Source organism: Strigops habroptila, chromosome 4 (assembly GCF_004027225.2).
Source record: "Strigops habroptila isolate Jane chromosome 4, bStrHab1.2.pri, whole genome shotgun sequence".
Lineage (NCBI taxonomy): Eukaryota > Metazoa > Chordata > Aves > Psittaciformes > Psittacidae > Strigops > Strigops habroptila.
This window is the reverse complement of record NC_046358.1, coordinates 86,096,161-86,218,056: the sequence shown is the minus strand read 5'-3', so window position 1 is coordinate 86,218,056 and position 121,896 is coordinate 86,096,161. Positions and strand designations below refer to the sequence as shown.

Sequence of the window (121,896 nt, the reverse complement as noted above, 5' to 3'; positions counted from 1 at the left end):
ATATTTTCGGTAAAAACAAATAAATAACATGTTCACCAGCACCTTAGCTACAAGCAGCGAGATCTTTCACCAGTCACCACCTTAGTGAAAGTGAGCTACAAACCAGTGCCTATTATTAACTGTATTAACTAAATATTAACTATCACATCTAAATGCAGACATTTCATTGTGCGCCTCCTCCCAGGGCTTACAAACTTTTTTTTACTGCTGCAAAACTGATGTGGAGCTACCTCTCCTGCTTGGCCAAACTGAACTTTGAAGCGAGATTTGCAGTACAAAAAACTTACAAACCATGTTAAACCAGTTTCTGTGCTCAGCATTACAGCTTCCTCATGAATGGCAATGCAAATAGGGGTTTCTACCCTAATAAGAACACACATATGTATTTTAGTACACATAAAGTGACTTAATGGTTCTTAACTATTCTGTGCCACTGCCAGCAGACTGGGGTGGAATGTACCACACCAAAATATATAATGCCCTAGAAATGTGCAGTTATGAGTAAAACTTTTGGAATAATTAACCAACAACAAGTATATGCTGCCTTAAAGAACCCCAAAGAAGCTCTGTCAGTTTAGGGGGTCTGACCATAAACTGATAAACTTCCTGGGAAAACACTGCTTAAAAGTATCTGATTCCATTTACAGCTGCAGAAGTATGAAATAATTGCTTGCTTCTACAAAATAAGAAACTAATCATCAATAACAGCATTGTGTAAGCTCAAATGACAGGAATCTTTATTTTGGGTCTGGATTGAGCAAGTATAGAAACAATACCCCGCGCTGGGGCTAGGCACACAGGACCTCCCTCCTCCCTTCACCCCAATAAATAAGTTATGGAAGCTCCTCTTTGATGTGCACCTACGTCCTACTTGCAGGAGTGTCAGCACCTTCTGCATCACCTCTGTGTGCTTCCCAAGCAACACAGAGCTGCGCCATAACCATGGGAGCTGAACCAAGAACTCCTACATTATGCAGCTGCTGCTGACTTTTAGAGAACAATCAAGGCCAGAGAAGCTTTAGCTCTGGCTTTGCACCCCTGACAGACCTGTAGCTGCAATTGTTAGGTACTAACCCCTACTGTCCCCAGGGGCCTGCACCACATACCGGTTGCCAGCCCTGCAGCAGGCATGAGTATCACATCCCACTGAATCCATGTCTGAGCTGCAGCAGCCCTCACTTCGGTCAAGATTGGAAGAACAAGCAACATTTCAATCTGCCATAAAGTTTATTTCCAAGGACTGGTTTGGTGCAGCCCTGGCAAGCGTGGCTAGGCGACCTTCATGTAGCAGTTGTCCTCCTGGACAAGGCCTCGTACACAACTCATTTTTCTCTCATTCTTCCTGTTTTCCCTCAATAGTTCTACTGGTCTTTTTTTAACTGCAGGTGCCAGCCTGGAACCCTCACTGTGAATGGTGTGAGAATCAGCAGGACAGGAGTTATCCACAGAAAGAGGAGGTAACAACTTGTCTGAGACCAGGAGCTCTGGGGGCTCTGCAGTTTTTCTTTCTAAGCTTAGCCTAGTGCTGGCCAGTGACTGTTCTGGTAAAGCAGCTGCAGAGCCGCACCTCCTGCCTACTGCGGGCTCCATCACCTCCTGATTTTCCCCTGCATTGCCATGTTTCCTCAAGTGGTTGTGCATGTGGCAGTGGAAGTCAGTATTCAGTCTGTTACTGCTGCTCTCCTGCATTCCTTTACCAGTACAGTTAAAGCTGTTAGGCTTTGTCCCCTTTGTAGTTCTTTCTCTGCTGTTAAAATCTTGACAGTTTGGCTCTAACACATGCAACAGCAGTTCCTCTCTGCTGGTATTTTCATCTTTGCTATCACTAGACAGCTCATTAGAGTTCATGATCCAAAGGCTGCCACCACTGGTCTGTGTGACATCCTCACTAAAGACTAAATCTGGGACAATTCTGCCATCAAAACTCTGGGCAATCAAACATACATGGTCATCTGTCTTCAGATCAGGTTCACAGATCATAGTTTCTGGAGGTGTTTCTCTCAGGCTGTTGTACAAAAGATGAATTAAGGGTCCACACTGTGACCTAGAGATAACCTCACTGTCATTGTCATGGTATGTACCATTATATTTAACTGCATTATGAAAAGGTTGATAACCAGATGGTTGAGGTCCAGTGGGGCAAGAAACTATATTGGCTTTCTTTTGAACATTTTGATACGTTACATGCCTATGTATTTCTTCTTCTGGCAGGAAAGCTGAAGCACTGTCACTTGCATGTGTGGGGAAAGACAGAAAATCACTATGTTCTGAAGAGGTGTTGTGAACATCAAGCTCAGTGCAGGGAGATCTGTAGCTGGTGTAACATGTCTGATTGCGAGAGGGTTGATACATTTGATTTCTGCAGCTCAGTTCTGGTGTGTCTGAAAACTGCGTCGAAGGTGGTGAGGAGCACACATTTTCGAAGTACCGACTCAGGCTACTGTCAGCCATAGACTGAGACATCAGGGTGTCAAAGCTCTTGTAGGCAGAACCACAGGGCTCCATGGATGGAGACATCAGGGTGTCAAAGCTCTTGTAGGCAGAACCACAGGGCTCCACGGATGGAGACATCAGGGTGTCAAAGCTCTTGTAGGCAGAGCCACAGGGCTCCACGGATGGAGACATCAGGGTGTCAAAGCTCTTGTAGGCAGAAACACAGGGCTCCACAGATGGAGACATCAGGGTGTCAAAGCTCTTGCAGGCAGAGCCACAGGGCTCCATGGATGGAGACGTAAGTGTGTCAAAGCTCTTGTAGGCAGAGCTACACAGCCCCATGGATGGAGACAGAAGGGTATCAAAACTCTTGTGTGCAGGGCTGCTTACTCTGTCTTTTTTGGTCCCGAAGGATGGTTTATTTGGAGATTCCTGGATAAGGACACAGGAGTCATGCTGACTTTCAGAACTGCATGGAAAAAGGCTTTGATGAACCATATGTTGAAGTTCTCTTGCATCCAGAGAAGCAGAATTTATGCTGGAGCTGCGATAGCCAGATTCAAAGGATTCTTCTGATTGTTGAGAGTTCTTGCTGGCTGTACTACAATTGTAGTCATCCTGAGAGGCTTTGGTGAAAAGGGAGGCTGTATGAGAAACATCACACAGCTGCTGACTCTGGGCTGCGCTTTCATTTGTATTTTGCTGTGATGGATTTTCTGACTCAAGTTTCTCAAAGGTTTTATTCTCACCCGTGATGATGTCTAGGTCTTTATGGTCTTGCATGTCTTCATCTGCCAGGAGCTTAATAAACATGCTAGCTAGTGCATCATTGTGTTCAGTGTGCTCTCTGAAAGCACTGACGCTGCTCTCAGAAGGCTCGAACTCAGCGATGTGGTCACTAGTCTCTTCCTGGTGCTCAGCCTCAATGTCTGTTAAACATTCACAGATTTCTACAGACTCTTCAACCAGAATTGTCTCAGGGGTTAAAACTGCACTGCTGCCTTTTGGAAACCACTCTCCAGACTTGTTGTGGCAATTACAAGATTTCTCAACATTTCTTATGTTATCTTTTCCCTTGAAGTTTTGGCTTGACAAAATCTGAGCCAGACAGTTCTTGCAACTTCTGTTTTTGGAAATCAAAAGGAAAGGACAGTTAATGTTTATATAACAGGGAACTATTTTATGCTGTAAAACAGTTTGGTTTTTTTTCCTCCTTTGTTTTACTTACATTTGCTTTTCCATATGGTTCTGCTTTAAGTCATGGAAGGGGAACTTAATTTCATCAATGTAGCACAAAACTGAAAACTAATAAAGATACAAATGAGATTTAGGACACATGTGAATTGTATTTCATAATCCCTGCACTAGCCAGACAATAGCAGTTATTACATATTCTACTTCTGGTGATCAGAAAAAGGTATTTTTTGCAAAGCTGTCGTGGTTTGAGCCCAGCCGGTAACTCAGAACCACGCAGCCGCTCGCTCACTCCCCCCCTTCTTCCTCCCCCCGCTCCCGGAGGGATGGGGAGGAGAATCGGAAGAATGTAACTCCCACGGGTTGAGATAAGAGCAGTCCCGCAACTAAGGTACAATACAAAACCACTACTGCTACCACCAATGATAATAACGATAAGGGAAATAACAAGGGGAGAGGATACAATTGCTCACCACCTGCTGACTGATACCCAGCCCGACCCGAGCAGTGATCTGGGCCCTCCGCCGGGTGCCTCCCCCCAGTTTCTATACTGGGCATGACGTGCCATGGTATGGAATACCCCTTTGGCCAGTTTGGGTCAGGTGCCCTGTCTTTGCTTCCTCCCGGCTTCCCCTCCTCCCTGGCAAAGCATGAGACTGAGAAAGTCCTTGGTCGGAGTAAACATTACTGAGCAACAACTGAAACCATCAGCGTTGTTCCCAGGCTGAAAGTTAAAAGACACAGCACTGCACCAGCTACTAAGAAGGAGAAAAATGACTGCTATAGCTGAACCCGGGACAAAAGCCTTTAAATTACCTTGACATTTTTTACGACCAAATGGCTCTTTGCTGGATTTGGGATTTGATCCCACCATTCTTTCTTCACTCTGCAAGGGAAGAATTAAAATTGTTTGCTTTGACTGCATTTTGGCTTGATCAGTGTGTGCTTCCCTCTTCTGTTCTTCTCTCCCTCTTAGATATCTGCACTGCAGCAACAGGAAGTGCTTGTTCTGTGCATCTCCAAGTGCTGCTTTTCATTAAGCTAGTGCAGAGATATTTGTATGTTTGGTGCATGACTGCTCTGCAAAACCAGTGTCACATGTTCTTCTAATCATGTTTGAACTGATGTATAAAACAGATGGGATCCCACTGTCACATTAACACTAAGAAATTTAAAAGTAAATACAGATATTTGACCATCATTACTGGAACTCCAACAAAGAGGGATCAAAACCTGACAAACCCCGAAGTGCAGCCTGTTTGGATGCTCTAACAAGCCCATTCTGGTAAGATTTAGTAGAGAACATTCAGTTATCGATTCAGAAAATGAGAGTGCCACTGCTTCATGTTTATAAAACGTTTGCTTGTAGAGAGCCAGATACAGGTGCTGAGGAAAAGCAAACCCTTAGATTCCTGACCTATGCACCCAGCTAACTGGCCACAACACTGCTACCTGTGCAAAGTGCTGCTCTGGGAAACCCGTGGGCAGCATGCTACATACCTGGCAAAACAGAAGTAACAAATGACAGACACTGCCATGATCAGTATGCAGGACACAGGAACAGCCATCTGCAGAATGTCTTCAGCTGTCACTCGGTATTCTGTTAAACACACACGTACATTTACATGTGTATGTGCATCTAAATACAAGTACTGGCAATATGAAATTCATTACTGCTCTTTTGCGCCTTAAAAAATGCTCCTTCAGAGGATTTAAAATCAAGTCTCCAGCAGTTAAACAACAGAACATAGACAGCTACCCGTGGTGATGGTGTGTGGCATGCCTGACACATCAGTGCAGATACTGCAGCCAGTTATGGTGTCAGAAGCCAACACTCTCTGTACTGTGAGGCCATTTGCCAGCTCTCAGGGACAACCTCTCACACAGTCCCTGACAATATCACCCCCCCTGTAGTGCACCTATGCTTCTTGTCCTCTCTGTTGCTCTTCAGAGGTTTCCGAAACGCTCAGCTCTCTGATGGTTAAAGTATTGCTTAATTTGCAGCCTAAATATGTCTTGTTCATTCACACCCACTTGCTCTTATGTCAATGGTGTTTTTTAGTTTAAATCTCTCTTCTTCCCTGGTGTCTACTCCATGAAATATTTATAGAGAATAAACACATTCCCTTTCAGCCTTTTTCTCACAAGGCTAAGCAATCCAGCTTCCCTTAGTCTTCTCTTCCTTAGTTTCCCTTTTTATGTTTAGTCTATTTGGAAGTCTTTACAGGTGTATCCAAAATACCTTCAAAAGGATGGAGATGTTGATTCCATAACTCTTCTCTGAGAGGAGAGCTGAGGGCTTGTTTGTAAAACTGCACTATCCCTTTATCCAGCTGGTATTTGTTACAATACTCACCGTAGTAAAATTCAACTTCTTCACTCCATTCACTCCAGTAGGCTGGGTAGTCTGTATAGTTACACCTCACACTTGCAACGTAATCATAGCCTCTCCTCAAGGAGCTTGCAGTGATTTCAAAGCTTTTTGCCTGGTAGTTAATTGCTTTTACAAAAACCTGAAAAAGAAGGGAGAAACTTCCCTTTGGTTTCTTTCTGAGGTGAAGGGTCAGTGACAGCAATTAAATAACAACAGTGTTACATGTTTCAGCAGCCCTTCACAAGTGAGCAAATGAATGACCGTGTACCTAATCTGGAGATACTGCATTTTGTTGTCATGGGTGGGTGGCATTTGTGACATGCCACCGAGCATGTTCTCCCCCTACCAGAAGAAGCCTTGTCCTAAAGTGCTGGGTTGTTCAGGAAGGTGGCTGAAATGCCTCAACGGGACCAAGGAGTCATGAGCAGCTTCCAGCCTCCTGATGTCTAAGGAGCAAGTTAAGTTCAGGGAACAGAAGTGTTGTATTTTCAATCTCTGCTCTGACTACTGTGAGCAGCAGACAATTTTGGGGTGGCAGTCAGAAGAGTTTCAGTCCTTTGAAGCCCTGCTGAACCACTCTGGGGCAACCTGACCTGTGGCAATACCATTATTCATTAAAAGGTTTCAAGACTTTTCAGAGGACTTTTTAGACCTGAGAACTCCAGAAAGACAGAAAATGAAGAGACTGGCTGTCTCTTACCTCTGTCGGGTGCTTCTTCCTCCAGTATTTCACTTCATGGATGACTGGCTGTCCAGAGAGCATGGATGGAGGAGAGTAGCTCTCCTCCCAGCTCAGATTGAAATTACCATTTTCAACTTTCTCAACGGCAAGATTTTTGGGGGCCCTTGGCTTCACTGTACGTTAAAAAAATACGATTAAGGAGAACGGCAATAGCAAAGCACTGATGGAGAGAAGCAGAGACAAACATTCACTAGACACCAGAATCTCATCACAGTCAATGCATTTAGCTCTTTCACTATATAGCACAAGGATATAGAGGCCAAAAAACAGCAACTGCAAGGTATTCATTAATGAGCACTAATTCTTCAAGCTGGCTGAACAAACTGCAGGTTCAACCTTTTAGTGCACTGGATGCAGCTTTCAGCCTGGAAAAATGCATCAGTGCAGATGAATGCCTGTCTGAGGTGTGTGACTGATTCTCTGAGTGTTTGAGGTGACAAGTGTTATGAACAAGCACGCTGTTACAAACAAACAAGGTGACTGTAGAGAGACATAAACTGTATCTATGCTCTGTCTTGTGAAGAGTGGAGTCATTACCTTCTTTTCACTGGCTGTTATAATCCAACAGCAATTACTGTAAAAATCTCTGTTTGTGGGGGATGATTCAATTTGCATTAAAAAATCAGTGTGGCAGAGGCAGGAATGGAAGAAATTTCAGCAGAGATAACTCGGTGTCTTTCTAGAAACTGGAAGCAGCACATTCCTCTTAATCCTTGAATTCCACAGCCACAAGGGAGAACGCATTAAAGACATGTCTAAGCCCCAAAACTGCTGCTTCCTGGCAGCTGAGAGGGTACTGCTAGAGGAAGAATCACTCCCTGCTTGCTTCATTGCTTAGACCCTTTCCTTAAGAACCTACTCCAGAATCAGGCTTCTAAGCCAAATGGAGTTTGCATTTAAGCCAGTATGACACTTTTCACCTCCGATAAGGGAAAACCGTTCCAGTGATATAGATGAGGAGTTAGCTAGGATCACAAAGCCTGCAGCCAGATGTCCTGGTGACAAAGTAAACAGTTTCTTACCAACCAGGGCTGGTGTAACACTGTAATTCCACATATCAGTCCCATTGTACTGTAGAGCTAGAACATATGTGAGGCCTGATACAAAATAATCCGGACATATTGTGCAAGTGCACCTTAAACTGTCTTTTCCATTCTTGGGGACACACACACTGTTTCTGGAAAACAGGCAGAAAATGACGTGATGTTTAGAGACTGTGAACACTATTTCTTGAAAGGGTGAAATCAAGCTTCCCAATGTGTAGAGCTAATCAAACCCGAGACACCACAAGCTCAGTTCCTGGAAATGTTTAGCCCAAATAAATCCAAACCAAAACTGAGCTCCCCCAAGCAACCTGTCCTCCCCAGATGCCCCTTGAGTATCTGTATTGCACAAATAAAACCTGACAGAAAGGCTGAGGACTGATCCCAAGAGGGAAAATTAACACCGTTCATCACGCTCCAGCCTCTGAAGGAGCAGACTGATAGCTTGCTAGCATAGGGACTGGTTTACTATGGTGTACAGGAACAGGAGAGCACAAACGCATTTTCCTTTGTAGGAGATGACAACTGGCCCTGCTGCAGAACAGGGACAACAGCCTGTGTTTGAACACGGAGTTAGGCTGTGAGCAGAGATAATCACCTGGCCTGCAGGGGAGAGTACCCTTCACACAGGCTACGGATGGGGAATCACGTCAGATTTCTCCTGAAGGAGGTAACGTTTTGCATGAAATGAAGGTTGGGTGGCTCCTAAGGTGGCTTAGGAGAGCCCCACCACTGCTCCAAGTGGGACTTGATCACTTCTCTATTCTAAGCGTGCAGAGGTCTGCAGAAGAATAGACCACTGAACAGAGCGCTGCAACCCCTCTTCCTCCTGGCACGAATAATTATCTGGATTACATTTTGTCTCAGGCACTCAGGGTAAAGAGAGGGGATCAAAGCTGGTACCGGCTACAGGATAGATGAACACTGGTAACATCTCATTAAATACTTACGGCAGAGAAAAAAATTCTTTCCTGTAGTAGAGGAGGAATTCTTTGGAGCAATTCATGTGTGCAGGCACCTTCCAGTGACAAACCAGCTCTTTGTCGTAGTCTGTGAAGCAGGCGAATTCCTGCACGTGTCCTGCAGCCATGACTAGGTAGAAGCAGCACACAAGGAGAAGAATTAAAAAAAAAAAAGAAAAATAGGACTAAGCAGAAACATTCACTTTTCCATCTAAAGGGAGCCACCAACTCCTGTGAATTCAGTGCAAGCATTGTTATTTTTCATGTTCTGGGAAAATGGAAAGAGATGCATGTCACCAAATGTCTCCACCTTTCTGGAGACATTTATTGTCTATGGTCTGAGAGGATAAAGGTCTGCAGTAGTAATACTGAAATAGAAAGGCGCAACTCATCCAACAGTCTTCTAAGCATAGAAAATCTGATTCTGATAGCTTTTAACTTAATTACAATACAGCATCATCCTATGTGTTAAATACAAAAGGTTCAAAAGCCAAAATGTGGATAATTAACAGTCAGACCAAAATCACTGCCTACAGGCACGCACTCCTGCTTTATCTACAATGGTTCTAAGCTTCCCAGTGCATGCCCTCTGCCTCCCCAGAGCAGTTCCTCCATTGCCTAGAAGAAATTCCTGTCACAGGCTTTCTTCTAGTATACACCTTTTCTTAAATTTCACTCAGTATTTCCTGTTCTGTCTTCTACTTTTCATTGTTATGATAGTGTTGAGAGACCTGGAGAGATTGAGTCACATTGTTCCAGGCACTGAGAGGGTTCAGCAAAGCCCAAAGTCTCCAAAACCTCCAATGTTCACAATTACAATCTTCCACTAGCAGCATTTAAGGAAAAAACAAACCAAACCAAACCAAACCAGAAAACATTGGTTAAAATCTCTTTGCTAGAACTGGGAAGGGAAATGGAATACGCAATCCTCAGCACCCCTCCCAGCCTCGTTTTACACTCTTCCGAAGCACTTGACATGAGTGAAACAAGGCACAGAAGAGGAGCAGCTGTGCGACAGTAAGGTCGTGCTGTTATCAGGACTAACAGCGAGCCAGATGTGGTACCAGAATACAGTCATTCCTAAATGAAGCAGGCAGAAATAGCTAATACTTTCATCATCCCAGACAATTATTTGCCTGCTCTGTTTGACTTCTCTGTTATTGGTAAATATTAACAACATCTCCCTTTTCTTGCACAAGTTGTACAGATCTAAATCCTCCTCTCCTGCTCAACAGCCAATAGAATTTAGAATAGCTTTTGCTGGGGCTTAGAATCCCATTAATTGATATTTTCCTGATAGCTTCCTAAGGGGCTCTGCAAGAAGGATTCCTAAAGCAATTATACAAGGGCCAGTTCTGTTCACATGGCCCAGCACATTACTAACTCTCCATTCTTGTCATTTGCATTGCAAATTCAGGATTAAGTTGTGAACGATTCACATCCTGTAAGGTCCTTGTCCTTCAGCCACTGCTGCTTCACAGGCTTATTCTTTCCAATGGGTATTTAAGTTTCAGATTATTCCTTCTAAGCAAAACCTTTTGTTGTCAAAAAAACCTAATTTCATTTTATCCTCCCTACATTTCTACTTTTCTGCAGTCCACTCATTTTACTTATTCTGATATAACTTTTGCATACTCTGATACAGTACAGTATCTGCAAGTATAATAAACACAATGGTCAGGTGCCTTTTAGTGGACATGATACATAACATACAACAGGATTTGCCACGAGACCCTCTGGCACTTCAATAAAAACCTGACTCAAACGAACACTTCACTGTTTAGAACTCTCAGTGTATAGTCTTTCTCCCGCATTAAAATGCACACACCACTTGCACTTGCCTTTCTAAAAGGCCTCCCACAAAACTTGACCACCAAGCAGGCCTGGGTCACGTAAGTAAGCTCAGTCACCTCAGTGAGGCTCACTCATGGCAATGAGGAGGTCTGGCAATGTCAGAGAGCCATTTAAAACTTCTGTACAAATAATAGTCTGAATTCTCTGGTATATCCCCTGGTTATAAACCTGGGACTGATGCAGCTCATGGCTTCATTAGTGTTCAGATACTTAGAAAATGTTTTCAGTTATTAGATTCTTATTTAGTTATTAGATTCTTATCTTGTAGATAAGAACTATCACTGTTGTATCCTTTCTGGATGGCGGCACCACATTTAGTTCCCTTTTGTTCTGCATGGTCCCCAATTCTTCAAAACACCCCAGGAATCATCAAAACAAAGTAGTGGTGCCATTTGCAGCCTTTGAAAGATCAACGTCATTATTTTTCAATGTGTTAGTGATCTTACACTTGCAAGAATACTTGAACTAACCGAAGCTCTTCCTGCTACATTAAGCTATGATGATTTGCAGCTTTACCTTTCAGTGTCCCCATGTCTCTCCAGAATTCTGCATTATTTTCTCTATTCTTTTCCTGTGACCTTCTCCCTTTCCATCTGTGGTACACCCTACTTTGTTTAAACCTCAGATATAGGAGAATTTCCTTTTGAAACCACATAGAGCACAGAGGTTGATTTCAGTTCACGTAGTTAAAAAAGGGAACTGAAACACTGGATTTACTTTTTAATCTTCAACTAGAACATCATGTTGAAGAAACCTTAAACACATAGTTAATCGGGGGAAAAATGTGTAAAATTAAACCTTGATAATTTACAGAAAACGGGGGATGCTTTCTACTTTCATGGGGTTTCTACAGAGATGTCCCTGGGTTGCTGCTGAGCACCTTGTTTGGAGCAAAGTGTCCAACAGAGGTTAGATAATGGGAAGCAGGGAGATGACATTCCAAACTTCACTTTCTCCTTCCTGCAAATTCCTATTTTTTCTTGCCTATATGGAAAAGGTCAATAAAAAGAAATAAAAAAAAATATCTAAGAACTTGCTCTAGCGGACAGACACTTCTGACACATTTTGTAGTAGTTAATGAATGGTAACAGTGTTGCCTACTAGCCAGGGGAAATGCTGCTGATAAAAACCTCAGAATAATCATTGAAAACATTGACAAATGTACCTTCATTTGTTGTATATAAAAAGAAAACGATCCACAGGGTATGCGGTGCAGCACTTCGAAGCCTTGCCATCGCTGACACCGGCCAGGCTCAGCAGGACAAGCTGTGCTGAAATCCTGCCAACAGAAAACATTATTACAAGCTTACATCAGTGCCTCAGTGAAGGTAAAGGTGCAGCTCCTCCTACCACTTCTGCTAGATGGTAGGATTCAGATCCCCTGCAGCGCCTCATCCCCCTAAAGTTAGCTCATGGAACAACAACAAGTGTAGAAGAATAAGGATAATACGAATGAGCTCGAAGACTCTTTGCAAAGTTTGAATTGCAGAGGATCCTGGGCTGGCACCGGCAGTGGAGCTACCTGTTACAGCTACTAGAAAAACAAAGCTGCCAGTGAGGTATTGAAAGGGTAAAGACTAGACCAAAATCACTGACAAGCAACACATCACCAAAGCCCTATGATTCCACTCAGATAACTGAAAGAATCTAAGGAGGAAGTGTCTGATCTATTTACTAAAGCGTTTTCCCCAAGTCTTATCACAGTAACCCGGTAATATCATCCTCTTGAAATAGACTTTAGCAAAGACCTCTGAGCCTTGCTTCAGCAGAATGCAGGTTCATTAAACCAGTAAATAATTAGCAGCTGTGAAACACTGATTGACTAGTCATGATATAACCAGCACAACTTCAGAGAGGAAGATTATGCAGCTTTCACATATTAGAATTCATTTAAGACTTTAAAAAAACTTGATTCTCTAAGATTCGTTTGCTGGTGCAACACAGCCATGGAGTGGAATACCACATTTTGGATTAGCTATGGCTACCAGTATTCATGTTATTAGCAATGTACACAATGCAGTTAAGATTTTGAGCTTTTCACCTTTTGGGGACAAAACATGACTGAGCATAGTACTAATTATTTGAAAAGAACACAAGTGCCTTTGCTGCTGCTCAGGAAAAAAAAGAGCAAACTGCTCCAGCATACAAAAACCCTTCAGCTTTTCCCAATTTTTCTTGGAATTCCAAGGAGAGGAAGTGTTTGCTTTCCAGTCTATTGTTAAGCAATACTGTTGCATGACTGAAGTTCCAAGAAACTCTTCAAAGTTTGGCAGGGAATCTTGCATCACACAAGCATGTGTGAATCAGAGATGGCAGAGCAAAACCGTCTCGCCCAGAGGAGGAAAGCTCTGCGCATGCAGTCAGCAGTGTTACCCCACGGCTCTAACTGCAAACCCTGGGAAACGCTGCTGATAAAAATGGAAAGCGTTTTTTTTTTTTTTTTTTTTTTTTTAATAATAGTAGTGGACGATGAACCCAGTGCAAAGGGAGAAGATGTTAACATGGAACAGCTTTCCTGTCTGCTAGCTCTTATGTTTGTAGCACACAGGATTTCCTCTGCCTTGCATGGTCACTAAAGAAGGAACTGAGCTTCAGACTGGTGGATTTTAAAGGAGCAGGACATTTTTTATTCTTTTTAAATTACTAATTTTACCAATATTTTACTGTCCTTTTACTATTTTTAATGCCCTTTTAATCCTCATTCCACAAATTCCTTCATGAAACTTGGGATACTTCCCGCTAATGTTGCGTTACACAACAACACACAAACGGTATCTGCATTTCTGGAGCTGGACGGGGCACATCTGGATAAACCCCTACTGACAGACACGGGGAGAGCCTCTCAAAACGAGCACATGGGTTCTCTTGGAAAAACGTGGATCGCGTCAGATTTGACTGATGACTTAAGCTGAAGTTCCTGGTCTTCAGCATGTTCCCATATTAAGATGGCAGAAGTCAGCAGAGGGAATAAGGACACGGCACTCCCGTAACCGGACAAACCGCAGGTCGAGCCCTGCGGGTCTTCCGTCACTGCAGAGGCCGAAGCGGGACACGATGGAAATAAAACCCGCCCGAAGCGCAAACCATGGGCACCACAGTGCCGGGGCAGGAGCCCGTGCTCCGCCGCCGCGGCCCGCACCCGCCGGGCGGCATTCCAGCAGAAATGACATCTCTGGGAATTCCACCCGTTTTGTCGGGATTCACTTCAGCCGCAGCGTCCGAGTCCAGCGGCCTCGGCGAGGGAAAACGGAAAACTGCGGCGGCGCTTCCCCGGCCCCGCCGCCCCCGGGACATTCCGCGCAGCAGCCGGAGCTCCGCCCGTGCCACCGCCCGCACCGCGCACAACGGCCGCCCATTCGGCCCCGGCGGAGGCGGCGGCGGCACCGGCCGCAATACGCGCGAACCCGGCTCCGCCACAGCTCGCAACAGGGAGAAGCCCGCGCGGCCACCGAGCCGGGAGGGGCGGAGGAGCCGCCGGAGGTACCTGGCCTGATCCGCGTCCGGATCCTGCTCGGCGCGCCGGGCTCCCGCGCCCGGGCTTCGGTCTGGACCGGCGCGGTACCGACCCCGCAGCCCGGGTCCGCCGGACACAGATGCCGCGCTCCCTAGGCCGCGTCCTCCGCCCCGAGCGGAGGGGAGCGGAGCGGGGCGGGGCACAGCGCCGCCCCGGCCCGAGCGGCGAAAACGTCCGTCACAGCCCGGACGCTGCTGAGCGCACGACGCGGCGGGGCCACCCCCGCAGCAGCGTCACGGGGCGGGCCCCGCCGCCGAGCCGATTGATCGCAGGCGGCGGCAGCGATCGCCGAGCGCTCGAGCGCGGCGGGCGGCGGCCCGAGGTCTCGCTCTCGGTCGGTTGCCCGTGGCTTCACTAGCGGGTTGGGCGAGCGCCCGAGGCCGAGCGGGCGGCGAAGCGGCGGTGCCGGGAGGCCGGGCTCGGCCGGAGGCTGTCGGTCGCTCTTCTGGAGGAGGAGGAGCTGTGCCGGGAGCCGAGGAGGCTTTGTCACGTTGCCCGAGCAGCTCCCGCGCCCGGAGGCGGCCCCGCGCCCAGTTCCGCTCCCCGCGCTCGGCCTGCGCTACCGAGCGCCGGGGCGGGAGCTCGGCCTGGGCCTCGCAGGGGCCCGGGAGCTTTGTCGTTCTGGTAAGCTCTTAACGGTGATTTGGCTGCAGCGATCAAGGATGTTCTGGAGATGCTTTTAGTTAGTTCTCATGTTCAGAACGTTTAGAGGAGGGTTTCTGTCCGGAGCAGGCTGTGCTCTACACAAGTCATTGGGGTATGTGGTGAGCAGAAGCATCAACACAAACCGTGCAAAGGGCTGGTGGTTACAGATACAGCACTGCCGTGTCCAGTGTGGGTATGAGAGCACAGTGCCTATGCTCTTCTCTTCTGTAGCTAAAATTAGTTGGACTTTATCTTTTCCATCCTTCTAAAACCTTGGCGTTAGTCACTGTCTGGATTCTGAGAACAACCTGGGGACCTTCTTTTTGCCCTGAGCCAGTGTCAGTTTAATTGAATTCCTGTGTCTGCTTGCAGCGTGTATTCTTCATCTGCATGAACATGTGCACTAATTCCAGTGTATGCCTCTAGCAGCATTCGGAGCCTGGTGGAGTGTCGTGATGGCAGCTCAGATGACTGATGCTCATCGACGGTTCCTGCAGGTCTTGATGTCTCACGGGATAATGGAAGGATCTGAGGCAAGGAAATTACACAGGCACTGCTGTGAAGTCCATAAAGGTGTGTCTGTCTTTTGGAGAAAAAGTGGGGAGATGGAAGAACTGGTTTTTTTCCTGGTTACAAGTAATTATATTTCTGAAAAGCATGTGCCATCTAAAAAAAATTTCAAAACTTTAATGATGGGAGTGTTCTCACAAGGAATGTTCAAGAATAAAAAATGCCATTTAAAAGGAAACACCCAAATACTGTTCAAATTACTGATTTTAAACCATTACTATTGAAAGGCAGGTAACTCCAGCAAGCATTGTTTTAAATTACACATCCTGAGATCCAGTATGCACTGAGTGCAGCACGGCCCACTGACCTGCATGCTGAGAACATGTTGGGCACCTGATTACAGCATTAGTTGAGTTGCATTTTATGCCCTACAGAAGGAAGTAATTTATTTCTGTTACAAAAATAATCTGCAGCAATTGTAGCTCTTACTTTTTATTTTTTTAAGGTACTACATTTTACAGGGGAAGTTATTAGAAATTCAGGCTTTTCAAACAGTTTAATCCAGCTTTGGAAGCAGGGTAGTCCTGGCAGAACGTCTGGGAGCTGAGCTTCTCTGAAGGCAGTCGTCAGCAGCAGCAGAAAATGATCTATCTGCTGAACACGACAGACCTGTTTGAATACTGCTTTACTAAGTGCACTTCCTTACTGAGTTAAAATAAAGTTTCAGCAGATAAATCATACAAAGATCTGTCTGATGTGGAGCTGTTGGGGTTGTTTGTGCATGTGCTTTTTCTTCTTTATTTTCAGTCTACTACGCACATGATAAACTGGCTGATTTCATCAGTACCATCAACAGGCATCTACAGCCTTTGTTTATGCAGATCCGGAAGGGAATGTCAGAAGATGATGGGAGAGCGCATTATGCTTTAGTAAGTACATATATGATGCTGCCATTGCCTGGTTTAAGTGGGGCTGTTCCTCTGTTATGCTGGCAGCTGCTGTAGAAGCTACTTGCAGAAGAGGGAAGTGGGAGGATAAATTGTCAACAACCAAGGTGTGTGGAAATGGAACACGGCAGCAGCAGGACTGCAGCAGTGTTCATTTATTTAGCATTAACACTGCTGAAGTGCTGAAGTGAGATTTCTTTTTCACAGGGGCTTTCTTTCACAAGATGAATTTTTAAACTAGAAAACACAGAGAACCTCCTAACATTAGTTTTGTCTCTTAGTCAAAAATCAACCTAACATAAAAGGGTTGCTAAGGAATGGCCTATAAAAGTTTCCCGAGATGCTGTGCATTGTGCATGTCAGAGAGGGAAGGTTATATAGGAATTCTAACATTAGCTGCTGCTTTTAACCTTTCTGGGTCATTAGTTGAGCTAATAATCAATAGTAGTAGCAAATGCAGTAAGAGTATGAAATAACAGTAACTGTTCTTCACAGCGAAACAAAAATGTGTTTTATAACATAGTTACTGCTACTGTCCAGCACAGTATCCTGGTGTTCTACTACATGGAACTAATATCCCATATTAGACCTATAGGGGGGAGGTTGGGCTGTTTGAGAGTGTGGACTGGGCAGAGGCAGCTGTGGAGAACATGTGGCTGGAAGGTCAGTCTTGAAGAAAGGACTCAAGTACCATTGAGTGCCATCTTTAAGGAACAGCCTCTTTCATGCCACTTAAAGAAACAACATTTCTGTGAATTGATGTATTCTTTACCCCAAAGGATCTTTTACAATTTATGGTGCAGAAACACAAAGGCAACTTTGATGGCAGTTTAAGTATTATTATTTTCTTTTTTGTAGGTGAATTTGGCGGAAACTGAAATAACTAAAATGGCATCTGACTATACTGAAAATGAATTAGAATTGTTCAGAAAAACAGTAAGTATGTTAGTTATTAGGTAGCAAATCACATTATTTGTGAAGGTACCATCATAAAATGCGTGAAAACAGAAGTGATTTTTTCCCCACTCATGAAGTTTTCTGTACAAACTGGCAAGAGGTGCATTGCCTGTGCTGTGCCATCTGCAAAGCCTAGTCTGCATGATAGTACCCAGAGATTTCCCTGCTCTCCCCCATAACTGGTGAAGCACCTCTGCAGCCCTGTCAGCGCTGCACCGATGGCATTGTCATGGCACACAATCCTACTGGCATAAAAGCTCTATATGCTGCTCTGTGATAATGAGCAGCAAATGTTTCCAGTGAGAGACTCTGCAGATTGATAATACTGCTACAGCCTTCAAATGCCAGGTAAGTTCAGCAGTGCTACAGACTCCAGAGTGGGCAAACTTACACTTACTTGAGTAGTGAGAGGGTTTTCCTCAAAAGAACCTTGACAAAGACCAAGTAAAAAGAAATGGATCTCTCGCCCCTGAGTATGCTCTAGGTCCCTGAATGCAGCTTCATTTAGGCAGCACTGTACAGTTGTGGAAATGTTTTCTTGGCAAAGATTAAAGCTGTCCAGGTAACAACAGCTGTTTCAGCTTTTGGCCTTTGTGTTACAGTCTGGGTCAAGCCATATACTGTAATATATCTCCTATGTATGGAAGCTAAAAAAGCTGCACATTATTATAAGGTGTGCCTATCTAATTGCATGGGTGTTTTTAATAGTTGAACATGTTTCTTTCTGTAGATGGACCTAATCATTTTATCAGAAAATGGCTTTGCCTCTTCTACAGATATTTTAAACTTGGCTGACCAACTTAAGACAAAGAAAATGAAGAAAAAGGAAGCAGAACAAGTGCTGAAAGTTTTTGTGGAGGATAAGTGGCTCTCTGAGGTAACTGCTGTATCTTCAAGTGTCTCTATTTTAATAGGTCCAGCTATTATTTTCTTGTGGCTGAAACTGGAGCTGTTCTTTTAACGATGGCAAAAATGGTTTTGTGGGGCATGTGCTTATTGCTGCTTCAGTGTTTTTTGCAGAAAAGGTAGTACATTGACAAGGAAGAAATACTTGGGTAGGTCTATACACGACATGATTCCAGTTCCTTGCCCCTGAGCTAGGTGGGTGTGTCTAGCCCTGCACTGTGGCATACAGACCTCCCTGGTTCACAACAGCATGGCTTACTTAAACTTAGAACAAGACCTGGGGAAAGCTCTTCAGGGTGATCAGTGCCATTATGGTTAATGTAAATGTTAATTGTAACTGTTAGTTAAATTTAGAATATCCTGAAAAGCTGTAAGGCCAAACATGTTGAAAACTCCTGTACCGAAAATGCATGGGCATAAAAATGTCCATTTTATGCCCATAAATGTTCATTTTTAAATCTCCTTTAGTTTTCATGAGGGAGAAACTGAGATGAGATGAACTGAGATGTTGAAAACTCCTGTCCATTTTATGCCCATAAAAATGCCCATTTTTAAATCTCCTTTGGTTTTCACGAGGGAGAAACTGAGATGAGCTTACCATGTGGACACTGCAGTTGCTTGCCAGGACAAGTGAGACCTCAATTCTTTTTCTTCTGGATTCTTTGCATTGTAGTCTCCAGTCTACTGCCACACATTTACTTATGTTAGTGATTTAGCAGAGATTTTCAAAGATACCTCAAGCAGTAAATGCAAAGATTTTGCTGAAAGCCAGCAGAATTTCCGCTAATGTGCAAATGGAAGGCCCAAAAACTGCATGTCTTTAAGGAGAGCATGCCTGCTAATCTATACCTTCTAAGGACTAGATAAATCTCTGTTAAAGGTGTGAGATCTTTATTCTGATCCTCATTCATTCTGCTACCTCAAAAGTATTTTCACTTTGCATTGCATCAGTGTCAGCATGTTAGTTTTATGATGGCAGAAGAAAGAAGAAATCAGATGCTAGCGAGCAGGTGACCAGAAAAGTCAAGAAGGTAAAAGAAATTAAAAGAAATTCCTCATCTTGCCACTTATTCCCTTAGAGAAATGGAGAATTTACTCTGCATACTCGTTGCATAATCGAGATGGAACAATTCATTCTCAGCAACTACCAAGATGCGGCAAGGAAGTGTAACATCTGTCGCAGCCTTGCCATTCAGGTAACATTTGTTTTATTACCTCAGAGGGCATCTGCCGACATACCTATGTGGTCATAGCTAAAGTTTATTATACTTTCCTTTGAGTATTAGGCAGGCACTGAACAATTCTGGCCTTGTAACCTGATAATGGTGCCATGTATGTGAAGAACCCCCCCCACCCCTCTTCTTATTTTTTTCACATTTTTATCTTCTGTCTTAGGAGGAAAACTTGTTTTGGAGCTGCATCTCCAAGTATAAACTCAGCAAAAGCCCGAGCGAGGAATGTTGTTGTGCTGTCCTGCTTTCCAAAGCCAGCTAGAGATGAGCCCCTTATCCTTAAATAGGCAGAACAGTCAAGTGTTAGCTGTCTTATCTCTGGACCTTACAAATAGCAGTCTTCATGTGACACATGTTCACCTTTGGTCCTGGGATTTTGGTTAGGAATTGCTTGTGCCTTGGACTTCAGAATGAACATGTATGCTTGTATATAGCATGCTAAAGCACTGTATTCTGGTAGCTGGTAAGTTACCAGTTTAATCTTGCATAAGTGGTTACAGCCTGGTTACTACTGCCTTCTCTTGCTCCTTGACCCTGCATCTTCTCATTTTCCCAACTAATATACTTCCATGTTAGTTTTTCCATCCCAGTTTTCTCCTTTATTGCATCCAAATAGCTCAGTATAGTTTGTCGTTCAAGCTAGATTTTGTCCATATAGGGAAATAGTATTTCCTAGTTTCCAGGAAAATACCTTCTTTATCATTTAGCAGCTTTGACTTGAGTTATCCACCAACTCTACTCTGGAATGCCCCGGTGCGTGTCTGCCGCCCTTTTAACAACTTCACATTAAACTGAAGCACAGATTAGAAAGATTTTCTTTTTCAATGCTTTTGATTTCAGAGCCAAGTATGTGAATCCTGTGGAACTGGAATGCATTTACCTTGCATCAGAAAGTACTTCAGAGCTCAGACTGAACCTCGCTGTCCACAGTGTAACGATTTCTGGACTTGTGACATCCCAGGTACCAAGAACCTATTTAAAACAAAAAAACAGGAGTATGGTAATACTCGAGAAGGGGCTGATACCCAGGGCACTGCCTGTGTTAGTGACAACTCTAGCAGGGTTCATGGTTATTTCTCACTTCAGTTGTATGTTTCATACAGAAAACCATACACAGGCAACAGCGAGCCCTGAAAGCACAAGGGTTATGTCTTGTGGTCATGAGCAGGTAATGTGCATATTGTTTGTAACAGGAGAGTGGGGGACACAGCACATCACACCTTTGGAAATACTGAGCTTCCAAGAAGACCACAATCTCTTTGGAATTCCTTTATTTAGCCAAGGAAATTGGACACTGAGCAGGAACACAGGAGTGTATAAAGCATTTTAGAAATCTGGAGGCTATACAGTATCATATATCCTTTTGTATGCGTCCGTCATTGACCTTCCTTTTGTTTTCTTCACAGGTGTGAGTCGCACAGACTCTCAGTCACCACCAAAAACAGGGAGAACAGAGAAGAGCTTCATGGTCAGCACGAGACGATCCTAGAAAAACTGGATTTCAGTGAAATCTCTTTTCCCCACTCTTGCAGAACACCCAGGCTCGTATTGTATTCATTAGCAACAGACAGAGCATTGGTCAGAGTACTTAGTTTTTCCTCAAGCTTTTAAGAATTTTACAATAAAATTATCATTGACCTTCCTGTTCTCCTTCAGTTATGCCTGCACAGCTCTCTTGGATGCTGTTTGTTCTCCATGCTCCTGGGTTGGGGCACAACTGAAAATGAAACCTGTTCCCACCTAGCACCACAGGGCTTCAAGTAGGTGAAAAATCAATGCAGCACTTGTGGTGTCCTCACTAAGGCAGGCGGCTGAATGTCTGACCTAGGGCTAGAGTTTGAATGCTTTCAGTGGGCACTGCTGCTTGGGTTTTGTCCCTTCCGGAGACGCAGGAGAGTTCATCCAACACAAGGACAGGTTGTGAGCAGCTGTGCTCAGTAAAAGAGGGAATATTCCCACAGTCAAAACGATTGGGCAGGAGCAGGACAGGACTCTGGGGCAATGCCAGCTTATGTCTGTGAAGTGTGGAAAAAATTGTAATTAAAGTTAGTTTTTAGTATTAGCACTTCACTGTCTAGTTTTATGTAAGGATGCTTTTTCCTTTAATAGTGACAAAAAAACCAGAAGGACCAAATCTTGCCAGGTGCCAGTGTGGAATGGCAGCATATCTGCAGAAGGCAGGTATTTGAAGTATGATTAAGCTTCAGCTGCAATTAAACCGAGGATTAGCCACAATTATGTTCCTAGGTCTCAACACTGGTAACTTTTTCTGTATAGGAGACTGGCATCTTGCTGCCTTCGGGTAGCACCATCCCTCACTGCTTTTGTAACTCCCAGTTTGTTGTTAAATCCAAGTAGAAGATAACACTAACCTGATGTGCCAAATACAGTTAGAAGCAGAGTCCTGGCAACGCCCACAGATAGAGCTGTTTCAGATGTACACACACACGATGATGATCTAACATAAGCTCTTTATGAGGCGTTCATATTGGAAACACCCACAACACTGAGGTGGCTGCAGCATCTTCTGTTTACCCATCCAGATTCTTTCACCCTGCTGAAGCACGAGTTTGTTGGATTTTTTTTAATCCACCTCTAACCTCTGGATAGGGAAGAACATTCTTATGCTTAAGAAGAATTCTTAATTCCTGTTGCAATGCTAACAGACTTTCTGCATGCTTCAGAGCTATGACCACCAGAAGCTGACTGAGAAACTGGTATCAAGCGATCGTACATAGTGCCAATATTTAACTGGAATAAACAGAACCTGTCCAGGCATCAGAATACAGGACTGAGATGCAGCCTTTCTGAAATTGGGGAACTTAACTAAGTCAGGGTCTTCCACATCAACCTATGAAAAAACAAAACAATCATCAGTAGGATCTCTTTTCTCAAATCCAATTTGATAAAACAACATTACTGATACTAAAATTTCAGGCAACTATTTACCTGACTTGTGTTGTGAAGAATTTGGCTTTCATGTGGGTACAGGTTTTCTGAATCTTGTGGTGAATACAGGCGGATATACTTCCTTCCAAATACCTGTGTATATCACAGTAAACATTTTCCATCTGTCATTAACCTGTACATTACATTACAAACTGTGGCCAAGGCTGGCACTTCACAGTAAAATAGACCTGATTACAAGAAACATCATTGTCTTTGTTCACAATAAACAGACACTGCTATAATAAACAGTTAAATCAGACTATTGGGAGTTGTAAAAACTCACATTAGGAAGGCCTGAATTAAGCCTCAGTTTCAAGTGAAAACACCAGCTAGTAAGATGCAACTGTTTGGGACAGAGGAACTAAGGCTCAACCCATAAATAGACACAAGTAGAAAGCATTCAACGTCATGACCCTCTGGAAGATGTTTGAAAGCGTAAGCCGTTTAAGAAACAGCAAACTCCTTCCAGTAAACACAAATCCCATCAGTGTCTGAAGCTGTCAGCTGCTTGGACCAGGAATACATCTTTGGACTTGCATATAGACATATCAAGCAGGGCCCCAGTGTGTTGCCGTGTCATTCTGAAGCCTACAAACAGCATCTCCCTTAGCAGCAATGAGGTCACGGTGCAAATACTACTTCATCTGACTCTCAATGCATGCATGAGTAGGTATTTTACCGGGTAGCCTGAAGTTGTTAAAGTACAAAGTATGCACCTACATCCACCCCAAAATCTTGCAGTTATAGAAAAGTAAGTTCCTTGGTATGCTATGACAGGATCTATGTTCTTTCTAACTCTTACAAAATCTTTGTGTGACCTTGAAAAGCTGCTTCTTGTGATTTCCAATTATCATCTGCAAAATGAGGATAAGTAATGACCTATCTCAATGAGGAGCACTTGTGGCCTACAAGATCACGTTGCAGTAGCAACAAATGCAATAGAATAGCAAAACAATATCTGCATATTCCCTATCCTTCAATAGTTCATGAAGTTGTCTGCTACCCTTGTCTCTAGCACTTACACACTGTAAGCACTTTTCCTAGGTACAGCATTAACGGCACGTGCAGAGTAAGCAGAGTACAGACCTGGGCTAAAAAATTTTGCTGGGGATCCTGATGAAGAGGTGAGATAGTGCCTTGTGGACCAAACCAAGCGTTGATGGTGATGTGATCTTCATCCCCTTCCCCCAGGCAGCAGTAGTCAGGGATATTGATATCTTCTTTCAATTCTGGGATCTACTCCCATAAAGAAATAAGACATTAAAAGGGTTTGTGCTGACTTGCTAAAGGTATGTCATCCACAGAACAGAGGAACAAGGCTTGACACAAAACAAACGACCTGCTTGTCCAGCAAAGGCAGGAGAGAAGTAGCTGAACTGCTAGGAACCTGCAGGAAATGTCCTCCCACCTTCTGTCCTAGCAAGCAGATTCTGTTGGAAGGAGAGGTGGGAGAAAGAAAGGGGTTTCTCATTCTTCGCAGAATCTGCGAGATGCCTTTTTACATCTCCCATCAACCTGATCTCTGGTTAACTGGAATGACATTTCAGAATACGATGAACATACCACCACTGAAGTCTGTTTCTTGTCCAAACCTATTCCCCGATTTGCATATTCTTTAGGGAAATGCTGCTTTCCAGGTGATATCCCTATACGTTTATGCTACATTGTACTGAAAAGCACTATGACTGAATGTCTTCACCCCTTGAAGAATTTTGTTTCCATGCCTTTCGGCCAAATGGACCCAATCCCTCCCTCCGTTCCTTCAAATTGTGGGACTACAAACATAAGAAATATTGCAAATTCTCCATATGCCATTCCATCTAGTAGAGTTGACATCCTCAGAGATGACAAAGGGAACACTGGACTGCAGAAAGACAAAAACATGCACTCAGTTTTACCTGATCAAAAAGCTGGTGCTGGGCAAGGTATCCTACGCTCTTCTGAAATCACAGCAGAGAAAGGAAAAAAACACAAAACCAGAGAGTGACACAGTGTAAGACTTCTCAGTCAGTTAATTTTCTTACAGGTGAGTGGAATTTACTTATAGGAAACAACAATTTCCAATGTCTATTTCAGAGTACTCAAATTGTTTCAACAGTTGACAATATAAGGGGTCTTCTGAAATAGTAAGTTCCACCTACCGCAGAATGGCAAGTACAGCTGTACAGCTGTATCCCCACCTCCAACACATAAGCTCACCTAAAGCAGCGCAGTTATAACCCTGCAGCGCCCACCAGCTCTGCTGCCAGTCCCGTGGCAGTGCCCTGCATCGTTACTGCCAGTCCCTGCCGGAACACAGACTGGGTCACCTTTCCCCGTGAGCATCCTGGATTCCATTCCAGGCTGTACCACAGACCATGTGCACATGGTCCTCCCTGCCAGAAGGCTCGGAAATGGAAATGGGGGCTCTGGATCCTCAGCTGGGAAAGTCAAGGGACATTCAATTGCTAGTCAAGTTTTTATTCTCTCACCTGGTGGCACAGGAATTTGGATCCTCCATCTCACTAAGCAGTTTAATAACTCAGAGAAACAAAACTGCTGGCTGAGTATCCCCTATCCTTACACTCCACCGCTCAGGCTTTTGCTGCAGAAGGTATCCATCTGTTCCTCAAATTCCAGCTGCCGTACACTTGATTATATGTAAAAATCAAACCTAGCTATTGTTACAATAACTATTAGTAGGTTCGGACCTTGAAAACATCAAACCTTCTGAGTTGTGCTTATAGCACACTCCTCCCTGACTTCACCTAAGCAGAAATTTGGTACCGGTAACACTCTGCTGTATGAACCAAAATGAGAGTAACAGACCTCATTCACAATATACTGGCTGATGAAGTCACTGACAGTCATGAGCTTCTGAGACCATTCCTCATCTGTGTATCGGGTGCCCAATTCCACAGGAACTGTGCGGCACCCAGCGATTTGACAGAAATAGTCCACGCTGAAATAAAGAAAGTTCCGTTACTTTATAACTGCTGCTCTTACTGATTTTGAACATAAGGCAGTCAAGCAAAAACAATGTTTTAGAGTAACAAAAGCCTACTACCATGATTTTTGCTTTCTAAAACCAACCAATGAGACACAAAAGGCACCAGAAAAGGACAGAAGCAGCAAGGAAACAAGCAGTCAAGTTTGTCTGTACATGATGCCACAATGTCCTTCTCGTTTTGTTTTCAAACCTTGTTCACTTCAGTTAACTGTTGCTTCCTACCAGCTGAGGAGATTTAAGCTGTCAGTCTCTCTTGCCTGGGGATGGCTTATCTTTCTACTGCCTGCTGCCACATTTGCTAAACAAATGTTTCAGATTTTCATCATCGTGCCAGATCTCTGTCACTGCCAAACTCTGTTTGCAGGTGCCAGTAATACCCATCCTGGCTAAAGGTGGAGGAGTTACTTTGGTGGGCGGCATACATCTCTCCACTGACAATGACATTCATTAAACAGAGACATTCATCTTTTTAAGTGTCTGAAGTTAAGCAGTGGAATACCTTCCCTCAAAGCAGAATAAAACCCCCATGAAATAACAAGTGTGTTTGGTTAACCCTAACTTGTTTGGTTAACAAGTGTGTTTGGTCAATTTTACCCTTGGCTGTGGAATGAAAGCAATTGCTCAAACTAAGCATAAGTGTTCTTTCCCCTTTTCTACGATATCATGAGCTTCACCTCACAAATATTCGATTCTCAGTGTTGGAAACGTTGGCTCCATTGCTTACATGACACAGGCAGCACAACTTTATTACTCGCTCCTCAATGGTGGTGTCAGGAACTCAACACCCAAACACGCCACTGAACACGCATCACGAAGGAGCCAGTCACACCGACCCACACACCTCCGAAATTCCCTTTCCGAGCTGCAAACCCCGCTGCTGCGCCTGACCCCGGCGTGAGCGGCTCGCTGGAGCGCTCAGCAGCACACACCGGCTCCCACACGGCCCGCAGCCCTCCCAGCTCCCGGTGCCTGGGCCGAGGGCCGCCCTTCGGCACCGACCCGGCCAGCACCGGGTTCCCCGGGCGCACAGGAGCACCCGCCAGCAACACTCTGGAGGGTTTGATGTGCTTCCACCAGCTATGGAGCAATTCCTACAGAGCACAGACCACACGGCAGCAGGAAGGTGCTGCCAACAGAAGTCACTGTACCGAGCACCCCATACCGGGCACAGAACGACCCCCGCCAGGACAGGGGACAACCTGTTGTTTCTCACCTCCACTTCTTCATGCACGGCCAGTGGTCCATAATCCCCTCCAGGACGACGGGTTTCTGCGGGATGAGGTAGTTGTCTCTGAAGTGCTCCAGCGAAGGGCACCGCAGCCGCGGGAGCGCGTCCTCCGGCCGCACGGCAGGGGCGGGGCGGGGCTCGGTCCAGACGCTCTGCAACACCGTGGTGGGTCCCGCAGCTGCCAGCGCCGGCCCCGCGGAGCCCCCGCCCCGGGGGGAGGGAAGGGGAGGGCGGCGCGGGGGGTCGGGCCCCTCAGGCCGTACCTCAGCGGCCAGCGCGGCCGCGCCGCGCCGCTGCTCCCGGGGCAGCTGCCGCTGCAGGACGCGGACGAGGCGCGCGAGCACGTTGTCCAGGACGGAGGCGCCCATGAGCAGCCCCATGTCGCAGAGGCGGACGGCGGGCGCCACCGGGCGGCCCGCGGCGACCTCGGCCAGCGCCCCGAAGAGGCAGCCGTAGGTGTAGACCTGCCGCCAGGCCTTGCTGATCTCCCGCCACGGGCCCGCGTTCAGCTTCTCCCACGAGTAGTCCCGAAGGATGTCGCCCAAGCGCCGCAGCGCCGCCGCCGCCTCCTCCCCGCAGGGCCGGCCCGCCGCGCCGTAGAGCAGCCCGCGGGCCCGCCGCAGCAGCGGCTGCACGCAGTCGTCCACCTCTCCGCTCAGCGCCAAGGTGAGCTCCTCCTCGGTGCCTGGCAGCAGCGCCCACACCTCGGCCCAGAGCGCGCCGCTCACCGCGGGGGCGGCAGCCGGGGCCGCCGCCTCAGCGGGCGCCGCCATAGCAGCGCGCGGCTGCCGGGCCTGCGCGGGGTGAGGCGGGGGCAGGCCCCGGCGGGGCGGCCGGCACGGGGCGGGACCGGCCTGCGGGGCGGGGCCGCTCTCCTCCGGCTCGGCTCCGCCCCGCGCCGGGGTGTCCGGGGTGCCCGGGGTGCCGGGGGCAGTGTGCGGCCTATGGCGGGTCTGTGCGCTGCCGGCGCGGTGCTCTTCAGAAGCGGGGTCTGGGCTGGTGCCGCCCGTTCGCGGCCTTGCGCTACCGCAGGTCGCATCACGAGCGGAGGGGAGACCTCTTCCAGATTAAAAACCCCACTGCTTGCCTCAGGTCAGTTCTGACCCAGAACAGTCACCGCCCGGTTCACCACGTAACCGGCTGTGCTTCTGCAGCCGTGAAGGGGGCGGCACGGGCTCAGGCGGGTGAGGCGAGCGGAGCCTTCCCTTTCGGCGGCGTTTCTGGCTTTTCGGGTTAAAGACTCCGTGAAACTGCAGCGCAGGTCTCCACAGGCAGTGGAGCATCACCAAAACTCCCCCTAAGTAGTGCCATTTGGGCTCTGGTCCAGTGAGTCTACTGGAATTCAGTAACTGTATGAGTGGTGCAGCTGTTTGCGTTAAAGAGGAACATGTAAATCCAATGCAGTTTTATTTCTGCTGTGCCTGGTGTCTTAACCATACAGCCATGGTGTGAGGAACACAGCTGTTTTCACTTTGGAAGCCTTTCTGTTCCACAAGTGGGATAGCTGTTCACAAGTGGATGACTACTGCAAGATGAGGAGATGCTCTAATCGAGGTTGTTCTCAAGTGTTAGAAAGAAAGCCTGTCTGGGGCCTTGCGTGCTGAGCTGAGTAACTAGAGGAGCCTAGAAGCTCCTCTCAGATGTCAGGGATGAATGCTGCTGCGAGGCAGTGTCCTTTGGGTTGTTCATGCTGCATGGTTTTAATCTGTGCTTAGGACGTGCTTCCTGTGTGGAATATGCATCTCAGGCTTGTAACACACTTTGCATGACATCTTTCAGGCCCACCTTGCTTTGATAATGTGCTCTGAACGTGTTCTCAGTACTTCATACGTGACTGCAAATATTATTTTACTTAAAATTCAGCAACTCTGAGGAAAGTCTTAACATCACAAACCAAAATTTATAGCAGCATAACAAGAAATGAGGAATTTGTAACTTATGAGAAAGCGCCACTTGTCCGTGGTTGAAATCTGGCTTGGTGCAAAATCTTACATTTACAGAAAAAAGTTAAACCCATCACCTTTTGTACTGAGAGAACACCCATTCCTCCGTGTCCCCCGCCCAGCGGCTACTACTGCCTCTGAAAAAGGAGTTGATGTGAGTCCTGTTGCTGCTGCTCGTGCCCCTCCTCTGCCCCATTCCCTGCTGTCTGGTTTGAATGACTTCTGTCACACTTCAGACTTGGTGCAGCAGCTCATCGTGCTGGCCCGTCTGTCCTCCATCTCCTTTCTCTTGGCACCTAAATTCGTCCTGTGACTGTGTGATTTTAGCACCTTCATTTAGAATTTTCTCCTCCTTGATTGCTAAATGTTAATATATGCTGCTGTAGGAGAAAGGATTGAACTGCCAAGGAAAACTTCTTGTTAGAATATATGTGTTCAATATTTGTAGTCTGTGTTGCTGGGCTTGTGCTTATGGACTGCCCAATTTTTATTGCTGTTTATATTAACTTTTATTCCTCTTTAAGTTGATTAATACAATTCTTGCTAAATGGTAGTTTTCCTAAAAATCCTAAATACTAGGATTTTTTTCCCCCCAAAATGACATTTTGGAGGTTTGGATTTTCTTTCTGGTATCTTAAATAGCACCAAGTTCTGCAAATGTTCTCTCTAGTGCAGTGGTGGGGCATTAAGTCCACGATGAGCTTTATCAGTTTTAGTGTAGGTGAAGAACCACTGGGAGTAGGTTTTGGGTGTTCAGGGAGGTTCAGTGTTTCTCCAGTTATTTCTAGTCAGTCATGTTTTTGTATAATGGTTAAATGCTGATATAGCTTCAATAGTCTTGAAAGGGCTGAGCTGTGTATCTGCTAAGCTCATCAGGACAGGTTTTCAGATGTGTAGCCTTGTCGTGAGTTCGGCCTTTGGTCTAGGAGGAAAATCCACTAAAAGCTCATAATATTGTGCTACATGTTAGCAGTTTGTTGGGATTGTCTTTACTGGAAAAACCCCAACAGATTTGCAAAAGCTGAACTGGGAAGTTTTGCTGTCAGAGTAATTGACTTTGCAGTACATGTGTACTAGTGTAGAAGTGGCTATAAACTAATGCAGATGGGGTTTTTGTGAGCTGTCTGGCCAAGGAAGTGGAGCTCTTCAGTGCTAGATGTTTCCATTTTAAGTCAGCAAGAGATAATTTAATTCCTGGTGCCAGCTGACAAAGATTATTGTCATCTGTGTGACCTGCAGAAGTGGATGTGGGTTAAGGCCACCACCACTGAAAGGTGGGCTGGCCTCATCAGAATTAAATTCTTTAAAGATTGCGGAAGCCAAACTGCCTCACCTTGCAGGAAGATGTACCTTCTCAGACACGGAGGAAAAGATTTCTTCCCTGCATCTTCCTGTGGCATAGTCTGCAAAGCACTGCTTGTTCTCTTTTGTAGTTTGTGTGATTCTAAATGTGGAGCACACACTCACTTTCTCCTAGCAGTGACATTCGGAAAGAAATGACCCAGTTAAAGCCTCGATAAAGAGCACACAATTAGCACAGATAACAAAGCCTGATGAACCATCTGTATTTCTTCTGTTTGCAGTCAGAAATTCCAGGTCCCACGGTTACTCGATGTTACCTTGTCTGCCACTGGTGTAAAAGCAGTCAGTTATACCAAATGTCAAACCCTAGGCTCTGTATCTTACCTCGCCTTTGTCTTTATTGGGAAGAGCAGGTGTTTGGCCTGTTCAGAATATAATTATTTATTTGTAGTAAATTCTCTTTCATAACACTCTTTCCTCATTTACTCATTTGAATTAATGAACAAAGTCAATTGGTTTTGGATTTTATGAAAATGATCTCAAGACACATGCTCAGTGATTCAGCACTTGAGTCCTGAGCAGGATGTTTTTACTAGGTGGATCAGTTTTTGAAATGACAGCATCTGCTTGCTTGTACACGTTTATTTATGACTCTTCCCCAGGTGAGTGTAGCAGGAGGCTGGAGAGTAATAACCAGCTGTTGGAATTAGCAGCAAGGGAGAGCAGTTATTTGATCTGTGAAGGAATGTGGGAGCCAAGGCCAGAAGTAATAAAAACTAAACAGATGCCCCAAGTATATAAACCCGAGTAGGGACGTGTAAATTACTTGCGCTGCTGATGGGCAAAACAGTGTCAGATGGGTTGACTTTGGAGTTTTCATTAAAGATGAAATGCTCTTCACCACCGTGTGGCATCCAGCAATCCAGAGAGCATCCTGGTGTGATCCTGGGATCTCTGCAGTGCTCGGCTGGCGTGAGCCATGGTGTGCAGGCACACAGCTCTGGCGGGTTCCGCCAGTTGCCCCTCCAATGTATTAGTAGAGTGGGCAGAAAGGGATCTGGCTGTGAGGTAGCTCGGCTGTTGGACGCATTGTCCCAGATCCCAGCTGTGCTGTGACTTGGGTCCTTCCTGGTGCCCTTAGGAGGTGTGTTCTTACACCGCGTACTTTCTTGGACAGTCGCTGCAGCACCACAGGTTTCCATCTCCTCAGGACTTCAGGCTGCCACTCAGCTGCTCAGGAAGGCCATGTCCCTCTAAGCAGCCTGCCCTCGGGAATTTCCAAGGCAGAAGTCTGTTTCCTCAATATCTGTGCTTTGCGAAAGTTATCGAGGGGCTTTCTGTGGGACTTCGCCCCTTATCCTACAGTTGATGAGACCAGGCCTGAAGGGATTAGTGCAGCTTGATGAGGAAAGCCTGTCCTGAGCGTTTGTGTTCCCTTCTACTGGGACTTTTGGCAGTGGTGGTTTCCTAAGCAGGAGTTTACATCATGGTCCTCAGTTACTGCAGTCACTCTTAAATAAAAACAAATTTATGACAACAAATGAAAAATGTATGTTGTTGGTACATCACCTTCCTGTTTTGTAAAGATGAGAAACCAAGGTGAAACTATGGAAGTTTCACTGAAACTTTCCTAACATTTCATAACGTTCTGATGGTTGTCGGGGTATTTTATAAATCACATATCTTCAAACAGACTAATTTTTATAGCCATCTTATCATGCCTTTAGCTGGCATAAACTGTGTCTCTATGGTATGTAAAGGTGGGACTCTCAAACCTCTAAATGGTATTATTTGCCCAATTATTTATACAAAGGAAAGAGGATCTAGCAGTAACTGTAGTGGGCTATTAAAGGACTCTGTAGTCATGTCAGGTGAGCATAGATCCAGAATTTCATGATGCCTTTGTGACTGGAAAGCATAAAAGTTCAAAACCAACGTGGAAGATGAAGCCTGTCTTGTTCAGGGCATGAGGAGTGAGGTGGGCCTTGCAGAGGTCCAAGGTTTGCAGCCACACTTTTAACAACCATATATTTTGATGATGGTTAATGATTGCAGTTGTGAGTTGGAGGTAGGGCCTGTCAAGCTTCTGGTGTAAGTTACTCTGATTACTTAATAAGCAAGGATGGAATCAACTTTAAAAAGGTATCATGGTTTGAGGTTATATATTAAACATTTTATATGCATTTTATGTTTGTGCCCAGTTCTAGATTCTCTGTTACAAAAGCTAACAGATTTTCAGTTACAACTTAAAATTCTGGTTGATTTTATTAGTTTGCGTATTTGAAAAGAAAGCCTTACTATAACCAAGTGTCTCAGTGGCGTTAAGAGGCTGTGAATATTGTTTAGCACCCTTGTTCTCTGCAGTAGTGCTTCTGTGAGATGATGGCAGTGAGTCCCCACCAGCCATCAGCACCGGGAGGATGTGTGCAGCTTCCCTGCCCACCGCAGCAGAGGTGCCTGCAGCGTTAGCAGTGCCCTGTCTGCAGGGCAGGGATGAAGGGGCTGCAAGGCTGTTCCTGTTCCTGCCCTGCCACGTGTGCCTTGGGGTAAGGAGGCTCTTTCTGCTTCTGGAAGTGGTTGGCTGGTACCTTCATGAGCAATGTTCTCATTTAACAACTCCCCCCCTAAAAAAAAAAAAGTTTTTTTAACAAGAAGTGACAGTGGGAGGTAATGTGTCCCCTGGCCCTTAGTGGACTGTAGATTGAGGGTTGCCATGAGTGGTATCCTGGCTGAGTCTGGGTTTGCATTACAGGGCATGAAAGGTTGTCTCCCTCAGAGAGAATGAAAGTATGGACACATAAGATTTTGGGTGTCTTTCCTGGGTGCTTTTTCTGTTCCTGTGGACAGGAGATGAAAAATGATTCTGATTAATAACATGTAGAGAGTTAATTGTACTAGAAGAGATATTTTCCTCAGACGAGCAGGGTCTTCCTGCTTGAGAGTGACCCTGCCATGCGTTTTGGTTGTACCATGGAGCTGAGCATAATTGCACAGCGAAAGTCTAATGAGGGCTGTGTCTTTATCAACCTGTTCCCTGCATTGTGTTTTTATCAGTGCCATCTGCTGTGCCAAGAGTGGCAGCTGCCAGGTCTCACAAATAGCGCTGTCATGTACTTTCATGTAGAACAACATATTGTCATCATTTCTCTGACATTACTAGATGGAATAACTTTAAGTGAGATAAGGTGACATTTTGCATGGCACTTTGGAATGCATTTCATTGCAGTGTGTGTAGGACACGCAGTGTTCTTTCTGGAGCAGGCTATAACAGCACACCCAGTTCTACTTTCAGAAATCACTGGAAAATGCTTATTTTTCCAAAAACATTATGTAACACCCATCTGGGACATATGTGTCAGTGCTGAGATGTAACCAAGACACAGTCAGCGTTAGTATTGTTACGTAGGTAGCCTTAGTTACCTTTGCTGCACGGAAATTATGTAAGTTAGACTATTTTTAAAATCTAGTTATTTCTTTTTTTTTTGCTTAGATCAACTTGAATCTCCTTCGTATTTGCAAACATGTCCAGACAGCTCCTTCAACATTAAAAGAAACCAAAACTCCTTACAACAAACCTTTAAAAACATCTCTACGGCAGTAAGGACTCTTCACGTTGTCTCAGCTGGACCTCAGGTAGGAGATCTGCTTTTAGACTAGGCCAGATTCCACTAGGTGTCCAGCCTGAACCTGGGCTCTCTGGAGTTGTTTGAGAGAAAGGGATCCATCCCAGCTGAGATGGGATACTTGGGGTAGGCAAGCACCCCCTCTGTCTGTCTCCTCAGGCCACAAAAGGAAAAGACTAGCTTAGGTGGCCTTCTTGGCTTTTTGGCAGATAAATGTAGGTGAAGTGATCCACATCCTGAATATATGCCAACACATCCTCTTGTTCTGAGTGCCTGCCAAAATCCTGCTTGTGCGCCAAGTGTAGGAAGATATTTGCTGTAATCCACTTCACAGAGGTGCCCATCCTTAAAAGCAGTAAGGTACATCGTCTTTTACGTATTCACCTCACTCTTTTGGACGTGTACTTGGTGCAGTTTTTCCTATGGAGGCAGTCCCAGCGATTTCTAGAACAAGTAGCTGGCTGATCTCTTCTCTCATAGTCCCTATTGCTGCTTGCAAGGGATGAGCAGCGAGGAAGGAAGGAGGAAAAGTGGCGTGTAACTCAGAGAATGTAGCTGTCTGTCCCAATATACCTGGCTCATGCTTGTGCTTTGTAAAACCGCGGCACCAAATCTGGCTGCCTACTGGAAAGATGTATGAGGAAAATTGATTTGGGATATTTCTTCTTGCTGATGAGCATTTATGAGAAACAGCCTTTCAACATGGCAAAACCCCAGTTGTGAGGAAGAAGGTGGAATATGTATTCTTGATTCTTGTGTCATTTTCTTTTCAAGTGTGATAGAGTGTAAAATGCTGAGCAGCTGATTACCAATGTAAAGGATGGAGGCAAGGAGGCAGCTTGCTTGGGAGGCAGCCTGCTTGGAATGGTGCTGCAGGTGGGAAGCTCTTCTGCCAGGAGTGTGGAAGGAGGCCAGGGCATGGCTCCTGCCTCGGCGAATGGATGTGTAGCATTGGCACTTCATCACTAGCCAAGCAGAGGCCATTTGGATTGTGAAGAGTGTTCTCCCAGTGCAAACAGGAATCAGCCTGGAGAAAAGCCTCTTGGCATGTAGATGAAGTCGTACGCTCTAGAAATGTTCGTGTTGCCTTTGGATTGCCTTTGTTGTCTTGAAAAGTGGTGCTTTTCAAGAGCTGATAGAGGCCTCTGGCATTGTACTGCTCTTGAGCACAAGCCAGGTCACCTTTTTATCCTAAGGGCAGGGATCAACCATTAACCACACCTTATATATGTGGATGTACCTGAAGAGGAAGAATATATATTATAAATGTTGGGGTTTTTTTTCTTCATCCCAAGATTTACAAATCTCATTTGAAACTTCTCTGTTTGATTTATCCCCCAGACTAGGGCTATAAATGCTGCATGAATTTGTTTTTGTGCTCTGCTTGAAATATATTTAGATGTACACAGTTATTTGTGCTCATACATCACATTCCTATTAATGAGCACAGTATAATTGTTGGTTGTATTGACTTTTGTTTCTGTGGATGTTTTTAAAAGATACTTTAAAGACTTTGCTGGAGTTTGCATGTGCTTCAGAAATTAAATTTAGTCTGTGATTTTATTACCCTTTTTATTTAATTTATCTTAACTGTTGCTTTCAAGCTGTGAAACAGCTGTTGACTTTGAAAAAACATTGTTCAATATGAAAGGAGCATTTTAAAGCTTAATGTAATGGCTGTAAGTAATCACTGCAGCAATTATATTCTCTGGTGTTGTGCGTCGCTATAATAATATTGGAGGTTGTGAGAAAATGCAGGAGGGAAACACAGCAAGCTCAGACTTCGCAGTGCTGGCTGGGGTGCCCAGCATGGGTTCTGTGCGGAGCCTGGTGTCAGCGGTGTCACTGCGGGCCCCCCTGCCGTGGCCGTGTGCCGGGCGCTGGGCAGGGGCTGTTCCTGCTCCACCCGGGCAGGTCGCAGCTGGCCGCGGCGGCAGTGCAGGAGCTCCCCCAACTGGCGGGTTCCGAGATGTTCCACTTGACGTGGAGTGGAATCTCGGCGTGGACTCCTTGAGCGGCTGCCCCCACCTCGTACGGTGCCGGTGCGGGCAGAGCTCCTCACAGAGCACACGCAGGGTCTGGCCAGGGCAGCAGTGTGTCGTCCTGCGAAGCCAGGTCATGCTCCTGTTGTGCTCTGGAAATGAGCAGCTACTTGCCATGGCGAGGAGAATTAATAGAAGTGGGTGGATTTTCATCCACGTTCTGAGAAGGAACATCCTCCCTTTATTTATGAGCAAGTCCCCAATTCAGGCAGGCTGGAGCTCTCTTGGGGAAGAGAACTTTCTGGGTCACTGCAGTGAAGATCAGAGAAGCAGCATGCACTCGGGATCCCTGCCTGTTGTAACAATCCATGAAAATGCTGTGCAGGTTCCTCTGCACTGGAAATTCTCTCCATAATGATTTTAGAAGGAATGTAACACTCATCATCATGGGAGTGGGCTACGTTTCACAGTGACTGGCTCTGCTTTGCACAGCTCATGGTGGGACGCTGTGGGCTATATTGCCCTACAAAGGTGCTCACACAGCTGCGCGAGACCAAGCCCCTTTCTCAGCTTTTGGCGGTGTGTGTTGCTCGACAGGGCCAGGTCACCCACCAAGCTACACCTTCAGTTCCTGTTAACAGGAATTGTTAACACATTGGTTTGTGAAGCAATAATGCAGCTGGGGAAGGCCCAGTAGGAAGCTTAGATTCAGCAATGTACTAAGCCTTCCCCAAATTTACTTTGTAGCAAGATCCTTCAGAACAGGATCGAAAGCCAGCAAGATCTGAGACAATTCAGTATAGTGACAATATGAGGAAGGGCAAGCATGCAGGGAGCTGGAGAGTTGAGAGCATGGCACAAATGGGAGACCAGGCTTACTACTACTGAGGCAAAATTGCTCGATCGCTGGGTTGCTGTGGTTATAAAGTAAGGATAGATGATGCATTTGGAAGTGGGTTTTGTGATGCCACTTCTCATGGGTGTCAGTCCTGGTGCTGTGGTGAGGATGATCCTCTACTAAGAGGCAGTCCTGCTTTGGCATGGTAACGCTCAGCGAGCATGGCCTGCGCTTTGCCTTAAAAGATAAAGTAAGATTGACAACAGAGTGAAATCATACCCACGTGCATCTGGGTGTGCAGTGTGTCTGTATGACGTCTGCAGCAAATGGGCTTTGGTGTAGCTCCCTGCTTCACCTGTGTGCAGTGCACAGGATCTAGGTGTGCTCCGGAGCTCAGGATGTCCCTTCTGGACCAGAGTGGTGGGAGCTGGGCGGGTGAGCATGGATTTGGCACAAAGGGGTAGGGGCAGAATCCTCATTGTGACAAAGGCAACATGACATGTGGATTGCATTGAATACATATATGTATGTAAAAATTAGACATTCAAAGAAGGTAGCTGCTGGGATGGAGACAGATGCGGAACAGCGTGTTCTGGAAAGTTAAAAGCTTAGCCAGCGTCCCAAGGTATTTTTTAATGTAGCAGAATGAAATTCCTTTGGGTGCAGCAAATGAGACACATAAAGTGTAATGCCCTGTGAAATCACAAAGAGCCACTTTCAACAGAGGGAAAAAACAACTTTAATACAAAACAAAAAATTGATAGACTCTGCCTTTGATAATCCAAATACGAGGTTACACTTTTACAGTATCCATTACTGTCTATAAAGTATATTTTGGTTGTTAAATGCACTTGCTGGTTTGTCACTGTATAGAATTTAAAGTGATGAATCCTATGTTCTTCTGTCTTCTTCACTCTAAGAAATTAAAGGCTGTGACGAATGGCTCCCAAGCTACACGCGCGATTTCACTCTGCTCTGTGCTGCACCTGCGCTGCTGTTCTCAGTGGGGAACCAAACCCCTTGTGCTGGAGCTGGATGCAGGAGTCCCTGCGGCAGGGACACAGCTGAACAGCCCATTGCCAAACAGAGCCAGGGGGCTTTCCTGTGCCCTCGGAGAAGGAGCACCACGATGCCCGTGGGATGAGAGTGCTCACCCTCCCCTCCCACCTTCCTGAGGCAGCTTCTCTCCCAGCTGCCCGTGCTGCTCCCTGTGGCTGCAGGCGGTTCATGGGGACGTTTGGCTGAATATGCCCAGGATATGTCAAAGCTGGCACTTGGGAAAACTCCCTGGGCACCACTCCTTGTAACCTAGCCAGGGAAAACCTGGAGACAGCACGGGGTGGGGGGGGAATCAGTGTCTTGTTCTTTTAGGAATGCATGAAGTCAGTAGCACCTAAGTAAATGTGACACACTGAAGGCTTAGGACTCCTGTAGAGAAAGACATGTCTCACAGATCTCTGGGAGTTCTCTTGTGCCAGGATGCTGTAGGTGCTAAAAGTTTCAAAAAATTAAAGCATAAAATTTGGAAGAAAAATCCATCTGTGAACATTAGATCACAAGCAGCCGCCCCCCTCTGGCTCGGGAAGCTTCCAAAGTGCAGCGCTGGAGGCTGGCCTGTGGCTACCTGCTCTTCTAAGTGCTGTGTTTCTCTCTAACCATTCTTCTCCTGTCGTTGCCAAAAGCAGGATATTGGGCTAAATAGTGTTTAGATTGGAACTCAAGGTTAGATTGGTGTTGCCAGCAGTGGAAGTCAGATCTAAAGACAGGAGATGAGTGCCTTGTTGTGTGGATGTCAGATCCCACTGGACTTAGGTAGGAGAGCCCCTGATCTGGTGGTGTTTTGCCGATTGATTGGGGTGGAGGAAGAAAAGGGAGGAAGAGGTTTGGTCAGCATCTGGGATCCGTTCTGAGTTCTCTGTGAAGCAGTGAGGCCCTGGGAATGTTTATGGAGCTTTCTGTGCAGTAAATAGTGATCTAAGTCTCTGCACTTTTGGTGAGGCTTCTTCATGCCTTTGCAAGGGGGTACTAGCACGGAGGAACCTGGGTGGTCAGGAGCTTGTGGCCTTTCTAGATGGAAATTTTGAGATGCTGGCTCCACTCTCCAGCATTCCTATTCCTTTGCACACTTGGTTGCCCACTGTGTAGCACAAGAGTCATGGGGGTAAGTTCTGGCTTCCTCTCACTCCATGGCTGTGTTGCTCTCAGGATGGAGCTAGCTCCCCAGCTTTTCCTCTGCAGGAATCTTCCCATTTACATGCCTCAGAAATAATTCCTGTGAATTTAATTCATCACAGTTTACATGGTAATAACCCTCGGAATATTTTGTATGGGTAAATAATGTGTATCCCTTGCTGGGGGGGGTGTCTGCTGGTTCCAACATTCAATTACTGCATAAGCTACTTCCCATTAAGTGATCAGAGGGCGAGATCAAAGGGAACTAACAGCAGTGGGAATAATTAGCAGCTGTGTTGTGTTTGGGGCAGGGACGAACCTTCTCAGTGCTTTCGCAGCCCCTGCAGTTAAGGGGAATGCAGTTTTTGGTGCTGCCAAGCAAGTGCCACAGGGAGAGGGTCCGTTTGGCAGCATGGTGCTGTGACAGGATCGTGGCTTGTCCTCCATATGAGGAGCCCTATTCCATGTGAATGAGGCTTCTCAGCCCCTGGTACCTGACGGAGGCCAGGGCTATTCCTCACTGCAGGTCTGGCTGTGAGCTGTGTTGCAAGGGGGCCTGGGAATGCCCGGCTGCAGGATTTTGCTCAGTCCCTCTTCCCCTGCCAGGCAGGCTCAGAGTGGCTCCGCACGGTCACGAGCACATCACTTTCTTGTGAGACAGTGAGGAGTGTCCTTGTCACCCAGCACCTCTGACAGAAGAGAAGGTGAAGAGGCTTGCCCAGGGCTGCGCAGGGTCTGCAGCAGAGTCCGGGTGTCTGTGGCTGGGAGTCACCAGCGCCGGGCCCCGCTGCAGCCAGCAGGCCCCTCGGCTGAGCAGTGGCCCAGGGGCCACCGCCAGTGCAGCCCAGCGCGGGACACGGTGAGCGGGGACACGCGGGGAGAGCTGCTCTGAGCTGAGGTGATGTCTGACTGAGACGCGCTTGCGCAGAGCCCGCTCCGGGCCCTGCACTGGGATCACCCTGAGCACCAGTGTATTTTTCCCAATTTATGGTTCCTTTTCCTCCCTTGTCTTTGCTGGTTTTGCTTTTATTTAATGTTGTATTCTCTGTTGTAATTATTTCTCTAATCTGTAATGTTGCCACCCGCCTGACTCCCCCAGCTCCTGGCCGCCTTCAGCACCAGTGCTGTAAACAAGTCATGGCGTCTCTCAGCAGCAAGGTTCTGCTGAAATAGCTCCCTAAATAAATGAAGGGCAAATTGGATATTGGAAAAGAACTTTAAGTAACATCTGAATTCCTAGGGAACTACATCTTACATCTCTGTTAGGGACAAATGCGTTCAACATAAGTAATAATCCTCTGGAATGAAAAATAAAGAAACACTCTTCACCAGCCTCTGTGGGCTGGAATGAGAATAGGCTTTGGTAATAAATAAAAGGAAAATGCAAAGATGTCCCTGGGTGGTAGATGGGAGCAAAAGATTTAAACATCGTTGGCCTGTAAACACACAACCTCTGAAATGGGCCACAGTTTGCCTCCAGATAGCTGCTTCGGACATGCTGGGTCTAGCTCTTTCCTCTCGTGTAATGGGCAGGAGCTAAAAGCCCGTTTCTGAGGCAGTGTGACTGGTGGGCCTTTGCAGCATATGCCCAACCATGACCTTCCCAGATGTAGTTGTGCCCTTCAAACACAACCTCGCTGCGCTGAATTCGAGCTCTTTAATGAAACATAACTAGTTGAAATTCTCTCAGTGCCTTTCTTTCCAGCCTCCCCATACTGATGTAATGCTAAAATCCTCCCTTGTTCTTGCTTTCAGGTGACCTATGAATGTTTGGATTTTGATGGCTCTGTCCCTGTTGTTTGATACCCCTTCTCCACACCTGCTTCAGGAGTTCATGACTGGACAAGCCCAGCACAGTGTGTGTGCTGGCTCCTGGCATTCTTCCTCTCCTGTGCAGGACATGCCCATCCTTTTCATTCTGGGGCGGCATATTCATCTCACAGTGACTGCTTCGTCACTGGATGCTTTGCTTCCCGAGCTATAAAGTCCTCTGTTGAAGTAGGAGGTGCCAGTGTTTCAAGCCCATGGCTGTGGCCAAGCTGTTGCGCTGCCTGTGGTGTGGGTGTGATGGCATGTGCCATCAGGGAATCCCCTGCATCAGAACATGAAGCAGGGAGTATGGATTTTGCTACCCTTCATCTCCTTCCATCTAGAGTTACAGGCGGTGGGTATAGTCCCTACTCCTCCATCTTCCTTTGCATCTCCTGGCTGCATGTTCTATCTGGATAAAAGCTGGTTCTTGCTCCTATGAGCCTGAGCTAAAGACTAGGGCGTTTAGTGCCATAGAAAAAGCCCTGCCTTTTCAGAAGCGCTTTATCTTCCCCAAATGAAGTTCGTGATGTGCCCGTTCATGAAAACCAGTCCAAATCATTCCCTGCCCAACAGGGTTGTGCTCCGGTAATGATTTAATAGCAGCAGCGCCTGAAGAGGGCAGCATGGGTTAGCTGATGTTCCTGCACGTGGAATTACACTTGATATTCCAGCCATGTCTGGGACAGAGCTAGTGAAATGTAAAAGAGCATTGAAGGAATTGGTAGTAAAACTCTTGGCTCTGTGATAAGACGCCTGGGCTGAGCAGGCAGAGTTATCCCCACTCCTGTTACTACAGGAGAAGATGCCTCTCCCCAGCAGTTGTGCTGCCTGCCGCAGGCCGACGTGAGCTGCCCGGTGCCTGCGGGAGAGTGCAGCCCCTGAACAGCACACGGAGGCAACCCCGGCTGCTCCCCTCGCGTTAAAGACTGGCCCCACGTACTGCATGGGTTTGAGGCTCCGGAGCTGTGGGCAGGTTGTTGTTGAGTGTTGCACACTCGTGTTGCACTCGGCTCTGGAGTGTCGGCAAAATAACCAAATGGGAACACAGATTCCCTGCACCAAGGAGCTTGGTGGGCTCCGAGGGCAGTTTTTCGCTGAGAGGAAGATGCTGGGAGGCCTAAGGGAAGGGACTGGCTTAGTTAATGAATCCGGCGGTTTGGTGCCCGGCTGTCTTACAGGTGGTGAACAAACAGCTTTTTGTCTTGAAACAGAAACCAGGATGGGCTTAAGCACACAAGCCTGGAAAATCACATGGAAGTACTTGTGACATCCACGTTAATACCAGGTGAACTAATCGGGTTGAATGTTAGTGGGAGTGATCCAGTGGATATCACAGTGATTAGATTATTACAATAACGAGTTTTCCAGGGAGGATGATGACAGGTGATTTATATATGGTGCAGGTATTTCTTCTGTGCATCCAGATGATAAGCAACTCTGGCACTTTGCTGCAAGAAGTTTGGAATTATTCCTGGAGTTGCTCAGAATGTGGCTCTCTTCTAACTAGTTAGATGCCTAAAAAGATCCTGGACAGGAGGGGAGGGGGAGCTGAGTGGATGAAAAGGATGCTGGTGTTCCATTGCTTAACTGCTTGGAGAGCACTGTTGTGGCCCTAGTCCTGAGATGTTTTCTGGCCTCACTGGGAAAAATGAGAACTCTGGAGATGTGGTGCAGGGGCAGTTCCACAAGCACCAAAGCACTTATAGGCAGTAAAGCGATGAAGGTCTGACTGCTGTTTTATCACAAGCTCTGCACCAGTGAGGGGATGGGACAGGTGAGACTCTGCACTGGTTGTGCTTCTTATTTCAGGGAATTCAAAGCAATCCATGTGAAGTGTTGGTTTGGAAGTGTTTGGAAATGTACGTAACCCTAGGTACATACACCTCAGCTTAATGTGTTCTCAGTGTTACACCAGAGAACGCTGTTACATGCTGGTTAGATGCACAAACATGTTTTTATGAACAGTGCGCCCGCCGGTACTTGTGGTTTGTTTTAAACAAGCCACGTCAGGAAGGGCAGCGGTAACGTACATTGAAGCAAGGCTGTGCTGTGCCACGCTGCCACTGGAGCGCTGAAATACCCCCGAGTCTCTTGCAGGTTCCCAGGTGACTGTGTCATCTCTGTGCAGCTCAGAGGGTCTCTTGGCCAGGTCCAGGCTGGGAGGGAATGCAGGCCAGACTTGGTTACTCATTACCTGCAGTCTGAGCTTACTCTGCTTGATGCTTGAATTCATGTACTTTAGAAACTGAGGTGAGACTTTGCAGCTATCTCACTGATAGGCAGATGTCAGGCTGGGAAGTAGCCTCATGCCCCAGGAGAGCTTCTGTGAGGTGGTGGTTCCCGCTGCGACCACAGGGCCTTCTGAACAGGCAGCGCTTGGCCTTGATGGGCTGAGGGCTTGACACTGCCTTGTCAGAGAGCCTGTCTTTGCTTAACCTCCTCCCTAGTGCTTTCTGATCTGTATTGCTGTACTGAAGAATGAGATGCCTGATTCAGTTCTAGGTTAATTTGGTCTCTCCTTCACAATGTAGATTTACCAAGGATCTCTGCTGGGGAAATCAAATGGAGTGCCATCCTGCCGAAGCACGTTGGGTCTCTTGTCATCAGCTAAAGATCAAGGTGCTGCATTCAGCTCATTAGTTTTGGAAGTGAAACAGGAATACATGAACGCTGCTGCGGCCTTTTCATGGTGCTGAGCTGGCTCCACAGTGAGGAATCCCACGGACAGGAGTGGAGGCAGTGTGACTGACTCCTGCCAGCAGTGAATGCAGCTCCCTCCCTCACTGCTTCTGTGCTCTGCACTGGTCAGGTGAGTGGTTGAGCCTTTGCTGGGGTGTGCAGCAAGCTGTCTTAAAAGCAGTTGAGAAGGGGGTGGGAGATACTGAGAACACGAGGATGTCCACTGGGGTTGCCAAGAGCTATGGAGAGCGCTGCCTTTGGAGGCCGACAAAGGAATTCCTGCTTGCCAGGGAAGAGTTTTTCCTTGGTCAGGAGCTGCATAGAGTTCTGGTTCCACTTCTCTGCATGGGTTCACATTTTCTTCCAGATAGATGGTTCCATCCAGAGCCTTCAGGAGCTATTGTTGTAGCCTCTTTGCATAGCCGGGCTCAGCCTCTGAATTACCAGCAGCTGCCTGAGGCACCGTGGGCTGAGGGAGGAGGAGGAGGAAAGGTTCTGCAGCCAGCAGAGCAAGTCAGGACCGCACGAGCAGGCGACCACATGCACCTTCTAATAGGCAGAGGTAGGAAAGGCCATGGCTGGGATTATGATGCCTGTGTAAGGCTGGGAGGCAAGATGAGACCATGTGGCCAGTGAACAGCCAATGTCTTTGCTGTGTGTGGCTTGTGGCTCCAGAGAGCCTTGTCTCTTCCCTGACTGCTGATGCTCTCGTCTGCCCTCGCCTCCCCAGCCTTGCATCTGCCCTTGCTGGCCGCCTGCTTTGGTTCTCTTTTTCAGCTAATCACTCTCTCTCTTCTGTCTCTTGATCCTGCCATGTAAAACACTGGCTGTACATAATAAAATCAATGAAATATCTACTCAGACATGACGTGTCAGCCCAACCAGTGGAGTCTGAGCAAGGCAAAGGCAGCCTGTAATGAACACCTCCTGGGGAGGAGCAGGAAGGTTGTCTCGCTGCAGAGGCACAAGGGCAAGCCCTGTCCGGACAGAGCCAGTTTTGTTGTTTGTGTATCTTTCTTTGTAAGGAGATGCAGGGTAGCAACTTCAGCTTGGTGTCAGCTGGCTGTTTTAAGCCAGACTATACTGCAGGCTGCTTCCATATGTCCTTGGGAAGAGGCTGAGTCTAGCAGCTTAAGCCATCCGTTTTCAGAATCCTATTAATCTCATTCTATATGCTCCAGGCAGACTCTTCCCAGTGCATACAGACCCATGCGACTAGTGCTTCCCAGGCTTTTGGAACGCCAGCTTTGTCCCTCTGCCTCTTGCACTGGAAAGATTCTCCACGCCCTGTTTCCTCTGTTGTAATCCAGTGGCTGCCTCTTTTTCTCCTCTGGTTCTGGTGTCACCACAGGCTGCTGTCGTTGACCATTCTGGCTTTTGTTATTGCAAAGATAGTCCCCAAAAAGCTGAAGAAGCAGCCAAAGAGTAAGAAGAGTTTCCAGGAGAACAGAAGTGAACTTTTTGGTGAAATTCATGAGAAACCTTGACTCCACTCCAGCATATCAAAGCCAGGTTAAGGCATCTTTTAGACTTTACACACATGATATTTGCTTCTCCAAGGCTAAACCTGCACCCAAAATTTGTGCCCAAAAAGCAAACTTCTCTGGGGATTTTCACTTTCCCCCCATGCCCATGTTTCCGTGGACCTGTGCAGGACAGGCAGCGCTGGTTAAATGTCAATGTATGAAAGCAACCAGACTAAGAGAGATGCTGTTTGACTTGCACTGCTTTGCAGCCCTCATGAAAGACACTCATGACAGTGCCCCTGTTAACAGTCTGTCCAGCCCTGGCTTTCATGCCAGGGCAATGGAAAGCTTTGGGCAACTTCCAGCTGTTCTGCAGGTCTGGAGCCATGGTTTGGATGAACACCAGGCTCCTGAATGCCAGCTACACACTGCAGACAAAAGTACTCAGAGCTCTAGGTGCAGGAGCTGGCTGAAACATGCCATGGGGCTGAGTTCAGGGTCAATGTCCAGAATGTGGCACCTGGAGACACCAGGGCTCAATTTCCTAGAGCTGTTCTCCATGTACAGAGACCAGAGCACACATTGCATCACCTTCCTGCTCTCCCTGAAGGATGTCACCTGGCACTGGGTGGGAGGTTTACCAACAGCAGCTTGCCAGCCTTGGTGTGGACTTGCTGCCTCTCTGTTAGCTGTAGACTGACAAAGAGGTGTTTGTATTTTAAATAGGGTGCAATGACATCAATAGTACTAAGTCTTGCATGCATCAAAGCTTTGGAGATCAGCCATGGATCATGAATCTAAATGGCAAATGGTTATAATGGCTCCACACGTGAAACATCAAAGTCTGAAGAAAAGTTGCTCTGTTATAAAAGATACATCAGAATGATCATTCCACTGCAAGCAAAGTGCAGAACTGGAGACGTGCATGGAACAAATGCAACACATTTCATACTCATTTGGGTGTTTCAAGTATGGGAAAAATTGATTCCACAGCTCCAATTGCCAATCTACATCCGGTGAAGACTGTATTGAAATGATGAGATTTCACACGATATTAGGCTTAAGTTGACTCCTCCTTGTGAAAATATATTTATAATTAGGGCCTAGAAAAGCTTCTTGCTTTTTTTGAGTTTTAATTTTTTATGTGCTCCCTGGGAGAGAGAAGTGGCTGAGATTGCAGGAAGTTCTTAAACCCAAGTATCCCTTTGCTGAATTGAGTGGCTTGCTTTTAGATTAAAGGAACTGCACTGGTTTTTTTGTTAGGAGACAAGTCTTCCAAACCCAGGAGGGCACAGGCTGAGCCTGGGGACAGCTGCTGCAGTGAGGAAATGCAGAGCAGTCCCTCCAACAACAGAACCTCTGAACTCAGCAGCCGAGGTTCCCAGTTACACCGTGCTGCCGTTGCTGCTCCCTCCTCACGGCTCTTGAGCTTGACCCGTGCCGCGGCGCAGCGGCTGCGGTGCCACGCGGGCTCCCACAGCTGAATCAAAGCCAAGCCTGAGCCCCAGCCGCGAGCCTGGAGGAAAGCAGAGCCCCTCCGGGAAGTTTCAGGGAAGCCTAACTGGTGTGAAGTCAGCGTTCCAAAAGGTAGTTGGGAAAACAAATATTGTTTTAACTCTATTAATAATTGATGTGTTGCCAGCAGAGATCCTCATAGCATTAAGGGAATTGAAAATTAAAGGCACAAAGGCACTACTTTAAGAAAACATCTTGATAAATAATTAATATGGCATAAGCCTACTGGATTCTGAAGAGTGTAGGTTTTATGCTTTCTAATACCACAGTTTCTTCCAGAATGAGAGCATGGTCATTTTCATTTGATGTCCACAAAAAGCTCTCACTTGTTCGTGCTGCTCAGCTAAAGTAATTTACTGGCTCCTCTGCCAGTTGCTTGTGCTGAGCCCCCAGGATCCGAAGCAGCGCATAACCAAAGATCTGGCTTGCTTAAATCAAGAGGGAGAAAAGATTCATGATTATTTGGAAAACAGAAGAGAACGTGTCTGATTCAGGGGAACTTCTGTTTGTCAGGGTCAAACTGGATCAGAAGAAGAAACCCTGGCAATGCCTGTTTAGCAATAGGGTGTATAAATAGCTGGGAGAGGTGTCTTGGGATGTGTAAAGCTACTGCTTTAGTTTCTGTGTCTCTAGAGAGATGCATTGTCAATGGTGAGGCCAATCTTGGGGACCACACTGAATAATTCAGTGGGTGGCACTTCCCCTGTGCTTTCTATCTGTTGGGGATCTTAAGGACAAGAAATAGCTCAACCCAGCATTCCACAGAATCCAGCCCATCAGTGAGACTAGAGAAGGGCTGCTGAGATGGCTGGAGCCTGGCTGATGCACACCTCCTGACATGGACAGACACTGGTTCCAAAAGAGAGCACCGAGCACTGTGTTAACTGGCAGAGCTTCTGCCATCTCTGAAACCTGTGTCACTGAAGGGCGTCCAAGCTCTTTGAAGTCCCCATTTATTCCAGTCCACTTCTCTTTTAGGCTGTTGCTGTGAAGCAAGCAGCAAGCCAGGCAGAGCTGCTGGCAGGCATTTGGGTTTAAGAAACTGCACGAGAGCATCCACAGGCTATATTTATTCATTGCTTTAAATAAAGCCAAAGTGAATGCTGCTTCTTCATTGCAAATGTCTCCGTGCTTTACATGCAAAAGGTTTGTTGAGATTGATGGAATTCATAAACACCCTTTATTTACTACAGCAAGGTTAGTAATTAAGCAGAAGAAAGAACGTCCATGAATGCTGCTATAAAGATAGTTCTTGCCCTGGTTCCAAGCAAAAGCCTGTGTAAAGTAGTGATTGAGAACGTAAGGGTGATCCACTGGAGCTATAGAGGGGAGTTCGTTTTATCCATTCTGGATAAAGCAAACGCAGTGGTCAGACACTGGGGAGTTCAGAATTACCCAGGCTGCAGCTGAGTGTGTTCTGTCCCAGGTGGGTGCTCCTTTCCCCATCCCCTGGGGCACGCGCCACGTTCACTGTATGTGCCCAGTGCCGCGCACCACTCCGGCGAGGTCAGGCCCTCATTGAAACTGGAACATAAAGCATGTAGGCTGGCACCCACTGGGAATGTTGGGCCTGGCATGCCAGAGAAAGGATTGTGGAACGTCACCCCTTGCCCACAGTCCAAAGAAGTGGATTCTCTTGGAGGCGAACCCGTTGGTTTCAGTGCGCCATCTCCTCTGCAGTGCATTGCCGTCCCTCTGCAAGGCTTGGCTGGTGCGCAGCAGTGCTGCCGTGGGGCACCGGGAGCCCCAGGCAGGGGGTGAGGCCGTGTGGGGCTGCCCCGTGGGCATCTCTTCCTCTGGGCACCATCAAGGCCAGAGCTGCTCCCCGCAGGGAGAGGCTCCTGCAGCACTGGCCCTTCCTGCTGCTGCAGTTGCAGTGATGCCTCAGGTCTGCAGCGTGTCCTTGCCTATGGCTCCCTGTGCTTCTGCTCCCACACCTGCCCTGCATTCCTCCCCTCTCCCTGCATTCCTCTCCCTGCATTCCTCCCCTCTCCCTGCATTCCTCTCCCTGCATTCCTCCCCTCTCCCTGCATTCCTCTCCCTGCATTCCTCCCCTCTCCCTGCATTCCTCTCCCTGCATTCCTTCCCTCTCCCTGCCACTGCCTGCCCCATCTCCCAGCATTGCTCCCACAGTGTCCCTGCCTCTTACTGCTTTGCTTTCCTGGAGTAGAGGCCTTCTATCCATCCTGCGGCTGGGTGGCAGGGTGACTTCTATGCCTGCCAGGCAGCCCTATTGTTATTTGAAGATGCTGACTGTGGGAGTCTCATCCCTATCAGGCAGAGCTGAGAGTGCCTGATTTAACAAAGCAGGGAAACAAGCCAGTCAGTTATCTTGGTCTGAAGCATATTCTAGGAGTGATTAGCTGCCTAAACTTACACTGTAATTATCTGTGCTGAGTGGCTTCTGCACATCATTGCCCATTTTTCTGAGTGTTTTTATTTAAGTTGATAATGGAAAATGAATAAAGCTTTGGTTCCACTCTGATTTTGACACTTGCGCCAGAAAATACCTGAAGATGAATATTTTTGTGTTCACAATAGTTAGATTAATATTTAATTTGCTGGCATCCAACAAGCTGATTAGTTTTCCCCTGATATGGCTCAACTTTTTAATTACAGGAACTGGCTCCTCCTGGTTTGTGCCTGGGGTAAGAGGCTCAGGGAGCATCCTGACATCAGTGTGACCATGATTTCACCAGGCTCACTTACTGCAAGGCTGTCATCATCGGAAGCCTCTGCTCCTGGAAACAGGTACACACTGGGACCTGCTCTGTATCTGCTGAGGATAGAGAAGATCTGTCCTTGATTGAATTTAAACTGAAGGGGATGGGGGCGGAAGCAAGATGCAGCCATGTGAGGCCTCAAAGAATGCATGATACGTGCCTGCTGCTGCAAGCCGGGCGTAGGGAGGAGCCCACCACACTATAGTTTGTCTTACACTGGGGATGGGCAGAGCTAACCCAGACACAGGAGTTCCCCCCCGACCATGATCCTCTGCTGAGCCTGGGGAATGCTGCAGAGAGTGCTGGCCATGACAAGCCTTTGAATGACCCCAGCACCACCGTGGAGGCAGTCTGAGAGATAGCTCAGTGTGGCATGGGGGGCTGGCGAGTTTGTGGCCTTTTTTTTGCCACAGCCATTAGTAGATGCTTGTGAAAGCCCATAGCAGACAGGGCATGGATTACGTGATTATTTGCCTGCAGTCGTCAGAGATCCTGCTCACACTCCTAGAGCAGTGGTTGTGTCTGACCATTGCCCTGAACTGGCTGGTGGGACTGTGCTGCAGGGGTGTCTCTGGTGCCTCTTGAAACCCATGAATACACTGGGGCTCCACGATGTTCTGGGCAAATAGCGGCATTTGATTCTGGGATCATACTGCCCTTCCTCTTGGAGCTTGAATGATCTCACTGGCACCTCATGATTCCAGTGCAGGTTCGGTGTGCTCTGGGGATCCCTCCTGTGAGGGACAGCCCTGCCTCCCTGCCTGCATCTGCAGGGGAGTACAAAAAAGTCTGCCTGAGCTCTGCTAGGCCCTTACGGGCGGGCAGGGGCTCTGCCTCCTCTGGGGAAAGCAGAGGCAACAGGCAAGCTTGCATCCTTGCTCCCAGGTCCACGCTCTCAATGCTCCCTTCACAAATGGCACTACCACCTGTGGCTCAGTTGTCCAAGTGATTAAGGCTTCCCTATTTGCTTGGAGAGCAACTATGGCTTAGAATCAAACCGAGCCTTTAGAATTGACCCATCTGTAATGTCCATTAAGTCTGGATTCCCCTGACCAGCCATGCAAAGCAACATCTCATCTTAGTGCCATATTCATCTTACACTGCCAGTTTTACCCAACTCCTAAGCACTCAGTAACAGCAAGACTGTCAGAGTGTTAGTTATTCATTAGTTTTCACTCACTTGAAGAATATATTGTTGTCGTATTATGGCACATTGCACTGGGAACAAACTCCCTGTGCAGACAGGGATTAGGGCCATTTTTCAAATGCTGCTGACTATTAATCTGTACGTTGTTTGAAGGGAAAAGGTCTTGTTAAAATTCGAATTGAATGCTACTTTGACAGAGCACAGCGGGCAGTTTTGGCATATTCTCTGAGAGCTATGGGTGCTGGTGACAGGGGTGCAGCACACTAACCCCTATGGCAGTACGTGCCCAGCGCCGCGCACACGGTGCTTGTTCCTGCACCCAAAGCTAACCAGGTGAGCCTCAGCTGCTGGCTGCTCAGCCTTCATCCCTCATTGCTGTCCTCCAGAGCTGTCTGCCACAACTGCATCACTGGGAATGCAGTTGTTCAGGTGCAGCACAACCCTGGCTGCGTGAGAAGAGCACCAGGACAGTGCCATAATGAACAGAGCACTGGGAGCAGCCGGCTTGTGGGCAGCTGCTCTGCTCAGGAGAGGGATGGCTGGTAACAGAGATAAGTCTGATAAAACTGGGACGGAAAAGTTGATCGTATATGGAAAAGGTGAAGATAGGCACAAGTCTGCAGGCTGGTGTGGAGGGAACCTGTCTTTGGTGAGAAGGGGAGACCCTTTCATGCCAGCTACATGGCTCCCATTGTGTTCCCACCACTGAGGAGAAATAAAAAAGGAGAATTAATCTCTCAGGGGCAAACACATCAAACCATCAACCTCTGCTACAGCTCTTAGCCTGTGGAAGCACAGGTCTGGATGAGAACATTTGTTGCAACTCTTTAGTGACCCACGCTCTTCGCAGATTCATTTTATGAACTGGAAAAAGCAGTTTTTCTGCCCGTGGGCCCTGAAGTACTGATATTTGTTAAATCCACATGCTTTGAAAGCCCCAGAATTGAACTACTGGGTATGTAAAGAGAAAAGCAAATAAAGCTGGCCATGATATGTCTGTTTCATCTAGATAATATTCTGATAAGGCCTGATTCATTACCTTTATGTCTTAAGGTCAGGCAAGCCACATGGGGTCTCACCTTCATCCCAAGCAGAAGGAGAGGTTGAGAAAGGAGAGCCAGAAATCCCATTTTCCTGTGGAGGTCCCGGGGTGCTTCCTGTCCCAGCTTGCCTGTTCACACCGTGTCTAGTTCATCAGGCTGCTGGCTCTTCAGCTGCCCCTTGTCTCAGTGCCAGTGGCTCTGGGGTGGCCGTGGCAGCCCCGGGGCTCAGCCTCCCCCCGGTGCTCTGCTCTCCTGTGCAGAGCCTCACCTTCCTGCTTTGAAAAATGTCACAGTAAGAAAGCCCAGGCTGAAACCAACTTATCAGTGACAAGGACAACATGAGTACTACCTGCGAACTAGGGATAAATAATAAGGCAAGACAAACACAAGGCACACAGAGGGTAGTTAAACCCACAATACCTGAGGATATTTCTAAATGAAAAAAATGATCTTCACACTGAAATTGCAAAATGATGCATCTCAGTGTATTAATTCTGCCCAAATTAGCAGTGCCTAAAGACCTGCTGACATTATCTGCTAGCTTCAGGGAGTCTGCTGGGTGAGCAGAGCAACAGGGCTTTGGTCTTGCTGCTTAGTGTGGCTTGGTCTTGCGGGCCATGGGTGGGGAGGTGACACTCACTGCGTTTCTGCGGGTGGATTCCCTGCACTGGGTCCTGAGTGATGGTACAGGCCTGAGCTCCTGTGAGCTCCCTGTGCTGGGTCCTGAGTGATGGTGCACAGCCTGAGCTCCTGTGAGCTCCCTGTGCTGAGTCCTGAGTGATGGTGCACAGCCTGAGCTCCTGTGAGCTCCCTGTGCTGGGTCCTGAGTGATGGTGCACAGCCTGAGCTCCTGTGAGCTCCCTGTGCTGGGTCCTGAGTGATGGTGCACAGCCTGAGCTCCTGTGAGCTGTGTCCAGTCCTGAGTGGCAGCAGAGGCTGAGCTCCCAGTGCAGGCAGGGGGGAGCAGGCAGGCACAGGATTCCCAGCAAAGCACCTGCTTTGTGGTGTCCAGCACCTTCCATGAGGAACTTGGAGCAAGAAGTCACAGAAATCTTGCAGGGGATTGGTTCCTTTCTAATTACATGGGATTACAGTTTGTCTGTGTAATTCAGGTGGAGTGACACAGTATCTTTCCTGGGCACCTATTCCGGACAGAACAGGCAGTCAGTCAAAGCAGACCTGGGCCAAGGCATTTTGTCATTATTCTAAATTTTCTCTATCTGACAAAATTGAGGGCCTTGAAAAGACTGGAGCCATTGTAAAGGATAGAGCATCAGAGAATAGGTCACACAGTATATTAAGGAATGAAAATTGATTCATTCTTTCCTCTGTTGAATAAGCAGCTGTACTTTGGTCCCTGTGATCCATGAAATAAGCTGTCAGGGAAATAGGAAATGTGCCACATTTGAACTTCATTCATTGATTCTGTTCTGAGCCGAGGCGCAATATTAACATGCATTCTGGTGGGTGCAGGATGTGCAGCAGGAGAGCAGCTGGGCCTGGCGTGCTCGTCGCTTGCCTGAGTTATTTGTTCCTACATTAATCAGTGCTGTACAAGGCTGTGACTCATTTACTTAGGTCAGAGCCAGCCACCAGGAGGAATTCCTCGAAAGCGCTGTTTGTTGGTTTTAAATGAAATCAAAGGCTCCAGAGGAGGCTCGGGAGGAGCGGCTCTAACACGATTCATTGGCCCTTTTGTCTGGAGAAACAGTTTTAGGCAATTCAGAGGTTCTGGCAGTCATCAGTGTAAGAAGGGGTAGCAGAGGTTTCTAGAACATGGGATTACCAACTGGAGCACATTAGGCCAACAATGCCTGCGAGTCTGATGGACTGCTTAGCGACAGAATTCAGTGCAGGACATTCCCATTATTGCACAAAACCAACCCAGTTTGGTCTCCTGTAACAGAACACACCTTCCTTTATGCACCTTTTCCCAAGTAAAGGATTAACCTTGTGGTGGTGTCCGTAAGTGGCGCCCAGAGGACTGCCTACAACTATTATCTGCGATGGCAAGCCTGTGTTATCCATACTGAAGTGTCTGTTGCTCCTTTTGTGAGTTCTTAAAAGTTTTAACTAAAACATCACTTTTGCTGCCTTTGCTTTATTTGCCTCAAAATTGTGATTCATAAAGATAGATTTTTATAATTAAGATAGAAATGAGAAATAACCTCCTATATATAATTTAAAATGTTGAAATTATAGACACTATCTAACTTCTGCTTTAAATCACAGGAACAAACTGTTCCCCATTACCAGCCCTAATTAAATCCATTTTTCTGTGAGTCTTTGGCAAATTCCATTTTAGTAAAGCTGTATTAAGCTCTCTTTTATTTCCTCTTGCTTTGCAGAATTCTCTGTTTGAGATGAATAATAGGTCGAATATGGTATGTGGCAGCTCTGTAGACGCCGAAGATACAACATGAACAAATACATTGCTCTGGAAAGGTGGCATAAGAACGTTGCTGAGGATTTAGGAGTGTCTCCACTACCAGACAGGTAGGAGCACTAGCACCATTCTGGCTCAGGGAGTTTATATGTGGTGCAAGAACTGGCAAACACTGTGTAGCAAAGAGGCTGTGAAAGAGTAGAGAAGGCTTGGAGAAGGGGCAGAGGGAAGCAAGCAGCATGCTGCTCCACTCCACACACATTTAGGTGCTGCATGCCAGAGCTCTGGTCTACCACCTCCTGTGCCCTGTGGTGTTTCCTTGGCCTTTTCTGAGGAACGAGCAGCTGCAGAGGGGTGGAGAGGATGAAACTTTCTGAGGCTAGCCAGCTCTGCTTTCCTTCAGTATGTGAAGACATGGAGATGTGTTTTCTGCCAGGCTGAGCCGAGTTGCCTGTAGCATCTGAGTATTTGCATCAGACCTGTCTAGCAGGGGCCATGCTCCTGCTGAACTCAGACCTCTTTCTGCATGTAGATCAAAATCTGGCCTGGGTCGCAGGTCCTGTGCTCAGACAGCTTTGTTAGGGTGATGCTCATTGATGACCTGGCTGAGGAAGCAGTGCTCAGAACCCACCTGAAACAGCCTCTTACCTTGCAGTCCTTGTGTGTGAAGATTAACTTACTCCCAATAAGCTGCAGCAGTCCCAGAGCAGCAGTCCCAGAGCAGCAGTCCCAGAGCAGCAGCTTACTCCTATCCTCAAGCGGCTCCATCAGTCATTTACTGTAACGATTGACTTCAGCCTTCGATTTCCTCTGTGGAGCATATTGGAAAGAGAGAGGCTGAGCTGTGAACATTAATAACAATGAGTAATAACAGTATGAGTTCCACAAGCTTTAACAATCAAATGAATCAAAAATCAGGAGAGTTTCATTAATAAATACTTGCTGGGGTTAGGTGACAAGGGAGCTAGTGCCAGAGGTGTGTGTATCAGTTAAAGGCACTTATCTTATGTGATCCATTCTCAACCCCTTTGCTTACCTGATGGGTCCCATATTCTCCTCAATGATCTGCCACTGAGGAGGCAAGAGACAGAAGGAGCAGATGACTTGGGCTGTGTTGCTCTGTCGGTGTCTGTGTTGGGTTTATGTGGCAAGGTTTTGGGAGTGGGGGGGCTGTGAGGGTGGCTTCAGTGAGAAGATGGCAGAAGCTGCCCCCATGTTGGACAGAACCAGTTCCAGGCAGCTCCGATACAGACCTGCCCTGGCCAAAGCTGAGCTTATAGGGGATGGTGGTAGTGCCTCTGTGATAACTTATTTAAGAAAGGGTAAAAACTGTGCAACAACAGACAGGAGAGAGAGGTGAGAAAATGTAAGAGAAACACCTCTGCAGACACCAAGGTCAGTGAGGAAGGAGGGGAAGAGGTGCTCTTGCTTCAGTGCCTTCGTCTTCACATGGGGCCAGAGGAGCTTGTTACACTGCAGAGGCCATGGTGCAGTCTGGGGTGACTTGTACTCCCCGAAAACACAGGTGGAATCTTGACAGATGCAGTCCCTGTGTGTTGGTAACGCAATGGGAGATCACTGGGGAAGGCCAGAGCTGTTACTGCCTGACAAGAACAGAGTCATGAAGCAGCCCTGGAATGTGTATTATCAGTTAAAAGTGACCAATGCAGATATGAATTATTAAATCTATTAGCATGGGGCTGCCATAATGAAGTGTCAAATTCTTCATAAAGCCAATTCCTATTAAAAAGACCTAAGATTAAAAGCAGAGTAGAATCTAAAATGATGGGAACTGAGAGGAATGAGAGAATGCAGTATTGATCATCCACACCAGTCATGTCTGTCTCAATTTAGAAATATGAAAAACGGATTAATGAATTAATGATTCAGTGTCAAAAAGGGGCCCAGCAGGAGCAAGTCTATTTAAATCGTGTGAGTGTAAAGACCTCGGCACTGTCAGGAGCAGAAAGAAGATGGGAATGAGCGAGGGGCTGCGTGGCAGTGGTACAAAACCCCAGCACAGGCAGGACAGGGAAGGGATATGCCAGATTTTAACTCCATGACAGAGGATGGGCATTGAAGGTCTGGGTTCTCGGGCACGCAGCAGCAGCACAGAGGTAGGAGGGAAGCAGCGGTATCTGTTGGTTCGAGGCTCATGTTTTCCAGCTCAGCCATTAACGGATGGGGTGGGTTAACCCTGGCTGCTGCCAGGCACCCACCAAGCTGCTCTAGCTCCACGCTCTCCTGAAGACTGGGGGAAAGTGAGGTGAAAAAGCTCCCGAGTGAAGGTGAGGACAGGGAGATCACTCACAGTTACCATCACGGGCAAAACAGATTCATTTACTTGGTTACAAAGTAAAGATAGAATAGGATAGTGAGAAAGAAAACCAAACACCTTGACCCTGCCCTCCCTTCTTCCCAGGCTCACTTCACCCCTTCACACCCAGCTCCTCTCTTTCCTCCCTCTGAGTGGTGCAGGGGGATGGGGAATGGGGGTTGTGGTCAGCTCATTACGCTTTGTTCTGCTGTTCCTTCCCCCTCATGTGCTTCCACTGCTCTAGCGTGGGGTTCCTCCCACGGGAGACAGTCCGTTGGGAACAGACTGCTCCAGCCTGGGTCCTCTATGGCCACAGTTCCTGCTCCAGCGCAGGCTCTCCACTGGGTCACAGCTTCCTTCAGGCACATCCACCTGCTCCAGCTTTTCCTTGCTCCAGCCTGAATCCGCATCTGGGAAGTCAGAAAGGGCATTGTGGAAGATTAGAAAATGAAACCAAGGTGCCAGGCAGCAACTCGTACCCTGAGTTTGCCTTTTGAGATGGAGGCTGGTGACAGGAACTGGTAAAAGGTGTAGAAACAAGGTTAAAGAGAGCTTTGATGGAATGTTTTGTTTCCAGGAATAACAGTTACCAGCATTTGTTAGCATTCAGTATAGATTGGCATGTCTGTTGATCAGCTCTCATTTATGGTTTCATAATGGTCTCAGTGAGATCAAGGAACTCGTGAAGGCAGGATTTACCCAGCAGGATTCTTGTCTCCATGTGGCCGGTCGCTCGCTGCTCTCGTCGGGGCTGGTGCAGTCCTGCGGCTGCGCCTTGGCGCTTCCCTCGCGAGTGCTGCAGCACCTCCTGGCTCGTGCCATGGAAACGCAGAACTGAGTTAATTGTGTTAGCAAAATGGTTTTTAAAACATTCCAGAGCGTTCTGTCAGCCTGACAAGGGAAGGGAATGCTACAAAATGAAGTTTGTTGACAAAATAATTTCAGGGTGTTGATAAATTGCGTTTTGTCTTCAGAGTGAGAAATACCAGACTGACAAATGCTATTGTCCTTAGAAGGGTTTTTTTTCAGCTGTCAGTCAATTATTCCCTTTTTAAGCCAGCCAATGATAGTTCTTCATGTCTGAAAAAGCTTCTGTAAAAGAAGGCATAAAGCTCTGGAGGACAAAACGATTAACCTTTGATTTGGTGCTTTCACACTGAAAGCAGCTTCGTTCCTGTGAGGAACAAGATTGGTCGCTGCGCAGTGGGAACAGATGAGGTGTGTGACGGGGCTCAGCCGTGCCTTTGTGGGAGCGAGGGGATTCCGAGCAGTCCATCTGGAGACGTGCTGCCAGCCTGCTGGCACGGGCTTCCTGCAGGTTCCAGGGGCCAAGGGCACACACCCAGAGCTCTCCTTGCGTCTTTCCATGATGCTGCACTTCCTGAGCGTGGCACAAGGGATGTGCAGCCAGTTTTCTCCTGTGTGCCAACGCTTTTACTGCAAACCTCTGGTTTCTTACTGGGATCCTGGGTTCAGCAGACACCCTCCCCCCCCTTTTGTCCTGTAGCACAGAAAAGGAAGGAACAAAATCTTGTCTTAGGTATGAACTGAACTCTACCGGGATTTTTGAGGAAGCTTGAACTCAAGGAGATAGTATTGCTATAATGTAATGATGCTTCATTGCCAGGTTGTAGTTATTTTCTTCTTTATCAATACTGGCGCAACTGATTACATTAAAGCATAAATGACCTTGTTGGAACAGCTACTCTTAGTGAGCGTGCCACTCGCACGAGTCCCAGGAATGACACTTTGCTCCTTAATATGTGGAACATCTGTTCTTTGTTTTTGAAATAGTCAGTGGCTCTTCCTCATTGCCTTCGCTTCCCAGTGCCAAAGGGAGCCAGCCGTCCCTGGCATAACATTTACCTTTTCCACTCTTGGCCGGATGGGCTTTTGAAACCACTGACAAGAAAATAAGCAGTCAAAACTACAAGTCATCTGAAATCCCAGTTACAATAATGTGTGAGAATTAACCAATGGCAGTTAATGGCACTGGCTAATAAATTAACAAAAGCACAGTTTCTCTTTTGGAATTAGAGTAGTGGGATGCTAGCAGCATCGAATATGCCTTCCGTCTTGCTTTGAGGGGCGACTGTTGCTGTAGGCACAGGAGGGTTGAAACCCCTCCAAGAAGCTGTGCAGTGACGGCCCCATCCGGCTGCGCCACCAGCAGAGCTGGCTGCTGTGTGGTGGCTGCGCTCACTGCAGCAGTGCTCGGGCTGCTCCAACACTGCCTCGGGAGGGCCAGGGCAGAGATGAGCTTCCCGAGGCCCTGGGTGGTGCTGAGGCAGCAGTACTGTCTGCCCGGGTACTTCTGTGGCTTATGCCAGGGACACTGCCATGGGCAGAACGTGCCTCAGGTGGCAGATGAGCCATGCTTGGCTCCTCAGGCACAAACCGACCCCCCCAGCTTGGTTTTGGGCAGCAGGGAGGCCCGGAACGGCCATTCTCTGGGGCAGCTGGCGCAGCTGAATATTATTTGCTTATTGAACTTCAACGGCAAAGAGCCGTGCTTTCCCCTTCTGTGCTGTCTGTCTTTAGCAGGCAGATAGCAGCAGCCTGGCTTCTCCCTGCTGGGGCGTGGAGGACAGGGAGGATCAATGCTTACTGATCTGCCTTCAGTTCACATCTGCCTTTTAGGCTGCTTGGTCCCGCGGTGCAATCACAACAATGCTCGAATAACACCTTGGAACCAATCATTTTTATGGGAACACACATAGTATAAAAGGTCTGACTGTCTGTGCACACATATACCATCAGTGGCTATTACCCAATAAAGCTGTCAGATAGAGAAACATCACAGCAAGTCCTTGAACAATATCTCCTCAAGTTTAAACAGAGAAAAAGCTCCTCACAATTCATTTCTCATAAAAATAAAGAAAAGAGGATCAATATGAGCTGAACAAATGAATCAGGGTTGCTTCCTGTAGACAAGGAGAGAAATAGGGTTTGTGGCTGCAGGTGCTGGCCTTGGGAGGGCAGCTCCGGGCCATGCGAATCACCCTGAGAGACTGGCAAGAGCCACTGGCAAACGCCAGTGCTGGCCACATGCATTGTTCTGGAGAAGAGCAGGAGCCCAGCGTCCTTCCTGAGAGCTGCCAGGCAGGGCACAACCAGCCAGACAACCCTCTGCTTCCTCCACAGTGAGAACAGTGTTGGCACAATGACAACCCAGGAATGATGAGCAGCTCTGCTGCACTGGTGTCCTCATGCCTCTGAGTGCTGTTAGTGCCCTGCTCCTCTCAGCAGGCGCACCCAGAAATCCCAGGCTTCATTGTCCCATTTTTTCATCAGTTCTGGCCCCAAAAGGAGTGGTGGAAAGTGCTTTAATTTCTCTGTAGTGATTAGGAACATAGTGCCTCCTTCATGACATACTGTCTCTGCTTCTGAGGCTCCTGCACACTAAGCCCTTTGTGTCCTCTCTTCACAGTGAGTCCCACGATGCTCCATTTAATGGATGTTATTTAGGTCGAAAGGTAAGCAGCTTAAATGCTTTGCTTTCTAGCATCTCTGTCCTGTTAGAGCCATCTCTCACTCACTCTCAATTGCACATTTTGTTACATGAACATGTTTACATACAACAAGGGTTTTTCTCTCCTTCAAATATTTATAGTGATGACTTGTGATGTAATCAATAGGGTTTGCAGAATCTCACCCTGCACCATCGCATCTTTACTCTTCAGAATGCTGCTTGCTGCAATATTATAGCTCGAGCTGACAAGATAAAGCTGAGTTAAAACAAATTGCACATTATCTGCTTTCATCCTGTTGTTGAGATTGCGAAAGGGAACAAAGGAAATTCAGAGAAGCTCTTCTCCCTCCTCCAGGCAGAGGAGTGGCAGCTACTGAAGCAGACCCAGAGCAGCTCTGACAGAAGCTGTGCTGAGATGGGGCTCCTATTCCCTCACCCCAGCTCTGCACCAGTCTTCCAGGCCCGTGTGTGTCTCTCCTCCGTGCTAGATCCTGAGCACATCTTTCCCAACCCCTCTTCAGTCTTCGCTCAGTCAGCTCCTGGAGGATCTCCAGAATTGAACACGTTGTTACGGGCCATGCAGGAGTATGGTCTGAGCTCTCCTCCTGCAGCACACCCCTGGTGGTGCAGCAATACCTTGCACCCACTGTTGTCTGATCTTGTCTCCTTCACCCAAGAACCAGTGCAAGGAGAAACACTTTCAGGGAGCTGGGATCATAAGACAGTTTGCCTTAATGTCAACAGAGATTAACTAGTATTTTACAGCATATATGTGGTGGGCCACCCGCTGTTCCTGTGTCAGGGGAGCCCAGCTAACGGCCCAGGGAACAGGTCCACAGCAGTGGAGTGGGGCACGCGTGTCTCTCCTGGCCTCCTTCAGATGCACACGGAACCTGGGGCAGGGCAGAGGCAGCCAGCCTCCTTGCTGATGCTGGCAGTGTCCCGCACCTGCAGCGCTGTCCCACCCCAGTAAGGATGTTATGAAATGTAGGGCTTGACGCTGCCAGGCAGGACCGAAATGGTACTGAAATTACCTCACAAGTGCAGCAGCAAAGCTGACGTGGTTCCCTGTTAAGCAACTCCGCTGTATATCCCATTCCATAGAGCTCTGAGGAGGCACTGCAGATTGCCTCCCCCATCCCACTCAAAGGAGCCCTGTCTGCTTTGAAAGGCTGTATTTTTTCCAGAATATCAAGGGTTTGGTTTCTTTGGACCTGACTGTAAATCCAGGAGGTCTTCGTGTGCATTTCACAGGGCTCTGTCCCTGCAAACAGGCTCCTTTGGTTTTCAAGCTAGTCAGGCCCAGGATTTGCTCTGTGTTCTCTCCCTTTATATTTGTATCACTGTTCTGTCGCAGCAAGGTGCTGCAGGGGGGAGATGAAAAGAAGCTTGGAAGTCTGTTTCTATGAAAGTGTGAATTTATTTTTAGATCTCTTGAATTATTTACTTTGCCTTTTTTTAATGACAGTTTATGACTCGTTCTCTTTCCCAAGGTAGCACTTGGCATGAAGGGAATTAATTACATGTAGAGTAAATGCATCTGATGTTAATTTTCAAGTCAAGTTTCAGCTTTGCTGAAATTTCAGAAAGTAATGGTTTATAAATTAAACTGATTTGTGTGCTTCTTTTTAAAGAAGGCAGCAGCAACAGAAAACAAACTAGATGAGGGAACTTGTCTTTGAGGATGTATTCCCTCAACTACCAGTATATGGCTGTGAGAGATCGGAGTGGCAGCCCAGCAGCCGTGTGTGGAGTGTGACAGACTCAGCAGCTCACCAGCGCCCTGGCAGGGACTGGTTTCAGTGGCAAATTGCTGGACTGTGGCATGAGCTGCTGCTTTGAGCTGACAGGGTGATTAAACTCGTTGCTCCTTTCTGTGAGAGGGCGCATGCCCTGTGCACTGCCAGGAAAGCCTCCTTGTGCTTCAGAGCACTTGAGGTACTGACACCACCAGAGCTGAACTGAAAAGGATCCTGCTCTGTCTGTGCCAGCGTGTGGCTGGAGGACAGGCGAGGCTTTGCTTCCTGGGAAAATCAAACTACCACCAGCACACACAGACAGACCGGTCTCCTCTGTTGTTCCATCCGAGGGTACAGTGAGCATTTCAGTTCTTCCCTCCAGATGGTTGGAATGATATCATATCAGCTCGGGAGCACAGTGCCGGGTGCATATGGTGGGCTGGAGCATGGCGCTGGCTGGCTTGGGGGCAGGAGATGCTGCTTTCCAGCACGGGAGCAGTGGCCTGGCAGCTGCTTGCCAGCCCTCAGTAACTTGGCCCTGTGTCCTGGGTTCAACCACGACACCCTGCAGGCAGCTGACATGGGAAGGGTCATAGTTAATTCAACTCTCCACCTGTCAAGTCCAGTTTCTGTCCCTGGAATGACAACTCATGTGATGCTTTGGAAGAGAGCAGCTCCTACCAGCCTCCAGTGCTGCTTATAGGCCTTGCTTGGGGTGTTTGCTGCACTCCAAAACTTCCCTTGAGCACATGTACATCCAAGTTGTGGCTTTGCCTGTCCCACACGGTTCAGAGCACCATGGAAGGATTCTCATGTGCACAGGCAGGGTGCTCTGCCTCGTTCCCCAGTGAATGCTGTGTGGCACATGGCTGGGAAAAGGTCTTTGCTTCTGGGCTTTGTGAACAGAGAGGTTAAAATCATGAAGTAACTGTGGGTCTCTGCCCATGAAGGGCCCTTGGGAAGGGCTCTGCAGTGAGAGGGACCAGCGGGGCTCTGCACAAGCACTGCACAGGGTGTGCTGCAGGGCTTGGTGCTCTGCAAGGCTTGACTGATGCACTTGGGGCTGTGAGCACGCAAAGGACCTGGGCTGTTACTCAGTGCTGACATTTCAGACATGACTAAGCCATTTTGATGAAAGAGATGGAATCTGACAGTTTTACTATTCAGTTGTTTCTTATAGATTTCAAATAAAAATAAATTGGCTTCTTTTAAAAGAACAAACGGTGGAAAAGCTTTTGTAAGCAGGAGCAGTCTCTGAAGCATGGCAGGCAGCCCTGTGTTCACAGCCAGCTAACAATCTTCTCAAGGCCCAGTGCAGAGGAGGCTGGACTGAAAAACAAAGGCCTCTCCTCAACTTTAGCTTTGCCTTGAGGCACTTGGGGAAAGAAATGCACAGGAGGCGGGGGGGGAGGTTTCGGAGTCTGAGCACCCCCAGAAGGCAGGCTCATCCCCAGCACCATCACAGCAGCACTGCAGCCAGCACACCAGTGCCGCCCAGCCCAGCGCGGGTGCTTCTTGCGGCAGCAGCAATGAGACCCTGTGTGAGGCTGGCACAGTTTCAGTGCCTTGGTTCAAGTGGCTGGCTAGAGAGTCTGGTGGTTCTCCTCAGGCTCTTTGCACCTTTTAGCTTTGCTCCTGAGGGCTGGTGTGTGCTGGGCTATCTGTTTATCAGCTGGAGTTGGCTAATGAAGGTATAAGTATTCTGGATTCTTTGGAAGAGTTTGTTTGCAAAGACCCTGGGATACATGAGCAAATGGCTGTAGGGAAAATGCCTTTCATCCTTCAAGATAAAGAACATCACAAAGCCTTGGAGACGTCACTTCATTCAGGAATTAAATAGCAAGAGTCATCTGGTGTCAAATAAGTTTCATTTAATAGGTCACTCACTTAGATAAAGTTTCTGTAGAAATCAATATCACTTTCTCCTGCAATTGACAGTTCAAGACATTGAAACCAGCATTTTTCACATCAGGTTTATTTAATTTTAGGAGGAAGAATCCCTCCCACACCTTCTGCTTGGTCTGGGCAGCACTGGTACAAGGTTAACAGTCTGCCGAGGTGGAAACCTGCCCTGTCCTTACCCATGGGGATGGTGTGAGGTCATTGTAGCACAGGCTCGCCAGGCCCACATGCAGTCGGGGTGCCATTGTCACATTGGGCTGTATCTGAGGTGTGTCCACAGCTCACTGAAGGAAATGGGTGCGAGTCATTGTGTAATCTCTTACAGATGAGTTTGGCAGGGCAAGATGCCTCATCATATGTCTTAGCAGAACCAGACCTTCCGTAGCGGCAGAGATCTGTGGGCTGTGAAGACTGGAGATTGCAACAGGGATGCTTCTGTGTCCAGGGTAGGTGAATCTTGCAATTTCAGCCTCTCTCAAGAAAATGGGACACCTTTGCTCTGTGATTTTTATTTCAGTCCAGTAGTATCCCAATGGGAAGGGAGGAGACGCTGGCACTTTTCTGCACCATCTCCCAAGACAACTGTGTGAAGGAAATGAGAGCTGTTATTATTCCTACCATAGTGAAATAATTGTTTCTGAACACTTGCTGTTTCCTCCACTTGCTTTTCAGTCTTAAGCAATTTCTGAGGTTGACACACCATCTCCAGTCACATTTGTCTTGTTGTGTGCCATGACTGATGCAATTACAGCTGACACTGTCACTGCTTTTTACACAAATGCCTTCAATCGCAGGCTAGCAGATGACCCCTGAAACGAGCAGCAGGAGACATCAATGCCCTAAACTCCCTCCACAGGAAAGAGTTGCAGGCTCTCAGAGTAATGTGGGGCCAGTGTCAAGGTTTTAAATCAAAGGCTTTTCTGCCAGTGGTGTGCAAGGAGCAGTGTTATCACTCCACTCCTGCAGAGCCTGCATGTGGGCTTTCCCTGTCGTCATTTTTGGCCATGACACCATCTGCAGCCGCTGAGGGTGACTGCGCTGGAGCAGTCATCAGCTGCGCACAACACGCGTTGCTGCCTCTGCCCTGACACAGGCAGAGGGAGTGGGGTCGGGCCTGGCCCTGCTCGAGGCCGGGCTCTGTGAGGGGAAGAGCAGCCGAGGCGCTGGGGCTCCCGTGCTGGCACACGGGACCTTCACCCGGCCTGGCAGGGACAACTGGTGTGGAAATTCCTTCTCCTTGGAGCGTACCGCTCCGGGAGGCGAATGTCCGCGGGCAGCAGAGGCTGGCTCCGGCACAGGGGATGGCTGCTGCGCGCTGAGGCGGCTCCTGCTGAGCGTGGGAGAAGCCACTTGGCCTGCGGGAGGGACAGGAGTGCCTGTGCCTGGTCTCATTGCTCTGAGAGGTCAGGAAGGCACTTTCAGGACGTGGCTGGAGCAACTGGTAGCAGCACCTAACGCAGAGCTGGTGGTGGTTCCCCACTCCCCACCCGCCAGACAACATTAGGTGCTATGTAAAACCGCCCAGGCTTTCAATGACCTCTTTCAGACACAAACTGACCATCTAACTTTGCCCGACTCACTGAGATTCCATTTTACTCAAGGAAATAAAAATAATAGTTTAAACCATTTCAAATATAGCTGTAAATCCCTAACAACATTAACCTTTTCCAAAGCGTTAAACTCATCCCTGGTGGATTCTTAGAATTACTATTAGGAGGAAGCATGAGATACTCTCTCCAGAACTTCATGTTTCTAAAGTAAATAACAAGCCACACTGAGTGTGGGTTTTATTAGCTCTCTGAGTGGTGCCTGCCTGTCTCCTCACCCTATCCTGAGTCATCAGACATTAGTACTTGCTGCATTATGAAGGCAAAAGTCCATGCAGAGGATCAGGGATGTGAGGAGTGGGACCAGGTGTTGTCTGGGTTCAAGGAGGGAGCAGGGAGCATGGGAACAGAGGGGCTCGCACAGCACAGCGGCCTCTGAAGAGATGTGAGGCTCTGCTGTCAGGAGCACAAGGTTACATCTCCAGCATCAGGCTTCTTGGTCCTGAGTAAGAGAAGAAAGCCAGATGCTCTCACTGTGTACCTATGGCAAGCAGAGAAAGGGTATTTTATAAAATTAATTCCAGTAGCATTAGCTACTTTCTCCAGTGTCCGTGACTCATTCAAAGGGCCAGAGAAGGAGTGGCACAAGCCCGTATTCCAGAGAAATGCTGCTGGGTGACTCATGCTGGCTGGACAGAGCTCTGACATTGTCTGCAGGACCTCAGTCCTCTCCATTAGTTATGTTTCCCTGGACAAATCCCACGAGATGCAGATGAACCTGGGATAAATACAGTTTCTATAGTGTTTGGCTCTTCCTTAGCAGAAGAAAGTGTACTGATGTAGGTTAATAAATGTCCTACAGCTCTCGTTTGGTCATGTTTATCCATAGGTGACCCTTTGTTTTCAATATGATCATACTGGAGGGAACTGGCAGCGTTTGCTGCAGCAAATTCCTTCAGCTGCCCAAAGCCCAGTCTAGGGCTTGGTGCTTAACATGCTGCTGCAGTACAGACACATCCGTTAAGCATCAGGAACGAGATGTGGATCAGGGTTTTTTTTTTTCCCTCAAAAAATGACATTTTGAAGTAGGTTAAATCTACCACTTTTCCACATTTTCTCAGCAAGAGGTTTCGTCTGGCTGGTGTATGTGCTCTCGATGGGAAATTATTTATGAGCTCCTCTGTCCCCCATCTACTCTTCTTGATGTAACAGTAGGAGATCTGGGGAATGACCAAGGTTAGGTTTATAGTCTCACTTCAGTTGTAGTGCCAAGTAACTCAGCGCTTCGTTTTGTTAGTGCCTGAACCAAAGGGCAGTTTTTATCTCAGCAGTGTCCTTCAGACGATACCTATCTACCATTTTACCAATAAGGCATGTGCCTGCTGCTCCAATCCCAAAAGAAATGAGTGCTTCATTTCAGAGATGCTCATTCTTTGCTCACCCTCCTTTTGCCATTCTTATGAAGACAAACTTTTTTAGGGGGCGTGGGAAGAAATACAGAAGGATTGTGGAAAAACCTTGTCTGCTTCAGCTACCACATCCTGTTCAATTCTGAGTAACAGGGCAGGGTTGTCAGGGTTTAAGCGATCATATATGTGAATATATATGAAAGCATATTCTTTGTTATATTGCCATCCAAATATTTGGCCTAAACTTCTGCAGTCCTAGTGGGAGGTGTGGGATGTGACCGCGCCGTTACTGTCTTTGCTGGGTAGATGCAAAGCTGTAGCTCAGCTCCTTGCTCGCAGCCAGCCATCTCTGCTGGCACTCGTGTCATTGTAATGCATGCTTTACTGCTTGTCAATATTTTAACCTTTCTGACACATCATCCCCTAGGGCAGCTCAGCAACCTTAATAATCCAGCTGATAATTATCCTCCACATGAATAAAGTTACCACCAGAGTCCTGTATAAATCACATAGAAAGATGGCAGATTCCACTGTCTGGTCATCATGAAGCGGGAAGAGGCAGAGATTGTGACAGCTTAATGGGGAAGGTAATAAAGCCGACAGTAAAGTCATTTATAATATAAGCAATGATTCTCAGGCCCTTCTATTTGTTTTCATGCTAATAGAAGATAAATGTCAGATTAGGAACAAGATCTGAAATTTCCATTAAAAATATTTGGAAAATGTCATTAAATATCAGCAATTCACAACTCAAGAAGTGGCGGCATGGGTCTTAGTGGGGATAACAGGATGTGCTTTGCTGTTTCCTAGGGAGCTGTGAGGAGTAGAGTTTCTACAGTGCTGAGAGCACCAGGGCCCTGTGCTGTCCTTGCAGGCAGCAACTACCCCTGACTTCAGGAAGGAGAAAGATGCTGTGTGGTGCCTCAACAAGAGGAAGCTCCTGGGCACTGGCAGGGAGTGGGACAGATCCCTGTCAGGGATCCCGAGTATTGTGCCTCCTGACTGCGTGGCAGGCTGCAGGGTTCCCAGGGAGCACAGCTCGTCGTTGTAAGCAAAAAGAAAAAGGCTTCAGGTCAGGTGTGAAAAGGCCCTGCAGCAGTACCGGCTTGGTGAGAAAGGGGAGCGTGCATTAGAGGCTGTATGAATGTGTAAGACACACTAGAACACATGGAGGCCTGGCGTTTGCATCCTGCAGGCACAGGGGCTGGAGATGCTGTGGGCACTGGATGGGGGGTTCTGGGGAGCTGGAGCAGGCCAGGGCTGTCGTGGTGCTCCCCAGCAGAGAAGCTCAGGAGCTGCCTGGGCATCCCCCCTGCACCCCAGCTGCCTGCCAGGCCAGTGCTGCTGCGGCTGGAAAAGCAGGAATGACTCTTCCCAGCAAACAGCCTGGCCTGGGCTGTCCTGGCTCTGAGTGGTCCCTTCAGCACAGGGATTAACCTGAGGATGTCTCTCTGACGCAGGCTGGAGAAGAGAGGGTGATGGAAATCGTATTCATGTCTGTGCTTAACATTGGTGTGGCGTTCTCCCGCTTGCATTGCTCCTAAACAAGCACTTTGAGGTCTGAGCCCGGGTGCCTGTAATCTAGTGAGCGCCTTATTGATCAAGTCTTGCCATGTGATCCCCTGAGCTGCCAGAGTTGCACAAAAGGGGTAAATTGCTCCTTATACTTTAAACAATCAGAATGTTTTTGGTGCATGTAGACCAATATGATAAATACAGAGGCACAGCTGGGATGTGAATAGCGAAAAGCAGAGGGATAATTAACAGCTGGAACAGCACAAGCCAGTTCCCTAGCCCAGGCCTGGGAGGAACTGATCCATTCATCATGTTGCTCTCTGGGCTGATGCTGCAGCTCTGGGGTGTGAGGTATTGAATTACAGTGTCTAGAAAATATTGTTTAGGGAATGCTGAGGAAAGCTGGTAAACAATGGGCTGGAAGGTGACAGATATGTTTGCAGCTTCATATAGTGCTTCCCCAGTCGAGAGCGCCATGTGGGGTTCCTGCACTGCCCGGCTGCCGGGAGGCAGCAGCAGGCTGGCTGCCAGGGGAGGTCACACAGCAGCCAGGGGCCTTGCCTAGTTCTGGTCACCGTTCTCTTTAAATGATTATTTTATTACTGAGCGCAGCACTAACAATGGCTGATGAATCTCAGGCTTAATGAAGCACCATCTGTGGTTCAGCTGTTGTAGAAAACAACACAGAGAGAGCTCTGCACGCTGGCACTGGACACGGTCTATCCCAGACACCCCTCCTGGGCTTTCCTGTCCTTGGTGTGGTGTCACGGAGGATGCCACAGGGGCTCTGAGCTGCTGTCACATGGGCTGGGTAGAGCTGGCAGCCTCCCCTGGGCTGCACCGCAGCCACACGACGCTGGGGATGGTGGAGGCAGCAGGATCTGCTCTGGAAGAGGCTTTCCTTTCTATCCCTCTTCACAGGGAATCGTTGAGAAGACTTTGATCAAGGATGACACTTCACTCCTACAAACCTGCCAGCGAGTCATGGCAGTCTCCCCAAGTGAAGCGTGGGATTAAAGGTTATTCCATCCTTGCTCATGTGCCACCTCTGAGGGGGGGGTTTAGTAACTGGTACAGCACTAGAAACACTGCTCCAGGAACCCTGACTGTGTGGGGGTCCCTGAGCGGGAGAGCTCCGAGCCACCTGCTCCCAGCAGGAATCACAGCATGTGTCTTTGCAGTGCCATGATTATGAAAATCCATGAAGTCCAGGTTATAGACATTGAGGCTGGAAGGCCACAGCCATTGCCTAGTCTGATGTCTTGCATAGGCTTGGTGATAGGTCTTCCTGCAAAAATTGCAGAGCTCTACAGCCAAAGGGAAAAAATTGTCCAGTGCTGGAGTGGTCCCTGGCTTCCTGGGGAAGCTCGTCTCATGATGAACTGCCCCTGCTCCTGAACTGTTCCATTTCAGACTCTTGTCCTCCTGTACTCCAGGACTGCGCAGGTACTGCATGGGAAATGGGATATTCTCGGGCAGGCAGTTGTTGAGCTACAGGATGGACAGAGATGAGGCTACTTGTTGCGCAGTCTGTCTCATGTCAGGAGCCCCAAGAAGGAGCTGTGGTTCTCAGGGAAGTACAGCGCACCAGGGCTTCACTGCTCCCCAGTGAGTTTGCCCTGCGGTGTAATCTCAGTGTAGATTTCTACCCTGTCCCTGCACCTTGAGGAGCAGAAAATACAGTTACGTGTAGCAGTGGAGAAAGACAGGTGAAGGAAAAGCGAATACATTTTGCAAGTCCATTCCTAGTGCACCTCCATGTGAGAGAAAGGGATGAGATGTCACAGATGAGGTGGGAAGTGAGGTGTTAGACAGGAGGGCACATTGCGGAGAAGCTGGCAAGAGCTATTTGGGTTTAAGACCTGCCACTCTCTTGCTGAATTTGTCTTCCAAGGGAAGCACCTGGGGGCTTTCTGAAAACTTAGATGAAATTTCTGCTAAACACTGACTTGTGCTTCCTCAGTGCTTTGGTGAGGCCATGCAGGAGGTTGTGCCCAGGGCACACATCACCAGAGGAGCGGATCCTGCTGGTGCTAGGCTCAGGTGCCAGATGTGCAGTCTCTCCTTGTGCGTCTGATGTGTGTTCCCGTGTTTGTGCCTCTGGCTTTGCCTTGGCGGGTGCCTGGAGCTGTGCTGAGCCTCCTCCCCACGTTCAGACGTGCCAGGGGTCAACAGGGAGAACGGATGTGTCCCACATCCTGATGCACACGTGTTGCATGAGCAGAGGGCAGCTGGAGCCATTTCAGAGGGGCTGCACGGGCCATCTGCTCCCCCTCCAGCATGGTGCTGGCTGAGCCAGCAGCTTTTATGGGCTGTGTTCCTACTCCAGAGCGGTGCTGTGGTTACAGGACAAACATAAACTCACAGAATCACTGTTAAAACCTAAAGTAAAGAGTTCGGCTCATAAAAAATGTGTCACCCAAACAAAAAGAAGAAGAGTTATGACTTTCCATTCTCCCTTCCTGGAGCCAAGGGGAGAGTGTGCCACTACAGCACATGCCTGAGGAGCTGATAGTGGCCAAAGTGGAGCATTTCACTGCCCCTGGAGAGGCCCTTTCAGAGTTATTAGTCATAAGTTTCTATTTAATGTACTGATTAGGGCCAAGACTCGTAGACAGCCACTGACTGTGCATGTGAATTGACTTAAGCATTATTATGTACGACCATCGTCAGCTCTGCTGCCCGGGAAGATTGACACACAGAATGAATCTTCTCAAGCTGTTTCTGAAAAGATTCACGACACTGCAGTGAAAGTGGCTTCCAATGGGAACCTCTGTGTACTGATGTCAGCATATATTTTATTCCCCTTGACTACAAGGGCTGGTTAGGTTATGAGCCTCCCACTGAAATGAACTGCATACAATTGCCAGATAATTGGTTCTTTTCCTCGTAGGCTGATGAAGTTATGATTCACCCCTGACTCCCCCAGGAGCAGCAGTCACAGCACCATGGGTGGCTTATCTATCTCTCATCCAGCTGCACTCGCTTGCTTCCCTTTCCTCCTGGCATGGCAGAAGGGAAGCCCCAAGAGCAGAAGGCAGGGGGCAGGAGCTGAGCATGGCTTGAACCCTGGGTTTGCTGCGTGAGCGGGCAGTGGCACTGCAGGACCACACAGCTCCACAGGCTGGTCCAGGCGGGCTGGGGAGCAGTGATGCTGAACGTGGGCTGCTGTGAGCAGGGGTCTGTGGCAGCTGTGGCCCTGCTGTGCCCAGCTCTCCTGCCTGTGTCCCTGCGGCCACGCAGGAGTTTTGTGCTGTGGCATGTCACAGCTCCTGCTCATGGTGGTGCTGCTCAGCGCATCACATCCCTTCAGATCTGATGCTGATTATATGCAGCCGTGGTGAAGGCTCAGGAGGCCTTTGGAAACAGCGTGTCTCTTTGCCCCTTGCTCACTTACCTGTCTGATCTGGTCTGACACACAGAGAGCACAGGGTGCCTGTCCTCCTCCTTTGGCCTTGTCCTCCTTCAGACATTGACCCTCACCCCAACACAGCTCCTCTCCTCTGCTACACATGCTTCATTCTGCAAACATGTGGCTCTCCTCTGTGCTGGCATTTTACAGTGGGACTGAGCAGTGCTGCTGCTTGGAGCCACCCTGCTTCTTGCTCTTCTACCCCTTCTTGCAGGCTTGTAAAGCATCTTCACCCTGTGTGAGTGGAGCCTGGGGTGAAGTGGGGCAGGGTGGTGGGAAGACCATGCTTGACCTCTCAGGTCTTGCTGTAGGATCAAACCTTTCTCTAAAACCTGTTTACTTCTCTTGTGTCCTGAGTGCTTTTCCCTGCTGTGGGGATAACATTTGAATTACAAGACACATACCCCGCTTCACTGGCTGGATATCCATCTCCTGGAGTGTCAGTCAGAGGCGATGCCTGGTGAGGATCACGCAACAAAGCCAGTGCATCCAGCAATGGGTAAATGTGTGCAGCAGAGACTTCAGGCAGGAGTTTGTATGCAGTTCTCCTCGTGGCAGTGGCAGCTGAAAGCAACATGCAGTGCAGTGTTACCCACCACAGACAAATGCAGAGCAAGGCACACTGGAATGAGCAGTCTGAATTATTCATGTATCTTGCAGGTTCTGAATCAAGTGCAGCATTGTTGCAGGCAAGCCAAGGAAACTGTTCAGTGTGTGCCAGGAGTCAAAATACAAACCATTATGTAAGAATTCACAGGAAATGTGATAAGAAACAATATTGGGTGCATCACGCCTTCATGTAAATGGCTCCTCCACTCTTGCTTTGCATACTGAGTCCTTGATCATTTCCCTCTCCAAAAGGCACTGCAGCTAGAGTGAAGAGGGAGAGATACACATCAAATCTGTGCAAGATAAATGCATTTTGGATGACTTGGGCAGGCACAAGTATGAAAGGGGACATGAGAGAAGAGACAAGCATCTCTGTTTGGAGGATATGATGTCCTAGCAGCATAATACCACACGATACAGATGGTCTGTTTAGCAGGTTTTTCCTAGATACGCTGTCCAAAGAGAAATTGGCCTCTGAAAGGCACTAGTTCTAAGCAGTGAAATCTGCTCTAGGAATGTAAAGCTTTTGCAAACTGCTGTCCAAACATTGTCTCCTCATGATGTGTAGCCAGTTTATCTGATGCTCTTCATTCTTCTCCTCTTGCTATCAAACTGAAAACTCCTCATAGCCAGGCAAGATGCACCAGCACCTTCTCTACATGGAGTCCATAGTTCCTTCAAGAAAATCAGAGCAAATTGTAATACCCTGTTCAAGACAAAACTTGTAGAAAGCTGTTGCCATTTACTTTGTCACAGCAAGATGCCTCATTTCCAGTAATATCAATCTTTTTTATGACATCACCAGCAAAATATTGCACTCGTTTTTCACCATCTTGCATGATGAACACAAGAAATCCCTTTCAGGAGGAGTGACGGAGCACTGATCTCAGTCTGCTTCCTAGTGAGTATACCAAGCACATCTTGATTGAAGAGGGGAACCTCACTATTTTCCTTTTCATCTGAGGATGCAGTTTGATAGTAGATATTGTCACTGCAATGCTCTATTGGTTTGCATATTCAGAGACTCTATGTGTGCTTTCCACAGCTACTGAGAGACGTAAAGATAGCTCTAGCACAGTGCAAGATGTGTCTCGCCAAAAGCAAATGTGTATGTAGAGCCTCTTCAGGATAACTCTGCAGAAGGTTTGAACTTCATTTGTACCACGTGCCCTTTTTTATAGAGAAACAATGATTTTTTTATGGGCAAGTTACATTGTTTAATATGTGCCTGTGCGACAGTGCCATAAAGAAGCAGGAAGGATGAATTTCCAGGAGTGTGCACCCTGCAGTGTCCAATGTCCAGAGACAGGACTTGGGCTGATCCGGTCTGCTGAGCCTTGTGAAGGCGGATCTGGGCCTGACAGGTCTTGTCCCTTTACAGGTGGGTGCAGGAGAGCAGTGAGATGCTGCTCAGTGCCCAGCTAGCCAGGGAGCGGAGAGGAGGGAGCTCCTGTCTCCTTCGACTGTGGCAGGTTTCCATGCCTCCTGTAACGGTCTCTAACAAGAAGCGGGGAGAAGGGAGCAGGGAGAGAGATTCCTCTGTGGACGTTTGGAAGGCTTCCAGTGCTCGGTCGTTGGCATTTAATTAAGTCTGTAATCCTTCAACAGAGAGGTGCCTCCCCTGCAATCTTGTCAAAATAGACTCTTTTAAATAAATCAAGAATTAATAATGTTCCTTAATATTAAAGGTCACCAAGAAAGTACAACTGAATGCTCTGAGCAGCAAATCCCACCAGGGAGGCTTGGAGCAAGGGATTGTAAAAGAACTGGAAGAACAGAAACACAGTGCTAAGTGGTGCAGGATTGATCCTTGGTTCACTATGGGGCTGCTGGAAGTGTGGGAATGGGGGCTCAAGCCCCATCCCCAGTGGATGTCTGTTCGCATGGCTGTGCCTCCCCAGCGCTTGCCTGTCTTTCTCAGCTCACAGTGCTGGTGCAGAATGGTTCATCCCTGCCTTCCTCGTCCCGTTTTGGTATCCCACTGGCAGGCCATGCTGTGCCAGGTGGGCAGCCAGGAGCCCGCAGTGAGCACTGGGGCTCCCCATGGGCAGGAGCTCCTGGGCAGGACGCGCGTGGTGCCGGCGCGGGCCTGAGGAGGGGTGCTCTGTGCAGCCCTGCCATTGCTTCTGTGGAGCACTGCCTTTCTTCGGGGAGACAGAAAACCAGCAGTAAGAGTTCTCTTTGGATTGCTGTAACGGGTTAAGTTCTGTTATTGAATTTCGTCTAGCTGAGGATTTTCTGAGAGAGCGAAGGTGAGGAGGAGGTTGGGTCTCTGCAAAGCTTGGTTGTCTTGTTCATCTGTTCATAATCCCATTAATACTTACTGCATATTTCCTGCACTGTGTTTGACAGAAAGTATCAAAAATGATCACAACTTGCTTTGCTGGAGAATTTACCATTTATCCACCTAGAAAAACCAGTAAGTGGTGTACAGCATCCCCACAATCCCCTTCCCTGTGGTCATATGAAGAATCGCTTGACCCCTGCCATCCTGTAACTTGACAGTGATTACAATGCAGTCACCTGTATTTTGCCAGCTGGAGATATCTGTTGTCATGAACTCATGGTTCAGCAAGTGCTCCCGAGGGGGGATCACTGGAAAACAGATTTACTTGTGTGGCAATAATTGAGAAGCTCATTTTATTCCAGTAAGGATCTTTCAACCACAATCAATTGCACATGCCATCATAAATAATGGAGGTCAGCAGAGCACTGCGAGTGCTTCAGCAAGCTCTGTTGACAATGTTAAAATGCAATAAGCAGCAGAGGGATGCAGCTCTGCCTGAGTGGGTGTACATTAATGCTTGTTTAGAGAGTGTTTGATTGGCAGACTTAGCTCCTTTAGGATCTTTCTTATGGTAAGTGCTTCCTATTTCTGTAGTTTGGCTATTGGGGTGGCTTGTCTAACTTCCTGGGCGCCCGGTGGCAGCAGGATCGGGAGCTCCCCATCAGTGCAGGGGGAGGCAGTGGCTGGGGACTGGCCTTGCCTCCCTGGGGGGCTGATGCTTAATACCTGTGTGTGGCTTTACTTAGGCCTGGGTCAGTGTGCATTCTGTAAGGGTCAGCCTTGAAACATCAGTAAAGCCCACAAAGACATGAGAGCAGGACACTGCATCACAGTTCCCAAATCTCATTCCGGCTGCCCTCAGCATGGGCTGTCCAGGCATTACTCACAGTCGCTTTTTTAGGAAAGCAGATTTTGTTTCCAGTTTCCTGCCGTTCTCTTCCAGGTGTCAAATCTAATTAGACATCTTTTGAATACGGGCTGTGATCAAGTCACCTCGTAAATTTCCCTTTGATGTGCTGGATCTGCAGAGTACCCTCAGTCTTTGGCTGTGCAGCAGGTCTGTAGATGTGAAACCACTCTTGCTGTGCTACGAACCCCTTCCAGTCCTGAGTGACTGGAGGAGGCTCCGTCCCTTCTCCCAGAGGCTCCCCTGGTGCCTGTGGAGGTGTCTCCCTGACGTGGCAGGCGCTGGGAGCGAGGGAGAGCCACGCAGGGCTGCCCCTGCTAAAGCCTCCTCCTCGTGCGGCTGCTGCAGCGCCCGGGAACATAAGCCGTGGAAATAATGAAGTGCATTAATTAGCTAATGTGTGCACAGGACCTGGGACATACAGAGCTCCGTACAAGTGCCGAGCACTGTACCTTCATTAGTTACTGTTTGCACAGCGCGCTGTCAGTACACAGGCAGCACGGCAGCGTGCGCTGTTGTTATTAATGAAGTTTTCACTCTCTGTAAGACTCTGTATTACGGGCAGCACCAACCCGAGTGTTCAGTCTGGCAGTTTTGCCAAGCGAATGCTGTGTGGGTCTGGCCGCGGGCATGGGGTGTCTGTGCCTGGCTCCAGGAACGCAGCGTCACCAGCGCTGAGCAGGCACTTGGGTGCTGGCGCATGAAACACTCATGGTTAGTGCCTGATGCAGGCAACTCGGTGTAAACGTGAGCACACGTTGTGCTGTCAGAGGCCCAACACCGAAGCAGCAGTTGCCGGCTCGCTTGTCTCCTTTAGCTGCCTGGGGCAGGTGTTAAGGAGGGCACATGTGGATTCTGCATTTAGGTGTCATTTAGGTGCGGTAGTTCCTGTGCAGATCTGCAGTATTCTCATTTTCTTTACCCTGCCTTGTCCATGGAGCTCAAAACCAGCCCAGCACTTCCTGTGTTATGCTTAGAGTAACTTTTCCAGATTCTTTTTTTGTTTTTGGAAGAGCAAAGGAGAAGCCGTCCAGTCGTTAAAGAGCTGCTGCTTTACTGCTCCCTGTCCTCTGCAGAGGCCTGGCATTTCCTGCAGGATCCAAGGTGGTATTTTAAAGCCTGGCAGGCTCGAGAGCTTGCCACACATCCACTTCCAACAGGGATGTTGCAACCTTGGTGTACTCTCTGAAAGAGCAGGGGAATACAAAACTAACTGTGTTTATTAGCAGATAGAAACCTCTTTGGTCTGTACATTTATTTGGGTAAATAACGAGAGCAGGATTTCCCATGCTTGTTCAACAAGTTAATTCAATTTGAATTCTGTCTCCCAGACATATGCTCCTGCACTGCTCATAAAGCTCTAGGTCAGTGAGCAGAAGGCAATTTCCTTCCCAAGCTTATGAAGTCGGGGGGAGGCGGTGGCAGGGTATTTATCACTGCTGGAGACCTCACAAACACTGCAAACCCCTCGCTCTGGGGCAGCAGCAGCTCGGAGCGGGTGTTCATCACGCCCAGCCTGTTGGGCTGAAGTGCCGGGCAAGCCAGGAGGCGCAGGGAGGGTGTGGGTTGACATGTCAGCCAGTGGCCATGTAAGGGACCAGCTCTAGAGGATGGACACTGGGGCTGTGTCCTACCGCCACTGACTGTGTGTGAGTGCAGGGGCACAAAACCGAGGAAGAAGAATCTGGCCCTAAATGTAGGAAATCTGGGGCCTCCCAAGGTTCACTGCCTGCCCGGCTCCATTCCCAGTTTACTCTGATCATCTCCCTCTCCTGCTGTTGTGCCAGTTCTGATGCGTAGGACACCAGGTCTGTGCAGAGCAGGGCATGCAGAGAACTGGGATGCCCTGCTCCAGCTTTGGAGGTGTGACCTTGGTCTTCTGTCCGAATGGAAGCTGTGCACTGCCATTGCTCCCAGCACTGCATGCCCAGGCACCTCTCTGTGTATGGAGGTATGCCAAAGCCCTTCTTGGCTTCTAGTCACTGCTGTTCTGGGTGGTAAATGGGAACGTCACTGTGCTGAGCATGTGAGGAACATGTAGCACTCAGGCAATGCTGAGCAAATCTGTGCTGCAGGGACATCGTCTGACCCCATATTGGTGCATCCTTCCCAAGGAGCTGAGGAGCTGCCCTTGCAGGCTGTGCCAGTGCCAGTGCCTGTGCCAGTGCCTGTAGCAGTGCCAGTGCCTGTGCCAGTGCCTGTGCCTGTACATGCAGCTTTGTGGAAGAAGGTGCAAGGACGTGCTGTGTCCCCAGGATATGCAAGCCTGACGGGGGTTGGCAGCTCTGTGAGCAAAGGCAGGCTGCTAAGAATGACATTGCTTTTGACACCTACATGTCTGATTTCTTCATCTGTCATAGTGCAGCGCCTCTACCATCTGCTGTCACTTAACACTTGGAGATGGGCTTCCCAGTGCCTTTCCCCACTTCTGTTCATCCCTCGTTTTGCATTTTAGTCTTTGCAGAGAGTAGAAATGTGTGAAGAGCTGGATGCTCATGGAAGGGAACAGGAAGGAATGCAGTCATTCCCTGCTGGCATCTCACAGCTGCCATCAAGGGTGCTTCTGTCTACAGCCTATGCCCTGCCCTGCACCAGGGAGCTGTGCTGATGTGCCCGTGGGCTCATCAGTGGCAGGGTGCAGGAGCAGAGATCTCAGAGGAGCTTACTCTGTGTGCTGAGAAAAGAGGTCTTTTTTCAGCTGCTCTGCTAGATGGTTGGAGGGCTGCAGATCGTTCCAAGTATGGGAGATGTTCTTGCCACATGGTGGCCTGTGCTTGTTTAGTGACTCTGTGCTTGCAGGACCATGATGTCTTCTGCCCATCAACACCTCTGTGAAACGAGGCTTTGTGAAATAGCCAGGGGGTGAAAGCACAGAATTTGCCTATTAACTATATCCTGGGTTTATGCCAACAGTCTCTTCCCCAGGTTCAGCGCAGAGGTGTACAGGAGGTCTGAAGCAGCTGCATTCAGCAGGGAGGGAAGAAGAGCGCCAGGCGCAGGAAGGCATGGAGCAGGCAGTGCTGTTGCAGCAGGGATGCTCTGTAACACCTGATTGCCAGGCGAGGGGGAATGGCTTTAAAGAACATCTTTATTAGGGTACACTACTTAGCATCAAAGAAATGTCAGGGCTGCTCTATTCTGAGTCCCTGCCTAAGGCGCTAAACTAGCCTGTCATTCAGCAGTCTGAGTACAAACCCGAAGAACCACTGCCAGAGTCTGGAAAGATTTATTTTTCCACATTTAATTGCCCTTTTTGCTTTGTAAACATAAAGGTTGAAGCTTAAACTCTGACAGCTCCAGTAGCCTTTTTCTTATCTCCTTAAAAAAAAGAGAAGACATTCAGCTTGTTAGATTTTCCTTTTACTGCAGCCCAAAATCTCACAGAATCTGCACAACTCTTCTTTAAAGATCACTGAAGCATTTCAGTGCTCACCTTGGGAAAAACCCTTCAGCTCGCAAAAAGACAAAAGCTGGCACCTGAAGAGCCAAGACCTTTCCCCATAGCAATGCAGCATAAAAATGCATAGCCAAAGAGGCAGAGAAGCAATCAGCATTCCACTTTTCACCAGGAGCAGTTTAAAGCATGGCTTATCTGCTCCTGTTACTGTTCCAGAAAGGAATGAAAGACTAAAAACAGGAGAAAAAGAAAAGAAAATGTTAAAAGCAAAACCAGATGTATCATAGCAGCCTAAAACATCCTGAGCTAGTTCCTTCTCTGAAATGTGCTCCCTGCTCCCGGAGGAAAGTCTTCCCTGGAGTGAAGGAGCTGCAGGCTGTGCTGCCCTGCAAACTGCCTGTGAGCACTGTGACCATGGGAGCACTTGGCTGGGTCCAGGCTTTGAGCTGCTCCCTGTCTGCAGCTACTCATGGTCAGAGCTGCATGACCTGCGTTGTTTCAACCACAGAAAAGTGGTTTTGGAGCTACAGCTCTTGAAGAAAGTGCCTCAGTGGCTGCGAGTTCCCTCCATCTGACCTGGAAACGGGGCTGTCACCCTGCCACCGCTCCCCTTCCCTGCGCTAGTGCCAGGGTGGTCGATGCTGTATTTCAGGCCCAGGCACACATGCAGCCTGCAGGAGCAGCAGCTCTAACAGGTCATGGGGCTGGGCCAGATGAAGAGGGATTTTTCCTGCCTGTCCACTCTTCCCCATTTGCTGTGGGTTCATGAGCTGCGATCCTGGAGTTAGCCCTTCATCTGAATCAAATGCAACATGCTTTGTGTTTCTACAAGGACAGGCTGTGTCAGGTTGTGCCTAAAAGGTCTTAATCAAGACCAGTGCAGAGGATTTGGAAGTTTGCTGGTGGGATGCTGTAGGTGGCATCCAGCACCGATTATTTTCTGGTGTCTGCGCTGCTGCACTTTGCTGTGTGCTGAAGGTGACTGCAACGAGGCCATTACAGAAACAATCCAAGCTCCTTACATACAGAACAGAAATGGAGAAGAATCCTTGAAGCACATTTTGAGCAAATCCTTTGATTCAAACTGTAAGCTTGAAATGACAAATGGGAGAGAGAAGCTTCAGGAGAATCTATGTCTATCACACATCCTTCATGTCCCCATTGTCGTCAATAAGGAAGCAACAATGATTGGCAAACTCTAATTACCAGTTACTCTGCAGAGCTGAGCGCAGGCAGGGCTGTGCTTTGTGGTGCTTGAGGAATAGCTGTCACAGCTGTTACAGTGAATATGTCTCTGTTAAATTTTTCACCTTCTTTATCTTCCAGTTTGCCCAAAATTAAATATCTGTGTCATTCAGGTGGGGCTTTCAGCATGGTGTTGAAAGAGGACAGCCCTGCAGCAGGTCAATTTATCATCCTCCTTTCCACAGCATCTCTATCCATGGGTACTACAGTCATGAGGCCCCGTGTTTTTTGTAATAATCACATATTTCTTCCTCTTCCTTTGACATCCATGTTGATGGGCTGGACACATTCCAGAAGTCCTGCCTGGTCCCTCGTCTCACGGCCAACAGTGGTGACTTGCAAAGGCTCACAGGGCAAGCAGGAGGAGTGTTGTTCTTTCTGCAGATGTACTGTCTGCCCCTGAGTGTGCTTTGTGGAAGGACGAGCCTCGTGTTCTTTGCTTCCATTTGTTTTCAGGCTGCTGAATGGTTTGTCCATGCAAAATCCTTTGATGTTTCTTCATATGTACAGTTATGGACTGCTGGTTTGGGAGCAGGGTGTGGATGGGTGCGTGCTCCCTTCTGACTGTCAGTTGGCTGGAAAATCAGACCAGTTGGTGAGGATGAGACTTATCTGTCATTGCTGGTTGATTTAAAATCTGGCATCTCCTTGGGTTCAAATGCATTTGCTGTGTTTATCTCCTCCCAGAGCCTTGTTATCCCAGGGTGAATATCTATTCATCCATCAGCCATTAGTGATTAAATGCTCCAGACATACTGGGGAGCGGACCCCAGATCAGTTCTTAGAGCAAAGATTTAACTCCATAATGAATTTGTCACTTCCTTATTGGGCTAAATAGTGAATAGCAACCAGTAATGCATTACTACAAGCTATTGTGACATCCCTGTTGGAGGCTTTAGTTTCATTCATGCAGATACATTTGACTGCTTCCTGGACTACACATTTTTCCTACTGTTTAATAGTGGATATGAATTTAACCAGAGGTGTACTGGTGCAAGTAGAGGAACCTTGTGTAGACACTCCTTGGCTTTCACTGGACACATGACTTCCCTCTTTAATTAGCCTTGCTTTAGCTGCCTGCTCTTATTGTATTGCTCCCTCAGCCCATCAGACACCTCATTTCTCTCTCGCAAGATGCTCAGCTGATAAGCACCTCAGCTCTTCGCCAGACAGCGTGTGCGCTTGCTAGCTGCCAGCCAGCTGATATGATTACACTGTAGTTTTGATAGTTGTTTCCTGTCTTTCAAGCCTGAACAGATGGCATGCTACTCCCAGTGCAAGCTTTGACTTTCATAGTACTTCATGGCTTGGCCAAGTGGCAGTTGTGTAGTCTGCACATGTGAAGCTTCTCAAGGGGATCCTTGCAAAGGGAGAGGTGCAACTGTGTCCTTTAAGGACCCTGCTAAGTTAGTGTTCACTTTAGGAGAAGGAAGTACTACCAGGATCAACACACTGTATGGAGGCATCCTGACTGCTGCGTGAAGATCTTTGAAATGAATGATCATCAACCATGGCCACTGTCTGCAAAAAATCACGTCTCCAGCACCAAGTCCTGTAAGAAAACAGCCTCTTCTTATGAAATAATAAGCTTTCATCTCTTCATTTATTGCATTGCATGAGAACAACTGGCAGCCTGCTCACATGAGCCAATTTATGAACTAATTCTCATTTACTAACTGGGAACAAATTCTTTTTACTTGTAGCTGCCGAATACAAATGAGGTTGGGCTTCAGAGCTGCTCAGGTGCCAGGCAGCTTCCTTGTACCATTTGTCCTCGTGTCAATGGCAGTGTCACTCTGCCAGTAATAAACCCCTCTTCTGATGGGCCCTGCTAGACATGAGCAGGTTGCTGAGCCCAACCTAATGAAAGCTTACACAGAGGAAGACCAGACTCCCTGGGAGACCCATTGCCATGTGCTGGGTGGGAAGCAGCCTGCTCCAGCTCAGAGGAACGCTCACCAGCACTGGCAATCGTTTCTTCCCAAGTAGAGAGAGAAGGGAGAGCCTTGGAGCAGGCAGCTTCCTAAGGGCAGCTATCAGCCATGCCCTGTGCCCAATCTGAAGGCGGATCTGTAATGACATAGCAATGGGAAGGAGCAATGCTCGCTGAGCTGTGAGCTGGGCGCAGCAAGGATTGCCCCAGTTGCACGCAATTCCCTGATGGTGGGTAAAGCAAAGTTTCTCAAACAGACCATCACTCCTGCTCAGGAGAACGTCTCTGTGCTGGCACTTGCTCTCTGCCAAGACACAGGCACTGCGGAGAACATGGTGGTGCCTCTCGCAAAGGCTTTGTTAGGAGGCAAACAGGCATGTTTAGTTTTGAAGTCTCCAGGCAGGGCCAGTCTGCTGATAGTGTTTGCCTCCTCTTCATACCTGCCTCCAGGTTTGATGGTTTCTCCCAAGCAGGAAAAATAACAATAAAGATAATTCTTTTAAAACTGATTATCTGAGAGGACAGATCGTCAAGCTTTATGCTGTTGGATAAATCAAACTAACTGCTGAGAGTTAATTTGTCTGACCATAAAGTGGATTCAATAAGTGTAAAACAAAACTAATTGGTTCTCTTCCATAGAAATTTAATCATACTATAAAATGTGATCAATGCAAATAAAAAGCATTGAGTAGGTTAAGTGTCAAGAATCTATAAAGGAAAAGATGGCTTACGTGCTTTCCTGCAGGCACTGAAAACTGGATGGGTTTCCATCTCCCTACCAGTCCTCTCCCACTGCGGCTCCACTCCCAACATCCTGAGTGTCGGCGCTGCGCAGGGTGTTGTGTGTGTCACAAATGGCTTGTCCCTTGCGTGCTGTGTGTGTCACAAGCAGCTCGTCCCTTGGTCTTTGTAGTTTCTGTTTTCTCATGGGTTGAAGCTGTTGGTGGGGTGATCCATGACTCTTGTGGATGTTATGCTTAGACACACAAGCCAGGTACAACACACTGAGCAAAATGCAGACCAGCAGCCCTTGCCTGCACAGGCTCTCCAAAAGCGAAGGGGCTACTGGCACCTCCAGGAGGGTGGAGGACCCTGTCCCAGAGCTGATGCCAGGCTTGGGGGTGCATGCAGAGCACCAGGACTTCTGCTGCTTGGGCTCTGCTGCACCCCTGCACCCTTCCCTTTGCACCAGGGAGCGGTGGCACTGCTGGGACCTGGTATCCTCACCCCTGTGAGCCCCCTCCTCTGGGCTTTCCACACCTCTCTGATCCCAGAGCAGCCACCTGCTGATGGTTTCTCCAGCAGAGCTCCATGGCCCTGCCAGGCCTCAGGGGGCTGAGGCACTGCCCAGAGCTCCCGGCTGCTTCCCTATGGAGAGAAGATTCAGCTGCGGATGGGAAGGAGCACTGTGCCATCTCCTGGGGCTCGCCTGGTGTGCACCCTGTGTTGAGCCTGTTCAGCTGATGCGCAATTGCCAAGGCAGCCATCTGGTGAGCGCGAGGAGGCTGCCAGGACAAGAACTGCAGCTCTGCCACTGCATCCTGACAGTGGTTTGAGGCACATCGGATGCTATCAGCCAAACTGGAACCTTTTAAATTAATCCATTGAAAGACCTGCGGTGCGAGGCTGACACAGGCTGTAGTGATGGTGATGGCTGGAGCGTGGCTGGGCTTGTGTGGTTGCTGCTCATGCAGAGAGCTGCTAAACCCTCCAGTACACAGGTTGCCAAGAGCTGACATATTTTCTAAACAGCATCTCCTCAGTTTCCCCACGTGGGTGTCCAGCTTGGGCAGGACATGGAGGAAGGCACCTACAGATCAGCAGAGATGAGAGGTGGAGAGGGAGCAAAAGGAAAGGAGCAGCTTGAGCCATCTGGGAAATGAAAGGATGCAGCTTCCAGCATGCAGAGTTCCTGCTGTGGAAACTGCCAGAGCTGGGGTGGGAGAGAGAAATGCCAAAGCTGGAGGTGAGGAAGAGCGGCGGTTGCAGCACTTCTGGCCCAGGCTTCTTCACCAACCTTCCTGGGGTGTCAAGAGGGACATCAAGAGGGCAGGAGTGGCTCCTGCGGAGTCCCATTCAGTGCCCTCCTCCTGCTGCAGTGGTGCTGGTCTGTCTGCTGCTGCCCTGCTGTGTCCAGGAGAAGCCACCTCCTGCTTCCCCTCACCTCCCTTCTCCCTCCTCTCAAACTCCTGAGGTTAAGTGCTGTATCTCATAAAACATGATGTTCGTATCATAATTTCAGGCTGCAGAAAGCCCTTTCCATGCAAGGGCCAGGATGCATACAAATTGCTGCTCTAAATCTCCACTACAATAAGGAAACTTCAGCTGCTGACAGTTTACCTGATAAATACTTAATATAGCTTAAATAATTATGTAATGCAGACAAATGGACAAAGAGAGCATCCATATGCTGTGCTACAGTAAATTACAGCTTGCAACTTGCTGGGCAATAGCAGTAGCAGCGTGAACAAAGGGCTCCACTATGGCCTGGGAAGGAGGGCTCAGGCTGAGGGTTTACTATGGGAAGGCCCTGCCAGGAGCTAATGCAAGTTCATGCCGGACTAATGAGAGACAAGAAGCCTCCCCAGCACAGTTAACGCAGTGCTAATGACCTTGGTGGAGCACATGGGTGCTCTGTGCTGCTGCCTGCCCCACGCTGGCCGTGGGGCTGAGTGCTGGTCCCCAGCACAGACCCTCTGCTGCTGCCTCCCCAGCACCACGTGTGAGCCCAGGCAGGGAGCATCCATGCAGAGCTGGGGCTGCTGCTGTGGCCTGGAGGGAAGTGAAGGGTGTGAGGGGCAAACAGCTCCCGGTTAAGCTGAACAAGGTCTCAATGCCAAGGGCGTGTTCCCTCCTGGAGCAGCTCCAGCACTGCGTTCCGAGGCTGAACTTGTGGTTTTCATGAGTGTGGCTCTCTGTCTTTACCTCTGTTCTGCTCCATGGTCAGCGATCACTTACAGGCTTTTGCTTTGCTTTATATGCTCAGTGGTATTTCAGGGGATGTGCAGATCTCTTCCGTAAGCTCCGACAGAGAACAAGGGCTGCACTTGACTGAGCTCCCGGTGTTGCGCCGTGTCAGCCTTGCAGCAGCAGAGCTGCGGACATGTGCCTTTGCGTAGGCCATGATAAACACAGGCAGAGACAGAAGATAAGTGGCAATAAAAAGTAAAATGTGCGGCACCTGCCCTTTAAAATGTATTAGGCAGTTTATAAATGAAGCTCTGTATTTTTAGGATATATGTGGAATTGTTCAGCCTGTAGCCTTTAAGGAATCTGACCTTGAGGGGTTGGAACTAGATGATCTTAAGGTCCTTTCCAACCCAAACCATTCTATGGTTCTATGAAATAGAGCTGTGAGCAGCTTTTGACGTGTCCTGGGAATGGACAGACAGGACAGTCATGCGTGCTCGTCACTTTGGCAGTGGGTGAGTGTCCTCAGCATGGTGTGGTCTGGGGAAGCGACTCAAGCTCCAGCACTCCTCTTGCTGCCTAATAACCTCAGTGCGCAGGCAGAGGCAGAGCACTTGGTGGTAAAAATACTGAGTTCCTGGTGAGATTTCCAGGGATCCTTAACTCCTGGCAGGCAGGACAGTCTCGCCTGGGTTCAATGGCATCCTCCTGGCCTCCATTTTCCGGACAATGTGAAAAATAGTGGCCCTGCAGATTCCTTTATGGGTACTGAGTGAGTGGAGACAGCTTGAGGTGAGCCAAGGGATCTGAGTGTGGCCTTCTCATCTTAAATTTGTTCTTAGACAAAACATGGATGATTCTCTATGTGGAGGAATAACCCGTGAATCGGTCCCTGCACATGCTGATGCAGGGAGCCAGAACCTCCATGTGCTCTGTGTTCTGGTAGAGAAAGTGTAAACAAACTCCAGTTTTATGTCTGACCAAGGAGATGTAAATCAAACGCGTGTGTTGAAGCCTTTTAAATGTTTTGACATTTTCCAATCCATCAAGGCCTTTAATTGTATTTTGAATGAGTTGTTCTATATGTAAATACCAGTTAATGTTGAAATTGTTTATAGCCAAATTGTCTGTTTATGCAGATTGTGTTCCAAGATCACAGAGCTTCCATTGCAGAACAGAGCCGTCTCTTTTATTTACTGCTAGAACCGTTTCCTTTGGGCAGTGCCAGCGGCACAGGAGGGCTGCGGCTCCGGCTGCTCCTGCTCCAGTCAGGAGCACAGTGCCCTGCGGTTGTGCCAGGGCTTGTTTGTGCTTGCCCTGCCGTGGGCTCCAGCACCCCCACACCCTCGGAAGCCGATGGCTCCGCTGAGCCTGGCCAGGCTCCCCTCTGCTCTCTCGCTGCCTCGGAGCACTGCTGGGCTGAGGGGAGGACCCATCAGCTGGTGGGGTGTTCTCTGGGGTTCCTCTGTCTGGCTCATGGTTACTGGAGGCGCAGAAGGCAGCAGCATTAAACCCCACTCCTGCTGTGTGTAAAACGATGAGAAATCAACATGCTGCTCCCACCTGTGCGGTGCCTAAGCAGTAATCAAGATCATCACCTGGAGATAAATCTCTTCCTGCCATCACACAGAGGAGGAGGAGCAGTTACCATGGACTTTGCCTCCAGGTTTTTAATCGTGGGGGAACACATGCAAATTAATGGCTCACCCATGATAAGAATCAATAGTGCTGGAGTGTTTGCAGGCTGAGGCTCAGATACACGATATGTCTGATACGCGGGCAGGGAGCAGAGTTCATGCCGGATGGTTGTGTGGCTGTGTGGCTGCAAGCAGAGCCTCTCGCTGCATCCAGCCCGTCTGGAGCAGGGCTGGGATGTGGCCTCCCTGCCTCAGGATGCGCTCCCTTTTTCCTGCATTCTTCAGTCAAACAGCACTGTTGATCTAGCCTTGGTGTTCGCTTAATGTCAGCTTTCCTCGGGGAATACTGCCGAGTAATAGTAAGCTGTACTGCCTGAAGTTGGGCTCCGTATTATTTCTTCATTAATATTTGTTGTTCATAAATATATATTCTCTCCTATTTATCACAAGAACACCAATTACCAACCATAAATTCTAACTGTGGGGAATATTTCAGACCAGTTTTATTAAGAAGTGATTTTTAAAAATGTTGCTGAGGCTTTTAGCCAGTTACATGCTACTAAATATTTAAATCTGTATCTCTTGCTGCATGCTGAATTACAGCAGGGGGATATTTAACGCTCCCATTTCTCCAGCATAAATCTGTGAAAGACTGACTGGAAGAAAAATGGACTCGTGAACAGCCCCCCACACACACTGAGTGCTCGCTTGTGCCGTGCACCCGGTACAGGCAGTGATCCAGCCTGAGGGCAGTGAATGCGCCTGCAGTCAGCACGGGGTCACTCTGCTGCAGCGGGCGGCAGGGCCGGGACGTGGCATTGACAGGACATGGCAGGGCTGGGATGTGGCATTGCTGGGATGTGGCAGGGCTGGACGTGGCACGGCTGGGATGTGGCACTGCCGGGATGTGGCACTGCCGGGATGTGGCATTGCCGGGATGTGGCACTGCCGGGATGTGGCACTGCCGGGATGTGGCATTGCTGGGATGTGGCACTGCCGGGATGTGGCACTGCCGGGATGTGGCACTGCTGGGATGTGGCATTGCCGGGATGCGGCACTGCTGGGATGTGGCACTGCTGGGATGTGGCACTGCCGGGATGTGGCACTGCTGGGATGTGGCATTGCCGGGATGTGGCTCTGCCGCTCTTGGGCTGCGTGGAGCAGGCGGCTGTCCTGGTCCGCCTGTGGCATGGCTGCTGTCAGCCGTCAGGAGCTACGAGTGCCTGGAGGCCTGTTACCCACCAATTAAACTGTGAGTTTTACTGTTCAACCGTGAGCCTGGTTTACGATATGAAAAGCTTTCAGCAGTTAAATAGTACTAATATTAACCTCTCCCGCATGGGCTCTAACAGTCTCCCCCATTAAAAGTGTGATTAAGAAATTAATTCATCTGGAAGGGATTGGCATGTGGTGCTAAACAATGCAATAATGATTTTTTTAGGAAGGCTGAACCCCTGGCTGCATGGAGAGAGGAAGCTCCGTAGCTCTTGCATGATGGCTACAGCAGCAGCTAAATGCGGTGGGAGGACCCAGCCCCAGCAGGGAGCCGGTCGCGGGTTCCCCGGGTGGGCAGGAGGCTCCTCATGCCTTAGTTTGAATGCTGGCAGGAGCTGTGTGCTGCTTGCATACAGACACTGAGAATATTCATATCGTGATTTATCCCCTTCTTTTTCTCCATTGATTTTAATTAAGTTCAGTGTCTCTTGCCTGGGGAACACCAGCAAGAATTGAAAATAGTGAAGGTGGGCTTGCTTTACACTTGAGTTCTTCCAGCCTTCCAGAGAACAGAGGGAAAGGGGCCTACACCACCACACAGGCATTGCCTGTGCTTTGCTAGTCCCCAAATAATAAACATAAAATTAAAATCTTGTTAGGAGCATCACAGAAGCTATTACAGCTCAGCAGCTGATACTGACTGCGCTCAGATCCGTGATGTGATTTCACAGCACTCTGGCTGCTCCTGTGCACACCCTGATCGGGTTAGCTGTGCCTTGGCTTTTTTTTCTCTCCCCCACTGAAACAAAGCAACAAGAATGGCAAGAAAAAACAATCTCATCTTGTTATACAGCTTTGTGTCACACTTTTCAAATGAGCAGCAGAGTAGCTGGTGCTGCTGTGTCACCTCTGCAGACAGGGTGCTCCGGGGATGGATGCTCACTCCTGCACTGAACGTCGGCCTCACCCTGCACCCCACACGAGCTGCTGGTTGGGAAGCCCCCGTGGGGACACTGGCCGATGAGGATTTTATTTGCTGCATCGTGCCCATTGCTCAGAGCACATCAGCGGTGCCGCTGCTGTGCAAAGGGGCAGCAGGGATGCTCTGCAGTGGCCCCTCATGAAGTAGTGCATGATGTCGTCCTGGTGCCATCTACACCTTTTAAACAGCTTGGCTCTGTTCTGCTGGCGCTGGTTCTGCCAGAGGCTGGGCAGGACGGGCCCATCCATGGGGCACTGGGGCGGGTGCAGTGGGGTGGATGCTGGCTCCTTTCTGCAGCTCCTTTCCTTAAAAGCATCTCATTGTTTGCGTTGGTTTTATTCTTACAACAAATATTGTGATAGACACTAAGTACCAGAAATGAGGTGAAGTATCGCAGACCTGCATATGTGTATAGCCACAGCTTGTGCAGCTGGGAACAGAGAAAGCAAAACCATGGAAACTTACCTAATGTCTCTTTCAAATACTACAGGCAAGCAGAAGTAGTCCCCAAAAGTAACATGCCTTGAATCAGAAACAGGTTTAAAGAACCTCCATTATATAGCTATCTATCTTTGTGCTATTTTTCATCAGCTAGACTCATTCTTCATATCAGATAGGGTGATAAGAGCATAAAGGTACCTCTTATTCAACTCTAATTTTAATTAATATGGTCATCAAATTGGATCTGAAGAATTAGGAAACCTCAGCAAAAATTCCGAAGGGATATAAACCAGGACAATTTACTGTTTGCAGATCTGTGCTCTTCTCTAGTCACAGGCAGTCATGGAGACTTAGTTTTTGATAGATGCCTGGAAATACCTGAAGCAATCTCTTTACAAAGCTTAATGACCTTGGGTCATTTAGTTTTTGAAATATTTCAACTACTAGGGAATAAAAATGGCAAGATTGTCACACTTACACTCCAGAAGGTCACATCCATCTACCTGTGGCTAAAGGTCTGAATTCCCTCAAAGCTACCACCATGCAGCAGATGATGAGCCCAGCTTGTTTAACTGCTGCTCGCCTTGTCCAGATGGATAACTGAGGGAATACCAGGGAGGATGTTGTGTTTCATGGTCCTGGCCATCGGCTGGGGGATATCAGCTTGCCTTGTGGGGACAGGAGCTGACCACAAACCATTTTCTCAGGTCTGAACACACTGGTTATTGCAACAGAGCAGGAATTTAATGGCTCCCAAGGACAGGGTTAAATACACAGAGACAGTGGGAGAGGGGTAGCTCAGGTGGCGCCACAGCCAGGACCATTCACTCGGCAAGGCTCCTGCAGACTGTCCCCACCTTGTCTGTGCAGTGCTGGGGCTGGTGCCCAGCTCTGTGCCCCGCATTGCTGCGTCCTGCCCCACGCTGCTGCTCAGGATGCTGCTCACAGTCTAGCTGGGCTTCCTGGGAGCTTCTGCTGGAGTCAGAAGGTGATTTTTCTCCACCTTTCCTTCTCCTTTAGCAAGATCCTTGTCTTGCTGGTGCTCACAGGATGCAGCTGGGAAAACCAGGTATACGAATAGTTCATGGTAGGAAAGTAGGAGAAAAGTTGTGGGTGCTGCAGACAGCCCTGTCTGTCCTCGGCAGGCTGAGGAGTCTCCAGACATCCTGGGATGGAGCAGATGCAGGCAAAGAGCAGAGGGCTGGATGACAGCCACATCCTTTCCATGTGCCAGCTTGGCAGTGGCAGGAGTGAAGTGTGGGTTTGAGGCTGCTCGCATTTCCTCCTGGATGTTACTTCCCAAAGTTCCTGCCATGTGGCTTGGCACGGAGAGCTGGGATGAGACGGGAGAAGCGAGGGCCTGGCAACGCCGGCGGGAACAGGCTGGGCTGGATGGTGCCGTGTGGCTGAGCCTGCGGGATGCAGAGGGGCCGGGGCTGATGGTCCTGGGGGGTGGAGATTCGGTGTGATGAGCCAGCGCCGGTACTGTGCTCCCCACTCACCTGAGCGTGTCCTCAGCGGCTCCCCCCTATTACTTAAAAGATGGACTTTGCCATAAACGACAGCGGATTCTGAGCTGGTGTCACCAAACAGACTCTGAGGGACAGAAAGAGCCTTCATTAAGCACATTTCTAGAGCCCTCTGGGTGGGTCTTGCACAATGTCCACAATGATCATCGCAGACAGACAATTGGGGCCCAGCCCTTGGATTCACCTGTGAAAATCAATTAATTAATCCTCACTTAATCTCAGCCTTTGTATCATGTATCCATTATGGTATTCAAAAAGGGCATGACAAGGTAGTTTCAAATCAGGCACTGCGGGAAGGAGGGAGGTTTTCTGGCTCCTCCTGGCCAAGGGAAATGCCCTCAGAGAGCCCCTGTCCCTTGTCACTGCAGACCCCCACTCCTCTCCAGCCAGTCCCTCTGTGGATGGGGCTGGTGGGTGCTGCTCCTGAGGAGGGGGCTTGGTCTGTCCCCCTCCGACTGCAGCTTCTGCCCTGGGAAGCACTGACCAGGGCCAGGCAGGAGGAATCCTCTTCCAGGGTGCCCGGAGTGCCGGGAGGCAGCAGAGTGAATGCTGAGCCAGCGGGGCCAGGCTGGGGGATTTGTGCGGGAGCTGCTACAAAGAGGCAACAAGGGTTCAGAGTCTTTCAGATGAGTGTTTGCTAAATGCAAATGCATGTGTGAAATGCAGATGAGTGTGCGTTAAACCCATCCCAGCCCTCTCAGCAGTGCGGAATGCCTGGAGTCTGTTTGCTTTGCTGCAGCTCCTTTACTGGCTAATATTTGAGCTCTGCTAATCTCAGACAAAGCTGTTGTGGGGACAACCCCTCTAACCGAGGGCGACTGGAATAATGGGAACCTCTCAGAGCTGCCAGGAAAGGAAAGTTTGCAAAGTTTGATCCTCTTCTCTCTGTGGTGATGGTTTGCTGGAGGAGGATCCCTTGTGGCCTTTGCACTGGCTGCTCTCCTGCTGCCCTTCATGTTTGCGCTGGCTGCAAGGCAATGCCTGCCCAGTCCCGCTCCTCAGTGTGCTGTTGGCTCCGTCCTGCTGTCACTGGTGAACGTGTCCCAAGAAGCAGGGTGGCCCTGGGCAGTGACAGTCCAACCAAACCCAGAGTGCTTCTGGGGGAGAAGGGGCTGTTGGTGCGCCTGGCCTGGCGATGGCACCCGGGGCACGGTGGCCACGTCAGCCGCTGAGCTCACCCTGCCGTCATGGCAAACTGTTACTTGTGCTCTCAGATACTGCAAGCTCACAGATAATTAATGTCAGCAAGCTGCCATGGTGCCATTGCTAATAGCTCAGCAAAAGGAGACACACTGGTCCATTAGCTACTATTTGATGTGACAGTGCCAGCGAAGGGCGGACCCAGCTGCCAGCCCCCCGCTAATACCATTAAGATGAGAGGTTTGTCAAGGCTGGGGTGGGAAATGGTGGGACCATGGGAGGGGGGAAGGACCCGCAGGCAGAGCCTCTGCCCTGTGCTCCCTGGGGCTGGGCCAGGCGAGGGTGCGCAGGGCTCCTGCCACCACCCTGCGTCCTGGCGTGGGAGCGTGTGGAGCAGCCCAGAACTGCTGCAGTGACAGGCTGCCCTTTGCTGGGAGATCAGCTGGTTCCTCTGGAGAAACCCATGTTATGAGTTTTGCAATATTGGGAAGTATTAAATTAGAAAGAGACTTCTGAGCAATGGAGAAGTAATATCTGCATATGTGAAAGCCTCCAACTGCAGGCACAGCAATATTAGGGGATTTGTGAAGTTTAACGCTGTTCTTTCATCCTGGGGCTGCCGCCATAAATCGCAACACCACGATTTGCTTCGAAATAAAACCACATGGAGGATGTGTGTAGATCTGTTGTATCCCTCCCCAGGGGGATCTCCAGCCCCCTACACTGCTGTTTGTTGCTGCAGCTCTGATGCTGGGATCCTCGTGGTAGGTCAGGGTGCAGTGGGCCCGGGGAGGTGCCTGGTGTGCTTCCAGCAGCCCATGCTGCCCTCACTTGTCAGCTCTTGAGGTGATCTGGCACCCCAGCTAAGGGGGGAGCGTGGCGGGGGGACGGCAGGGCGCTGTGCTGAGTGCCAGCAGGATGGAACAGCAAACATCAGCTGTGGGAAAGGCCATGGGAGAAGATCGGGGTGCCTGGGTGGGTGCAGAAAGTGGGCAGATCAGTGTGAGGGTGCATGTGCTTCATGTCTGGATACGGGCACCAGCCTGTGGACACAGCCAGGCTGGGGCTGGCGGGGCTGCAGGAGAGGGACCAATCCCCCCTTCTCTGCACTGAGTAGGCAGAGATTTCCCGTGCCCACGAGGAGCCTCAGAACTGCCCCAAACTGTACCATTGACTGGAAAGCAGCTCCATGTGTGTCCCGTGTGCGTGCCCGTGGGACCTGCCAGGGCGCTGCTCTGTCCCTCGCAGCGTGTGTGCTCCCATGGCCACCTGCTTTCTGCCATTGTCTGAAGGATGTTGGTGTCAGTAGCTGGGGTTATTTTTGCTTTCCCATGGCAGGAGACTCTGATTACAGCCAGTCTCCTTCAGGAAATTGATGCTTTAATATTCACTCTTGTCCGATGAGGGTGAAATTTTATTCTTAGAATAACATTTAATTAAGTCTCCGGCTCTCTGTGATGCACCAGTGACCTGCAATGCTGCGCTTACCTTCATCAGCTCTTGTAAAACCAGCTGAACTGCAGTTAGAGTAAACTGTAAAATTTATGGGCTGTTCCCTCCCTTTTTAATTAGCACCGTAAGTGTGTGACAAGAGGCCTCAGGCCAGGGGAAGGAGCCATTTACTTGTTTACTGGTACCTGTCTTGCTCTGCAGCCTTGTCCAGCAACATCCCCCCTAGATGGAGCTCTGCAAAAACATTTGGAAGCAAGAAAGCCGAAGCCTCCTGTTGCCCTGCAGCCCCCGCACCGGTCATCAGAACGGTGTTGGGTTTGGCCTCTGTGCTAGGGTGGATGAAGCTGATGCCATGGTCAGGAGGTGGGAGCAGGACGGGGCACCCAGGGCCCGTGTGGGGTGGGTGCCGGGTGAGCACTGCGTGGTGGGTGCCGGCGCTGGGCACGGCACACGAGGCTCTTCCTGGCATTGGGGGTTGTGCTGCAGGGACGATGGAATGATGGCATCAGAAGAACAGATGTTTGCTGCAGACTGGTGTGGCCTTTGTGCCGGGGCAGTTTCTGCCTCGCTCTGCCATGACCGCCTCTCCTGCCCTCACAGCTCTGCTGGCCCCTTGCCGTGCCCTGGGCTCTCTGCACTCTGCTCAGCCCGGACCGTTAGTGAATGGATGGTTGATCACTAGATGGAAACCGAGCTCAGATGCAAAATCTGGCATTTCACAGGGTCCTGACCAGAGGGGACGGCTCTGCTTATCCAGTCTGACCTCCTGCCAAAGCCCTGCTGGAGCAGGGCAAGCAGCTGCCCAGGAGGATCTGCAGGAGGAAGAGCTGGAAGAGAAGGGGTCAGTGGTTCCCTGAGTGCACCTTAGATATTCAAAAGCCCAGCAGGTGCAATGAGCAATGTGATGGGGATGTCTCACCTGATGATTCTTTCGCTATCAGCCAGCAAATATTAGACTGTAAGTAGCAAAAACGTGTAAATGACTGGAAAAAAAATCTGCCTGTGTCACTGCATGAAAGGCAGATGAAGAGGGATGAAGACTGAGTGTCAGCGCAGCTGATAAGGCAGGGGAAGAATGCAGGAGAGAAGCTGAGTAAAGCAAGAGAGATGGGAGCCCAGGGCTGGGGCAGCACGTGTTCATGTAGCAGAGGAAAGTGCATGTGGCACCAACATGGTCATTGCTGGTTGCACAGACAGACGTTGCAGAAGGCCGGGCAGTTTTGCAGACTGGTGTGTACAAGGCAGTGCAGGCAGTGATGTGTACAAGGTGGAGGCTGAGGGCAGAGCTGGAATCCGGGAGCAATGCTGTGGGAAGGAAGAGTGGCAGTACTGGACCCCTGTGGCAATGAGGAGCAGTGGGAGGACAGAGACCACTGCAGGGAAGTGCTCCATGGTGCAGGAGGAGCAGCTCAGTTTTTCTTATGTCCAGCTTGGAGGGAAATTAAACCAGTTACTCCCTTCTCTTTGGTTGCCTTTTGGGACATTTCGGGGCACCACTCTGGAGATGACTGGTGTGGATCTCTGGCGGGCAGAGCTGCATGGAGCTTCGCTGGTATCACTTGCACCACACAAGGACTGGCACAAGCACCTTCTACTTTCATTACTATAGTGCTGAGACTGGTGGAGATTTTCCTGCTGAGGGAGTGAGCACTGGAGTCCCAGGGAATGACTGGTACCTGTTCTGGAGAGCTGGAAGAGCAGGGCAGCCACTTCCCTGCATGCAGTACAAGCAGTGTCACACATGGTGCTGTGCTGCCTCAACACCACAAGACACTGGCCTGTATTTCCACCTTACCCTGGCTCTTGCCAGTGCTATTATTCCTTTGGTTTCATAGGCAGTAAATTCACTCACAAATTTTATATATATATAAAAAAGACATACTGTCATAAAATCAGCTAGCTGAGCATTCCCCAATGAAAATGAAATGCTGCTGCTCCTTAGAAGAAGTGCTGGTTCTGGATCATTTGTCTATTCAATATTTGGCAAAGTCTAACTGCAGCCCTGGTGTCCTCTCACTGCTCAGCCCTTTCCCGTCCCTGGATGCAGCCTTGTTCCTGCACCTACGGAGGCAAAGCATCCGTGCTAGAGGTCTGTGCTGCCAGTTATTGATTGATTTTTCTTGCTGCTGGAGCTGGGCAATTTGAATTTGTGCTGGTGGACGTGTCTGGCTTTGCAGGGCAGAGCTGTGCGGTGCTTCATCAAAGCGGGGAGTGTGCAGAGCCAGCTCAGCATGGGGCAGGGCAGCAGCGTTCTCCTTGTCCATTGGGATGTGGGCTGCACAGCAGGATCCCACCAGCAACCCTGTCATCTCAACTGGGGTCCACAGGTAATGATGCTACTCATCAAGAGCATGGATTTCCTGTGCCTGGGCTTGGGGGCTCTGGAGCCTTTATAAACCCAGGGAAAACACGGTGAAATCTGCTGCCTTGACAGTCAGAGGACGTTGGATCAGCTGCTGACTCCTGGGGAGGCACAGAGGTGGGCACAGAGCCCAGAGCCTCCCTGGAGGGCTGGAGTTACTGCCTTTCACTCGCTGCAGGTCTCAAAGCAGCGCTGGGGGAGCGGGGACCAGCACATCGTGCCCGACCTGTTCAGCAGTGCGGAGCAGGAACGTGGCTGTCGCTGCAGGCAGCGGGTCCTGCTGTGGCTGCGCTGCCGCAGAGGTTGCTCCTGCTCTTCCTGTCGGTGCTTATCCCTGTGCTGTTTCCATTGCAGAGCAGCAGAGGCTCTTCTCGGGGAACCTGGAAGCTGTGACTGCTGCTGGAGGTCCCGCGAGGCGCCTGGGTGCAGCTTTTGCTCCTGGACCCCATTGCCAGGGACAGTGGCGCACTGCATGGTGTGGGTGACTGGTACCATCACTCTCCTCACGGTCTGACTTTCATGCTGGTGTGTCTTCAGAGATAAAATGCTTTGATTCTACCCAAACTTTTGACGGGTTCTTGTACACAGCTGGGAAGGGGCAGCTCAGAGAAGCTTTCTTTGGCCTAGTCTCCATCATTCTCTTGTTCCTGATGCAGGGCTGATGGTAGGGAAGTGGGACTCTGCTGGCAGTCCCGGCTCACACAGCTGTCTGGCCGTCTGATGATGCAGCCCGAAGGGAAACCAGGAGCCAAATGGCAGCTTGAGGATGAGGTAGGTGCCTCCTGGAAGTGCTTGATGGAAGCTCCTGCTGCCTGAGTGAGCGGTGAACCTGGGCTGGCTGTGAACAGGAGCTGGTGCGCAGCCCACATCCCTGCCACAGCTCTCCCAGCGCTCCCTCATGGACTGTGCTGATTTCGATGGGCATGAAACACAGCTCAAGGCTTATTATACTCCTAGAAAGAATGAAGCTTTGAAAGATCCCCCCGAACCAAATCCAAACTGCAGAATGGTCGACTCTTGTCAGTGTTAATGCCACTGAATGGCTGCTGGCAAGGACAAAATGAATGGGCTTTGCAAGTTCAGCTCTTGGCCTTTTTGAGGCACCTTGGCTGATGTGCCAGCAGGAGGAGGAATGTTATAGCTGAGCCTGGAACATTTTGCAGAGGCATTTCTCTTGGCAGGTTTATGATCTTTTCTGCCTCAGCTGGGAAGCCAGCAGGACTGAATAAATCTCCAGGCCAACAAAAACTCAGGATGTTTTCACAATTGCCAGGATTTTATTAATTTACAAGTACATTGATGAATTTATTCCTTCCTAACAACAGCTTTCACTTAGATGGGGAGTCCTACAGTGTGTTTGGGTGTGCACGGTAGGCAAAGCTAGTAACACTCTGCAAGGAAGTCACCTGCCAAATAGTTGTGGCATTGATGCCAGTGAAGTGCAGATGTGAGAGGACGGATTTGGTGCTCTCATCTGCCAGGTCCTGCAGCTCTGCAGAAGGGGTCTGCCTGCCCCGTGCCCGGGAGGACCGCGCGCTGGGGGCTGCCCCACACCACCCAGCTCGTGGTGCTCGAGGCTTGCGCAGTCTGCAAGTTCCACCAACACTTGGTGCAAAAAGAAGCTCTTACTTCATCCTGTAGGTGTCTGCTCTGTGCACGGGAGACTGTTCAACCCCTCCAGGTAACAGTAATGGGAAATAGCTCCAAGTGATTAGAAAATTAAAACAGGTTAATAATTTCCAAAAAGAGAAAAGAAGAATTAAAATGTACATTTTAAATATGATCAATAATTTATCAGACAATTTTCATTCAACAATGAGGAATTAGGATGCTTCAAACCCTCCAAAATGTTATCGGCAAGGGAAATAATTTAAATTTTCAATTTTCCTTCCTGTGGGCTGTGCCGGGGCAGGAGCCCCCATGGCAGCCCTGTCCCTGTGCCCCTGCACGCTGCTCCGTGGCGCTGGGAGCGCGGTGCCTGCTGCTGCTGCCGGGGATGGTCCTGTGAGAGCTCCAGACATGTGCTGGCCCACCCGTGTGCTGCTGGGCACCTCCTGGCCCGGGAAGGGGTCTGAGGGGTCTGTCCCGCCGCCCACCCAGCCCCAGTCTCTAATCAACCCTTAGGGAATACAGCCAAGTTGGACATGAAAGAGCATCAAGCTGGAGTTCATCGTCCATGCCATGAAAAAGCCTGCCTACCATAAACAACAGAAGGCGCATGGGAGCTGCTGTGAGAAATCCTTCATCATCTGTGGAAACATGCCTAGTTTTACAGAAAAAACAAATACAGTGAGTTGAAAATAAATGGCATTATTAGCAGAAAGAGAGGCTCTAATTAACCAGATATAGTCCATTACTGTAGCCTTCAATTCATTAAATTGTATAATTACATAAAACCACTGTTGATGTGCTATTCAGTATAGCTGGTATTGTCTTCCTAATAATTAGCTCTATAATTGTCAGTTTGACAGGGTAATTAAAAATGTTTAAAGATGTTGTGTCAGCCTTTTCTCCTTTGCTGAGCTCAGTTGGATGTCTCTGGAAGATGATTTTCTACCTGACTCGACCATGGTTTTGTTTTTGATTTATACCGGTGTGCTACAGGAATGACCAGACTCATGGATTACTTTGATGTTCCTGCTAGGCTGATGTTTAAAAGTAGGAGAAAAATAACTCCTGATGTCATTTTCATTTACTTTCAGGAAATCTGTGGTCCCATCCCCTGGTTCATGCTACTGATGCTGTGACTTTCTTCTCAGCAGTTTTATGGACAGAGCATTGTGAGATCTGACATTTGTAGCCCTTAATCTCGGTTCTGTTTGCTGTGTAAAACCTTTCACCCCACATGCATTTTTCATGGATGGATTTCAGGAGCAGGAGCAGAGCCCGTGGCTCCAAGAGGCCCTGTGCAGGGCACAGGGTGACGGTGGTGAGGTGCTGCAGGGAAGCACCAGCCCGGCGGGTCTGTGTGCACTGGAGGGGTGCAGGCAGCGCGTGCCCTGGACACGGTGCTGGGGAGCAGGACCTGAGCCTGGATGTGCTGGGGAGCCTGGGAGCAGTCGGCTATCAGCTGGAGACAGCCTGGGAGCAGCGCACCCGAGCCCTGGGCTGGGAGCGTGCTGTGAAGGAAGCGGTTTATAGAGCCCTTTATGGCAATCACTCTTGGTTCTGTTGCTTGAGGGCACTGATTGCCACTTTGGATGGTCCAAACCCTGACTTATTTCCCTTTTCAACAAAATAAACCTCAAATAGTCATTGCTGAGAAGTCATAAATAAATCTGTCCTCACACCCAGGAGCTTTGCCAGCTGGGTTTTGGCTGGATGGGAGTCTGTTTGTGAAAGCTTTCAAGGGTTTTTGAAAATAATCTGTTTTGAATCATTAAACAAACAAAGTGATCTGGTCTTCTGGAATAAACAGTAATCACTTGGAAGTGAAATCTAAACTTCTTTCTTGGCAAAACGATTTCCAGCACTTCTCCCTCTTTCTCTATTTTTACATTTGTGTTTGTGTTTATGTTTGTTCTTGGGCACTGTTTCTCACACCACATCTTTTCTCTCACAGCAGGTCCATGAAGATCACACACTTACCCAAGTACTTAGAGCATTCATCTGAAGGGGTCCCCTCTCCGCACTCCTTCCACTTGTAGCCAGGAGCATGTCTCCGAGTCCAGATGGCCCCGTTCCACCACTCTGTAGCCATTAGTTTGCATTCAGTATTCATAATTGCTTTGCTAACTGAGAAACTTTACAATCTGTTGCAGGCCATTATATGCAAAACCATGCCCAAGTAATTGATCCCCTGCCATCCAAATTGCAGAAGTGCTCGAGCGTTTTGTAATCTTACAGAGAAGGTTTGTATTCTGAGTATTCCAAACCTGTGTTAAAATAAAACTGACAATGAGATAACAGGGCATGGTCTCGGTGTGGCCGTCACCCTGCGGGTTGGCACTGTACCTGCGGGCGGGCTGCTGCTGCGCGCCTTCTCTCGCTGGTGCAATTGACTCCTCTGATGTTCCCCGTTTGCCAGCCCCATCCCTCCGCCGCCGCAGATGCTCGCTGCTCACTGGCACAGGGGCTAATGCCAGGGTGGGAGCAGGGGCTCCTCAGGCTGCTCGAGGGTGATGGATGGTGAAGCACGGTGGCAGCTCTACTGTCCTCAGCTCACAGTGTGACAAGACAGGGGCTGTGTGACCCTTTCCCGTGGCCAGCACCACTGCCAGAGATTTCTTGCAGCAAGAAGTGAGATCTCCTCTGCTTCTGGACTTTGTCCTAAGCGAGTCTCTGGGAGCATTGAGTCCTGCATGGCAGGGCCTGGAAGTGCAGAGCAGTGCTTCCCTGGGACATCCGCGCTGTGCTGCCCAGATTGCTCCCCTGGAGCTGCGCGGGCTCTGCCCTGCGCGGGACTTCCCACCTCTCAGCTGCTCCAAGCGCAGTGGTTGTGAGAGCAGGGACACAGCCTTGGTGGACACGCAGGTCATGGCGGGAGCCCGTGGGGAGCGGGGTTGTCATGGCTGGCCCTGGCGGTGCGGGCGGATGCAGCTTCCAGACCCCCTTGTTTATAATGAGTGGTTCATGTGGAATGAATCCTTGGGACATGCAGGCAGGGAATGAGACATAATGCCTTATACAGGTTTCCAAACAGGGAACCAGCAAGGTCTCCTGTAGGATGATAGATCTCTCCTTAAGTCATGGGAGGAAAGGCTCCTACAAAGAGTAATAAATTCATAAATTCCTCTAGTCACAAGGGTTATTTCCCACAAAAGGATTTATTGCGTGGCACACATTTCTCTGCTCACAATAATGAGATCTGGGCTCCAGCACGTGACATTTATGACTGGCATATTAAAAAAAAAGACATACAGTCTTTGAGGAAAATACATGGGACTCCAGTTCACATACAGCGAGTATCAACGCTGCAGAACAGGGCGGGCTGGGCTGGGTTTCAGCCAGGGAACCTGAAATACTTTTGTGAATGTTTTCCTGGAGAGATGAACCATGGTGGGAGCGCTGGTCCTGGACACTCTCCAGCCTGCTGCAATCCCAGCCACCTCCTGGAGGCTCAGCCATGCCACCAGCCACGTGCAGGTTGTACATGTGGATGCTCAGTCCCTGTGTCAGACACGGGGCTTGCATCCTTCCTGCAGGGCGATGCGGACACCACCGAGCTCTGTGTGGGACCAGAGGCAGAGGCGACGGTTGCCTTCTTGCTCCAGCACTCCCATCTTGATCCCTGCAGCCCGGTGCTCTCCCAGGCGCTGGCTCCTAGGGCCCCTGCAGAAGGCCAGGGCAAGCTGGCAGCTCAGTGCGGGAATCACGGAGCATCCCTGGCCTCTTCCATACCAGCAGGACAGCTGAGCTGGTGAGGAGAGCTTTAAATCTCTGTCGTGCTGAGACCACAGCCCAGTGCACCTCTGGTGCTGCAGGAGAAGCCCCTTGAGCTCTGCGCTCCAGAGCTCCCCATGCATCTCCCTGACATCACATGGAAGGACACTTGGAGCTGCTCTTTGCCTAATGGGGTAGTTTGGATGTTACAGCCTAAAATTAAAGAGCTCATTAATTACTACGCTGAAAGCCAGGCTCTCTTTAAGCCTGTTCTTTATCATGATTAATGAGGCAGCACCATCTCCTTCCCCCTTTATGCAATCTGCTGTCCTGCCAGAGTGGGATCCACAGAACTACCTCCCCCTGCTTGTCCTCCCTGCCCGGCAGTAACGGCAGGAACAGAGGTAGGAGTGTGGATCCCACAGCACCGGCATGGTTTGGGAGCATGGGGTATGACTGCAGCCTGCCATGGAGCTGCAATTCCCCTTCTGCCATCACGTTGCCTCTGTCTGAGGCTTCCCAGTTTTGCAGAAAGGGTTGAGGCAGAAGATGGGCATTCCTGTCTGCAGGATGGTCACTTACTATCTGGGAGTTTCCAGTTAGATGCGTCTGCAGAAAACAAGCGAAGACATTACTGCACAGCAGGGCTTGTTACGCAGCTTAAACCTGGGGTAGTGGTTATTCAATAAAATAGATGAAAACAATACTGGTGGCAGCAGCATGCACAGCGCAGTGCAGCTGCAGGAGCCCAGCCTGGATTATGCAGATGTATCTGCTGGAGAAAGGAACCAGCCTACCTTTGTGCTTTGTAATAGAACTTTACACGTGCTCAGTGCATTTTAATGGACTCTCTCTGCCCCTCCTGCCTGTGGGAGGCTCTGAACCCTCTGCACGGTGCTGGCAGCTCCCGGCTTTCCGCAGCTGCATCAGGTGCTCTTGGAACTGCCCGTGAAAACGGTGCGGCTGAGCCCGGCTGTGCCGGAGCTGCCAGCGGCACCAAACCCACCCACAGCAGCTTCCCCGCGCGGGGATAAAGCGGCCACACACATTGTGAGCAGGATGCGCGGGAAAGGTCATGCAGGAAAAACCCGGTTTATGGTTTATGGGGAAGTTTGGCTCCTGCTCTGCTCAGATGGAGAATGCAACTGTCTGTTTGGGGCTGAGGAAGGAAAACATGAGACTGGCAAAGCATGTGGTTACCCTAATGTGTGATACGGGCTGCCCCCTCGCAACTCCCACTGTGTGCAGAAGGTATGACCCTTGAGATGGGGTGTGTGTGCAGAGAGGTGAATCCCATGAGACATACCAGATATTGTCGGTATGTGTAATTGTCAGATGTGCTCTCTGTGTTCATCTCTGAAGTTTCTGTACCTTGGTTATATGGACCTTGGTGAAGTCAGCAGAAAAGCCGTAGGAATTGTACTGCTATGTGTTTGCAGGATAAATGCATCTCATAGTACAGGGTTTGTAAAATGCAGTGACAGAATTTGGTGTGATGAAGCCTCTCCGGGAGCACTCTGAGGAGCGCAGGTAATACCTCCCAGCGGAGCACTGGATGCTTCACTTGTGTTCAGAAGAGATACGTTCTTGGGCGTTAATCCTCTGGTGGCAAGGCTGTCGATAACTGGTACTTCATGTGTAGCTTTTATACAAAGCTAGAGGTCTTCTGGAAGCCTAGAGATTAGCAGAATGATTGAATAATTGATATTACATGATTTATATGATTTAGAAAAATTCACAGTGTATGTTGTCTGGGGAGGAGCCCAATTAAGGTTGCAATTCAGCCAACCCACCTCCCTCCTTGTTCTCCACCTCCTAAATCTGGGAGGCAGGCAGGGACAGAGGGAGCACACACATCATTTGCATTGCAGAAAGAGGGAACGTAATGACAGCACTTCATTTGCATTTTTACTGAGCACAATTGAGGTAGGGAGAGAAACAAGGTAAAGATCCCTCCAAAGCCTAAGGACATCCTGTGTACTCTCACATGTGTGCCATAGCATCCTGTGTTGTCCTGCTCCGGGGTGGGGGGTTCCTGGAGCGGCCCCTCACGCTGCCAGGGAGATGTGGTCCTGCTGTGCAAGGACCAGGCTGTGTGCAAGCAGCACTTTGAGGATGGGATCACCATCCAAACTGGGCTTTTAGCAGACAGGAGTGCACCCTGAGAGCTGTGTCTCTGCCCCCGCTCTGGAGAGAGGTTTCTGCATGCCAGACGGGACCCAGGGGTCAACTGGCTGCGACTGGAGTGTCTAATACTGGCAGAGTACATCCCTGCTCCTTCTTCTTGTGCTTCTGATCTGGGTATCAATTGCTTGATCCTTTAATTCAGCTCAGCAAACAAGATAAGTGTGGTTTACTCTTCACTCTTACCTTGTGACAGAGCCTGGACCTGGCACCCGGCAGCCCAGGATGGTGCTGCTGGGCGGGATGGTAGGATGCTCCAGGTGACCTACAGCGCATCCCTGGCAGAGCCCAGGAGGAGTCAGCCCCCGGAGCCCCCTAGCCCGGGTGCAGCTGCGGCGCCTTTGAGGAGGGGAGCCCGGAGCACTGTTACTATAGTTACTGCAGGGTACAGGCAGAGAGAGAGTTAAAAATTGATTGTTCTAGCAACAGCTCTCCCGTGTTTGGCAACATCAGGCGCATGATGTCAGGTTGCTGAGCCAGGGCCGCAGCCTCTGACAGCCCCGTGTCCATCCGTGCTGATGCACAGGGAGTGCCTGGCTCCGTAGGGATGTGCAGGAGTCTGTGAGCTGAGGAGGATGCCCAGGGGCTGGGGCTCGCCTTTGCTGCAGCTCAGAGCCCATGCAGGCGGCAGCTGCTGGTGCACGAGGAAAGGGCTTTCTTGATCCACTCTCAGGGGTCGCCAGTGCCGAGTCTCAACAGATGCTCCAGCGCTCTCAGGGCTTTGCAAGGCAGATCCTGCAGATGCAGCCTCACGCTCCCTTTGGTCCCTGCAGGGCCCTGCCTGGAGGAGGGGAGCAGGGGCCAGAGGGTTGGGACTGGGGCTGGAGCTCCCTGGAGGTGCCTCCACAGAGAGGACCCCTCCTGTGAGACCCTGGCCAGAGGAACGTGCGGCTGGCAGGAGCCTCCGGACAGCTCCTCTCCATGGTGGGAAGGTGATGGGCTGCCTCACTGCCCCCCATGGAGCCAGCAGTGCCCGTGTCATGGAGCCAGCAGCGCCCGTGTCCTCTTGGAGCCAGCAGGGACCTCCACTTCAAAGTCCCAATGGAGGGGGCGCTTCAGCAGCCACAACTAATTCAGTAACGCAGAGGATGCTTAAGAGGACTTCAGAACTGAGTCTTGGACAGGAAAAGCCTGGCTGAAAGAATAGCAATATTAGATTTGTTTTGTGTAGAGCAAATGGCTGCCAGGGTGTCAGGACACTGTGTAGAAAGTGCTTTCATTCCTTGTAAATTAGCCCAAAGGCTTGTCCTGCTCCTGCACATCCTGTGGAGCTGGGGCTGGTTCTGCTGGCAGCCTGAGTGCTGTTGCTAGGTGCGACGGAACGCACCGAGCGCTTTGTGCCTTTGTATGGTTTATTTTCCAGACACCAGGAATGAAAGCTGACCATGTGGCTGACCTCTGGGTGGGTGTCGCCTGCAGACAAATAGCTTTCACCAGGCACATTCAGTTTTCTCTGCGTGATGTGGCGGTGTTAGTGCCTTGGTCTGGGATCAAAAAAGAGAATCATGTTTCTGTCTCTCTTTCTTCCTTGGTGGTTCTCTCTAGGGCTAAGGATAGCATTCCCAGGGGAAAGCAAAGCAGCAGCAGCCAGCAAAAAACCTTTGGGATACCTGGATAAACAGGTCTCAGAGCAACCTCAGCACAAAGGGGAGCTTTATGAACATGCAGTGGCAAAAGGGGGGCGAATGCTGCCCAGGTGAGGGGTAAGCAGCACCCACCACAGCATGCACCTCCATCCGTCACAGCATCCCCAGGCACCTGAGTCTGCCCCAGAGCAGCTCCTGGGCTCCCCCTATCTCGTGCCCATTCTGCAGTTTCACTGGGGGCAGGTGATGCTGCTCTTGTCCTCACCGTTGGCTCTCCCCACCCCTGTGGAGACCAGTGACCAATGGTTTGTGAGGGGCTCTCCCATAAGGAGAGATAAAAGGGAGGGCAGGTGAGGTGAGGTTTGGGTGGTGTTGGTGATTAGGCAGTGTGCATGGTGAGGAGATGAATGCAAGAAGTCCTGCTGGAGCCAAGAGAAGATCCCAAAGCAAAGGACTGCTCCTCTTACATGCGTAAGTCGCACAGAGCCCTGGAGAAGTATTTTGATCATTTGCATTTTATGTGTGTGGAGGTTAATTGCAGTGATGGTAAAGACAGTCATTGGCATGACAATTTCATTAGGAGGGATCTTTGGTTCTCAAAGCTGGGGCCAGTGTCTCTCTGAAGCAGTGGTTTTTATATTCCAAAGGCTGCAGTAGCCTATTGTGGGGGACTGGGGAGAGCTTTGGTATGATTTCATGCACCAGTTGAAATGTCTTTATCTGAGTCACTGCCTGTGCTTATAAATCCCTGCCTGTGAGCTGGGGTGATAAGATCTTGAGGCTTCCCTATCTGTGCAGTGAGGAATAGGAAAGATATGTTAACAGAGTTATTTAATTGCTGTGCACTGGTTTATTTGGGTAATAAACAAGATTCAGAATTGCTCATTCATGAGACCCAATTTCAACTACTTGTTGTTGCTGGGACCTGCTGGAGAAGTTAATGGGGAAGCCCAAAGCCAGAGAGCTGTCGGGCTGTGACTCCCTGGGAGCAGCTGGGGGCCAGGGTGGTGGGAGGTTGGTCCCTGTCCTACCTGGCACTTGTGCGGCTGACGGCTGAGCAGTGAGTGACCTCAGCTGTGTGGTGATGGGTGTCCTGGTGTGCAGGGCAGCAGGTGGGATGGGGGTGGGTGTTTGCTGTGAAAAGGGCAGGAGGATCAGCTCCATGTGTGTCTAAAGAAAGAGGGAGAAAAGACCAGGTTTGCATGGGATGTTGTGCTTGCAGTGGTGTGTGCTGAAGGTCCTGTGCTACCAGAGCTAAAATGGCCCTGACACTTCCAACAAATCATATGTGATAGTTCCCTGACTCAGGAGTTGCATCCAGAAGTTCTGCATTACCCCTCACTTGGGCAGAGAGGGACTGATCACTGAGCTTAACCCTCAAGCTACCTTGATGGTGGTGATCGTGACTCAGTTATGTTTCTTATGTAGGAACACAATCAAATGTGCATCCATGTATGGATGTGCGCTTGGTGCTTTAAAGGGGCTAACTTCACAGAGTCAAAAATAATTATGAAGCTGTTGTTTGGGAGCATGGATGTTGGGAGAAAGATGTAAATGAGTGAAAGAAAATGAGAATGTAAATGTAAATAGAATGTAAATGAGAAGCCAAGTCTCACAGGATGTTGATAAAGGGAGGAGAGAACTTTACTGGGAAGTGGTGACCCTGCGAGGGAGGAAGGGGTGCTTCCCGCAGGGCTGGGAGGGCTGAAGCCTTTCATGGATGCAGGGAATAGTTCGAAGTCAGAGGCTATCTCCTGCCGGTGCGGCTGGAGCGATGGGCCCAGTTCTGCTGTGCTGAGGTGGGAGCTGACCTCTAAGAGAGGAGTTAGGAAGAGCTGCAAGATGATTAGAGAGAATGAAATCAAATTGCAAGGTGAGAGCCTGCAGGAGAGATCTCGTCTATCAGAGGCAGCTGCGGAAGCAACTTCTGCCCCTGAGTACTTCTGTAGGGAAGGGAGCTCTGGTAGCAGACAGCTCTGTTGTCTGGCAGACAAAAGTCTGTCTAACTAGATGCAGCTGAAGACAGACAAGTTCAGATTAGAAAGGAGCTACACACTGGAAACTGAGTGTAATTAAGCACTGGAGCAATGCACCTAGGCTCTCTCCCTCACTCAGAATGCTGCAGTGAAGATCTTTTTCATTCTAAAAAGACTTGTGGCTGTTCAGACTGGAATTAATCCAGGGCAGTCTGATGGCCTGTGCTTAGGTCAGGCTGGTGATCATCAGGTCCCTCCTGGCCTTATTACCCACAAATGTGTATGCAGATAGGACACAGGTGGTTCTCTTAACCGTCAGCTTGGCCAGGCCTGAGCTCAGAGGAAACTCCAGAGGGGCAGCTGGTGTTGGGCTGTGTTGGGGTGAACTGGCTCAGGGCTGCAGCACAGAGCAGCTCTGGTGTGGTGCTGTGCTTAGCAGGGATGGGGGGGCAGAGGACAGCGGAGCCCAGCGCAGGTCAAAGCTGGGTGCGTGGGTCTTTAAGCAGCAGCTCTGTCCAGGGTGATGTGGTGCGTGCTCGGGTCATGCACGGGGGCACTTGTCTGGCTGGGGGTGCTGCTGGGAGGGCAGCTCTTCTGAGGGGAAATGCACCTTCAAAGACCCTTCTCTCTGAGAAGAGGCTGACTGTTCGGATGGCATCCCTTGTCGGGTTTGGGTTTTTTCCCTCTGGTAATGTCATCTTAAGGGGAGAAACTAAACTGCCAACACTGCCCTGCTCCCTGAGCCCTCGACCTGCACAGGTGAATCCCACTTCATTTACTTTGGAGGGCTCTCCCCATCTGTTTCCAGGGCTGACTATTGGTGCATTTCACTTTGCATTTAAACATTATCTGTGTTTGTCATGCCCATGGCAGTCTCCCCCAGTTTTTAGTAGCTGTCAGTTTAAGTTATGGATGCCTAGAATGGATTATATAGAGTCTTATTTGCATGGAAGAAATATTTGAATACATCATCATGCCTTGAATGCTTAAGATTTAAACCACACGAGCATGCGGGCTCGATGCGTGGGAATGAGGAGGAATGAAAGCAGTGTTATTGCCACACAGCTTTGCCTGGTGCATTCAGCAGCCAAGCCTCAGGGCCCCTGAGCATTGCTGGAGCCCCGGGTGACCTGTCCCAGCTGCTGCCTTGGCAGGTCCCGGCAGAGGGAACACGGGATTTTCTCTAATGCAGCAGGAAGTGGAGCCCAGGCTCTGGAGGGGAGGATGCTGCAGCAGGAGCTCTGCCAGCTGCAGTTCCCTGCTGGCTTGTCACTGTCCTGTGTGTGCCTTGCTCCCTGACAGCCCTGCAGGCTCTTGATCTCTGTCCCAGCAGTCCCTTGGTGCACCAGAAATGTGGCTGTTCCAGCGTTGGTCTTAACCTCTGGAAAGCAGCTCTAGCCTGCTCCTATGGCGCTTCTGCTCGCTGTTATGTGTACTAAATAAGTGGCAGCCTGGCCTTGGGCTCTAGCTCAGGACTTGCCTGGACCCAGGCTTCCCCCGTCTTGGCACCATGAAGCTGAGCTCTCCAGAGCAACCTGTGGGAGCTGGGTTGGCACTTGGTGGGTGTCCGCATAGCCAGTGCTTCCCAGGGACCCATCCGGCACCTTCCCCTTGTCTCTGCCGGGGCCAGCTGCTGACAGCCTCTTCTCATAGTCTCCTTGTACATCTCTGTCAGTATTTGCACATTCTGCCTTTTCACTCACCTTGGTTTGTAAAAGCCTTTTGGGCAGAGGCTCAGCACCAGCCTGTGGCACTGTCCCCTGAACCTGCGCATGTTTCTCCTCTTGCTCTGGCAGGAGCAAAGCAGTGGGGCTGACAGACCCATTAAACAAAATGCCACTGCTCTAGAGCCTTGTTGAGTTCCTTGTGCATTTCCCTTCCCTGTACATAAATGCACAGACATCTGGGTCAGTCAGTGCATCCTTCTGTTCCAGCTACTGCACAGCATCTGCTTTATTTCTAAACTACTTAATAAAAACTTCCCCTCCTTTTATCTCCTACATGCAGCAATTCATCCTGAAGCAGCTCATGGACTTGTTCTGGAAATCCTTGGTACCTGCTCCATGCTCTGTCTCTGCCCAGGTTTCTGAGTGGTTATGCCTATGATATGTTAAACTTTTGAACCTTACAAGTACAGGTGCTCTGGAGGATAAATGAACCCTGTAGCAATGCCAAGATTGGAGGGGTTTTTTATTAGTTCTCTTGCTGTAATGCAGCAGGTAATTCTGACCTCAGCACCACTGTGCCTGGATGCTGCAGTCACAGCCTGTTGCATGGGGTAGGATGAGAGCACAAGCACAGCCCTCACCTGAGAGCTGATGGGGCATGTTCCTCCTCCACTTGTGCTGCTGACCTTTAGCATGGGCCTGTCTAGAGACCTCTGATAGACCAGCAAGGATCGCTTTACACTGACAAATACACAAGGTACTGTATTTTGTAAATGGCTTTTCTCCAGACTAAACTCCTTTTGTTGGATTTTCCTGCTGTGTAATTCCCTCCTTTCCCCCCATTCCATTCTTTTTGGTTGACCTATGTTATTCAAGCTCCGATTCTACCATTGTGCAAATCAGGTGGCCAGATATTCTCCTCCATTGATTTGTAGCTGGCACCACAATACCCTCTGACATGTGTAAAATGCTCCTCTCTGTATGAGCCAGGATCTTGCGAACCTTCTAAGCAGTGCTTTGTGGGTCAGAATACGGAGGTGCTGAGTCTGACGCTTGCAGCTAGTCCTTCTACACTGTGCTAGCTTCTGCAGTGGCGTTTAAGCTGTTGTTAGATTCAATATTATTCCAAACCCACATGTACTACTTATTGCTGATAAATTGCAAGGCATTCACAGCTCTTTGCCTTTTCCTGGAGCTACTAAGGCTGGAGAAGTGGATCCAGACAGCAGTTTTCATCCGGAAAGCCTGCTCCAGAAAGGGCTGGAGCAAGCACACAGCTATGGATGCCTGTGATGATGCCTCCTCTTAGGTTGTGGGCAGCCCTGCAAAGGTCTCTCCTCCAAACCTAGCGTGGTGGGGCTGGTACCCCCCTCCTGCTGCTCTGGAGAGGGGCTGTTACTGCCCGCCCTGAGCAGGACACCCCCCCCACCCCATGAGTGCTGAAGATGCTTTAAATGTGAATAAGCCATTTGAGAACTTTGAGTGCTATAAGCTGAGGAGCTGGATGGTGACCTGAGGCACGAAGGGCGCTGCATGTAGCAGCCTGTGTAGCCCCTATCCAGAGGTCTTGGAGAGCTCTGCTCATGGCCAGGGACCAGGCAAAGCCCAGGCTCTGTGTGAAGGAGGCACCCCTGGGAGCAGGAGCGGGGCTGTGCAGGGACCTCTGCTCACCAGCTCCCTGCAACAGCTTGGGCTGGATCCTCCAGAAGGGCTTCCCTGCACCTCACGCTGCTGCCCTGCTGGGAGCTGAGGAGCCTGTGGAGCAGCGGCTGCTTCTGCAGCCTCTATGGAGCGATGTCTGGAGGGTTTTCAGTTTGTTGTCATTAGGACTTACAGGAAAAAACCTGTGACTGTAACTGGGAGGTGAAAGCTAACAGCTTGCCTCAGCTATTATTATACATGCCAGAAGCAGTAATGATTAAAAGGACTGCACTGTGAGGTAAAGAGATGCCATCCTGGAACCAGATGACTGGATGATACAATTAAGATAAAGAAATCGCATATTGTTGGCAATAGGGAAGCAAAAGTGATGAAATGTGTGATTGGGAAGTGTGGGAACAAGATGAAATTAAAGAAAAACCACAATAAGGAGTAGAAAATGAGCAGGACTTGGAACAAGAGATGCAGTTGTTGAGGAGATAAGAAGAGCAGAAATAAATTGAGAGCAAGCATCGTTGGAGTAGAAGTGAAGATACACAAAAGGTCTTTCCAAACTCTGTTAAAAATAAGTTGCTGTGCTAAAATGACAGCAACACAGTCTAAAGGAAATGACAATATTACTCATTAGCCTGTACAGTCAGTGTTCAGGGAAGGACAGGGCAAAAACCATCACAGGCCGAGCTATCCTAGTGCGAGGCTTTCTGCAGGGACCCAAACCTGTGTAAGGATTGCATCTCTTGGGAACAGAGCCCTGGGATTCTGGGTTCAGTGAGCACAAATAAACCAAAGCCAAAAACACTCTGTAGAAAGGGGTGAGGAGGTGACAGGAGCAGGGGGTGTCTCTATGTGGAGGCACTTGCATGGGGATGGGTTTGAGGAAAAGCCTGAGGCAAGGTGGGATGGGGCACTCAGGCTGTGCTGCTGATGGATGATGCTCCATGTGAGCATGGGCTGTTCTGTCCCTTCAGAACAAGGGGAAGGCCTGACCCAGCTCAGCAAAGGTGCCAGCAGAGTTACTGTGTTTGAAATGGGTGGTGAGTGGTGCAGCTACATGGTTCTGTGCAGCCAGGAAAGGCCTGAACAGAGACCGGGAGTGTGCAAAAGCAGACTGAAAGCCTCAAAGGGTGCCATGGCATCTGGGGTGAAGTGCCCATCACCTGCGGTAGAGCTGATCCTCTGCAGCTCTTCTGGGGCTCTCTTCTGCTGCTCCTGGGCAGCAGTGGCAGTGGACCCAGTTCACTGACAGCTCACCAGCTACATCCCAGGAACAGCAGCACCAATGCAGCCACTGGGACTCTGCCACATGCAGGGGTTGGAGCTGTCACTGGGCTCGAGTCAGGGCTGCACTCAAAGTAGATGCAAAGCATCACTGGTGCTAATCCCCCCCCCAGCAAGATACATGTGTGCCCAGCCTCAGGAAGCTCTGTGCAAGAGCAAGATAAAGTACAAGGCCTCGTGGCTGCTATTTCTGAATCCTGGGGAGGCTCTGGGACGTGCTGGTGACAGGACTGCATAAGCAGGTAGCACTGTAATGTGTGAAAGGATTTCTGTCCTTGTGCTGAGCACAAGATGTCTGTGCTGAGCTGCTCCGGAACCTGTCACAGCCGATGGGGAATTGGCTGGCTGCGGGAGGCAGACGGGAGCTGCTGCTGGGAATAGCTTCCAGCGGGTGCTTGAGCACAAATGCACTCCAAGAGCCTGCATGGCCCTGAGCCAGCACCGGGGTGATGGGACTGTGAGGAGCCTGGGACTTCTGTGGAGACGCAGCACCTGATGCACACAAGCACCATTAGCATGGTCCTCCCCAGCATCTCTCCTTTGGACAACCCCATTGGTGGCATCACCTTTCTGAGGCTCAGGATGCCCGTGTTCAGTTCTCAGGATACACTAACCCTGTGGCCTCAGTGATGTGCTCCCTCCTTCTACAGACTCCACACGCCCAAACGGTGTATGGAATGGAGCTTTGTCCATGGTGTTAAAGAGCAAGTTTAAAGCGGTGTTTTCAGCCTGGCATTAATGCTGTGCCTCCTGCTCCCATCCTGGCAGGCGGTGCCTGCTGCTCGCATCCTGTGCCGTCGATGCAGGCGCTGAGCCCTGCTCCTCTCCCCTCGCTGTCTGCAGTCACACGCTTTGGAAATGAATCTTCTTAAACCTCCAGTTGGTGATTCCAAGATACATTTTTCCACCTGTCATTTTCTCCTTGACCTCTGTGAAGAGTTATGGGATAGAAGTGAAATTCAAATCAGGCAACTGTTCTATGTGCTCACCCTGCATTTCTTCCTCTCCAAACTAAAAATGAGGAACTATGATGACACCTGCACAGATGGATTGAGTCAGGGTGAAGATTTTAAACTTTATTCAATAAAGTGTTGGAACTAACCAGGAAAATATTATTTTATCCCTTTAGCACATGTGCTCTGAGCTGCCTGGGGCCTCCAAGTGATAGATTTTCCCTGAGACCTGCAGGCGTTTGCACCTCACAGAAGGAGCAGTGCTCACATTTCCTCTGTGCTGGTTGGAGCTGGCACAGTGATGCCGTTGGCACGGGTGCGTGGACCAGCTTGACGCGTGGTCTTTTGCCTCTGAACCTTTTGCTTCTCATCATGCAGAAATGTGTAAGAACAGAAGCATCCCAGGTAGGATGGATGCAATCTTTCTCTCTTTTAATGATCTCCAGCTCCAGTGGTTCCTACCTGTTTTGCGTAGTGCACAAAACCAAAACTGTAGTCCCACATAACTGCATTAATTTCAATTCATCACCAAGAATAGCCTCTTGCATGTTAGGATCTAAACCTAAAGCTTGGCTGTGGTCAAGAAGCTGTTTTCTGTGATGTGCCCAGGGTGAGGGCAGTTCTGTCCCTGTGGGAATCCTGTGTCATTATCCCTGTGCATTTGCCCCCGTGAAAGCTCACGGGCACATGACTGCACTGTTTGTAGCACAAGTGGAAGCACACAGAGCCTGTGTAATTCTCTTTTTCTTTTTTCCCCGTTAATTAGTTGTGTATTACTACATGTTCTTGCACTGATTTTTGGGAATCCCCCTTGTCTCCTAGATGACCACATGTAATCAGTACTCATTATCTGGCTCTTGGAAGCTGTTAAGGACAGTAGTAGAGTTTGTCAAGTAGTGGATAGTGGAAATCCAATGGCCCTCATTCAAGGATGATGTGTTTAAACTGGGAAATGCACAGTGATGCTGAATGAGGGAATGCAAACACAGGAGCAGGGACTGCCACTTCTTTGGGGGTTTTGTTGGGGGAGAAAGTCACAAGCATAGCACAAGTTTAGTGAAGTCATGTGCCCAAAATATGCTGTGGCTGACCTATTTCTTATGACCCTGCCCTGCCAGTGCTTCAGGTTCAAATTGTTGCCGTTAGTGTGCTGCTGTGGAGTGCCCGAGTGCAATTCCAGTGCTTTCGTGGTGTCTGAATTACCAAGCAAGCTTCTGTGGGTCACAGGGCTGCAGGCTTGACCCAGGCGGAGGTCAGGCTCAGGAACATGGCTCGTGACAGGGTCCCTGAGCTGTCGCTTATGCAGGTACCTCCAGAGCCCTGCAGGGCTGCAGTCCTTTGGAAAGATGAGCAAGAGCAGCCTTTCCTCCCAGTGTGATTCCCCATGCAGATGGTCTCAGATCTGCAGGTCTCAGTACGCCAGTGTCACTGCTGCAGAGATTTGTGTCCAAGGTGTCAAGGGTTGGGTCTGCAAGGGGGGCACAGGGAGCTGCCTGTCCCTAGCCAAAGGGCTGCTGCAGGGGCTCAGGGTGCTGGCGCTGCTTTCTGGGCTGCTGGCCCTCGCGGGTGCTGTTCTCACCAGTGCTCTTACAGACCCATTTGTATCAGGAGCTCAGACCCACAGATCATCTCCAAGACATGTGGAGACTGGCAGGGCAGGCCCAGTGCCGTGTGCGGCACTGGTGGGCAGGAATGATGCAGATTCCTGCAGGGAGCTGCTTTCCTGGGCAGAGGTGTCGCAGTGGCTGGGGGCAACTTGCCCGCAGGCATCCTCCCACCCACCCCAGCAGCTCTTTTCTTTTCTGTCCTTCCTGAGCCATTCTGCAGGTTTTGTGGCTGCTGATCTCTGAAGTCAGCACTGAGTTTCCCTTCTCAGAATAATGGAATTTAATGGAATTGAATTCCTGCTGGGCTAATTTCTGTGCAGTAAAAATAGCTGCAGCGATGATGCATGTAATGTGCGTCCACTGCTGCCTTCGCAAGGGGAAATGTGGCTTAGTAGTGGCAGAGAAAAGGGGCATGGTGACAACTTGGGTCATCTTAGTCCTTCAGCTCTTCAGAAGGACTTGAGTCTGATTCCTGCTGGGGCAAAAGCCCCATTGTGACTGCCCGTGGTGTGGAGCATCCCTGTGGGCTGTGGGCTGGAGCATCCCCAGTGTGTCCTGGCCAGGTGTGTGTTTTCAAACTGATCAGTGATTTGCTTGGTCCATTGTGCCCTGATTATGGGTTGGAAATGCCTGACGTGCACCTGGAGAAGACTTTCTCATTTAGTTTTCTCTGAAATAAACCTTTTCTCTGGTACTAAAGCTGCTCTGGAAATAAAACTAACGCATAGGCTTGGGGAAATTGCTTCAGAACCATTCTGTGCTGAAATGCTGAAGTCATCTGCTGGCAGAGGGAGCTCTGCTTGGCCCAGAGGCAGCAGAACCAGCAGCTACAGTGAGAATGTGTGAGGTTGGCTATTAGGGAGGAGCGAAGGGATGTAAAGAAATGCAGAGAGGCCCCCGCGGGGGAGCGAAGGTGTCCTCGTGGAGACCCCATTCTCCAGAGAAGCCGCCGGCCGAGCGGCTGCGGTGCAGGTGTCCAGGAGCAGACACGGGGCAGGCAGTGGCAGACGCTGGCGCGGTGGCCTCAGTAGCCAAAGCTGCAGTGAAGGTCTCCTGGAGCAGTTTTTGCTTTGGATGACGTTAAGGCTCTTTATGCAATATCCTCATGCTTTTTGTAGGTACAGGTATAATTATTTCATTATGCTTTCCTGTGAAGTGTGAAAACTATCTTTACCAATCCTCTTAAATTAGTTAAATACAATATTCAGTGAGACAGGAGATAGGGAAATGTTAATTGAAACTGGAGAGGTGTTTATAGGGTGATACAGTGTGGCCAGCTGTGACTAAAATTAATGTTCAGGGTCCTTGATAGTGATTCATGTTCCAGAGTTTATGAAATATTTTTGGCAGCAGTGAAGCCACGTGGAGCAGTCCACTACATTTGTGAAATCATCTGCAGATACATGGTACTCACCGGGAGCAGGCCAGCCCAAATGGTTTCTAATTGGATCAGATTCTCCCTGGGCTGCTGCAAGGATGCTTTTGAGTGCGCTCTGTATTAGTGGGCTCACAGGTCTGTCACATCCCATACACCTCCTGGAGCCAGACCAAGTCCTCCTCAGACCATGCTCTCCAAACGGAGGCAGAGTTCTTGCCCAGAAAATGAGCCCCACATTGATGCTGCAGGGCAGTGGGGACCCAGATCCCCCTTGGCCCCACTGCAAGGGCTTGGCTGTCCTACCCTCAGCAGAAACCCCATCTATAACATGCCATCTCAGAGCCCATCCACCCATCCCTGTTCTGCTGCTGCCCTTGTGGAGAGGGAGGACCTGGGGATGCCTTGGCCCCTGGCGTTAGGTGCTGCTGGGGACGCTGCCCGAGGCAGGAGATAGTGTCCCCTGAACAGAAGATGCTTCTTCCCAGCCCAGTGCTCCTGAAGCCCTGGAAGCTGCTGCCCTGACCTCAGGTGCCACTAAACTGCTCAAGGGGCTGCTGAGCTTGGCAAGTCAAGTCATAGAACTGCAATCTGTAACTCATTAGCAGCTGCTCATTAGTAATGAATACCCAAGCTTTCACCTCTGCTTTCCCATACAGCTGCAGAGTAAGGGGGCTTTTGGCATGTCACTGCTTGGGGACATGTGTCTTCGTGGGGAGCAGGGGCCCTCTCGTCCCCTGTCAGATCACATCACCTCTGAAGAGGTCCGATTCTTTTAGAATAACTAGTGACTCTTTAATTGAAGCATGTCCCTTTCTCTGCACCCAGGTCTTTGTTGCTTTCACCCATCTGTCTCTGAATAGCAGAAATGGGACTGTCCTGGCACTCAGTCACCAGGCAGCCCGTGCTAGCCTAGAGATATCATCTCTCTAATTCACTGCTGCTGCCGTTCAGAGTTACACACACTGCAGGGGAAGGAAGAGGAAATGCAACCTACCTGCTGCTGAGTGACAATGATACATCACGGGCGACGGGCTCAGCATTTCTGCAAATCTTCTGCTTGCCTAAGGCACCAGAAAACATTTGAAACTATTGAATACTGCAGCCAATAAGAGGCTGCAGTAATTTATTGATGTTCCCAGCTTGCCTTATTCCTTTCATCTATCTTTGTGCCTGCCCTGGAAGGCTGAAAAAACTAATGTTGCTATTTTTTAATGAAGTTAGGTGAGCTGTTCACCTTTCACTAGGAGGGCCTGAGCTCTTTTTTAAGGGTCCTGACAGAAGTGAATGTCAAGAAGGACCTTCCAGTGCTGTTCCTAGGTGTATGATGTGGTGCAGACACATCTTTGCAGGAGGAGGCAGTGGGTGATGCTGTTGGGCTGACCAGCCTGCTGGAGCTGCTGTTGCGGTGGTTGCTCCTCAGTGTGTTGCCATTAGTTTCTGTTCTGCATGCTGCTGAAACCCCTCCCTGCCCTAGAAAGCCCAGCTGCTCCAGGGATGCCACCTTCTGCGGGAGCTGGGCCTTCCCATGCTGAAATATCGACGATGTTCAGGCTCTGTGTGTCTTTCCTCTTTAGCATAATGCTTTGGGGCTCAGATGTCATTGCCTTTTCAGTTAGGCCCACACAGACTTGTCTTTCTGGCGAGTGCCATCTCACACAGCTACTGAAAACCGATGAGATGATTCTGCATAATCCCACCGGCAGCTTGTTAAACTGATCAGCACATCCCATCACCATGGAGAGAGCCAGCTTCCATTGGAGGAGAATGTACTAAAGAAGAAATCAATTTCCCATATAGCACCATCACAGCTGACACTGAACAAACTTATGTTAGATCGATGCCCTTCTATGAACTTGTAACTGACGGGAGCTGCCAGGGCATGAAAACTCATTGCTATTTGTGCTGGTTTTCCACCTTTGAAACAAAATGCCATTGTGCCATGTGCGCTGCTCCAGCTGTCTGGTCTTTGCTATTGTTCTGGTGTTAGCTTCTCGGATTTTGGACTCTCTGGTTTGTGCAATGCTAGTTCATTTGGTTAGAAACAGTGGAATGAAATATCCTTTTATCACTCCAGTAAATCAAGAGATCCACAGTAGAAAGACGCAGCATGAGCTTGGTGTGCCAGGGATTCCTGTCCTTCCAGATTCACAGGCACAGAGTAAGTGTCTGCCTCCCTGGGGAATGCCAGCACCCCTGCACTTTTGACAATGGGATTGTTTTTTCTTTCATGAAGCATTTAAATTATCTAAATTTGAATTATCTTGCTACTAATATTATGACAGCAATCACTGACAAAAGGAACCATCAGCAGTCCTCAGATTCTGAAGCACTTGTCACTCACTTGAATATTTGCAAATTAGCTAATGATAGTCCTCAGAAATCAGGAATTACTTTCAGTGTTTATTTGAATTTATAAATACTAATGGAAGTTGCTGCCTTGTCCCAAGAGTGTCAGGAAGAACAGAAACATCTCCACTGCTCTTAGAGTGGATGGGGAGTGTTCCCCAAGTTTATTGTGAAAACCAAAACCACCCAACAACAACAAATGTAGTCCTTCAGCACACAGAACATTCTCACCAATGAATTTTCAAGCTTTCAAGCTTTCATAGAAGAATAAACAGCAACTTTGGATTTTCAACTTTGCTGCTTTTCTCTTAGAAAAAACAGAGGTTGAGAATTGGGTGAATCTGTTTTGTCTGGAAAAGTATTTCAGTGCAGGAATGAAATGTTGTTTCCCTACTGGAAGATGAATGAGCAGGACAATTGGGTTGTTACTTTGACCATTGTGTTGCTGCCCTCCAATTTCTGGACCCATATCTTGATTCTTGACGGGTGGCTCTTGCTGAGGCAGCCCCTGTTCCCCCCCAGTCCCACAGCCCATCCTGTGGTGTGCAAATATGGAGTGATGGGTGCAACCCCTGCTGGAAGCTCAGCCACGTTCTGCCTTTGCCAGGGTGTTCCTCTGTGTAGGACAGAGGCTGGAGAGTCAGGCTGCAGGGTTTGTGGGCCAGTGGGAGGAAGGATGGCTGAACTGGGGACAAGAAGGGGGATGCTCCCAGTCCTTGGGTCCAGGTGTTCCAGCCAGGTAGCACAGTGAAGATGCGGAGGGATGGGCACGTTTGGGCCACTCACAGCTGCCCAGTGAGCCTGGGCACAACAGAAACTCCCATAGATCTTTACAGTTCTTAACTCTTGCTGTCTGTGGCACTCAGTGCTTTATAGACATACAATTTTACACGTAAAGCATTGAGGCTTTGCTTTTGCTACAAAAGACTACTGAAAATGTAGCTTTGCAAATGAGGTCTACTGATTATTTCATGGCAGAGAATGGGAGACATTTAAACTGCTTTCAGGAGAAGTCTCAGTCTGAATCTGAGTGCTGCCTTATGAATCAAGGTCAGGTGGCATAAGCTGTGCAAATATTCCAAGCCTCTGGAGCTTAGGAAGGAATTTAGGAGGCTTTGAAGTGCTCTTGATCTTCAGAAGGACATCTGCAGCTGATGGTCTGTACTAACACGCCAAGAGCTGTAAGGTTACGTTGCCACTGTCTTGAGCCTGCTCAGTCCCAGGAGGTTTCCAGGGCCCTTTAATGCAAGTTCAGAGAAAAGCAAGTTGTAAAAAATGCACTCTCAGGCCAACAACTGATAATCTGGTGCTGGTTAAGTCAGGTGTAAAATGTCATCCTGGGGTTTTAACTGTGGTGTTTAAACGCCTGATAAAGTACAGCACACAGTGTTATAAGGATTTCAATGGAAAGTTAAGTAAGCAGAGACTCCAGGCTCCACTACATGACTAAAGGTCCATTTTGTAATTGTATCTGAATAGGCAAATATCTGTTTATTGGATATGCAAAGCAGCACAGTAGTTGGACAGATTGTCTTAGTTCCAGCCCTAATAAGCACCAAAAAAAAGGCTTGATGTGAATTCAGGATTGATACAGGTTTTCAAGAATAGCCTTTTCATCTGGCTCCCTTCTCTCATTAGCTGGTGGTGGCAGGAAGTTCTTTGCTAATGAATGGCTGCAAAGTTCTGCAAGGCCTTCAGATGAAAACACCCGCAGCAGCACAGCACAGGGTACAGTCACCCCTCAAAGCATGCTGCGTGGTATGAGCCAAGATGTAAATGATTTGTTCTGTTGGATTCAGCTCAGAAATGGAGCTGTGATCATCTCCTGGGGGTGAGACAAGGTTCTGCCTTCCACTCCTGGAAGTTACGGGTCTAGCACGTGATGAGGCTACACCAAGGTCCTGGATGTGGTATCTGGGACACAGATGTGTCTACATAACACAAACCTTCACCCTTCATCACAGGGTTAGGACAGTAGGAGAAGCCTCTGATCAGACATAATGCACCCTCTAAGTCCCCGTTTGCCTCTTTTTCTGCTGAAGCTGTTGCTTGGGCTGCTCCGTGTCCCCATTGCCTCCCTCCATCCATACAGCTACAGCGCTCGGCTGCACTTGTGTTCCTCAGGCAGGACTTACCTGCAAATCCCCTTCTCTTTGCAGCTCAAAGGTGATGCAAAAGGTACGAAAGCCAAGCTGGGCTCTATCTAGCTCTGGACCTTCTCCTCTGCCCTGAAGGTGGTGGAGACCATGCCCAGCTTTGGCTGAGGCAGAGGAGGCGCCTTTGTGTCTGCTCAGCAGGTCTCTTGAGCAGGCTGGAAGGTGGTTATTGCATGGCGGCCCCATCAAGGCTGTGGCCACTGCGTTCCTGTCCTGTGGAGTAGCACCGGTGAGGTGCCACAACATGGTGGGACACGCTGGGTGCTGAAGTGGGACACACTGGGTGCTGAGGAGGACGATGTGCTGAGACAGACACGATGTCTCAACTGCTCAGATTCCAAAGTGGTGCTTTATTAACTAACAAGAGCATTGAAAATGCACAGAGTCACTGGGCTGAGGATCACGGTCCGTGACAGAAAGACAAATTGGACAACTAATATGTTATGTGAGTGGCAAGTTTTGGTGACAAGCTGACAGCGTGACCCAGCAGAGTCAGAGCAAACAGATTACTTGGTGGTTCCTGAAAGGTCATGTTGTCAGTGTCCCTGTCAGCGGCCGTTCATTGCTGCCAAGCGGGAATGACGAGGGGCTTCGCTGCCCCAGATGTTGCTGTCGGGATCTGACATGCTCATGTGAAGGGCAGAGTTTGGTGACATTTCCCAATGGCTGCTTATGGGTCAGAGCTGCGGTGGGTGCTGGTGTGAGGGGGGGACTCCTGCTGCGTCCCAGGCATAGCACCCACTGGCTCTGGAATGAGGGAGGGTTTCTGCAGGGCTTGGTGAGTGCCATTGCCCCACACCTGCCTTCAGCTGCTGCTCTCTGCATGGTGCCAGCGCGCTGCTGCTGCTTGTTCATGCCGCAGCACTGGCCGGGAGCAGCTGGGCAGGAGCCCCAGTGCCTGGATGGCATCACACAGGGAGCAGATGATGGGCATGGGAGCAGGAGGCAGGAGGGGTTTGTGCTGGTGCTGGCAGAGCAGAGGGAACCAGGGGAGGCTGTTTGGAAACAAGAATGGTTTGTGAAGAATAAGTTCCTGGAGGCCAGGATTTGAAGCATGGCCAAAGTCCTCAGAAAGAGACAGATGCAAGGCCTTGGCTATCTGGCTGGTTGTGACTGGGAATTGTAAGAGAGGAAAGCAGCAATCCAGCCGCCCTTCAGAAACAGTGGAACTAGGGAATGGAATAATTTCATGTAGGCAGGAAGCAGTTACAAAAACAGTGGCTTTCCGAGATGCTGCTTGAGAGCCTCCCCAGCATCCCTGGGCTGTACTTGGGTCTCTGTGGGACATGCAGTATCTGAGGGAAGCCTGGCTCCACATCCCTTCGCTGCACAGCCCACAAGACCCATAATTAGACTGAGTTTGCTTTGAGTCATCACCATTTTAAAATGATTGTCTGGGTTTTAGCTGGGATAGAGTTAATTTTCTTCCTAGTAGCTGTCATAGTGGTGTATTTTGGACTTCGGATGAGAATGGTTGTCAGTATCTCTCGGTAAGTGCTCATTTCCATCCTATCTGGCCTGTTCATCTCACTGGGACAGTGATTTTCTCTCGGGAGGGACCAGTGCCATGCTAGTGTGGGGCAATCACCAGGTGTCACTCTGCTCAGCACCATTTGCTCTTCAGTCTTGGGGTTCCCTGCGCCCAGGGGAGGAGAAGTCAGCTCAGTGGCCTCACAGCAGAGGTCTGTCTGCAGCGTTGTGCCTGTGGCAATGGCAGAGCCACCCTTTGCCTGATGGGCTGTATACTGCTTTGTGCCTGTCACTGCTCAAGCACCATGGGAATGTTCGTGCCGGGGACAGTCAATCAGGGCTGAGCTGGCTCCTCCCAGCACCAGAAGAACAAACCTTCAACTTACCTTTGTTTTCCCAGGCAGAGCAGGGACCCGGCGTTGTTGGTATTTGGATGCTGTGATTGAGGACAATCTTTGAGCCACAGTCTGGATGCAAGCGGGTGTGCAGGCATGTGCGAGAGCTGGCTCCAGCACCCCGAGAGTGACCTGGCTGGGTGTGAGAGCTCCAAGAACTCTCCAGCCTCTTAGTTTTCTGTTAATGGTCACTGGAGGGTTAATGTAATTTTGGTTTTAATTACCTTGCTGGAGGGCACACTTACCCATGGGAAAAGGCATAATTACCAAGACATTTTATTAAGATATTATTTAATTTTATTGATGTGTCACAAGCAAAGGCACAGGAATGTTCAAATCAATACACACTTACATCAGTGCTTCATCTACTTCCAGCATTTTTGGCTGTTCTATTTATGCGGTTACTAGTCGATAAATTAACTTCCTCTGAATATGTGGAAAATGAATGAATTTCCAGCAGGATCACGCCCTGTGTGTTTGTTTCAGCAGGAAACCAGAATGGGAGTAATAGGCTTTCATCTTCTTTCAACAGGATTTTTTGACCCCTCTTCCTCGCAGTTCACTGTTATTCCACTGTTTTCTTTGACACCTTTTCCAGAGCAGTTTCAGGCCCTGCAGGTCAGGGGCTGCTGTGTGAGGGCAGAGCAGTGCTGGGCAGCATGTCCTGCCCAGGCCACCAGTGGAGGCACGGAGCATCCCTGCTCTGCGGCCAGGCTGGGGCCTCTCCTGGCAGCACTTGACAATAAACACGGGTCTGGATGTTTTGTGGGGCACCTGGGACTGCTCTCTGCTCGTGGCATAGAAGCATTTATGGGATGTGAGTATACGACTCCATTTGTCACTCATTCCAGGAGGCAAAGTCTGCTTAGATCCTACGGAAAAGCTGCCTCCAGCAGGGAAGTGTTGCACAGGACCTGGTCTCTGAGCATCCCGTGGTGTTGTCTCCACAGTGAGAGTGATGGGAACAGGGAGCTGTGCAATCTGGCAGTGACAGAAGCAGGATGGGGTTCAGGAGGAACATGGAGCTCCTGGACAGCTTATAGGCCAGGATCTGTACTGAATTTTGCTGTGTTCTTGATGCTGAGGCTGGTGCGGCACAAGGTTACTTTCAGGTACAGACAAATTCCAGTCCATGATGGATTACAGAGTGGTGAAATAAAAGCTTATTTTCACCCCATGTGTGCAGCTGGGAGAAGAGTAAAAACAACCTGAGTGGTCAGAGATACAGACAGGAAGAAAGGGATATCTTCATCCCCTGTGGTGTCTAATACTTTTTTCTTTGTTTTCCTGTGCTTGGGAAGCCTGCCTTGCCTCCTCCAGTCCCGAGGTACAGGTTATGAGCAGCCAGCCCAAAGAAGGGACTAGCTATGTGCCAGGTCTGTCTGCCTTTCTTCTTGCAAAGGCAATTGCTTTTCCATCTTCCAGTCTTCTGGATCCTCGCTTGTGTTTC

The 121,896-nt window shown here is 49.1% G+C and overlaps 3 protein-coding genes and 1 long non-coding RNA gene across 24 annotated transcripts; 2 read left to right on the top strand and 2 right to left on the bottom strand.

Annotated features, from left to right (window-relative positions):
* Nucleotides 1-713: 713 nt before the first annotated feature.
* Nucleotides 714-14,348, bottom strand: IL4R (interleukin 4 receptor). 2 transcript variants are annotated; one of them, XM_030481756.1, is made up of 10 exons: nt 14,087-14,348; nt 11,768-11,881; nt 8,737-8,878; nt 7,766-7,920; nt 6,702-6,856; nt 5,984-6,140; nt 5,128-5,227; nt 4,444-4,513; nt 3,662-3,738; nt 714-3,556 (listed from the first exon to the last, which is right to left on the bottom strand). In XM_030481756.1, the coding sequence occupies exons 2-10, from the start codon at nt 11,835-11,837 to the stop codon at nt 1,270-1,272; spliced, it is 3,213 nt and encodes a 1,070-aa protein (XP_030337616.1). In that variant the 5' UTR covers nt 11,838-11,881; nt 14,087-14,348; the 3' UTR covers nt 714-1,269. The 2 variants fall into 2 exon arrangements, with proteins under 2 accessions (XP_030337616.1, XP_030337617.1); XM_030481757.1 differs by lacking the exon at nt 7,766-7,920 and having other exon boundaries at nt 1,209-3,556; nt 14,087-14,345.
* Nucleotides 13,990-20,960, top strand: NSMCE1 (NSE1 homolog, SMC5-SMC6 complex component). Of its 5 annotated transcripts, none has more exons than XM_030481767.1 (8): nt 13,990-14,082; nt 15,191-15,334; nt 16,079-16,200; nt 17,077-17,154; nt 17,906-18,052; nt 19,161-19,277; nt 20,154-20,274; nt 20,720-20,960. In XM_030481767.1, exons 2-8 carry the CDS (start codon nt 15,217-15,219, stop codon nt 20,800-20,802), a joined length of 786 nt encoding a protein of 261 aa, XP_030337627.1. In that variant the 5' UTR covers nt 13,990-14,082; nt 15,191-15,216; the 3' UTR covers nt 20,803-20,960. The 5 variants fall into 5 exon arrangements, with proteins under 5 accessions (XP_030337627.1, XP_030337625.1, XP_030337626.1 ...); XM_030481765.1 differs by lacking the exon at nt 13,990-14,082 and adding an exon at nt 14,262-14,740; XM_030481766.1 differs by lacking the exon at nt 13,990-14,082 and adding an exon at nt 14,338-14,740 and having other exon boundaries at nt 15,188-15,334.
* Nucleotides 20,568-27,294, bottom strand: KDM8 (lysine demethylase 8). Of its 8 annotated transcripts, none has more exons than XR_003990851.2 (7): nt 26,465-27,281; nt 25,071-25,203; nt 24,161-24,202; nt 23,602-23,692; nt 23,349-23,498; nt 22,263-22,355; nt 20,568-22,164 (listed from the first exon to the last, which is right to left on the bottom strand). XR_003990851.2 is itself a non-coding variant. In XM_030481759.1 (7 exons), exons 1-7 carry the CDS (start codon nt 27,250-27,252, stop codon nt 22,000-22,002), a joined length of 1,260 nt encoding a protein of 419 aa, XP_030337619.1. In that variant the 5' UTR covers nt 27,253-27,261; the 3' UTR covers nt 20,568-21,999. The 8 variants fall into 8 exon arrangements, 6 of the variants coding, with proteins under 6 accessions (XP_030337619.1, XP_030337621.1, XP_030337618.1 ...); XM_030481759.1 differs by lacking the exon at nt 23,602-23,692 and having other exon boundaries at nt 26,465-26,631; nt 26,743-27,261; XM_030481761.1 differs by lacking the exon at nt 23,602-23,692 and having other exon boundaries at nt 26,465-26,520; nt 26,743-27,261.
* Nucleotides 27,066-97,906, top strand: LOC115606231. Of its 9 annotated transcripts, XR_004389896.1 has the most exons (10): nt 27,075-27,145; nt 33,215-33,357; nt 42,683-42,960; nt 48,431-48,562; nt 53,073-53,220; nt 62,866-62,986; nt 92,830-94,196; nt 94,285-94,434; nt 94,824-94,994; nt 95,126-97,906. It is a non-coding gene; the product is annotated as an uncharacterized LOC115606231 (long non-coding RNA). The 9 variants fall into 9 exon arrangements; XR_003990855.1 differs by having other exon boundaries at nt 94,824-97,906; XR_003990856.1 differs by having other exon boundaries at nt 92,830-94,434.
* The last annotated feature ends 23,990 nt before the right edge of the window (nt 97,907-121,896 follow it).

Coding starts and splice junctions, on each gene's coding strand:
- IL4R (XM_030481756.1), bottom strand. CDS start 11,837: ATGGCAAGGCTTCGAAGTGCTGCACCGCATACCCTGTGGATCGTTTTC. Junction 4,514..5,127: donor TGTTACTTCTGTTTTGCCAG/GTATGTAGCATG, acceptor CTTCCCTTGCAG/AGTGAAGAAAGAATGGTGGG. Junction 3,739..4,443: donor TGGTCGTAAAAAATGTCAAG/GTAATTTAAAGG, acceptor TATCTTTATTAG/TTTTCAGTTTTGTGCTACAT.
- NSMCE1 (XM_030481764.1), top strand. CDS start 15,178: ATGCCTCTAGCAGCATTCGGAGCCTGGTGGAGTGTCGTGATGGCAGCT. Junction 15,335..16,078: donor CTGCTGTGAAGTCCATAAAG/GTGTGTCTGTCT, acceptor CTTTATTTTCAG/TCTACTACGCACATGATAAA. Junction 18,053..19,160: donor AGGATAAGTGGCTCTCTGAG/GTAACTGCTGTA, acceptor TTATTCCCTTAG/AGAAATGGAGAATTTACTCT.
- KDM8 (XM_030481758.1), bottom strand. CDS start 27,252: ATGGCGGCGCCCGCTGAGGCGGCGGCCCCGGCTGCCGCCCCCGCGGTG. Junction 24,203..25,070: donor GCCAGTATATTGTGAATGAG/GTCTGTTACTCT, acceptor CTGTGATTTCAG/AAGAGCGTAGGATACCTTGC. Junction 23,499..24,160: donor AGCACCAGCTTTTTGATCAG/GTAAAACTGAGT, acceptor TTATGGGAGTAG/ATCCCAGAATTGAAAGAAGA.